At 37.7% G+C, this 144,179-nt stretch overlaps 6 protein-coding genes and 1 pseudogene across 18 annotated transcripts in view; 4 read left to right on the forward strand and 3 right to left on the reverse strand.

The window, feature by feature from the left end:
• The first annotated feature begins 36,495 nt into the window (after positions 1 to 36,495).
• LOC121986037 (tRNA-dihydrouridine(20/20a) synthase-like) lies at positions 36,496 to 53,030 on the forward strand. 4 transcript variants are annotated; one of them, XM_042539800.1, is made up of 13 exons: positions 36,496 to 36,585; positions 37,207 to 37,439; positions 37,543 to 37,669; positions 38,008 to 38,135; positions 38,225 to 38,294; positions 38,426 to 38,528; positions 40,003 to 40,120; positions 41,273 to 41,354; positions 41,581 to 41,642; positions 45,977 to 46,058; positions 46,159 to 46,242; positions 49,171 to 49,251; positions 52,118 to 53,024. In XM_042539800.1, the coding sequence occupies exons 2-13, from the start codon at positions 37,246 to 37,248 to the stop codon at positions 52,283 to 52,285; spliced, it is 1,299 nt and encodes a 432-aa protein (XP_042395734.1). In that variant the 5' UTR covers positions 36,496 to 36,585; positions 37,207 to 37,245; the 3' UTR covers positions 52,286 to 53,024. The 4 variants fall into 4 exon arrangements, with proteins under 4 accessions (XP_042395734.1, XP_042395735.1, XP_042395736.1 ...); XM_042539801.1 differs by having other exon boundaries at positions 45,986 to 46,058; positions 52,118 to 53,017; XM_042539803.1 differs by lacking the exon at positions 36,496 to 36,585 and having other exon boundaries at positions 37,297 to 37,439; positions 38,013 to 38,135; positions 52,118 to 53,030.
• A 1,659-nt stretch (positions 53,031 to 54,689) lies between these two features.
• Positions 54,690 to 74,750, reverse strand: LOC121986039 (serine/threonine-protein kinase PBL35-like). 2 transcript variants are annotated; one of them, XM_042539806.1, is made up of 7 exons: positions 74,400 to 74,750; positions 66,966 to 67,148; positions 66,753 to 66,888; positions 63,400 to 63,533; positions 63,199 to 63,322; positions 55,198 to 55,545; positions 54,690 to 55,107 (listed from the first exon to the last, which is right to left on the reverse strand). In XM_042539806.1, the coding sequence occupies exons 1-7, from the start codon at positions 74,406 to 74,408 to the stop codon at positions 55,091 to 55,093; spliced, it is 951 nt and encodes a 316-aa protein (XP_042395740.1). In that variant the 5' UTR covers positions 74,409 to 74,750; the 3' UTR covers positions 54,690 to 55,090. The 2 variants fall into 2 exon arrangements, with proteins under 2 accessions (XP_042395740.1, XP_042395738.1); XM_042539804.1 differs by having other exon boundaries at positions 66,966 to 67,285; positions 74,400 to 74,749.
• A 21,314-nt stretch (positions 74,751 to 96,064) lies between these two features.
• Positions 96,065 to 98,483, forward strand: LOC121986040 (pentatricopeptide repeat-containing protein At5g15300-like). The gene is made up of 2 exons (XM_042539807.1): positions 96,065 to 97,663; positions 98,275 to 98,483. The coding sequence occupies exon 1, from the start codon at positions 96,113 to 96,115 to the stop codon at positions 97,640 to 97,642; it is 1,530 nt and encodes a 509-aa protein (XP_042395741.1). The 5' UTR covers positions 96,065 to 96,112; the 3' UTR covers positions 97,643 to 97,663; positions 98,275 to 98,483.
• A 2,179-nt stretch (positions 98,484 to 100,662) lies between these two features.
• Positions 100,663 to 109,183, reverse strand: LOC121986042. Of its 2 annotated transcripts, none has more exons than XM_042539808.1 (8): positions 109,042 to 109,183; positions 108,514 to 108,779; positions 106,569 to 106,640; positions 105,711 to 105,775; positions 105,451 to 105,604; positions 101,241 to 101,339; positions 101,086 to 101,175; positions 100,663 to 100,985 (listed from the first exon to the last, which is right to left on the reverse strand). In XM_042539808.1, exons 2-8 carry the CDS (start codon positions 108,748 to 108,750, stop codon positions 100,866 to 100,868), a joined length of 837 nt encoding a protein of 278 aa, XP_042395742.1. In that variant the 5' UTR covers positions 108,751 to 108,779; positions 109,042 to 109,183; the 3' UTR covers positions 100,663 to 100,865. The 2 variants fall into 2 exon arrangements, with proteins under 2 accessions (XP_042395742.1, XP_042395743.1); XM_042539809.1 differs by having other exon boundaries at positions 108,514 to 108,841; positions 109,042 to 109,150.
• An 18-nt stretch (positions 109,184 to 109,201) lies between these two features.
• Positions 109,202 to 112,222, forward strand: LOC121986041 (annotated as a pseudogene).
• Positions 112,223 to 115,495: 3,273 nt separating this feature from the next.
• LOC121986043 (2-hydroxy-palmitic acid dioxygenase mpo1-like) lies at positions 115,496 to 119,389 on the forward strand. The gene is made up of 4 exons (XM_042539810.1): positions 115,496 to 115,991; positions 118,791 to 118,853; positions 118,927 to 118,998; positions 119,069 to 119,389. The coding sequence occupies exons 1-4, from the start codon at positions 115,647 to 115,649 to the stop codon at positions 119,180 to 119,182; spliced, it is 594 nt and encodes a 197-aa protein (XP_042395744.1). The 5' UTR covers positions 115,496 to 115,646; the 3' UTR covers positions 119,183 to 119,389.
• Positions 119,390 to 123,807: 4,418 nt separating this feature from the next.
• Positions 123,808 to 144,179, reverse strand: part of LOC121986044 (transitional endoplasmic reticulum ATPase TER94-like) — a 58,406-nt gene continuing 38,034 nt past the window's right edge. For 6 of the 8 annotated variants that reach the window (XM_042539816.1, XM_042539814.1, XM_042539811.1 and 3 more), the window contains 15 exons: positions 138,909 to 138,979; positions 138,508 to 138,702; positions 135,998 to 136,105; positions 135,368 to 135,457; positions 135,184 to 135,259; positions 128,674 to 128,770; positions 128,520 to 128,589; positions 128,219 to 128,395; positions 127,906 to 128,028; positions 125,281 to 125,364; positions 124,962 to 125,146; positions 124,724 to 124,862; positions 124,594 to 124,653; positions 124,279 to 124,350; positions 123,808 to 124,193 (listed from right to left, as the gene is read on the reverse strand). In XM_042539816.1, coding sequence (XP_042395750.1) covers positions 124,071 to 124,193; positions 124,279 to 124,350; positions 124,594 to 124,653; positions 124,724 to 124,862; positions 124,962 to 125,146; positions 125,281 to 125,364; positions 127,906 to 128,028; positions 128,219 to 128,395; positions 128,520 to 128,589; positions 128,674 to 128,770; positions 135,184 to 135,259; positions 135,368 to 135,457; positions 135,998 to 136,105; positions 138,508 to 138,702; positions 138,909 to 138,979 — 1,670 coding nt within the window. In that variant the 3' untranslated portion in view covers positions 123,808 to 124,070. Of the gene's footprint in view, positions 124,194 to 124,278; positions 124,351 to 124,593; positions 124,654 to 124,723; positions 124,863 to 124,961; positions 125,147 to 125,280; positions 125,365 to 126,238; positions 126,382 to 127,905; positions 128,029 to 128,218; positions 128,396 to 128,519; positions 128,590 to 128,673; positions 128,771 to 135,183; positions 135,260 to 135,367; positions 135,458 to 135,997; positions 136,106 to 138,507; positions 138,703 to 138,908; positions 138,980 to 144,179 lie in introns of those variants that run through there. The other 2 variants (XR_006113329.1, XM_042539817.1) reach the window with 2 other exon arrangements.

Below are 144,179 nucleotides of genomic sequence, written 5' to 3' on the forward strand. Positions count from 1 at the left end.
ATGCGGTGATGATGAAGGGTCTCATCCTACTGCCACGGTGGAGGTCAAAGAAGGTCAAAGTCAAGGCAATCAACGCGTAGATGACATCGGCAGGTCGGGCGAAGTATGCCCCGACCGGAGGAGAAGGCTTTGATCCATCGTCGCCTTCGACACGAGGATCAATCAAACAACCGATGTTCAAGGGAGATAATGTGCAGAAGCCGAGCCGAGCGGCTACCTCGCTTGGCCAGATAGCAGAGCTTGATGTGTGCAGAGTTCAACTTTGGCCGAGCGGCTACCTCGCTTGGCAACATGTTTCGACCAAGCGGCTACCTCGCTTAGCCTGGCAGTAGGCTTCTACAATAACAAGGTGGATCTTCGATCGAGCAGATACACACTAAGGAACATTGAGGTTTCAGCCGACCAGACGGGGCACTAGGGCAGCCGAATTCAGGCTGAGCCCCCAACCCACTCGGCCTAGCAGTACACTCTTAACGATATCCAGTGATATCCTTTTGGAAGTTGGTGTTGCTGACTGTTGGTGCAATATTCCCTAGGTCAAGGTTGACCTGGTTGACTAAGCTTGAGTTGGCTCAAGCTTGAGTCTTGATGTTTGGGTTTCGATGTTTGACAATACATTGAGACAATACATGGAGACTGACAGGTCGTGGAGATTGCAGGTGCAATCGTCCGTGTGGGAAGTCCTGGTGAGTGAAGTCAGGCAGATGAAAATCCTAGTGAGTGAAACTAGGTGAAAGTCCCGGTGAGTGAAGTCGGGCAGTTGAGAAGTCCTAGTGAGTGAAGCTAGGTGAAAGTCCCGATGAGTAAAGCCGGGCAGTTGGGAAAGTCCTGGTGAGTGAAGCCAGAAAGGTAGAAGTCCTGGTGAGTGAAGTCAGGCAAGTGAAAGTCCTGGTGAGTGAAGCCAGGCAGGGGAAAGTCCCGATGAGTGAAGCCGGGCAATGGAAAGACCTGGTGAGTGAAGCCAGACACGAGGAAATCCAGATGGGTCAAGGGTGACCGGACATCTGGTAGAAGGAAGTTCAAGTGGGTCATGGAGGACCGGACACTTGGCACGAGATGATAAGTCCAAGTGGGTCAAGGTTGACCGAACACTTGGCACAAGGAGAAAGTCTAGATGGGTCAAAAGTTGACCGAACTCTTAGCGGTCGTAAGTCCAATAGGGAGTTGGCATGAAACTAGGAAGTTCGGACGTAGTGAGCTTCCGAAGGCCATAACTTTTGACTCGGATATCGGAATGAAGTGATCTCGGATGCGAAACGAAGCTAATTTCAAGCTCTATCCAGTTTTCTGATTTCCAATCAATTGGCCAATCAATTGGGGGGGGGGTTCAATCGATTGGTCAATCGATTGGGTGACACAAATTCACGTAGAAATGAGCTGAATTGATTGGTTAATCGATTGAAACTTCCCCAATCGATTGGGAGAGTTTTTGAGTGAACAGTGAGCTTCTGAATTGATCAGTTGATCGATTGAAACCTCCAATCGATCGGCCGATCGATTGGAGCGCTGGAAATCGCTCGAGAAGCCTTGCATCGATCGGGTAATTGATTCAGGGCGATTCCAAGAGCACAGAGGTGCTCTGGATCGATCAACCGATCGATCCAAAGCCTCCCCAATCGATTGGGAGCAATCCAATCGATTTGGATTCGACCGTTGGCGCGGATAAAGCCGTTGGCGAGCGTTTTTCTACGCACTTCTTCATCTCTTCTCCACAGGCGATCACGAAAAACCTCCACAACGATCTTTTCTTCCTCACCGCCAGTTCTTGAAGGTTCTTAGAGGCTCATCCAAGTCAAGAGGCGAGTTGCAACAAGAAGAAGAATAAGCTAGGGTTTTCATTATAATCTTATAAGATTCATTTGTATCTTTGCTTCTTTCTTTCTCATTGGTGTATTGTGAGGTTGTAAGGCTTCTCCGCCTTCGGTAGTTACCGAGAATGAGTGTTTTCATAGTGGAGGGTGTGTGAGTGTGTGGATCCTTGGATTAGTCACCTCTTGTTGAGCTGGATACCAAGTAAATCTTAGAGTTAGCGTTGTGTGTTTGTTTCTATGTATTTTCCGCTGCATATCTTTGAAGAAACAAGCAACGACGAGCACGAGATCGCGCCAAGCTATTCCCCCCCCCCCCTCTAGCTCCATTTTCGGTCCCAACAAGTGGTATCAGAGCGAGGTCGCTCTTCACCAGAATCATCGCCGGAAGGGGCAAAAAGCTAGAGGGTGAAGAGGTTGGAGCAATTCTACAAGTCGAAGACTTCATCAAAAAGGCTCAACTTCAAGATGGAATTCTGAGATGGACTCGGATTCGACACAAGGGTGCCTCCACCATATGCATCCACGAGTTTCGATTCTTGGAAATCAAGAATTGAAAATTTTCTTATGATGGAGATAGAGCAATGGTTTGCTCTAATGGAAGGTTTCGAAACTCCAAAGAATTTAAAGGGCAAAATTCTCAAGAGGAGCAAGTGGAGCCAAGAACAAATCCAAAGGTGTGAGGCTAATGACAAAGTGACCAAGCTTTTGGTCAATCTATTGTCGAGCAACATCTTGGAGAAAATTGGAGAATTTGAAAATGCCAAAGAGCTATGGAGCAAATTGGCAAAACTTCATGAAGAACCCTCCACTGTACCAATCCAAGAAAAATCAAATGAGGGTGATTCATTGAATCAAGACCAAAAAGAAGAAGAAGAGGACTCCGAGGTTGGGAGGTGCTCAACACCGGAGGAAGAAGAAGAAAGTCCATCCTCAATAGAGCACGAAGGTAAAATCAAAGGAGTTTACTCCTTATTTCATGTGCATGACGATTCAGAAATTGAGAGATGTTCAACATCCGAGGATGAAGAGGAAGAAGCCTCCAGCTCTAGGATTGAGGGGGAGCGTGGATCATTATTGCCGGATCAAGAAGAAGCCTCTACATCCGGATCAAAAGGAGAAGATGTCATCCCTACACATGAAGGTATAAATGTTTCAATTAAGAATAAAAATCATATTATATGTTTTGAGTGTAGGTAACATGAGCACTACAAGAGCAAGTGCCCCAAATTGGCCAAGAAGAAGGGCCAAGTGGCACTAAAGGGTAAGGTGAAGCACAAGGAGACCGTCCCCACAACAAAGAAGAGCAAGGAGCACATTGTGTGCTTCTCTTGCAATAAAAAAGGATATTACCAGAGCCAATGTCCTAAGGGAAAGAAAGCGGTCAAGGCTCAAGGAGGAAGCACAACTCTCGGGGGAGTCTCCAAGGTAAAACGAAAGGTATCATTTGTTGAGCCTACCCCGTTAAATAATGGTAACAAGCATGCTAATTCAAATTTATATCATTTTAATGCTATTTACCATAAGAATAGGAATCATGATAACATTAAAGAAATACATATGGATCTCCATGCTAAGACTATCACACCTAGGGTTAGGAAGGTAGATAAAAATTTAGACAAGAATTCTAAAGACTTTAACTACAAGCCTAAAAATAAAAATGCTCAAGGATTAAATGAAAAACTAAAAACTAAGGATTTAATAAGAGAAAATCAAGCCTTGAGGTCAAGACTTGATAAATTAGAAAAGACCCTAAAAAGGATGAAAAATATTCTAAAAGGGCAAAATGAGCAAAATCTAGGTATTGTATGTGTACTATTTGTCATGTCTTGTTTGCCCGTCATATGTCATGACATCATATTTATTTATTTGTTTTTGCATTCATGTTTTATTATGAAAATACAAAAATACCATGTCACGTCATACATACATCATGTAGTTATAGGAAATTTTCTTTTGAAAATTATTTATCTTTGATGTATGTCATAACATTTTCATGCATCAATTTATTTCTTGCAATTAAGGACTAATGGCATTCACTAACAAGTAACATCCTGGGTGGATGTTCATAGTTTCAAAAATGTTAAGATAGTTATGCATGATCCCTAGTTTAGGGCAAAACCAAGATTTTACATCTCACCAAAGAACTATAAGGTGACTTATATGTGGTTTCGTACACATTAAATACAAGTGAGATGTTAAGATGATGAACAAAACTCAAGATGTTGGTTTAGTGCATTCTTTTGAGTTTTAAGTTCATCAAAACACATAGTTATGTGTTTTCCAATCATTGGGAAAGCTAATGTACAAGTCATGTGCATTAAGCCCAAGGAACATGGTTGGATATTGGTTTTGAAAATGATTTTAAAATACTTTTGGAAAACCTTAGTGAAGGCTATCTTTTGATAGTAATCATTATTGAATAGTTAGGTACAAACTTGAAAGAAAACACTAAAGTTTTTACAAGTTTTCAAGTCTGTGTCAATCTTTGAAAATATGAAGTATTTTCTTAGAAAACTATTTTTTCATGATAATATATGCCCTAAATAATGTCTAAAACAATTTTCATGATTTTTAAAATTTTGTAGAATTTTCTAGTGGTTTTTGAAGTTGACTGAAATGAACTTTCAGCAACTTCAGACCTTCAATCGATCGCCCGATCGATTGAAGGGTCTCAATTGATCGGGTGATCGATTGAGGGTGTGTTTCTCGCAAGCAGAAGCTTGTTGGATCGATCCACCGATCGATCCGCATGGTTTGAATCGATCCATTGATCGATTGAATCACTGATTTCAGCTGGGAAAGCTTATTTTCAGTGATTTAAACCATTTGTGGTCTAGGTAACCATTCTAACCCCTTGGAACACATTTGCACTCATTTAGGGGGAGTTTTTATGATGAGAACTAGGATGGATTGGTTGAGAAAGACTAAGTAGAGGTTTAAGTTGAGGTTTGGTTTCAATATTAAATTTTTGAACCTCAAAACTTCTAAATTTAGGTTTCTTAAAGATTTAGGAGTTCCAAGTCATTGTTGGTACAATGACAGAAGTTACGGTTATGTCTTTAGGGGGAGTTACTCTTTAAGGACATGAAAATTTATTTTTCATACACCTTGGAAGGTGGTTAACCTTCTTTCACGAAATGCTCAAGGTTAGACATTTGAATACAATGGAGAGTGGATATCTTCATTGTTCAAGTGGTATATGCTCAAGGATGAGCATTTGATGAAAATGAAGGGTATGAGACCTTTATTTGAATCGTGTGTGAACATACCAAGTGGTATATGCTCAAGGATGAGCATTAAGAATAATGAAGGGTATGAGACCTTCGTTATTGAGTTGTGAACAACGTTGGGTAACTATTCAGGGGGAGAGTTTTTGATGTATGCCAATAGGGGGAGAATGTGTGGTTAAGTTAGGCCTTTATTACCTAAAAAGGAAGTTTGTGCCCTCTAGGAAAGGGGAAGAATGAAGGGAACCCTCATTCATACATTGGCATGGGATTAGCCTAACTTAAAGGTATTGTCAAACATCAAAAAGGGGGAGATTGTTGGTGCAATATTCCCTAGGTCAAGGTTGACCTGGTTAACTAAGCTTGAGTTGGCTCAAGCCTGAGTCTTGATGTTTGAGTTTCGATGTTTGACAATATATTGAGATAATACATGGAGACTGACAGGTCGTGGAGATTGCAGGTGCAATCGTCCGTGTGGGAAGTTTAGGTGAGTGAAGCTAGGCAGATGGAAATCCTAGTGAGTGAAGCTAGGTGAAAGTCCCAGTGAGTGAAGTCGGGCAGTTGAGAAGTCCTAGTGAGTGAAGCTAGGTGAAAGTCCCGATGAGTAAAGTCGGGCAGTTGGGAAAGTCCTGGTGAGTGAAGCCAGGCAGGTAGAAGTCCTGGTGAGTGAAGCCAGGCAAGTGAAAGTCCTGGTGAGTGAAGCCAGGCAGGGGAAAGTCCCGATGAGTGAAGCCGGGCAATGGAAAGACCTGGTGAGTGAAGCCAGGCACGAGGAAATCCAGATGGGTCAAGGGTGATCGGACATCTGGTAGAAGGAAGTTCAAGTGGGTCATGGAGGACCGGACACTTGGCACGAGTTGATAAGTCCAAGTGGGTCAAGGTTGACCGAACACTTAGCACAAGGAGAAAGTCTAGATGGGTCAAAAGTTGACCGAACTCTTAGCGGTCGTAAGTCCAATGGGGAGTTGGCATGGAATTAAGAAGTTCGGACGTAGTGAGCTTCCGAAGGCCATAACTTTTGACTCGGATATTGGAATGAGGTGATCTCGGATGCGAAACGAAGCTAATTTCAAGCTCTATCCAGTTTTTTGCTTTCCAATCGATTGGGTGACGCGAATTCACGCAGAAATGAGCTGAATCGATTGGTTAATCGATTGAAATTTCCCCAATCGATCGGCCAATCGATTAGGAGAGTTTTTGAGCGAACAGTGAGCTTCTGAATCGATCAGTTGATCGATTGAAACCTCTAATCGATCGGCCGATCGATTGGAGCGCTGGAAATCGCTCGAGAAGCCTTGAATCGATCGGGTAATTGATTCAGGGCGATTCCAAGAGTCTGGATCGATAAACCGATCAATCCAAAGTCTCCCCAATCGATTGGGAGCAATCCAATCGATTGGGATTCGACCGTTGGCACGGATAAAGCCGTTGGCGAGCGTTTTTCTGCGCACTTCTTCATCTCTTCTCCACAGGCGATCACGAAAAACCTCCACAACGAATTTTTCTTCCTCACCGCCAGTTCTTGAAGGTTCTTGGAGGCTAATCCAAGTCAAGAGGCGAGTTGCAACAAGAACAAGAAGAATCTAGGGTTTTCATTATAATATTGTAAGATCCATTTGTATTTTTGCTTCTTTCTTTCTCATTGTTGTATTGTGAGGTTGTAAGGCTTCTCCGCCTTCGGTAGTAACTGAGAATGAGTGTTTTCATAGTGGAGGGTGCGTGAGTGTGTGGATCTTTGGATTAGTCACCTCTTGTTGAGGTGGATACCAAGTAAATCTTAGAGTTAGCATTGTGTGTTTGTTTCTTTGTATTTTTCGTTGCATATCTTTGAAGAAATAAGCAACGACGAGCACGAGATCGCGCCGAGCTATTCATCCCCCCTCCCTCTAGCTCCATTTTCAGTCCCAACACTGACACCAAGCATGGGCTACTAGAAGATCATACGGTGGAAGATTCCGTTGTCACTTCAAAGATATGCTCAGCCTGTTAGGGTACTGTGTCAGGGACACTTTATTGATAAGTGTTTTCAGGGAAAGCTTTGAGAAGTGTGCTTGCCTTGGGAAGTGTGCACGCGCACTACCGGAGGGGGGGGGGGTCCAAGCATCAGCGGAGGTATTCGATATTCACTGTTTGTGCTACAGTTCTTGTTGCTCCGCTTCATTTCTCATCGTCGGTGAATGACTTGAGCATCGAAGGACCAACGTCGGGGACTCCTTTCCTGGCTCAGCACTGACGTAGTCTATGTTGCAAGTCCGCACGGAGTCCACAGAAGGTCAGTGTGAGTGCCACATCCCCAGCTTTTCGTCTCTTCGACCTTCGGACAGGATCATATTTAGCGCCATCCCTGCATCCGAGCCGAGAAGATAGAGGGCGCTGGATGACTCACCATCGTGACGCTCACTCAGGAGGAGCTTGAGATGCTCATTTATTCCCAAGCAACAAAAATGATCGAGCAACAACAACAACAGGTACTAGTCGATTGGCAAGCGCCACAACCTACAACATCGACGGCCGGTAGGCGAGTTCCAAATCCCCTCGGAGATAGCTCAGGCACATCAAGAACGAGGATCATCTTTAGATGATGTTCCCATTCAGGATGCACGAAAAGGCAAGGCTCTCCAGAGCAACACGTCGCTCGAACAGATCAACCGGCAGTTCTCAGACGAGATCTTACAAGACCCTCTACCCAGATAATATACCCCGCTGGTGATCGGGACGTACAACGGATCGACCGATCCAAATGATCATCTAGATTGGTTCGACAATGAGGTCACGCTGCACCAGTGTACAGATGGAGTGAAGTATAGAGTCTTTTTTACTATGCTCTGGATACAGAGCTTCAAAGACTTCTGAGGAGCATTCCAGCACCATTTCGCCAGCAATCGACGCTATCAGAAGATAAGCATCAGTCTCTTCTCCTTGAAGCAAGGATAAAAAGAAGTGCTCCGAGCGTGCAAACAACGTTTCAACCAAGTAGCCATGAATATCCCCTCGGTCTCGTCCGAGACGATGATGAACGCCTTCACCCAGGGGCTCGTCAAGGGAGATTTCTTCAGTTCGCTCATCAGGAAGCCGCCGAGGGACTTCGACCACATGCTTAAGAAGGCCAACGATATATAAATGTGGAAGAAACCCAAGCGGCCAGAAGGAAAGAGGCACTGACTGAATACTTGGCTTTGGTGCTCGAGCGGCGATCTGCCAGCATCCACCATCACCCAAAGGGCCGAAAGCAGAGGGAGAGTGGTCGTACCAGGAGGCTAGGACACATGCGGTGCAGCATGCGGCCTCCGGTCAATCGAAAATTATAAGAGGCAAGGTATGGACTCCAATATTTTGCTCCTTTCACCAATCGCAGACTCATAACACGCGGGATTACCGTGGTCTAACACCAGTCGTCAGCCAACTGGCCTCAAGAGGATACCACCGCTGATCTCCAACCCCCGATCGGTGACAGAGGCAACGGTCTGCCGGGCGACGAGAGTACGAAAGAGGAACGCCCGAGCGGTCTGATCGGCACCAGGGGAGGGATAACGTCGATCCCTCCCGAGTCTCGGCCAAGCGAAATATACCATCCGCTCGAGAAGAAGAAAATAGAAGCAACGCGCCCCGAGGAGAAATAGGAATGATCGTCGGAGGGTCAACCAATAGCGACTCCAATCGAGCCAGGAAGTCGTATGCTCGACGATTGGAGATCCACATGGTGGGGTGTAGTAAGGAGAAGGTCGAAGGGCCCGAGATCAGCTTCGGCCCAAGCGACTTGGAGGGAGTGGAGATCCCTCACGATGATGCGTTGATCATCCGAGCGGTAATTGCTAATTATACTATTCACCGAACTTTTGTTGATACAAAGAGTTCGATGAACATCATCTTCAAGAAGACGTTCGATCAATTACAAATTGATCATCAATTACAAATTGATCAAAGTGAGCTGCGACCCATGACGACCCCACTTTACGGCTTCACAGGAAATGAGGTACTACCGCTTGGACATGCTCGATTGGCCGTCTCGCTCGGAGAAGAGCCACTGAGGAGAACCAGGACTACAAACTTCATCGTGGTGGATGCACAGTTGGCCTACAACATCATCCGGACCGACCGTCCCTCAATGAATTCTGGGTGGTGGTGTCTACCTATTACCAAAAGATCAAGTTCCCTGTGGACGACCATGTGGGTGAAGTCAGAGATGATCAGCTAGTCGCTCGGCGATGCTACGTCGAGATGGTCAAGACCGAAGCAAGAAGCGCTCGGAAGAATCCGCGCTTGGAGGTGAGCGCCGTCATCAGAAAGCCTCGGGGGATGTTCTACAAAGAAGAGGAAGTCTAGAATCATCCAAGCTGGACGGAGGCCGCCATATTAATTACAGTCGATCGGGAACATGAGAAAAAGGTAGAACGGTTGTAGAGCGTGAATCATCTCCAACCCTGCAGGGCCAGGATAAGAGGTGCGCAAGTGAATTTATGTATCTTTGTATGTTTCCTGAACGTAGGGCAAAATATGAATAAAAAGTGAAGACCTCTTGAAATGTATCTTCCTCAACGGTCGAGTGACAATCTTAAACCTTTGTCTCCATCGACGGCCAAGCAGCGACCTTAAATGCTTGTCTCCATCGACGGGTGAATGACGACCTTAGACCCTTGTCTCCATTGACGGTCGAGCGATGGTCGAGCGACGACCTTAAACCCTTGTCGATGGTCGAGTGACGACCTTATGTTGGCCCACGTTGACCGACTAGAAGGGGGGTTGAATAGCCCTGTAAAAATAAACGAAAACTACCATTCTCGAACTCTCATAATAACACTTGCATAAAATGAATAAAAGCAATAAACTAAAAGAAGAGGCAAAAGAGTTTTACTTGGTTACAACCAAGGAGGTTGTTAATCCAAGGAATGAAACGCGCACTAGAATATCTCCTTCATGCGGAGAAGCCTCTTACAGCAGTGAAAGCACAAAAAATAGAAGCTAAACTAGAAATGAAAGCACACAAGTGTTGGATTGCTAATTCTTGAGTTGATGAAAAGCTTCTGGACTAAGGCTATATTTATAGCCTTGGTCAGGGCACCTGGAAGAGTTCCAGGCGCCTGGGAGGGGATAAACTTTTATCCCCTTCGTAACGGATCGTGTTTGACGCGAACCTGGTCAAAACCTGATTCCAGGCCCCCGGACCAGTAAAGTCAACAAAGTTGACTTTTGGTCCGGGTCCTCTGCTCCGATGCTGCTCGCCTCGGTCCAGGTCTTCCGCTCCGGCTCTGCTCGCTTAGGTGATTTTAGCCAATCGAAATAAGGCTCACCTGAACCCAATTTCGGCCTTCTCGAGCAACCTTCTGCTCTGGCTTCTCATCCTTGGGAAATGTCGCACGCTTCCTTCTGGTCCGCCCGTATACTCTTCCGCAGCACCTCGTACCTCAGACGCACCGAGTCTGTCGACTCCCTCCCGTGCCGTCCTTCACGCTAGCTGCGTCTTTTGCTCGACTCCCTGTGCTCCTAAGCTCCTGCACACTTAGACATAAGGTTAAAACACGATAGAACCTAACTTAACTTGTTGATCACATCAAAACAACCTTGGGGTTCCAACACCTTAAACCCTTGTATCCATCGACGGTCGAGCGGCGACCTTAAACTCGAGTCTTCATATATTCTTCATCAACGGTCGAGCGGCGACCTAAAACCTGGGTCTTCATCAACAGTCAAGCGGTGACTATAAACCCTTGAGTCAGAGACTCCCATGTCGATCAGCCGAGTTTTGAGTTATATTAGAGTCACGGGCTATAGAAGTCGAGTGAGCTTCACTGGTTTCGGACCAGCACATCAGATTTCAATCTCCCTCATCCGGGGTCGAATGAGCTTCACTGGTCTTAGACCAGCATATCAGATTTCAAATCTCCCCCGTTCGAGGTCGAGCAGTCTTCAAAAGCTCAATAAGCAGGCAAGCATCGATGAATAACCAATCGTGAACTCGGGCTACTCAAAAGCTCCAAATCTGCAGAATATAGTGACCGTTCGACACTATTCTTCAAAATACTCCCAGGGGCGAGCAGGAGATTGTGGAATCATGAACTCTGAATACAAGAGGGATCGGTCGGTTGATAGACTAATCATGGACAAGACCACGAGCTCTTGCAATGCTCACAAGGAGTTGAAAAACATACAAGGAGGTAAAGCTTGTTCGAACAGATGAGCATACACTTAAACTTAAAAAATTTTACACAAATTTTACAAGGACTCTCGGCCTCACTCAAGATAGTCCAAGACATCATCAAGCAGCGCGGCAGTGAGCTTATCTTGGCTGATGACGCTGTTGGTCAGAACCACCGGTGGGTAACCATCCTCCGTGAGCTGGTTGATCGTCCCATCTATGGCCAGATCGAAGAGGCGCAAAGCCCGATCGACGACCTTTTCATTGAAAACATCCGAGCGGAGGTAATTCTTCTTCATAGCCTTAAAACGGCTAGGCTCGGCTTCTTGGTAGGTCTTCAAGGCCGCTCGGGAGGCCTCCAACTCGTCCTTGGCGGTGGCCAGCACTGTATCCTTGGAGGCGAGTTGGCCGTGAAGGGCTTTTTCTTCAGCCGGCTGGCTTATCCGCTCGGTGACCAGGAAGTCCTCAGCTTCCTTGAGCTTTTGGGCGAGGGCCCAAGCCTCCTTATTCTTCACCTCGAGGTCTTCGATGACCCGATTCTTTCTTGCGTTGGCCGACTCGATTTTATTGTTGAAGGTGGTGACCTGTTTATTAAACCGCTCCAGCATCATGGCCTGCCCGCGCACTCTTGGCCCGTTCGACCTTGAGTAGTTTGTTGCTCTTCTCCAGAGCGGCTCAAAGTTTGACCACCTTGGCATTTGTTTGTTCCCGAACAGCGGAGGATTGGCCGCTCGACGCCTTCAGTTTCTTCACTTCCTCCTCTAAAAATACGAGTCTTTGGCAGATGGCCAGACTCTCCACCCAGTACTGCAAACAAAGCAAATATAAGCACCGATCAAAAGTGAACAATGCAAAGGTAAAGGAAAAACTTACCTAGTAGACATCTGGGTGTGGTTGTCCGCGAGTGCCCCCAGAGGCATCACCACCGCACGGGCTCGGGCATCTTCCCATATTTTGGCGAGCGTCCTTGGATGATGATATGATGCTCCGAAGTTCGAGATTCGACGTTAGATTCACACCACTCCTCGGTTGGTAGATGTAAAATTGTCGTAATGTGGAGCTGGCCGCTCAGGGTTGACTGTGCAGAGGTGGCACGCCCGGTTGGCCGTGATGAAGAGCCGGTTGGATGCCCAACTTCTTGGTCTTCGATTTTAGTGGCAGGAAGGCCACCGGTGGTGCGCAGACTGTCCCCTGAGGCGGACCAGATGGGGAGGGTGTTTGATCCGACGACTCAGGGACAGTGAACTCTTGGACTGGAGTGGGGGTCAACGTCTCCACCCATTCGGCGGACCGCACCCCGGAAGTGGCGGAGCGCGATGAAGGCTTCGTCCGACGCCTCTTGCGCATGGCTAGTAGCTCATCTGAGGAAGCTGAGCTTGAACCCCCCTCAACTGGAATAATCGGACGCCATTTAGAAAGAGGTTGGGAGCCACCGATGACCAATCTCTCTGCCACTGACCAAAATAGGAGTCACTTTGCTCTCATCCTGCGGCTCCTCTTGCGAGTTGACCGACTGTAGGTCTCGGCTCCCCAGTTCTTCGACAGCGGCCGTGTTGATCACATCATCCGCAAGTTTCGCCGTGTCGGCCAGACGTGCGCGCAGCATGACTTCAGTTGCACGGAAGGAAGAAGAAGCAGTTAGAATAAAAGAAAGGAATAAAGTGATCGCATACCTAGGCTGAACCGAAGCCGGATACGGATCAGACTTAGGTTGAAGATATATAGGACACCCTCCAGCAGCAGCTTGTGGATGCCGTATTTCTTACCGGCCAACATTGATGCGGCGTTGAGATAATCCGATCGGCTCTTATACTTTTTTAGGGGAGGCTGAGGCATCACGTCGAGCTGCCAGGAGGTGGGAAAGTTTGGCTGCTCGGGAAAACACACGAAAAAGTACTCCTACCAGTGTTTGTTTGAAGTCAACATTTTATCAAAGAAAACCAAGCTCACTCGGGCTTGAAAAAGAAAAGTCCCCGGCTCGGATGACTTGGGGTAATAAAAGTAATGAAAGAGTCGGAGAGTGAGTAGAATACCGTGCAGGCGAAAAAGAACCACCACCCCGCACAACAACCGAAAGGAGTTTAACACTAGCTGATGGAGGGAGACTTGAAAATATTTACACACAGAAGAAAAGAAGGGGTGGATGGAAAATCGCAGACCGACTATAAAATGATCTCAAAAGAAGGTGATATAGCCAAGCGGTGGAGAATTCGGCTGATCGGAAGGAGAAGGAAGGATGACTTCATATACAAGTGGAAGCTCAAGAGCAGCTTTTAGACTCTCAGCATCACCGGCGTTGAACCGGGACCCGGTAGATGTGTACCAAGGCCATGGGATGCCGGCGGGAGGCTGCGATGAACTTGTCATTGCAAAACAAGAAAAAAGAAGGGATGGATTGGCAGAATGGTCGCTTAAACATTGAGATGACGAAAAACTCGAGAACGGGGAAGAACATACACTGGAAGACGAAAAAACTCGGAGGTCAGTGCGATAGGGAGGAAGTTTATGAGCAAAAGGTCGACGGAGAAAGGTTGCTGGTGGGAGGTCGCCGGAGGAGCAGTAGGGGAATGCTGCTAGAGCACGAAGCAGGTAACACCAAAGAGCACGAAAGCGAAATGCGCAAAGGCAACGACACGCACGGGCTTATAAGCCTGCGGGCCAACCGATCGAAGCCGTCCGATCTAGGTCGTAGAAACCCAGGCAAAGATCGGACTGTTGAATTCAAATTGTCAAATGTCACATCAATACCTTGTCACGTCAGGTGTGTGTCGGCAGCGGACGTGGCACGTGACGCCTCACCATAGGTCGGCATTTAATGAAAACGTGGGAGCGTGCTCAGCCTTAATGCACAGATATTGCACGATTTTCCAAAAATCTGAGTGACGTAAGCCCTGCTTGTGCTCGCCCAAGACAACCCAAGAAGAGATTTTACAAGTGAAAACCTTCATCGTGCTGATCAGATTAAGGGAGCATACCTACGGCCGAACGACAAGCTTCAACAGGCCGATCGGGAGGAATTCTGCTCAGACAGTTATCCAGTCAGTCGAACTTATAGCCTCCTTCGACTAGACTCGAGGGGGAGGCTTGTGATGCAGTGATGATGAAGGGCCCCACCCCGCTACCACGGTGGCGGTCAAAGGACACCAAAGTTAAGGCGGTCAACGCGTAGATGTTATCGGCCGGTTGGACGAAGTTTGCCCCGACCGGGGGAGAAGGCTCCGACCCATCATCGCCTTCGACACGGGGAGCAATCAAACAACCGACGTTCAAGGGAGACAATGTGTAGAAGCCGAGTCGAGCAGCTACCCCGCTCGGTTATATAGCAGAGCTTGATGTGTGCAGAGTTCAACTTTGGCCGAGCGGCTACCCCGCTCGGCCTGGCAATAGGTTTCGACTGAGCGGTTACCCGCTCATCCTGGTAGCATGTTTCGACCGAGAGACTACCTCGCTCGGCTTGACAGCAAGCTTCTGCGATAACAAGGTGGATCTTCGGTCGAGCAGACATACTGAGGAACATCGAGGTTTCGGGCGACCGGACGGGGTACCAGGGCGGCAGAATTTAGGCCGAGCGGCCAACCCGCTCGGCTTAGCAGTACACTCCTAACGATATCCAGTGATATCCTTTTAGGAGTTGATGCTGCCGACACCAGACATGGGTTGCCAAAAGATCGTACGCGGAAGCTTCAGCTATCACTTCAGATATATGCTTAGCCCGTTAAGGTACCGTGTTAGGAACACTTTACTGACAAGTATTTTCAAGGAAAGCTTTGAGAAGCATGCTTGCCTTGGGAAGCATGCATGCACGCTACTGGAGCTCTATATAAAGGGAGTTCAAGCATCAACGGAGGTATGCAATATTCACTGTTTGTGCTACAGTTCTTGTTGCTCCACTTCATTCCTCATCGCCGGTGACTGACTTGAGCGTCGGAGGGCCAACACTGGGGACTCCTTCCCTGGCTCGGCACTGACATAGTCTGTGTTGCAGGTCCGTGCAGAATCCACAGGAGGTCAGCGTGAGCGTCATATCCCCAACTTCCCGTCTCTTCAACTTTCGGATAGGTTCAAGTGTATTTAATTTAGACTTTTATAAATTCTATAGAAATCTAGTGGTATACAAATTAGTTTTTTTATAGAATTTTAAAAAGTCATATGGTATTGAAACTTGACTTTTTAAAACTCTATAAATTATTTTTATCCAAACTTTTATGAATTTTCATGAATTTTTTAAAAATTGTTTGGGTACAAACTTTAAACCCTTAATAAACTTTAAAAAAAAAAATCATCTATTTATCCTTAGATTTTATAGACTTTTAACCTAACACATCTCTCTCTTTGCCATCCTCGTTTTTTCCCTTTCTCCACGGTTCTACCTCTTCCTTGCTTCTAGATCGACCTCCTCCGTCGTTGAATTCGAGCTCCATTTGCTAATCAAGCGCTCTCTGTCATTTCCTCGACTCTTCTTCGATCTCTCTCGCAGGCAGGTGAACATCTATTGGGATTACACCGTTTGACTTTATTATTTTGGTTCATCTGAAGAAATCGTGGTGCTTTGTATTTTTTTGAATTTGCTGCTTGATTATTGTGTAACCGTCGATTTGTATGTGCATATTTTGTTTATGGATGTATTTTGTTTGTATGTGTGATGATAAAAATTAATCTTTTTGGATGGATTTTTAGTGTGTGATATCGAATCCTGGTTTCTTCGTGTTATGTAGTGTTATCTCGGTGACATTTATGAAAAGGTGTCGCAGAGGGCGTTGTGGTTGTGCCTGATCGACAGCTTCTTATTGGTGCAGTTAGCACTAACGGTCTAACTCAAGTTTTGATGAATGACAAAGTAGGTTAAGTTAGTTTCATTATGATCTAATACTGTGACCAAGTGTGCAGAAGAAGCCCAGCTTAGTCGACGGGCTGACCGGATAGCTGACACGAAGCCCAGCTAGGTCGACGGGCCAACTGGATAGCTGGCACGAAGTCCAGACGGGTCGAAGGGCTAACCGGACATCTGGCACGAAGTCCAGACGGGTCTACGGGCTGATCGAACGTCTGACAGGTAAGTTAAGGTAAGTCACTAGAGGGAGTGACTGTGAGGACGCATTCTCGGGAAGGGAACTTAGGCGCCGATCCAACTTAGAACCATTTCGAAACTCTAAGTTGAGATCTTGACTAGATTCCGATGTCGGTGAGACGGAATCTAATTATTACATTTATTATTATAACTGTATTATGCTAACACTTTATTTTGTAGGGTAGGTTTGCATTTTGCCTCGGACTAACATTTTCTTGCAGGTTGCTGGAAAACAGAGGTCCGGGCGCTCGGAAGGGATCCGAGCGCCCGGTGTGTAAACTTTATCCCCATCGCGCGTCGCCACATGAAGCTCTATGGTTGGCTACACTATGTCACACTCCAGACGCCCGAAAGGGATCCGGGCGCTCGGAGCTTCCTATATAAGGAGGGTGAACCCTGGAGAAAAGAACAACTCACAACAACGTCTTCCAACGCTTGCTCTGCTATGCTGTGCTCCTGCGACGCTGCGAAGCTTCTCCAACAACACGCTACTTTTCTTTTTCCTTATTGTTGTCAGTATATTTTCTTTAAAAAATCTTATACTTTCACTTGTAATATTTTAACGAATTGTTAGTGGATTGCCCATCGAAAGCACTCAACGAGTGCAGGCCTTGGAGTAGGAGTTGACGAAGGCTCTAAACTAAGTAAAATCGGTTCTTGTTAGCTTTGCTCTGCTTTTATTCTTTCGCTGTGCACTCTAACTCGATAAATGATTTTATTTTTCGATCCAACACTTCTTGGAGAAGGGGAAGGAGAAGGAGAAGTTGTTGAAGTATAAAAAATCATCATGAAGAAATTATACTTTTATTTGTTTTCTTCAAATTTTTTGTATAATTTTTAAATTTAAAAAATATGAGAATATTTTTTTTCTTGGTAGTCATATTTAGCAGGAGTATGAGATAATAATTATAAGATATTATTAAATTATGAAATTCATAACTTTTTATGAAAAAGTTTAAAATGTCCGTAAAAGTCTTCTAAAAATTTTTATAAAACTTCAGAAAGTTCTTTTCATAACTCTATATATATAATTTTATAAAAGTCAATAAAAATTAATCAGGATACGAAATAATATTTACATATATAGAATCAATGGTGGTAAGTCTTCGAGTACAAACTTAAAGGGGTGTATTCAATCAAAAGATTGAATGACATTGACTTTTTTTTTAATGATAGACTTTTTTGAAGTTGAAAGATTTTTATTGACTTTTATAGAATCTTATATAGTTGTGAAAAGAACTCCATGGAGTTCTATAGATTTTTTTGCAAGACTTTTATTGACATTTGTAAATTTTATAGAAACTTGTAGATTTAAGGGGGTGTATTCAATCTTGGAAAAACATAGGTGGTCATGGTCTCACATGATATTTATTTTTGAATAAAACCTAAAATAGATAATTAAATTATTTTTTTAATAAAATAATAAATAGCATATTTGTCCATAAATTTTTTCTTTATACTTTTATCTTGTTTTGGCTAAAAAAAAAGAGGATAACATCTCAATTTGTAATTTTTTTTAAAAAAAACTTTAATAATATAATTTAAAATCTAACAATATTATAATAATTTTAAATGTTTTTATTATAAAATTTAATCCAAATTATCATGAAATGTTAGCCAACCCTTTAATTTGGTCAAAATTTTAATAAAGTGTTGAATTAATAAATTTAATTAGTAATAAAATTAATAATAATATTATTACTTTGATTAGAAATAATATTATTAAAATAAATAAATATAGATATATAAAATTTATTTAGGAATTTTTAAGATTTAAATAAATTTTATAGAATATTTTTAGGGCCTAATTTCATTAGACTTTATTAAATTATCTATTCATTAAGTTGAGAATTAATTTGATTTATTAATATATATTTTATATTAAAACCTAATGTCTCAAGTTTCTCTTCCCTGTACGCATAGCGCCACCATCCAAATCAACTTTGACTTGCTCGCAAGTAGCCGACGGAAGCATCACCGACCACCTCAAACAATTTTTTTTTGTTTATTTTCCTCCTTTTCGACGCACCGCAAGCTTCACCTGATGACACTCCTCATTGTTTCCTATCACAGGCAACCGGAGAAAATTCTCTGCCTATAGCCTGTCGTCATGAGCCGCTGCTGAAGAAAAGGTTGCAAGCAGCTGTCGTTTCATTCTGGCCGTTTCGATCCATTATTTTATCGTTATAACGCCAGAAAATGGTGTTTCAGAGGACTCCCAACTTCGTATGAAATACATGCTGAGAGGTTGATGCAAGCCACCGAGAGGTTGAACAAGGATAACGCCTTTTAGATCAAAGATGTTGGAATGTATACTAAAAGTCTAGCTTTTGTAAACATTTATTTAGAAATAAAAGAATCACATTGGTCAAATGTCTACATTTATTTGCTAAGTGTAGTTGTTCAATTAATTTATATTGTAGATAACATGGTGAATGATGTCACTCACAGAAGATCATGTTATCAGTTTTTTATAAAGTATAAACAGTTGCTCACGACTAAGATGGAAAGGAACAAACCATTGGAATAGTCGTAGTGTAATTAGGTGTTAGTTTATCTTGACTGATAAATTACACTAGTACACTTTGAGTGTACTGAGCAGGACCATTTAAGGTAAGTTCTTTTTGTACTGACTTGATAAAAGAACAACACCTTAGTTATTATGGAAGTGTGTGCTCTTAATCCTAATATGATAACAAGCACATATATTTAGTATTCATTTCTTTAACTTATCAAAGGGAGAGATTTAGCTCAATAAATCAATAGACCCGATAAGTTTGGAAATGATATTACTTATAGTGTGTGTTGTTGATTATAGAAGGAAACTATATCCTAGTAATCTAGGCTGATAATATCCCCAAGAGGAGCTCATAAGGATTGTCATGTTAAACCATGCAGGTGGACTTAGTCCGACATGACAATAAGGTTGAGTGGTACTATTATTGGACTAAGATATTAATTAAAATGAGTTGTCAGTAACTCAATTAATTAGTAGACATCCGACATCTTAAACACAGGGAGACTAACACACTTATAATAAGAAGGAGCCCAAAATGTAATTTAGGATTGGTGCTGTAGTTCAATAATAATTCTTTAGTGGTATGAATTATTATTGGTGAAATTAAGTTGGGTGTTCGGGGCGAACACGGGAAGCTTAATTTCATCGGGAGACCAAAACCAATTCCTCCTCTCGGTCCCTATCGTAGCCTCTTATATATAGAGAATTATACCCACCTATACCTACCTTTCTACCCACCTTAAGGTGGTCGCCAAGCTAGCTTGGAGGCCAAGCTAGCTTGGAGCCCAAGCTAGGGCCGACCAAAGTTAATGGTGGAGCCAATTTTAGGTGGCCGACCACTAGAAAATAAAAAGGGATTTTTATTTAAAATTATTTCTTATGTGGATATCATGGTTTTAAAAGAGAGTTTAAAATTTAAATCTTTCCTTTTATAGCTTTCTACAAAAGATTAAGAAAAGATTTGATATCTTTCCTTATTTGTAGATTGAAAGGAAGATTTTAATTTTGATAAAACTTTCCTTTTTTGTAACCATGTTCATGATTTAAAAGAGAGTTTTAAAACTTAAATATTTCCTTTTATAAGTTTCTACAAAAGATTAAGAGAATATTTGATATCTTTCCTTATTTGTAGATTGAAAGGAGATTTTAATTTTAGAGAAAACTTTCCTTTTTGGAAATCATCCACATGTTTAAAAGAAAGATTTTAATTTATAAAATTTTCTTTTATAACCCACCATGAAGGGAAAAATTATTGGAGAAATTTTTTATGAATTTTTGGAAACAAATTAGGAAGTTTTAATTCTTATGTTAATTAAAACTCTCCTTGTTTAGAGCTTATAGGTGGCCGACCATTATAATTAAGAAGAGAAAATTGTTTTTAATTAAAAAAATTTTCCTTTTCATGACAAAGGAATTAAGAAAGTTTTTTTATTTAAATTTCCTTATTTGCCAAGGCTAAGGATTATAAAAAGAGAGGGTAGAGGTGCCTTTATGCGTGACAACTCTATTATATTTTTCCTCCCTCTCTTCCTTGGTGGTGGCCGGCCCTAGAGTTTCTTCCTCTCCTCTTCTCTTCTTCCTTAGTGGCCAGTTTTCATCTCTCTTGGAGCACTTGTTGGTGGCCGGTTCTAGCTAGGAGAAGAATAAGAGAAAGGAGGTTTTGTTTCTTGCATCCCTTGGAGCTTGGTGGTGGTGGCCGAACCTCTACATCTCTTGGAGACTTGGTGGTGGCCGAAACTTGCTTGGAGAAGAAGGGCTTGGGTGGTTCTCATCTCGGTAGATCATTGCCCACACAACGTCCGAGATAAGAAGAGGAATACAGTAGAAGATCAAGATGTCGTTGTTTACAAAGAAAGGTATAATTAGTAATTATTTTCCACATCATACTAGTTTTTTTTCTTTGTATGAATTCCAAACACAAGAGGCAAGAGATTCTAGATTTTCGGATTAGATATTCGAAGTTGTGTTTCTTTTATTTTGTTTTTCGAATTTGTGATTCGATTGTTCCTTTTGGTTAAACCTAAAGTTATATAAGGAAATTAAATATTAGCTTTCCTTAAAAGGCTTTGTCTAGGAAGTGGTGGTTGCTCCCATATCCAAGAAGGCCTAGTGTCTCGCCATATTTAACCTAGAAGCCAATTATGGAAATTAATATTTAATTGAATATATAACATAGGTGGATTTGGATCAATAGTGTTAAGTTGCGCTTGCGATCCAAGTCTAAACCATTAAGAACAGATAAGTTAAATTTGGAATCAATAATATTAAGTTCCGTTTGTGATTCCTAATTTAACTTCTAAAGAACACAATAGGTTGTTTAGGAAAAGGTTCAATATTTGTACAAAATTTTTGTACAGTGGAACCGGTACGATCTTCCTAGGACCAACCAACAAAAGAGATAATCAAAATCATGGAGTGGAAAGAAAAATGACTTATTCGTAAAAAATTAAGGCGATTTGAAGTCCATAGAATCCTAAGGGTGAGGAAAAGACTTTTTATTTTATTTTTAAAGTTGTACCAAGTGTTTTGGAGAGCTCTTATTGGTTAAAATTTATATTCAAGTAATTCTAAAAGAATCTATAAAAATCTATTTAAACTTTGGATACCAAAAGATTTTCATAGAGTTTTAAAAAGTAAAGTTTGAATACCACATGATTTTTTAAAAGTCTATAAAAATCTAATTTAAATACTACTAGATTTCTATAAAGTTTATAAAAGTCTAGATTCAATACACCTAGATTTTTAAAATCCATAAAAATTATTCAAAGTAATTAAGGGGCGTTTGGTTTAGGGGAATAAAAGTGGAGAATGAGAATAGCAATCATTGTTAATGTTTGGATTACAAGAATAGGAATACAAATAAGGGAATGATTCTTTATTAGTGGGTAATGGCTCATTCCTGTGTCTCACCCCTTCAATTATCTATTTTTGTATTTGCAGCAATCAAAATTTCCCCTTAATACCCAAAATGCCCTTAAACTAATATTTCCCATCTCATCTCTCTCCTCTCCTTTGTTTGCAGCCTGCTCTCGAACGACGCTGACGTCACTCTCGAACACGTCGAACGTCGCCACCTCATCGAATGTTGCCACCTCACCGAACATCGCCACCTCACTGGGGATTCAAAGATCCCCTTCCTCCCCGAACTCGAACTCCTCCGCCTTCCCCAGTAGCATCGTACCGGTGGCCTAGGTATTCCACTGGATCACGAACCGTTGCATCTCCTCCCTAGCTCACCACCAAGTACCCCTTCAATGTAATGTCTTTTCCTCTCAATTGTTCAACATAATCATGTAATCTGAAGCTTCCTTGAAGATATTACTGATATCTGTGTCATCTTCATCATCCATAGAACATAATCGATGTAATCTATTCCATAATTGTTTAGAAAGGCTTGTGAAACAAAGACCCAAAACATGATACTCAATCCAGAGAGCATGAAATCAACCAAATGTTTCATATATTACTTGTTTAACCTGTCAATAAAGTAGAGTCTAGTGTTTATAACCCTAGTGTGTATATCATTTGGTCACTGTTAACACCAGAACAATCAAAACTACCATCCACCAGCATATATTAATAACTACACAACAACCCTAGTGTTTATAATCTTTTGCCTTCATTTGGTCACTATATTACTTGTTCAACTAGACATAATTTTTTTTTGTGCTATTAAACTTTGTGTCCTTGTTACATATCCTTGTTAGTTATGCATCAGTTTCTGTTTGTTTCTCTTATATTTCATTGATGTTTTTTTACTTGTATTGTTGTAGAAAAACATGACACGACCTCCTTTTAATAGCAGAAGTCAAAATTTAATGTGCACATTGTGGGGGTACACATGTTATCCTTTGGCTGTGTTGGTTCTCATATTCTATCAACATTCGTATCAAATATATCGACGTACTAAAATTTGCCGAATAAAAAATAAGGAAGAAAAATGAATTAAGCGAATGCAATGGATATTTAGCCTTATAAAAGAGAGTGATGCATTTTGTATTAGTGAACTCTATATGGATAGGAGAACCTTTGAGATATTATGTGATATGGTAAGAGACATTGACAGATTAAAAGACACAAGAAATGCATCCATTGATGAAATTGTTGCATTTTTTATTATGTTCTGGCACATCACAAGAAAAATAGAACAATTAGTCTATTTTTTCATCGAAGCCAAGAGATTGTGAGGCATCACTTCAATTTGTGTCTTCATGAAATTTTGAAGCTTCACCTCATATTATTCAAAACACCAGAACCTATACCCGAAAACTGTGAAGATGACAGATGGAAACCATTTAAGATAATAACATATGATAAATATTTAGTAACATGTTAGGGTCATTATGCTTTAATAGTATTTCTTATTAATTCATTTGAATATTATAGGGTTGCTTAGGCACGTTAGATGGTACTTTTATTCTAGTGACACCTCCTAAAGAAGAAAAACAACGTTATCGCACAAGGAAAGGAGGCATAGCGACAAATGTGTTGGGAGTATGTTCCCCAAATATGTAATTTATATATGTGTTATCTGGATGGTAAGGTTTTGCTCACGACGATCGTGTTCTTCGTGATGCCATTAGTAGGCCTACTAGGCTTAAAGTCCCTCAAGGCATATATAAAAAAGTTGTGAATGAACCAATTACCTTAATTTTAAATTTCTAAATTAAGTTGTTTATTGTAGTCTTACATTTAGTATTATTTTATTGCCGAAGGTTGTTACTACTTGGTGGATGTTGGTTATTGTAATTCTTCTGGATTTCTTACGCCTTATCATGGACATAGGTATCATCTTAATGAGTTTGATGGTCATCAACCCGAGACTCCGGAAGAATATTTTAATATGAAGCACTCTCGAGCAAGAAATGTAATCGAGAGATGTTTTGGTTTGTTGAAGGGGTGTTGGAAAATTCTAGCATCCCCTTCTTTTTTCCCAATACAAACCCAAGTCCGTATTATTATTTCCTATTGTCTACTCCATAATCTAATTTGTAAATTTATGAGCACAGATCCTCAAGAATCTATAGAGGATGATGAAGAAAATGAAGATGAGGAAAGTGATGAAGATGATGAAGTTTTGGACAGAGGAGGAAAGTTGGGTCTTAATTAGATGTTTACAAGATATGACCACTAATTCTCTTTGGAAAACATATTGTGGTTTTAAGAATAATTACATGAATGATATAAGTGTTGGAATGCGTTGGTCGGCTAGAAGGGGGGTTGAATAGCCAGCACAAATAAAAACAAAACTACCCTTCTCGGACTTTCAAAAGAACACTTGCATTAATTAAAGAAAGAACTAAAAAGGTAGAGGCACAAGAATTTTTACTTGGTTATAATCGGGGAGGTTGTTAATCCAAAGAATGAACCACACTAATATCTCCTTCAGATGGAGAAGCCTTTTACAACAATGACGTAAAAAAATAGAAGCTAAACTAAAAAATGGAAGCGCACAAGTGTTGGTTTGCTAATTGCCTGAATGAATGAAAAACTTCTGGACTAAGGTTGTATTTATAGCCTGGGAAGGGGATAAAACTTTATCCCTTTCGCACAGATCACGTTTGACCGCGATTTGGATGAAATCCCGGTCCGAGCGCCCAGACCAAGAAAGTCAACAACATTGACTTTTTCGGTCCGAGCCCTCTGCTCCGGTTCAACTCGCCTCGGTCCAGGTCTTCTGCACCGACTCCGTTTGCTTGGGTGATCTCAGCCATTCGAAATAGGGCTCACCCGAATCCAACTTTCGGCCTTCTCGAGCAACCTTCCGCTCCGGCTTCTCGTCCCTCGGAAACACTGCGCGCCTCATTCTCGTCCGCCCGCGTACTCTTCCGCAGCACCTTGTCCCTCGGACGCACCGAGCCCGTCGGCTCTCTCTCCCATGCTGTCCTTCTTGCTAGTTGTGTCTTTTGCTCGATTTCCTGTACTCCTGAGCTCCTGCACACTTAGACACAAGGTTAAAACACCACAGGACCTAACTTAACTTGTTGATCACATCAAAACAACCTTGGGGTTCCAACAATCTCTCCCTTTTTGATGTGAGCAACCTAAGTTAAGGTACGATAAATAGACATAAAAGAAAAACAAAATATATTGCAATAAATAAAAAATTGTAATCTACCTCCCCCTAAACTTAACCTTTTTCTTCTCCCTCTTTGATCGCATAAAAAAATGGGGTACCAAGAAAAACTCGAAGGATAATAATTTTGAAAACTTAGAAATTTTTGAAAATTATCGATATCATCAAAAAATTTGCAATAACTTATTTCAATACTTAGAAAAACTTTCTATGTAAATTTTTTTTTTTAAAAAAATTCTAAGTTTAGACAATTTAAAAAAAAATATTCTAGAATTTTTTTTTGCAAGTATAAATATTTTTGAGAACTTAAAAAAAAATTAAAGCAAGAATTTTTTTCTAAGTTAACAATTATATGATTAAAAAAGAATTTTAAGTCATTTTTAGAAAAAAAAATATTTGAAAAACTTTTTAAAGCATTATTTAATTTTAATTTTAATGTTTTATCAGTAAGTCAACTAAACTTTTTATTTCAATATTTTGGCTTCCAGGCATTGGCGAGGCACTAGGCCTTCTTGGTTATTGAAGCAACAACCACTTTCTTAGACAAAGTCTCATAAAGAAATTTAACATTTAATTTTCTCGTTGAAAGCGCTAAGTCTAATTCAAAGTTTTTAGATTAAGCAAGACTTTAGAACCCAATATAGGTTCCAGCTAACTGGATTAACTAAGAATTTCTTAGGGACATATTTTTTTGGAATATTCCTAATTTGTCCCTTATGATATTTATAATACCAATTTAAGTTAGTGAATTTTCTATAGCTTGTATTTGATGAACATATATAATTTTTCAAGTTATCTACTTGTGTTTTCAACCTTTCATTTTCTAATTTTACTTTGTCTAATTCTTCTAATGGGCAATATTTAGCTAGAATTACTTTTAAATTCTTAATTTCTTTTTTTAACTTATAGCAATCCTTAGTTAATAATTTAATAAACTTAAATAATTTATTGGGAGGAAGAGATCGTACCTGACTTACCTTGTCGATCTCGTTGTCCGTGTCTCCCCTTGAATTGCTGCTTTCTTCCGACGTAGCTCTCCCTTCATCGATGCTCTTGATGCTCATTTCGGACGAGCTTGAATCGTAGGTCTCGTCTTGATGACTTGCCATTAATGCAAGTCCGGAGAAGGCCTCAACTTTCGATTCGAACGACGTATCGTCCCACGTCGCTTTTAGTGTCTTGAATTTGTTCGGTTGGACGAACTTCTTTCTGTAGGGCCGTTGGGCCGGCTAGAAGGGGGGTTAAATAGCCTAAAAAAATAAACAGAAAAGACCCTTCTTAAACTTTCAACAGAACACTTGCATAAAGTAAATTAGCAGTAAATAAAAAATAGAAAGAAGAGGCTCACAATTTGACTTGGTTACAACCAAGGAGGTTGTTAATCCAAGGAATGAACGTGCACTAAAATATCTCCTTCAGGCGGAGAAGCCTCTTATAGCAGTGAAAGCACAAAAGACAGAAGCTAAATTAGAACAGAAGCGCACAAGTGTTTGGAATGTAAATTTCTGAGTTGATCTGAAGCTTCTGGACCAAGGCTATATTTATAGCCTTGGTCGGGGCGCCTGGAAGGGTTCCGGGCGCCCTGGGGGGGGGATAAATTTTATTCCCCAACATTCAGATCGAGTTTTGACTCGATCTAGTGAAAATACTGGGTCCGGGCGGCCGGAAGGGTTCCGGGCGCCCCGGGCTGCTCCGGGCGCCCCGGACTGTTCCGGGCGCCCCGGAGCCCAAAGTCAACCAACGTTGACTTTTTCATCCGGGGACCACTGCTCCGGTTTGGTTCGGCTCGGTCCGGGTCTTCTACTCCGGATACACTTGCATGGGTGATTTCTGCTATCCGGAAAAGGGCCCACCCGAACCTAACTTCCGGTCTTCTCGAGCGTGCTTCCCTCCGGCTTCTCGTCCCTCGGAATTGCCGCGTGTTTCCTTCTCGTCCACCAGCGTACTCATCCACAGTCTTCGTCCCTCGGTCGTCGACCTTCTCGCTAGCTGCGTCTCTTGCTCCCCGAGCAATCTTCCGCTCCGGCTTTCGTCCCTCGGAACCACCGCGTGCTTCCTTCTCGTCCGCCAGTGTACTCTTCCGCAGCGCTTCGTCCCTCGGACGCACAGCGTGCTGTCCTTCTCGCTAGCTGCGTCTTCCGCTCGACTACCTGTGTTCCTAAGCTCCTGCACACTTAGACACAATGTTAAATACAAACATGACCTACCTTAACTTGTTGATCACACCAAAACAACCTTGGGGTTCCAACAATCTCCCCCTTTTTGGTGTGATCAACCCAAGTTAAGCTAGGGTTAAAATAGACATAAAATAGTATTAAGTAAATTAACTTAATTTGTAACTTAAGTGCAAAAAGATAGAAAAAATCTATCTACCTCCCCCTAGACTTATACTTTCCCTTCTCCCCCTTTGATCACAAAAAAAAATGGGGTTCCAAGAAAAATAATCTAAGGGTTAAAGACTTAGAAAAAAATTTTCTAGAAAAGTTTTAAGTTTTTAAGAAATTTTTAAAAAATTCTAAGTTTCAGAAAAATTTTAACTTAGGAGAAAATGATTTGACAATTTTTAAAAAAAAATTCTAAGTAACAAAATTTAAAAAAAATTCTAACTTAAATTTTTGAGAATTTTTAAGCACAGTCTTTTTAAGCAAATGACTTAGTAGGTAAATTTCAAAATTGAAATAAAATGTTTTGAATAACCTTTTTCAAGTACTAATTAATTCTTGTATTAATGCTTCATTGGTAAGTTAATTAAACATTTATTTCAATATTTTGGCTTCCAGGTCGTGGCGAGGCACTAGGCCTTCTTGGTTATTGGAGCAACAACCACTTCCTTAGACAAAGCCTCATAAAGAAATTCTTTGTTTAATTTTCTCACTTAAAGCGCTAATTTTAAAAAAAAAATAATTTAAGCATGATTTAGGAACCCAATATAGGTTCCAACCTACTGAATTAACTAAGAAGTTTTTAGGGACATATTTTCTTAAAATGTTCCTAATTTATCCCGGGTGATATTTAAAGTACCAATTTAAATTATTAACTCTTCTAAAATTGGTTTTAGATGAACATGCATAGTTTTTTAAGTTATCTATTTGAATTTTCAAATTTTGATTTTCTAATTCCAATTTCTCATTTTTCAATTTTAATTTATCTAATTCTTCTAAGAGACAAGACTTAGCTAGAATTACTTTTAAATTTTTATTTTCACTTTCTAATTTGCAACAGTCTTTTGTTAAAAGTTTAACGAACTTAAACATTTTATCGGGAGGAAGAGATCGTACCTGACTTACCTTGTCGATCTCGTTGTCCGTTTCTCCCCCTGAGCTGCTGCTTTCTTCCGACGTGTCTCCCCCTTCATCGATGCTCTCGATGCTCATTTCGGAAGAGCTTGAATCGCAGTCGTCGTCTTGATGACTCGCCATCAGTGCGAGTCCAGAAAATGCTTCGACTTCCGATTCGGACGAGGTATCGTCCCACGTCGCCTTCAGGGCCTTTCGTTTTTGGATAGGCTTCTTACCCTTTTCCTTGTCTCTGTTCTTCAGCTTGGGGCAGTTGTCCATGCCCTTCTTCGTCGCAATGGTAGTAGCGGATAGTTCTTTTCTTTCTACCCTGTGGATGGTTAGTTTTTCTAGAATTGTATAACTTCTTAAATCGTCTTACCATCATTACCATTTCCTCGTTGTCGAGAGAAGATTCCGATTCAGGTTCGTCTCTCGAAGCTTTGAGGGCGACGTTGTTCTTTGGCTCCCTCATTCCTGCACATCTTGACTCATGCACTTCAAATGTTGAAAAAAATTCTTCTAATGAAATTTTTTCTAAGTCCTTCGAAATGTAAAAAGCATCTACTAGTGATGCCCATTTTGAATTTCTAGGGAAGGAATTTAAAGCGTACCTGAGCGAATCTCGGTTACTTACCTCTTCTCCGAGATTCGAAAGTCCGGTGATGAACTCCTGTATCCTCGAGTGTAGATGTGCAATTGTTTCACCTTCTTCAAGACGGAGGTTGGTGAGCTGGTTGCGAAGTAAGTCCCGTTTCGCAAGCTTGGCTTCGGATGTTCTTTCGTGTAATTCAAGGAACTTCTCCCAAAGCTCCTTTGCCGAGTTGTAGGTGCCGACACGGTTGACTTCTTGTGGCGGAAGTACGGTTAGCAGATGGAATTCTGCTTTCTTATTTGCCACGTACTCGGCCTGCTCTTTCTTTGTCCATTGATTTTTCGCTTTGCCCTCAGGAGCTTCAAAACCGAGTTCCATTATTAGTAATAAATCAAAATCGGTACCGAAAAATACCTCCATGTGCTTCTTCCAGCTTGCAAAGTCCCCCTCGAATTTTGGTGGGTGGATGTTAGATCCGACCATCTCGTTGCTTTGTTCGGCGGTTAGTCCTCCTGAAGTGTCTCGGCTCTGATACCACTTGTAGGATCATTGGGCCGGCTAGAAGGGGGGTTGAATAGCCTAAAAAAAATAAACAGAAAAGACCCTTCTCGAACTTTCAACAGAACACTTGCATAAAGTAAATTAGCAGTAAATAAAAAATAGAAAGAAGAGGCTCACAATTTGACTTGGTTACAACCAAGGAGGTTGTTAATCCAAGGAATGAACGTGCACTAAAATATCTCCTTCAGGCGGAGAAGCCTCTTACAGCAGTGAAAGCACAAAAGACAGAAGCTAAATTAGAACAGAAGCGCACAAGTGTTTGGAATATCTGGACCAAGGCTATATTTATAGCCTTGGTCGGGGCGCCTGGAAGGGTTCCGGGCGCCCTGGGGGGGATAAATTTTATCCCCCAACGTTCAGATCGAGTTTTGACTCGATCTGGTGAAAATACTGGGTCCGGGCGCCCGGAAGGGTTCCGGGCGCCCGAAAGGGTTCCGGGCACCCCGGGCTGCTCCGGGCGCCCCGGACTGTTCCGGGCGCCCCGGAGCCCAAAGTAAACCAACGTTGACTTTTTCATCCGGGGACCACTGCTCCGGTTTGGTTCGGCTCGGTCCGGGTCTTCTACTCCGGATCCGCTTGCATGGGTGATTTCTGCTATCCGGAAAAGGGCTCACCCGAACCCAACTTCCGGTCTTCTCGAGCGTGCTTCCCTCCGGCTTCTCGTCCCTCGGAATTGCCGCGTGTTTCCTTCTCGTCCGCCAGCGTACTCATCCGCAGTCTTCGTCCCTCGGTCGTCGACCTTCTCGCTAGCTGCGTCTCTTGCTCCCCGAGCAATCTTCCGCTCCGGCTTTCGTCCCTCGGAACCACCGCGCGCTTCCTTCTCGTCCGCCGGTGTACTCTTCCGCAGCGCTTCGTCCCTCGGACGCACAGCGTGCTGTCCTTCTCGCTAGCTGCGTCTTCCGCTCGACTACCTGTGTTCCTAAGCTCCTGCACACTTAGACACAAGGTTAAATACAAACAGGACCTACCTTAACTTGTTGATCACACCAAAACAACCTTGGGGTTCCAACACTTTCCTTTGTCCTTGTTTCTTAACTTGGGGTAGTTGTCTTTGACGTGCCCTTCTTTGTTGCAGTGGTAGCATCAGATCGTCCTTTTCTTTCTACCTTGCGGATGGTTAGTTTTTCTAAATTTACACAATTTCTTAAATTGTTTTACCATCATTACCATTTCTTCATCGTCGAGAGAGGATTCTGACTCTTGTTCGTCTCTCAATGCCTTTAGGGCGATGTTGTGCTTCGGCTCCTTAGTATCTGCACATCTCGATTCATGCACTTCAAATATGGAAAATAATTCTTCTAAGGAAATAGTTTCTAAGTCCTTAGATATATAAAAAGTATCTACTAGTGATGCCCATTTAGTATTTCTAGGAAAAGGATTGAGTGCGTACCTTAGCGAATCTCGGTTACTTATCTTTTTTTCGAGATTCGAAAGTTCGGTAACGAGCTCCTTAATTCTTGAGTGTAGATGTGCAATTGTCTCATCTTCTTTAAGTCGCAGTTTGGTGAGCTGGTTGAGAAGTAAGTCCCGTCTTGCGAGTTTGGCTTCGGACGTCCCTTTGTGTAGTTCAAGAAACTTCTCCTAAAGTTCCTTTACTGAATTGTAGGTGTCGATCCGGTTAACTTCTTGTGGCGGAAGGACACCAAGCAAATGGAACTCTGGTTTGTCGTTTACCACGTAGTCGGCCTGCTCCTTTTTTGTCCACAGGTATTCTTCCTTTCCTTCAGGTGCTACAAAACTGAATTTCGTAATTAAAAGTAACTCAAAGTCTGTTTTAAAAAAAATACCTGCATTCACTTTTTCCAGCTAGTGAATTCCCCTTCGAACTTCGGCGGGTATATGCTTGGTCCAGCCATTGATTCGGTGCTTCGATCGACGGTTAGTCCTCTTGAAGCATCCTGGCTCTAATACCACTTGTTGGAGCACGTTGGCCCGCTAGAATGGGGGTTGAATAGCCTACACAAATAAAAACAAAACTACCCTTCTCGGACTTTCAAAAGAATACTTGCATTAATTAAAGAAAGGACTAAAAAGGTAGAGACACAAAAATTTTTACTTGGTTACAATCAGGGAGGTTGTTAATCCAAGGAATGAACCTTACTAGTATCTCATTCAAGCAGAGAAGCCTCTTACAGCAATGACGTACAAAAAATAGAAGATAAACTAAAAATGAAAGCGCACAAGTGATGGTTTGCTAATTGCTTGAATGAATGAAAAGCTTCTGGACCAAGACTGTATTTATAGCCTTGGTCGGGGCGTCTGGAGCGTTCCAGGCGCCTGGGAAGGGGATAAAACTTTATCCCTTTCACATAGATCCCATTTGACTGCGATATGGATGAAATCCTGGTTCGGGTACCCGGACCAAGAAAGTCAACAATGTTGACTTTTTCGGTCTGGGGTCTCTACTCCAGTTCAGCTCGCCTCGGTCCGGGTCTTCCGCTCCGGCTCCGCTTGCTTGAGTGATCTCGGCCATCCGGAATAAGGCTCACCCGAACCTTACTTCCAACCTTCTCGAGCAACCTTCCGCTCCGGCTTCTCGTCCCTCGGAAACGTCGCGCGCCTCATTCTCATCTGCCCGCGTACTCTTCCGCAGCACCTTGTCCCTCAGACGCACCGAGCTTGTCGGCTCTCTTTCGTGTCGTCCTCCTCGCTAGTTGCGTCTTTTGCTCAACCCCCTGTGCTCCTAAGCTCCTGCACACTTAAACACAAGGTTAAAACACCACATGACCTAACTTAACTTGTTTATCACATCAAAACAACCTTGGAGTTCCAACAATAGAAGATTAATGGTACACAAGTTAGCCCAGTTGTTAATCGAAGTGAAGCACATTGACTCTAGGATCAAGTTCTTGAATGGAAGGTACCATGCTATTATTGAAATGCGCAAGCAGAGTGGATGTTCTTGGAATGACGTTGAAAAAAAATTGCATGTGAATTTACATGGTATACCGAATGGATTAAGGTATGCCAATTCATGTGTTTTATTTTGCAATTTTATAATATTGTCTGTTAAATGTATATTTTGATTACTTTGTTGTTGTACCTTTTTTTTTACACAGATTCACAAGTATTTGAATCATGCTTTTTTTAAATAGATTCACAACCCTAACCTTATTATTTACCTCATAAATTTGACTAATTTGAACCCTTCATGAATATGTAATTAAAAGGCTATATTGTTATTTTATGTAGAATCTAATTGCAATTTTAGCTTTGTATTTTTTTTTTACAAATTCACAAAGATGCTAAGGGCTTATATAATGTCTCATTCCCTTACTTTACAGATTTGGATATTGTGTATGACAAGGATCGAGCAACGAGGATGTGGCTGAAGATCCACTTGCTGCTGAGCAGAATTTAGGAAATGTTGATGTTACTTTGACCGTGACAGACAAGAGTGATTCCAACATTAAAATTGAATTTTTATCTACCATGGAGTCACTCCCATCTAATTTTTCCAGTTCACGTGCTGCCAAGAAAAAATGCCCTTATTAGGTTCATAAAGCTTCAAAGAAGACCAAGTTTACACCTGTGAAGAATGCTGAAACTAAGTACAAGGAATTTAATGATGAAAATCAGGATTTTATAAAGAGTCTTGATGGTCATGTTGGCACAATGTCAACTTGGATGCAAGGTACAACCTCAAGAATGCCACAAGTTCTTGAACTGCTGGAAAAACATGAGTTCAGTGGTCCAAATAAGTACAAGACTTCTAAAGCAATTTGTCAAGATCCTTTGAATATTGACTTGTTATTCAGTTTAGATTCCACTGAAGTGAGGGAATATGTGCTCACTTTAATATAACTAAAGTCTATTAAGATCCTGATTTTAGCATTGTTATCCTCAACTATTGAGGTTAATGTTTTATGTGTAGGTTTATATTTTGCTTCTCATAGTTGGTTTTGCATTGAGACATTTCATTTTGTATTAAACAAGTAGATGATGTTTAAAATGGTTATGGGTAGTGTTGGAACCCTAAGGTTGTTTTGGTGTGATCAACAAGTTAAGTTAGGTCCTTGATGTGCGTAAATATTATGATCGTTTATGCATGTTTTAACGCACATTCACTTGCTTTATGCGTATATATATTCTTTGCACGATCGTCTCTTTTATCATATACTCATCATAAATACTCTTTTGTTCGGAGATGCGCTCTTTGTTTGGTTTTGTATTGACAGGGACAACTTTCGGAGCAAAAACAACGATTATTGACGCACCGGAACGAGCCAGAGAACACGGCTGTGCAACCTCGCAAGCCCATATGGCCAAACAGAAGAAGGATAGTGCACGACCGTGCAACTCTTGCACGGCCGTGTGGCCAAACAGATGTGGATCCGTGCATGGCCGTGCAAACCTGCACGATCGTGCCCCCCACGACCAGCAGCCAAGCAATGCATGCCTGTGCAATCTTGCATGGCCGTGTCCCAGGAGCAGTGCCCCAGATCCACACGGCCGTGCCAATTGGCACGGCCGTGCAGCGCGGGCAGAGACAAAAGAAGGCATAGTCGTGCCACATTTGCACGGCCGTGCCGCGACGCCGTGCCCTAGCCTATAAAAAGGGTTTTAACCCTTCTCCTAGGGGGGGAAGCGAGCCGTAAAAGGGAGAATTACCTTGGTGCCGTTCTACGCCGTCTAGGACCTCCGTCGAGCGATCCTTCATCACCACATCAACTCCAGAAGCAAAGGATTGGATCCAAAGATCACTCGTCGTCGTTGGATAAACATCCTTTCTCTTTCTCTCTTCTTGTTTGAGGATTGTATGCTTGATTACATTATGTCTTCGGATTTTTCTTTGGCGTCTATGGAGTAGATTCCTTGTTCTAGGATTAGGAAATAGTTGTAGATTTATTTTGATGTAAGACTTATATTTATGCCTTTATTCATTGGATGATTTCGCTTGCTTTGTTTCAACTACTATGCATGAGACTTGTTGCGTAATAATTGATTGTGTATGAATTGCTAACCTCATAGAGGGAGTATCTTAGATCATATACCCGATGAGCCCTAGTGACAGGGGTAACCCGTTCACGGACATCTAGGGTATTTCCTTGAAAGGAGAGGCAACTTCTCCACAAGGAAGTAAGAGACCAAACAAAGCCCTTATTTCTATCCTTAATGACACCAATTAGAGTCGTGTTCTTGTGATCTACCGAGGCGCCCTAGTGACAGGGGTTAACCGTAACATGATTTCACAGAGATCTTCTCTATTTAGTGTTTAAGGGTAGTATTGCTTTAGCTTCCGGCGAATGCATGTTGATGGACAATGAGTAAAGGATAGAACGTAATACATAAATACCACCACAATAAAACTGAACTCCTAGAACTCTTCATAAATCAAGTTAATTACTTTCTCTTTACTAGTTTTCATTTCTGCTTTCCAATCTCTTTTCTTTAGATAACTTACAACCATCGATAGTTTAGCTAATCCTAAGTGAACCATTGTTAGTGCTTATAACCAGTCCTCGTGGGATCGATAATTTTTATTACTGACGATGAATCCGTGCACTTGCGGAATCGTAACAGTTATGTTAGTTTTTAACCTTGTGTCTAAGTGTGCAGGAGCTTAGGAGCACAGGTAGTCGTGTGGAAGATGCAGCTGGCGAAAAGGACGGCATGCGGTGCGTCCGAGGGACGAGCCGCTGCGAAAGAGTACATCGGCGGACGAGAAGGAAGCGTGCGGTGGTTCCGAGGGATGAGAAACCAGAGCAGAAGACTGCTCGGGGAGCAAGAGACGCAGCTAGCGAGAAGGTCAGCACGGGGTGAGACTAATGGATGAGTACGCTGGCGGACGAGAAGGAAGCACGCGGCGATTCCGAGGGACGAGAAGCCGGAGCGGAAGCCTGCTCGAGAAGACCGGAAGTTGGGTTCGGGTGAGCCATATTCCGGATGGCAGAGATCACCCAAGCGAATGGAACCGGAGCAGAAGACCTGGACCGAGGTGGGCGAAACCGAAGCAGAGAGCCTGGACCAAAAAAGTCAACATAGGTTGACTTTGGGGGCTCGGGCGCCCGAAACAGTCCAGGGCGCCCGGAACCCTTTCGAGCGCTCGGATTGAAAGTATATCCAAATCTTGGTCAAATCGAGATCTGTGCGTTGGGGATAATGTTTTATTCCCTCCAGGGTGCCCGGAACACTTCGGGGAGCCCCGACCAAGGCTATAAATACAGCCTTGGTCTAGAAGCTTTTCATTCATTCCAAGCAATTCATTTTCCAACACTTGTACACTTCAGTTTAGTTAGCTTCTTTCTTTTTGCGCTTCATCATTGTAAGAGACTTCTCCGCCTGAAGGAGATACTAGTGCGACATCTTCCTTGGATTAACAACCTCCCCGGTTGTAACCAAGTAAATCCCTGTGCGCCTCTTCCTTTCTGTTTTAATTTACTGCTTCTATATTTTGCAAGTGTTAGTTTGAAAGTTCGAGAAGAGTTTCGGTTTATTTTTGCAGGCTATTCAACCCTTCTTCTAGTCAGTCGCCGCGATCCAATAGGTAGCGTTATTACTGATGTTATTTTTGATGATATTTTGAATATGTTACTTGAAAAATGGATAGATAATATATGCATGAACTTAGAAAATTATTTTTTGCTTATCAAATGACATTGAGATGCTCATTTTCAAGAAGGATAGAAGCTTGTTCTGGAATTTATTTCATATTTCACCTGTGAGAAATGCATTTGGTAAGATATGTTATATTCAATCCATACGTTGTTCATTTGATTCAGTCTGGAGTATAGATTGACTTCACCTGCTATTGGATCAAAAGTTTAAATTTTAAATATTATTTCTTCTCTCCTCTCTTAAAAAAATTTAAAATCTTTAAAAATTTACATTTTAAAATTGAGTGTTTCTTTTTTCAATTTTAAATGAATCAAATTAAAATACATAAATAATTAAAATGTCTTTTGTGATAATTTTAACATTATGTTATTTAAAAAAATAGAGATATTGATTTTTTAATAATTTTTAATACGGTAAAATTAAAAATTTATTTGATTTTCATTACTAATGAAATAAATATTATCAATTATAACCAGATTTATTCCAAATTTTTGATCAAATATTGATAATATAATCATGATTTTTTATTTCTATTGACCCCATAATTAAATTCTTTATCATTCCAATTGATAAATTTGAACCAACGCCACGTAAAAGTCTAACATGAATACCCTTCCTTACTTACATCCGCCTATGAAAAAAAAATAAAATAATAAAAAATAAATATTTTCAATATCATGGAGCGGCTCTTGATGTTTGCCCAATCCTCGTATATTCCCTACCTCGCCGGAGCTCTTACAGACAGTGCGGCGGAGCGGATACAGTAAGCTATTAGCGTTCTTCCTCTTCATTTTCTTAAAACCTACTTCTCTTCTTCCCTTCCCGTCCTTCCTTACGATCGTCACGACACCTACTCGTTAACACCGCAACTCCCTGCCGCCGCCACCGGCGTACCGCCCTCCTTGTCCTCTTCTCTTCCCTTCTTGCTTACCTCCGTCCTATTCTTGGGCTATGCTACAGTTTACACCTAAAACCTCTCCCTCCTCCCTCTATACCACAAACAATGGCAATTGACTCCATCAATTCCTCCCACCGTTGCCATTTGCCTCACAAACTGGTTGTTGAACTTATTCATTAGGGTTTGGCTCCGACCGTGTTGGTATGGGAACATAACAAGTGATTACACTCTCTCCCATCTTTTAGTTTAGGACACAATCAAAATGTCCTTTTTGTCTGACTTGTCCTATAGTTCGTGTTGTGCTCTGCTCTGCTCGAATGATTTTTTAAAATGATTCCTAGTGTGCTTTAAAGCTTATTCATTGTCATTTAAAGGAGTAGATATTTGCTGGCTATTCTCCCTTGGTTTTTTATAAGGAAAATTGAAGGATGTGTCAAGACTAGGGTTATTTAACCCTTAAGTTTTCTTTGGCTATGATTTGTGCAGATTCTTCAAGGAATTTGCATGTGAATTTTCTCTTGGGTGATGAACTCTGCAATAAATAACCTTCGTGGGGCATTCTTTTCTCATAGCATCCTTACTTGCACCTATGAAAAAAAATCCTTTATCATACGGAATAGATTTTCTCATCAATTTAAGAGGTTTCATTCTTCTATGGGAAAACATCTTGCTCATTCCAGCACAAACGTTAATGGAGAAGATCTTCCACAGTTGTTCAGGTATGTAGTGTGGTTCCAAAAAAGGAAAAAGAAAGAAGATATTTCTTGAATTTTATTTTAGATGCTTTGCGATACCTGAGTTCATAACCATCCTTGGTTGTAGTGTTGCGCCCATGATGGACTGGACAGACAATCATTATAGGACACTTGCTCGTTTGATATCAACACATGCATGGCTCTACACAGAAATGGTTGTTGCAGAAACGATTGTTCATCAAAAGGATAACTTGGTAAAAAAATGGAATTTATTTCCTTATTTAAATTTGACAAAATCATTAGAGATAGATTTTGATATTTATATTTCTGTTCTTCACGCAAAATAATATTTTTTTAGAGTTTCTTCCTAATAGAATCATAAAGAGCTGGACAAGCATAGGATTCCTAGAAGATGTCCAATTCTCTGACTATTTAATTTAATACACATTCCAATTTAAATGTTGGTCTTAATTCATCTTGGTTTAAGAGTCAAATTTTTATATATCCCCTCAAACGCCACAGATTTTCTTCTTGATCTAGCACCATTCAACGATTCTATTGGTCTTAAATTATTCATCTGCAATTGTTTTAGGATAGGTTCTTGGCATTTTCTCCCATACAACACCCAATCGTTCTACAAATTGGTGGGAGCAATTTGAAGAACTTAGCAAAGGCAACTGAGCTTGCAAATGCTTACTCATATGATGAAATTAATCTCAAGTTCGTATCATCTTCTCTTTAGTTAAATTGTTTTATTTATTGACGGTCTTCTCACCCCCGCCCATTTATTATTGTTGAAATTCTCTTAGTTGTGGATGCCCTAGTGGAAAAGTTGCGGGCCATGGTTGCTTTGGTGCACGACTGATGTATGATCCTAAGGTTTGATAATCTATTCCTAAGGAAACTATAATAATTTGATATTTTTTTTGTGGCACTGAGTAGTTCTAGTTTGCAGTATATTCGGAGTTTTTTTCTCTTTCTAATTCTGTTTGTCTTTTTAAGTTATGCAGTTTGTGGGAGATGCTATGTCAGCCATTGCTTCCAATTGTGATGTTCCTGTCAGTGTCAAATGCAGAATTGGAGTTGATGATCGTGATTCATACAATGAGCTTTGTAAGACATTTATTGATTTCCATTTTCTTTGAAAATATGTTTTCTCAAAACTTAATCAAGTCAAAATGCTTAAATTTTGATATTCATATCTTTTTATAGTTATGCCTTACATTTAGCAATACGGGAACTTGTTTTTTTTTGTCATCATGGATGGTTGTATGCATGCCAATGTCAAACATTTTCCATTTGGACATCGGTGTATGGTTGTCTGCAATTGAATCTACACATTGTATCATTTTAAGATTCTTTAGCTATAGATGTTCTTTTTGTATTAAAAGAATACAGAGACGAGGATGTTAAAGTGGATATGCGGACATACAAGAAAAAAATAATAAGAAATAAAAATATTAGAGAGAAATCAAAGTTGTAACTATTGAAAGAAAACTCTAGGAGACACATTTAAGATGATATGTATATATATTTAAACAACTAATAAATGCTCCAGTTAGGTGATGTGAAACTTTGAAAAATGTGCACATTAAACGTGGAAGAGCCCGGTGCACGAAGCTCCCGCCATGCGGGGTCCCGAGGAAGGATCCATTGTACGCAGCCTTACCCTGCTTTTTGCAAGAGGCTGTTTCCAGGATTCGAACCCGTGACCTTTTTGGTCACATTAAACGTGGAAGAGGAAGACAAAAAAGTACTTGGTTAGCAATAATATAATAAGATAAAATTTATTTAATATAAATGATGATATAATAGAGGATAAAACCCAATAACGTAAAAGGATCTATATAGCTGACCCCACCTAGTGGGGTAAGACTTTATTGTTGTTGTTGTAGAGAAAGACCAATATCTTCTCATGGAATCATTTCCAAATATTCCCTACAACATACGTTTAACTATATCCATCTTTCAATGTTATAATCCCCCAAGTTCCCATAAGCTCTAAGGATAAAACATATTCATAAGGATTTCATTGGTATGTACTATTACAAAAAATGCCACAAAAGTGATGCTAGATAGCTTCATGCATCAAAGAGTAATCTCATGACAAGAGGAGAGGGCAACGAGTGATTGAAGGGTTAAATTTGTCATGTCCAACATGATTGCCAAAAACAGGATTGTAGTTGTTGCTGATAGCATCTCTCAAGTTGGGCCAGTATTGACAAGGGCCAATGTAATCCTTCTTGTGATATTTGGCATATCGTTTACATTGTTTAAGAAGTTGGACAACATAAATATTTGAAGAAACAGTTAAAAGTATAGTTATATTAAGTTATCGTTACTCGTTAAGGTTTACTTGAAGGATTGTTGAACCTTGTCATCACTTTTGATTTGTGACTCATTAGACTTAGTGCTTCACTTATTCCTTGCTTATTGTTCCTTGGAAACTGTTGTTGTTTATAACACAAATCTGTCTTGGGCAATTTTCTTATTCACATGACATTCTGGATATTTTTCTATATTTTCCTCTTGTCAATATGCATGCAGATGTTCGTTATTCACGAAGCATATTATTTCTTTTACTCAGGTGATTTCATACATACTGTTGTCTCTCGATCTCCCACTGCACACTTTATAATACACGCAAGGAAAGCGTTGCTAAGTGGTCTTAGTCCTGCTGAGAATCGAAATGTCCCCCCTCTGAAGTATGTTTAGAATTAATAAATGTGGATTGGTGATAAGCATAATATATCCATAGGTCAACTGTGTTGTATTTTGCCTTTTAATGTTACATATGCTTCAAACTTTTTTTTTTAATCACTATTCTCCATTTCTTGCTATTTAAATTGATATTTGGTGGCCAGTAGCATATGCCACTCTTATGTGTCTTGCAGAATCTCACTTAGCTCTTAAACTAAAAGTTACATGTCATTGTCAAACTATCTTAGTCTCAACTATTTGGATCTTGAAGGTTGATATGTTTTTAAAAACTTAGAGCCTAGAAGGTCCATTTTGTTTTTGTTTTCACACATGAAAACTAATTTGGATGAACAATAACAAAGTTGAAGATAAAGCACTTGCTAGAACTCAAAAATGAATTTAGATGTATTTTCAAAAGTCCAGCTTGTGTTTGTTACTAACCGATGATTATTCTTGTGGTATCTTTTCAATATTGATCATGTCAGCTTGGTTCCACTAATCAGGTCAATATACCTAGGTTAATTAGTTAGGATCAACTCAGTTTGATTAGTTGAGTCAAATGAGTTGACATAGTTTTACAGGTTTTGTTGATACAGTGGCCAACCAATTCACTTTAATTTGCTGGGAAAATCAAGTCAGCTTGGACTAATCTGGATGAGTGAATAGTCAGCTCAATTCAATTGGCTAGGATTGTTTAGTTTGTTTTGTATGACCATCCAGGCCGATCAAGTTGGCTCAATTCAATCATAGGGAGCTAATTGGTTAATTAAGTTAGCTCTTTGGGGTTGATTGGTTGGCCTTTTAGCTAAGGGGGAAAGGAGAGAAAACCTAGCTTTTTTAATCTAAATGATGGGTTAACCTGGTTTGACTATTAAGCTGATTGATCAACCTGTTTCAACTGATCAAGTTGTGGGGATTAATTCAATTCAATTGGTTGGGTCAACCTAGTCTGATTAGTTTGTTGACTGAGTAAGCCTTGCTTGATTCTTCAGTTGATTGGGTTAATTCAGTTCATTTCCTGGCTCCAACTTAATAGCAAGCAAGAGAATTATGTTGGAGTCCTATGTATGAGTATGGTTTGTCTCTTTTAGAATGAATTAATATTTTTATTATTTTCAACTCTATATACCTGTACATATGATTTTTTTTTTTTACAGATATGAGTACTATTTTTCCTTGTTGCGTGACTTCCCTGAAATTCGGTTCACTATAAATGGTGGCATTACCTGCATCAGCCAGGTAAATCTAATGCATTTGATCCTTTTTCTTTACGGGGAGCAAATTAAGTTGTTATAATCTTATTATCATCTCTCAATCAGATTGGATGTTCACAAGTTTACCATTCCCATCAGTCTTTTTAGGACACAAGTTTAATTGCACAAGCACATGATAAGTTTGGCAATTCAATTAAGCACAAGAAATATAAAACCACATGCTTTATTGAAGACCTTTATTTTAATGACAGGTTAAAGCATCTTTAAGAGAAGGAGCTCACAGTGTGATGGTTGGTCGTGCTGCATACAATAAGTATGTTTTATCCCGTTTCACTGCCAATCCTTCTTTGATTTATTTATTGATTCTACATACAAGCTTGTGTAAATCCTTTTTTTATTTTTTTTTTGATATACAGATCTGTTGTATATGATTTGGTCATGTATCGGTTTATGCAAGCATCTGGTGTTATGAATCTGTCAATATCAGATTAATACCTTTAACTTGATTAGTTTTCAAAGGCGTTTCTTTTTGTTACTAATAGCCCTAGTTTGCTGATTGTTTTATATTGACTTGATGAGGTTCATAATTATCTTACAAATTCTATGTTGTTTTTAGCATGTAAATTGAATTTTAATTGGTTGTGTAGGTTCTAAATAATACTTGACCAGTTCTTATTTCACAATCAGTTAACCCAATATTGATGCAAATTGCAAATCCAAGTTCCCTGTGGTGCACAGGAACTGTATGTAAATAAACTACTGACAAGTTAATAAATGGAAACGCAGATCAAGTGTATTTGAACTTTGTTTGTGCAACAATATTTGATGGCAATAGTTAATATGGATCAATGGTTGGTTTCCTTATATTATAATATCATGGATGGGTTGTAATTTGAACTTTTCTATTTAGATAATAAATAACATGTTGGGCAATGCTTTTTGGTGGTTGGTCTTAATCACATTTTGATATGTTGTAATATGATTTAAGTTAGATGTTGTCTGTGTTTAGATATGTGCATCAAGTGTGCAAGACTCAATAGGATTGAGTTGTGGATTTGATGATAGTAGAGATCATGTGCTTGATGGCTTGATGGCTTGACGGCTTAGTTTGAGTGGTGATGGAGTTCTAAAGGAGCTCAGAAGAATTGAGGGCATGAAACTTAGATTGAGTGGTTGGTGTTGTGATCATGGAGATCGTTTGCTTGACAACTCAATAGCTTAAATCAAATGGTGGAGCTTCAAAGGAACTCAAAGGACTCCAAGGCATGGAGCATTAATTGAGGTGTGATTGTGGAACTCATGGAGCTTGTTTGCCTTGGAGTTGGTTTGGATTAGGTTGTCATAGTGACTTGGAGAGGAGTTCAGTGGGCACGAGAGCTATAGGCTTAGATTGAGGTGTTGCTTTGGATCAAGTTGTCACACTGGACTCAGTTAGGGGATTACTGGACACTTGAGGTCATGAGAGATTGCAAAGTGAATATAATCTTTTGGTTTTTATCTTTACACATGTATGGTGTTTTGATTGCCTAGATAGTGGTGCGCTACCTAGAGCTTGATGGTTATAAAGCTTTTGGCTGTGAGATGGTCTCCCAAGTCATATTTTGTCGCTATGCTTAGTCCAAAGCCTTTGTGTAGGTGCACAAACAAAGGTGTTAGGTGCTAATCAATTGGTCAAACGACTAGATGTGATTTATCGGCAAACAGAATTTTTTTGTTTGTGATTCAATCGATTGGATAGAAAACCATTGACATCCAACGACTATATTTTGACACGTCAATTGACTGAAGGCATCCATAATTGAGCCTTTAGAGCCTTTGTCTATAAGTTCTTGAAAAGTTTTTGGACACACAAAGACAGATTTCTTGGGCTTAAGGTGCTCAAAAGTCTCCAACATCTTAAGCAACTTTGAAGGCTTCATCTTTGTTAAACCCTTGTTAATCTACTCTCCTAGCTTTCATTCCCATCTTTATGGAGATGTGAAGTTCTTATTATTGAGATAAGTGTGCATGTAACTTATATAATGTCATTTGTGAAATCCCATTAGTTTGGTCAAGGAGGTATCCTTATTTGTAGAGGTTTACCCTATTACCCTTGTGAAGGTATGAATTAGTGGTGGAATCTTTTGGGGTAACACACCAAATGCATCATATGTCATGGTGTAGGAGTGGAGTCTTTAGACCATATAATATCTTTGTGGTAGTGTCTTGTTTAGTTTTCTTTCATTTCCATTACGTGTTAATCTTGACTTGACCAAATTGGTTTCACACGAGTAAACTCATTCTAACTAATGATTGTATTTGTTTGAGTTTGTGTGCAAGGATTGACGACTTGAAGGCATTGTTTATTGAATAAACTTTATTCAACCTGTAGTTAGACTGTCTTCATAGAAAATATCATTATATCATAAAAGATCAACACATCTTTCCTATGTTAAATCATGTAGACAGACTTCTTGATATATGTGTAACCCACCACTATTAAAATATCATTATGTGTTGATCGTTCGGGAATGAACCCAATTCTTTTGAGGCGTGGCGAGGAGTGAGTTGGAGAATTCTGATTGAAACTATCTACCGAGGTGGCTAGGCGCACATGAAGCTTTCTTGAGAATGTGAGGCTCAATAAGGATTTTGACAATGAGAGGTGAGAAATTTTGTTGAACCTAAAGTTTTTTCTTGTTTAGCTTTCTTCTCCATAAATATATTGGTATAACACTTGACTCATCCAAGTAAGCTACTAGTTGCCTCTTCTTTTCTTTTTGTTTTCTCCTCCTAAATTGTCTACCTCATTGTATATTTGCTTGCCATTCATGACATCAATATTGTTTTGGTTAAGGATTGATGCCCTAAGTTAGAGTGTTAATTTAAACTCGGTAATTTATTATAGTAGGTGGCTAAATTTTAAGTAGGCATCGGTAAATGTAATTATCAAAGTAAGTTTGAAGACATCCACATGCGTTGCTCCCTAACTAGATCTTGAGGAAAACTTGCATGCTGATTTTTTTCACCCCTATGTTGATAGGAGAGCTCAACCATAAGAATGTTTAAATTGAGCAGTTTCTGAACTCTCTTGTATTCAGGCAATCAAGTCATTTGATGGGTAATGCACCCCTTATAGGACACAGACACTTGTGAAGTCGTCTAGCTTAACTTGTTCTAGAACTGATAACTATTGGTATCTAGGAGACTAGAGTAGCCTAACCATTAATCTAACCTTGATATTCTGTAATTGTTGTTGTAAGAGACACCCAGAGTTGAAATGTTTACATGGAGTCTTGTATATATATTAATTGAACATTTCATTGACAAGAAAACGAGTATTCTGAACTTCTGGGAAGTGATGTAGAGTTTGGAGCACTACATCTAGTGCAGGTGTATCTTGTCCCGACTCTTATAACATGTAGAAGGACACTATGATTTTCAATATCTTCATAAAATATGAGCATACATGTAAAATCATCATAGATATTAGTGATTGCATGAATGTTGTTGTCATCAAGGTCCATACTAGGATATGAGTCACCAAAACCACACTAAGACCTTATAAGGTTACATAAATAGACCAAACATCTTTGTGACTATGAGAGGTGCCAAACATCTCGTGTCTGGTCCCTATTGAAGTAGATTTCTACACCAAAAATATAGTGCATGTTCTGCTCCATAAATGTTGTTTATATTATCCTCAATTGGCCTTGGTTTATCGCCTCTGCAAATCCAGTATAATGGGAAGAGTGTCAAGTTCAACCTGGCCTAATATATCTAAATTGGACCAAAACCTGAACCGCGGAGTCAATTCCTTCTCACTGAATTACAATTTAAAAAGTGTTGTTGTTTTTAATAAGGTAGGGCATTAAGGTTGTACCAATAGCCCCACTAGAGGATTACCTTTAAGGTTAAGAAAATTTTAAGTGAATTTCATGACATAACCATAGAAGAGTTGTTGAAGCATCTACCACCCTTGCGCATGGCTATAGACTTTGTTCCAGGTTCATAGTAACTAAATCGATACTATGACATGAAATATTAAAAACGTGTCGAGCTAAATAGAGAAGTCAAATAGCTCTTAAAAAAGTGTTTATTAGGGAGAGTATGAGTCCTTTTGTTTGTTGATTCCCCAAAAGGATGACTTTGGGAGAATATATTTTGATAATTATGCCATTAGCAAGATCAACATCCATTATAGGTTTTTGTACCTTGACCAGGTGACATTAATAGTAGAAGTGCAAAGGTTCTCCAAGATTGACTTATGTAGTGGATATCGTCAAATTAGGTGGAAAACTGCCTTTAAGATAGAATAGGCTGTGTGAATTTTCCCTTTGGACTTTCAAATGCTAAGCACAATGATGGGCTTCAAATAATCAAGTCCTAATACCCTTATAGGTGGATACCAAGCGAGGAGGAAAATTTGTGTTTTTTCTATTATTACCTGAAGGAATTTACATTTTATTTATTGATACAAAAAATATTCAACTACCCTTAAAAGATAGGACATACTAGCTAAATGCAAGACTATGTAATCTACAACTAGATAAATTAAACCTATTCTCATTACCAATACTTAGCACTACATCACTTTCTTTCTATTTAGTTTATTATCATTTTCTCATTTTCATCTCTTCTTTGACAATTCATTCTGTCCGATTACATGTTTTCAAGTCCATGGAATACCTTGGGACAAGTTGATAGTGAAATATATGGTGCTTCAAGAATACATTTTTCCCGTCGTCAGGTAAGAAATGCTGCTTTATTCAGTGTGTATTGAATTTTGCTTCAGTACAATTCTGTAGTTAGTTTATACTTATTTGCTTCTCACATATTTATGTATTTAGGTTCTTGAAAAATATCAAATATATGGGGATTCTGAACTTGGAAAATATGGACCAAACAAGCCAAATATTAGACAAATAGTAAAGGTTGGTAAAGTTTGTTCAAAAGTTTGTTTTCAGCTTGCAAGTTATGGACATAAAACTTTGTATAGTACTGGTGAACTTATATTTGCTTGCTAATCATCTATTGAAGATTATGTAAAGGCAAAAACTATAGCTGAAGAGTAAATTAACTGAAAAGCCAAAGGTGACACATTTCTGTCATTCTGGATCTGAATTAGTGAACATTTAATCTTTTAGTTGATCTTGCAGATTGATGCCAATCAACCCTTTTGGAATTAGGACAACTTAGTATTTCTCTAGATTGGTGAATGAATTTCTTTAATTACTTGTCTTATAATTTTATGATTCTGATTCCTTGTATCTTTGTTGTTAAATAGTCATAATGGTTCCATGTTGCTTGACCTATATATTTACCAGGCATTTGCATATTCTTCTAATTGCACCTAAACCTTGTAGTATTCCAGCATAAAATGATCTTAAAATCTTATATTGTTGATGGACACACATATTTATGCATTTAAAATATTGTGTAATAGATAATGAAGTAGGTGTGAGAAGCACATGAACTGTTGCATTGGGGATGGCTGGCAGGTTAAAGTAAAAAGAGAGTGGACTTAAAGAATGTTGCATCAATTGAAATGACAGCTTTATGTAACTCAGGTTGAATATAGAGATTGATTGCCATTTTGTCAAAAGGAAGATGTAATTATTTATGAATATATTATGTAAAATGACAATTACTTTATATATATAGGCAGAAAGGACTACAAGGAAACTAACCCAAATAATTTCCCCCCAAGTTATCAACATATTATACACGCACTTACAAGTATAACCAATGTTAATTGTTGCTTGAAATCACAAATTGGAAACTTCAGCACATGCAATGCAATGCTCACAATACGAAATCAACACTATAACCCTGAGATTCAGAAGAGGAGTCATGGGTCCTACCTTCAATCACAATTCTTTGACACAAGTTGATTCACCTGAAATTCCCTGAGAGGTATAGTTAACCCAAACACATCTGCTATCACTTACCATCCTCAGGTATACACCTTAATATAATTAATCTTATGTTAAGGAGAAACAAGATGCCTCTGATTTGTTTCCATATTAATCTCCAAGTTGCTTGAGCTCAACATTGTTGCCTCCTATCTTTGATCGTCATCATCCCAAACTGACCCAGACAAATCCAATCAGACCATATTTAAATAAATTCCTTTTAAATTCAAACCAGATCCTAATTAGATTATTGGTCATACCTGTAGTCCAATCTGATCTACAGATATGTAGCAGGTGGTCATATGTCAGTGGAGTTGAATTTTGTGTAGTAGGAAGAGGGATCAGAGCATATTTGGTCTTTTTAACAATGGTGATAGGAGCTTCAGGAAGTATGATAATTTGAATGCCCAATATAAGGGAAAGAACTATTTTTTGTGATAAATTTCATTTAACTAAGGCAATGCATTTCCTTGATAACTAGGTTTCTCTATATTAGAAAGTTTTGGTCTTCTGGTGCCAACTGCATTAAGTCCAATATGATGTTGTTTAGGGTTTTGAAAGAGAAGCGTGTTTCTGGTGTTGAATAATAATGAAATTTTGAACTTTCTGATAAATATACACTGTTACTAGAAAATGGTCAAAATGCCAATTCCTTGGTAGTTAAATTCTATTTGAAGTTCAGAATTCCATAAGTTGGAAGTTAGCTCGAATTTTAGTTGCTTGTTAATGATCAATGCCACTCTTATATAACTGGCTGGTTCAACAAATGATTCAATTTAGCCGGATCACATTTTTGGATGGACAACTATGTTATTTCCAGCTCAACCATAATTTTTCCATTAAGTGATTGGATTGTCCTTGTCAAGTCAAAATTTTGCTCCCCTGATGTCACAGTTCTGTGCTAATGCTACCCCATTCTTCATTAATGCTATTATGTAATTGACAAAGTTATAAAATCCAATGTTTTTCCATGTTCAGTGAAGACCTAAATTGCTGTATCAATTCATCCGTGTTCTGTTTTTTCTTTGTCGTCCTGCTTTGTCTTGTGCTTCTTGCTTGACCAGCACAATGATTAGGTCCAGCTCCCCCTGCTACTGGCTTCTTAAAATGTAGGCGTTGATAGTGCCTGAAATGGGAGGATTAAGATGAAGATATGGTATTGTATCCAAAGACTTAATTACTCAATTTTTAGTGAATGGACATCAAGTTCATACGATGAATTGTATTTTGGAAAATGAATTTGGAATGGAGCTAATGATACATACTTGTATAAAGCTTAGTGGAGGGATGCCCCTACTTGTTGAGATAAACACGCTATGATGAATTTGAAGTTGAATGACCATTCCTGTTCCTTCGTTTCACTTGAACATGAAACTAGTAGTAGAATTCAATGGTTATTTTTAATTAACATACGATCTTAAAATGGATTGAGTACAATGAAGTGTTTTTTTTTAAATGCTAAAAAGGGTAGCCTGGTACACGAAATGCGGGTCCTGAGGAATGATCATACCACATTAGATATATTGTACACAGTCTTATCTTGCATTACAAAAGGTTATTTTTTTAATACTATTAATCAATAATAACATTGAAAAATAATGTTTTATAAGTACCATTGCTTTTCTTTATAGTATATTAAATATGTTCAATGAGCTAAACTTTACTAAATTTTTTTTTTTGCTACTATTTGATTAGATAATTGAGTGTTTTTCTGAGTATTATAATATTATGAAATTTGTACAAATGTATGTTCAGGTATTTCTATGCTAGATTTTTTTTGAAATTGTAGTAATAATTAATCTAGTTATCAAACATCTTAGAAAAATATTTTTGACATGTTTTATTTACGAAAACTCTTGCTTTATCTACTAAGGTATGTTAGTCATGTTTGCATCTTTAAGTCACTAATGTCAATTCTAATCATGTTTCTTCGTGACAATTGTTCAGCCATTACTACACCTATTCCACTCTGAACCTGGAAATGGCCTTTGGAAACGTAAAGCTGATACTGCTATGCGGCATTGCACTGTAAGTGGAGAACTCTTATGCCCCAAGATGGATGCAAAATAATTGCTTTATTTGCCTATCTAGTTTTGAGAATAAATTTTCACGAGAACCTGCAATATATTTTAAATTTTATAACTCAAACTCATATCCTTTCAAAAAGTATCTTTATTTTTTAGTATACGAGGAAATGATGCATGATTTATAATTTTTTGAGTGAAAAAGTTGATTTGCGAGGATAACTTGTAATGTAACATTACGTTTCCCCCAAATTTTCACTTATCCATAATAAAATATATCTCAGATAGTACCATTATTAGATGTCTTATATATTATTTTCCTCTATGTTTTTGTAGTCTTTTCCCCTTTATTCTCTTGTTTCTTCGACCATGTAATTTCATTCATCCTTTTCTTTCGCCTTCATCTCGTATAATAGAATGAAAGCTGGTTGAAAAATTTCTAGTTAGCTCCATACTATATCATTTCCCATTTTCTTTTGTTTTCTCTTGTCATCATAGATTAAAGTTAGTGGTGTCAATAGGCTGGCCATGCTAACCCTAGAAGAGTTGTAATAGGCTAGACCCAACTCAAGCCAGCACAAATCTTGGCTTGGGTGGTGCTCCTCTAAGTTTGAATTTTTTACTATTTAAAATTTTAAATTATTTTTAAAGTTACTAAAAAATTAATAAAAATTTAAAAAATAGAATAAATACTATTAAAATGATAATTTTATAATAAATATTATTAAAATATTCAGTATTGGTAATTACTATAATTTTTTACATAAAAATGGCGGGCCACACTTAGTCCATGTCCCACATAACTTTGTATTGAGCATGGGCTTGTACGATGCAATTGGTAGACTTATGGGTTGTGTTAGAGATAGCCTCTCATGTGCGTGTTGTGTCAGGCCACAAATTAGCCTAGATGCCACTTGTAACTGAAATATTGAGTGATTGTTTTATATGGTATCAATCATATGATTTTTACGGAATGACTTCCAATGAGTTTCGTGTTTTTTTTCCTTTTCCCTCTTGGCTAAATGGTAGATTGTTCTGAATTGCCAAAATAACAAATAATATCTTTCTCCATACTCTCCTTTGTCTCATTCTATTTTGTTATTTGAAAGGAATATGTATAAGGATGATTAAGGCTGGCTACTTGCTCTTCTCATGTTTTTACTGAATAGTGTAGGTACATTTCTGGCAAAACTTCCTCAAACTTGAGTTATATTAGATTCACTACTTTCCAACAAATGTACTCAAATTGGAAGCTAAATTTACAAGTTTATTGTGTTCCATCATGTTCTATGCTGACATTGTCAAACTAGGCCGTTTTGTATAAAATGCCTTATGGTTATGTACACACATTTCGGTAAGAGATCTAATAGCTAAACTACACCAGAAGTACAACAGTAATGTTTTGAAACTATCCTGTATGTGATTGTTTGATCTCATACAATGACTTGTGACTTCACAGTGTTTCTTTTTCTTTACATTTGTTGAGCTTGTTTCCATTTCATGCAATGACTTTTGACTTTCTCCAATTTTCCTCTATATTGATTTTGTTTCATTTGGACGAAAATTTAGACAAAAAGCTCACTTTTGCATGCAATGAAGTTTAAATCTGAACTAAAATAAAACAATTTCTTCTTTACAAATATATTTTTGATTAATAATTTTAATAAATATATATATATTTATATTTTCCCTCCCTCTCTTCCCTCATGGAAACAGTCATAATTCTTTTCCTATGAGTTTTCTTCACCTACCTTATTGGTTCCTAGTTTTCTTTGTTTTTTCTTTTGCAGGCAACATGGTTAGGGTAGAGGAGAACGTAGGCACAAAAGGGCGAAGAGTGCATGTAGGAGTCGGATCTAACTATTGTAATGGAGGCTAGGTCGATTATGGACCTTCCTGTGGTGGTTGATCTCTCTTGGTACCATGAGATCTTTGTGTAGTTGTGGAAAGAGTTCTCTTGGTGAGAGGAGGTAGAGGTGAGGTGCTTGTAGTCAGTACTTTTTCCGGAGCCAAGAGCAGAAGGAGAGGGCAATAGGGATGACAAATATGCCAAATTTGACAAAAATGTTGCACAAAACTGGTGGACTTAGGGTTGGTTTGTTGTGGAAGATGCAAAATATGAACACTAGTGGATCTTGTTAGTTGCTCGTTAGTAGAAGTCAGGTGCAGATGCGGATCAAGATTTGATGTTAGCAAACTCGAACTAAAGAGGTTTGGCCCATGTTGGCCGCTTGCTTTGTCATAGTAGTTTCGCTTATTCATGATTTTTGAGGGTTGAGTAGAATTGAAAAATATAATAGATATAGAATAAGGAGAGCCTTAAGGAACATTGTCTAGGAGGTGGTCCAAGTGATGGTTTTGCTAATAGACCACTTTGCCTAGTTAGGTGTCCCTTTCAAAAGACATTGCTCTAGAAGGATCTTAAGAAAAACTTGATTTCTTTATAAGTTGTAGGTTCATTTGACGTTGTTGTTTTATATATATTTTAATATTGCAGCATGGCACTAATTATCACTAGTCATGTTCTTTTTTGGATATAAATTTGTTTTGATTAGTTAAGGATATAGTTGTGGGTCAAGTGCTTACCAACGGCTACTTGAAATCACCTTTTAATACATTGATAAGGAACAATTATTTTTTATGAATAGGGGGGAATTTCTTTATTTCAATCGAACATAGGAGTCTTTCATTCTCAATATATTTTTAGATGATGGGTACTAGAAGTTCCATTCCATTTTGCACATTCTTTAACCTTGCTTTATGAAAATCTTAGAGTTTAAAATTTATTAACCTTGCTTTATTCCATGTTAGTTATATCCTTTTATCATCTATGTAAATGTTTCAATAATCTATACTTGAAATTTATGCAGACAATTGAGTCGTTTCTTGAAGAAACATTAGATGCAATTCCTGATAGTGTGTTGGATTCAACCCTCCCCATAATCCCACCGGAGGAGGAAGGTGTATTTTTTGACAAAACATTGTTGCCTCCACCTTACAAATCATGTCAAGTGCCAGGGTTGTGCGTCAGAGTTTGATCCAAGACAATCTTCATCCTCATAGTTTAGAGAAGCAGAAGCATCTCCTACCGACCTTGGGTTGTTTAAGAATGGAGTTTCTTGCTTGTCGGCTTTAGATTGCTGGCTGGAGGAGAAAATTGCTTTGGTTTCAGCTCGGATATCCAAAGATATATACACAACACGCACATCATGTTGTTCCATGTGCAGAAGCGCATCATCACCTAAAAAATAAATATATGTATATTGTGAAAAATATATGATGATCCATTTTAATCAGTAATGGTGATCATCATCGAGGAGTGAGTGTTTTGTTCTGAACGCCTAGTTGAAGACAATTTGTCATTGATGGTCGTTAACTTGCATACTCACACACACTTAGCTACTCTTCACCTAAATTATTTGTACATTGTGAAAAATATACGATGAACCCTTGTAATCTTATAATGGTGATCATTTAACAATTTATTTGACTGATGTTGAATATTGGTTGGGGGAGAGAGCTTCCGGCCATTCTCTTGCTTGCTGACATTTTTTTTTTCAGAAAGTCCATCTCAACCTTATCAGAGTGGTATGCAAGGAAGGGGCCTCGAGCAAGGTAAGTAATTTTGAAGGAATTAAGGGAATTCAAGGGTCTTATTATCTCTGATTTGAGGCACTCATCAAGCAGTACCTAGAATCCTGAGAAGAGAAGTATTAGGATCAGAGCCAATGACTTAAAGAAATCATTGGCAAAGAAACCTTGGAGCTGATGAACTCCCATTTTGATGATTCTGTAAACATAAATTTGAAATATAATTTATTCATATTTAGAGGCAGACCTCATACGCAGGTCTAGGACTGTAAATGAACTAAGTGTTTGTGAATAAGTTTGGTGTTCGATTTGATAAGAGCTTGTTTATGTTCGTTCAATATACATAAGATTAATTAAACAAATAAACTTTAACAATTCGTTAAGTTAAACAAACAAGTTTGAACATATATATGTTCAGCTCGTTAACGTTTGTGAATAACGTTCATGAACAATGTTCACGAACCGTATTTATTAATAAAACTCTTTTCAATATGTTAAATAAATAATAAAATAAAATAAATAAATAAATTTAAATTATCAAACTCAATAATCAATCAAACAACTAAAAGTTTCAAATAATCAAATAAACTTGAATTGAGAGTTTGATAACATTTAAATGAACCGAGTTCGAACTAAACTCAAGCCAAGTTTGAATTGAGAACTTGATAACATCTAAATGAATCAAGTTCAAGCTCATAAAAAATAAACCAAGTCAAGTTTGAACACTCATTTCAAAGGTTTGATTTATTTTAAGTTCGGCTCGGCTAGATTATCTTATCAAACAAGTTTGAGCATCCCAAAACTCAGCTCGACTTGTTGACCGCCCTACTCTGGTCTCCTTATCTTTTATATCTCCACGTGGTGGAAGAGAATGTTTTCGTCAATTAGCAATTGATTTTACAGGAGATTAGAAGATTATACAATTTGGATTTAAGAAGTGTAACCTTGAAACTCAGGTGTGTAATTTAGCCATTTATAGACTCTGGGGAGCGATTTGATAATTTTGCAAAGGTGCCGGTGCATGATTTAAAATATATTAAATATCATGATTTACATATAATTTTAAGTTATATTTTCTCAAGAAGCTTATACATTGTATAATATTTAATTTTTTTCTTCTAATTTTAAAAATTTATAGTTTCTCAGATTATTTGTTACCTTAAAAAACTGAACTCGCGAACTGGGTCGTTGTTCGTCTACCCACATTGATTCGAGTTAATGGCCAGAAATTGAAACTAACTAATTAGGAATAATTTACTAAGTTTCTAGCAATTTATTTAGCTTTATATATATATATATATATATATATATATATATATATATATATATATATTGACTACTTTTGAAAAAAAAACCAAATGTTGATGAAACAGACAATTTAGCTACTGAAAACTGCATTTTGTAAAGTCCAACAATTTTACGAGGATATAATTGAATCAAACCACAAGTATGACTGGAAAAAGGAAAAATAAATATGACAACAAAAACCTGCAATAAAGTTATCCGCTCATATGACGATAATACACTATCTGAATGTTCCTATCAGCTAATCAATTGTTCAATAGTTTTGCAGAGATTCAATCAGCGGAATAAGCCATGTTTTTTGACAGATGAGAGGAAGATAAGAAAGAAAAAGTGCATCTGAAACCGCTTTTAGCATATCACACGAGTTAGGGCGAGCAACATCCAAAGTGTTTTTAAAAAATGCATAAGTCAATAATAACTCCAAAATATCTATGAAGCAACACACTAATTTAGTAGAATAGCATGTCGAGCCTCGAAGCAAAGAGACATCCATAGAGTATCTCTATGGTGGTGGTGAAGACTAGCAAGATACTGAACATAGATGAGTTTATATGTCAACAAGCCAAACCAAATTCTGTAATCATCATCAAACTACGGTATTAACTCGACAACAAAGTTTCTAAGAAGATATACATCCGCATACATGAAATATAAATTCAAACTCAAGATACCTATGAAATGACAAACAGGAACAGAAATGATGAGTGATTGCTTGTATCTAATCTAGAGTCATTATGGTTTACATACATGCGAAATTCTATCTATACGAGTAGCATATGAGTCATTGCAATGATTACAATGAATGATACAAGGGTTCAAACATTTATGGACCACCTTGACAGTGTCGAAAGTTTCCAGGTAAGCATGGTGCTTATGACCCACAACATTATTTGGTTGAAATGCAACCAGAACATATTCAGCCTCCCAGTATTATAGCAAAATAATTGTCAATGAGAATGCTTACCTGCGCGCAAAAAAATTGTCAGTGGTCTCATCTTTATGGGTGGGTAGGGAGGGGGGAGGGGGGAGGGGTCAAATTTGTAATTTTAGTTACCTCGTGATGGCTGAGAGCGAAAATATAATGAAGCCATGTCTTTGAGGTCTTGGAGTGGGATGAGATCCTTTACAACTTCTTCCATTGAAGGGCGAACTTTGGAATCCTTGCTGAGGCAATAGAAAGCTATCTTGGCAACCTTCTGCACTCCTTTAATTGAGTAGTTGAACTCCAAACGAGGATCTATGATCTGATAAAGCCTTCGCCTACCACCTAAATATGCTCTTGCCCATGCCACTAGATTTTGCTCCCCACTAGGCCGTTTCTTGTCCACGGACCTTCGACCAGTTAAAATTTCAAGCAATACAACTCCAAAACTATACACATCACTCTTTGATGTCAAGTGTCCTGTGTTTAAATTACATGAAACCCACATTAATCAGTGTTTAGTTGACTAAACAATTGATTTGATGAATAATCAGCTTATGCACAATTTTAGACATCAACATGATTTAACAAATACCAAGAGTTACTGATTCCAGATAGATACTATATCGTAGATTCCAAAAAATTAAAGTTTACGAGTTCTACAATTGAGTTTTATTTAAGTTTAAAACTGTGAAAGGTAAAAGAGCACAATGTAATGTTATGCTAGTATTTGAAGGCACTACATCTTTGTATATCACAACCCAACGGGATGAGAACACTCATTGCCATGCCCAACCACATATCCCAAATACTTCAGCCCTAGTTCACCTATATCAGATTATTAACCTTCTTTATTAATGTCTCTTGAACTAAAATAAGGTATCTCAGCTCGATACCTGGATTACCAACAACAAAAAAAAAGGGTATCTCAATCTCCCCTACTTAAAGACTTGATATCCTAGTCAACACAAAAACTTGACCCAAAGGTCAGAATCATCTTATGTTGGCTTCACCAACAAGTACCCCTCAGTCTATTTAGGATTAGGTTCTGCTTTGACACTAATTATCACCACCTGTCAAGAGGAGGAAGACCAATTCATTAAGTTGCCAAGCTTAACCACAGGACCAAACGCTAAGTACAATTTATTAGTAGCTTGGCCATTTAAGCATATTGTTGGGGACCCACCTAAAATAAATAAATACATAGGCTGAGGCTCAACAGTAAAATAGTAATGAAGTAGTGCAAATACAAAGAGAGGAAAGATGAAGGCAATAAGCCATAATGATTTTCTCCACTGCATGGTATCAGAGCCGCTAGATGCTCTTGGTGCGACATTCTGCTCCTCATTGCTTCATCATGAGGCCTCAATACTAAAATCTTCTCGTATTTCAATGCTTCTCTTGCACTATGCAAACATTGTGGCCATTATCACGGTGTTACATAAGGTACAATTTCTATGTTTTCCTTGTCATAATCATGTGCATCCATATGTAGTCAGGTCTTTGCTTTATCCATGTCCTACCATCTGGTGACAAATAATAGTATCTGGAATAAAGTTGATTTCTTCCCTTGAGTCCTACAATCCTTAATGAGTCTTGCAACTGGCAATTTCTTCTACCAAAATTTTTCTTCAATAGGAGTAGATTTCTCCTTTTTCTCATGGTTTATGTTCCTAATCTCTGTTGCATATTTCTTCATTCCAGTAAATGTGTTCTATATCCACCAAGCTCCATTCTGTGCAGCATCCACTAGGCTCTCTTATTGTCGAACATAATCTTTCTTATAATTTCTCTTTAGTCCTTGCGCAATTCCACTGCATCTACTGGGCTCTCATCATTTGGTTTTCAGTTGCAATGTGAGTTATCTTCCACTCCAAGATGTCCATGGCCCTCCTAAATTTCTCAAACTCTATAATATAACAACAAATAAACTAAATTGAGAAAACTACTTGCTCTTGGGTTGTTGTCAAAATCTGATTTACAGATCAAGGATAACCAAAACACTAAACAAGTGTTGCAAATAATTTTACTTATCCAAAAAAAAAGTGTTGCAAATACTAAGCTATTGTGGTTCAGCTATACATAAGAGGGTTTCATGTAGGTGGTGGAGGCTATCAGCAAGGGTGTGGAGGCTAAGTAGTCAAACAGCATAGAGTAAAGTGCATGTGTTGTGTAAAACTTGGACACATTAATGATAATTGCTATATTTTGAATGGATACTAGGTCATTCCTTGCAAATTGATCATGTGGCTCAGTTTGAACCACCTTCATATGTACCCTGTAATAGTAAGAAATCTAGTTCTAAGCTTCTAGCTCCATATCATTATCTCTATTGAGGATATTCCCATTTCCTAAAACTAAGTTGTAGCAAGTGCATCAACTCAATCGATTACTGTCATTGTTCATAGAGGTACATGTACCGCTTACTTGACACATACCTTTATATTATCTCCCTAAATCCTAGATTCAAGAGCCTTTAACATGTCTAGTAACATCTCTTCCGTTTCCAGCCTTGCATTACTATGATATCCTACCAATAATCACTGTTTACCAATAGAGGTAGCTCATTAAGAAAACATTGAGCAGATTTTTAGATGTAGCTCATTAAGAAACATTGAGCAGATGTTTACCAATAGATGTATCTCATTAAGAGACATTGAGCAGATTTTTGTTTCTTCATCTTTGTCACTTTCCTTTGTCTTTTATACACCTGACTTTCCTTTGAATTTATTGTCAGTAGGCAAAATCTATAAGAACTTTAACATTTATTATCATTTTATTTTTCATTTAGGATTCAAGGATTAAAAAGACTAGCGACACTCCTAGCCTCATGTCCGCATGTGGCAAAACCATTTCATTTTTCAGATATGTTTCCTTGGTTACCTAAGCTATTAGATTTACTTAAAATGATTCAACATTTGTTTGGTCTTTAGAATGTTCAGTGTAAACCTTGTCAGTTAGGGAAACATGTTTGGTAACACAAATCTGGGATTTCTCAAACAAGCAACTGAAATTCTTTTATTAAGGAAGAGTTCTATTATTTCTTTTGAGAAGTGGAATCATCCTTGTTCAACTTCAACAAATGTGTTTCAATACCTTTTCATTAGCACATTTTGATATCTACAATATAAATTGTGTTTGTCCAGAACTAGGATTTCTATTACCTTAATAATTACTCTAGACTAACACGGTTTTTCTTTATCAAAGATTTAAAATCTTTTTCATTTTAGTTCCTGTAGTAGTAATTCAATTTGGTATGTCTATAAGGAGTGACAATGCTAAAGTGTATTTATCTTATATCTTCCCGTCATTATTTTCCAATTAAGATCATTCAATAGTCCTCATGTTGTCGTACACCATAATAGAACCCCATGTTGAATGAAAAGAACAAAAATGTGAGAGGCAGCTTGCATATTTCTACTCTGAATAAGCGTTTCTCTAGAGTTATGGAATAATTCTCACTATGTGTTACTTTATAGATTGCATGCCTTCTTTGTTCTTATGAATCCCATTCAACACTTTCTTCTCTCTTGTCTTATCTTCCACTATAGATTGTACCCATCTATTGTCCTTATGAAGAGACAAGTTGACTCTCAATCTATCAATTATATCTTTTTTACTACTCTCATCTGCAAAAGGGTATGCTATTGCATTCTTAGGTTACTTCGTGCCTTTAATTTTGCAAATGTGGCCTCTTTTACTACACTTATGTCAACACAACCTCCCTATCTATGTCTAAGTCTGTAGTAGAGGCACTCCTTGTTCCTACTTTGCAGTCAATTTCACCGTGTTCCCTTTGTACAGTGCCGATGCCACTATGGACCTAGAGTAGAAGGCCAGGATCTATGCATGAACACCAAGAGACAAAATTGAAATTGAAAGTGAAAGCAGCTGCTCCTTGTAACTACTCTACTCTCCCCGCACCACTAAAATTTGTGCATGCACACCATGCAAGAAAACAAAGACAAAGCAGCCACTCCTTGAGACTCTACAATCCCTACACCATCCACAATCTTAGATGCTACTTCTAACTGGACCTTCATGTTCCTCTCTGAAATAGTACTCACAAATGCACTACCTTACAATCTCTTTCTTCGTCAATCTATTTTACTCTATTTATTATTTCTTCTTTAGCTTCACTTTCCATTTGTAAGACTGTCTCAGAAAACACTTCTATTCCAGTTTAGAATATGATATGTTAAATGAGATGGACTCTCTACTTCTAACAATACTTTGGAGTTTAATTCTCTTCATAGTTTAAAGTATCTTACATGCCACCCAACATAGTTGAAATATATCATTTCAATAAATGATCAAAACTCGATACTACTCAGTACAACCAATCATCTCAATGAGTATCTTTGCATGTCAATGATTGACACTTTTGGACATGCTACAACACAAATCATGATGAATTAAGATAATGTTATTATTATTTTAACGTGTGTCCATACAAGATAATATCAAAAGTGTACCATTCTAGATGAAATACAGAATCCAAACTTAGGTATATAGTTGTTTTATCTTCTTTTTCTTTTTCATCTCTGTCCTCTTTCCACCTCTAATTTGCCATCGGCACTATACATCGAAACATCAACATGATATTGAATTAGTATCATTCCAACCAAAGGCCAACTCCAACACTTAAGATTTGGACCTTATCCTCTTCCTTCTGGCAGATTTATAATTAGTTGTTGTGGGTGTTTAATGTGACAACGTCTATCAATTGTGGATCAGCCGATGGCTCAACTAGTCGCATCATATGATTATGATTGCTTCAGCAAGCAACATCTTGGATTGTTGCTCAAGGAGGAGTTTGGTCCTGTGTGTAAACTGAAAGTTACTGTGTGAATGAAGCAATATCCTAGGGCATGATATTTATATCTACCTCTGCTCTTTAATTTGCAGTACCTCTCACTTTGGGATTTATTTCCTTCTTAAAAATTGTTCAAGCATATGATATCATCGGTTATATTGGTGATGATGGTGCAAAAATCACAAAGATAAAAGCATAATCATTATTGCTTTAGGGAAGGCATTCATATCTCACAATAGACTTATGTGCTTAGCTAGTGTGATAGGAATTTTGTAAGGCTCCTCTGGAACCAAAAGTTGGATCAATTCGAAGTATCTATCTAACATTAGTTGGTAAACTAAAATTACCTAAGTGTCACTAAGCATGACATTTCATTTGTGCTAAGCATGATCAATCGATTTCCTAAGGCTTGATATCCAAATCATTGGGAGACAACTCTAATGATTTTATTGTCACTCAAATGCAAGGCTAAGTCAAGTCCAAATGCAGTGGCCAAGTCAAGTGCAGAGGCAAAATAGGGTTTAGCCACATGTGAGTTCATGTAGCTTAAACAACAGAGGATTGAGTTGAGTAGTGTTGAATGATCCTATTGAGATGATGAAACTGTGTTGTAAAAAATATATTATCATGCACATTGCTTCAATCTAGTCTTTTTTTATGAGATGAAGAAACACAAGACTGATTGGTACTTCATCAGGAAAAATGTGTGTAGAGACGTACCATTGCCTTTTTATTGGTACTAATGATAGTTAGAAAATTACTAAATGTCTTCAAGTGGTCATAGAAATGAATATATTTGTAATAAGGTGGGCTTCTACAATACTTTTAGACCAACATGAAGGAGAGTATTAAGAGACCTATTTGTAAATATTGCAGACTTATTTGTAAACATATGAATACACAAGGATGTATATTTATAAAAAGGAAAAGGTAACATATATAGGTAGAGAGGACTAGTAATTAGGAATTTCTAATAGTTTTTCCTCATTTCACTTATAAACCTTCCACAAGGGACTAAATAGGGTATCATTTGCAAGTCCTTATTTTCTCTGTTTTTAGATCACAACTCTAATATACTTCATAATGATTAATTTAGCTCTAGCCTTTTTACCAGAATCATCTCTCTTCTGTATTAGTTCAAATTTGACCTAGTAAACTCTTCAACATGTTTGTTTTAGTCCAAACTTGATCTAAGAAGCTCTTTGGACATGCTTGTTTCAGTCCAAGCTTGACAATTCTTGTCATTGACATTTTCGATACTGCTGATTAGTATCAATACTAAAAATTGTGATAAAGAATTACTTATGTTTCAAGAAAAAAGACTGACTCCAACTTCATTAAATGCCATGATTAATTCAACATGAAATGAAATGTGGAATCGCTAGCGTTTGCTACTTGGATTAACTTTTTGCCCCTATACAAATTGAAGTTGGATCACTACTCATCATCACTTTCCATTATTTTCAGCCATATTAAAACAATTCATTTTCCCCCATCATCAGTGATTCTGCAAGTTAAACAATATTCTGCAATTCTTTTCATCATTGCAATTAGATGAAAATTAACCATAATTTTCATATAGCAGGTTTGATTGCTCTTCACCATACAGTTAATGGTCTCTCACAATCTATTAGTTATTCTTATGTGTTGAAGAGCAGGTGGAAAATGTTCCATACCAAAATAGCTAACCACGGGATGGGGGAAATTTCTTCAACATAAGAATACCAAGGGCCACCACATGTTTACAAGTGACAAAAATAAGTGGGGAACAACTAGTTTCAACATGAGCCACACATACCCAACATGGTTCAAACATGAATTTGACTTCGACATTATGATGCGAGTATGGTGGAATACCATCATAACTCAAAGGTATGATTTGATTGAAACTTGAGTGAATTTCAGTCCAAGTGATTAATCATTATAGAATGCAATGGACATTGTCCGTGTCGATATGATATTAGAGTCAAATTTGTACCTCTAAATCATGATTGTGAGGTCACGTTGAAGCAAAATTGCTCCATGCCCATTGGTAGTGTTGAAGCATCATTGTTTCACCCAAGGATTTAAAAGTCGAGTTGTGTCGGTTGGCACAAGCGGAATTTATCATTTTGTCGGCTGACCAACACTAATACTAGCACGGTGAGGCAGTCGCGACCTCACTATTTTTTTTTCTTTTTTCTTTAATTTTTTATTTTAGATAGAAATTTTTATTTTTTTTAACAGGTAATTCCTTTCCCTATTATTTTTTCCCGTTTCATTCATTAAATTTTGTCCTCCTTATTAGTTTTTCCTCCATTTATTAATTTTTTTCACCTTTATCTATCCACAAAGGTAAATAGAGAGAAAAAATATTTCTTCAAGGATGGTTTATTTTTCTCTCTTCTTTATCTCTTCACAAAGTAAATAAAGAAAAAAAACTCTTAAGATAACAAAAATTAATATAATATAATTTCTAACTTTATAAAATATACTACTAATAATAAATTGAAATTTTCTATATATAAATTTGGTCAAATTTTAAAATACTCAAATTAAATCTAGTTTAAACCTACGTAATCTTACATATCTACTTGGTGGATTTCAATTAACCTTAAATTGACTTTTACTCAATAAACATCAAACATTTGACGGGATAATATCAAAACTTAAGTTTAACATCTTAAATATAACTCAATAGTAGGCATCTATAACAATCAAATATTAATAAAATTATTTTTTAATTAATATTTTATATTTAAAAAAAGTACAAAAACTGACGATAAGATACCAAAATTATATTATTCCGATCATAAATTGAAACTTCGGCATGATTTAAAATTTTAAACCTTATTTCACCCTTTTCATCTGTATAAAAGTATAATGGGTGGCTCTTGATGCTTATTGAGGAACCCCCTCAAGTAGATACTTATTTGAACATCATTTCACGCTCCCGGGGTTATGGTGTAGCGGCAGGGCATTCAGGTTGTCACCTAGGCACCTGCGGTTATCACCCAGGCACGCAACTAAAGGATGTTGGGCTCCTGGGCTGCTGCTGTGAGCGCTTCCCGATTTATCCATGGGCCGATGGGAAACTTCCGTGGGGTCGGGCCGGTGACCCCAGACTTGACGTTACCCAACCTGGTTAATCATTTATTTGAACATCATTTCAACATTTTGTATATATAGGTCAACATTACCATAGGCTTATCAGGTTTATCATCAGATCAGCTCTACATAAAATAACAAGTGTAACCATCAATCTATTCAAAGTCATCTAAGTTGTATAAAACAGCATAATTACTGAGTCATGGAGGCCATTAGATTTTGTAGCATACCTGTCATCACATATTCTGGAGCAGCATAACCATAAGTACCTACAACACGGGTGGAAACATGAGTCTTATCACCTTGAGGCCCAGCTTTTGCCAACCCAAAATCTGATAGCTTTGCATTGTACTCCTGGAATCGAAGGACCCAAATAATCACTTCAAGGAACTTATGAAACTTGAAATAAAAAATAAACATCAATTACTTACCGTATCTAGAAGAATATTAGATGTCTTAAAATCCCTATAAATAACTGGATCAGAACCCCCATGCAGGAAAGCTAGTCCTTTAGCAGCCCCTAGTGCAATTTTCATCCTACTAGACCAAGGCAAAGGAAGAGCCCCTGATAGTAATAATAAAGTAAATATTAACTTAGAGACTTTTGATATACGACATGTGCACTTTAATAACAAATTTGGCTTCTAGGAACTTTTTAACATCATTTACTCAATAATTACTAAGTAGAAGAATATCATCAATTAAGGTTTAAAATTTCAAGCTATGTCGGAGTTTCAATTCATGATCAAAGGATACAATTTCAATATTGTATCATGCTGCGCTAATACAATATCATGTTGTGCCAATACAATTTCAATATTTTTTAAATATAAAATATATTAATCAATAAATATTTTTATTAATATTTGATTGCTATAGATGCTTATTGTTGAATTAGATTTGATATTATCTCGTAAATGTTTGATGCTTATTGAGATAAAATCGATTTAGGGTTAATTGAAGCTCACTAGGTAAACATGACACAATCAAGGAAGTTTAAATGGATTAATAATGAATTTATTATCATCAATTTAAACTTAAACTAAATTTATATATATAATAATTTAATTCATTATTTTATATAATTCATTAGTAATAGTAAATTTTATAAAGTTAGAAATTATATTATATTAAAAAATTATCTTTTATAATAATCTATATCCTCATCTTTAAAGATGTTTTTTTCTCTCTGTTTACCTCGTCGACACATGAATTAACTATGGACGGATAGATGGACGAAAAAAATTATACATATTTCTCTCATATACGGATGGAGGGAAAAAAAAAATTCTCCCATAGACAATAGGAGGAAAAAATTATCAAGAAAAAAAGCAAAGAAAAAAAAACACAGAACAAAGGAAAAAAGCCACAGCTTTTCTCGAGGTCGCAATAGCCTTTGCGACCTCACAGCTCCAAGCCTGATATCGTGATGGGTGGCTGGGAAAATGGTAAATTCCTCCTGTGTCAACCGTCACTAATCAACATCTTATACTGTGTCATCAATATAATTATTGAAAAACTGTGTTATGGATATATGCCAAATGAAGATAGAGTGAACTTTGGTATTTGTCAACCATGACCCATGACAGATCACCTTCTTGAGCTTATATAGCTTAGTTCCACCAACTAATATTGCAAGATTATAGATCAATGTATATGTTTTCAGTGAGATCATAACAACACATTTTAATATACAACTGAATATTTGTCAACCATGATTGATAACCAAGGAAAAATAGTATATAACCAGAATTAGTGCTATGTTACTCAGAGAGAGGGAGATTGAAGAGAAAGAAGAGGGAAGGGAGGAGACAGAGGGGGAAAAGACGGAGAGGAGAAAAGGGATCAAAAGTTGTTTACTAGGAATCTAGGATGATGGAATGGATCAGAAGTTATTTAATTGGATGAGGAACAGTGAGGGAATAAATTCTATCTATGCCCCTCTACTCTAACCTCTTTTGCATCCTAAGTTGAAAAGGTAGTGGCAATGGTTGACAGCCAGGAGCAGTCCGGTGATGGTCTGCATTAGTCCGATGGTGGTCCTGCAGAGCAGTCAATGGTGAAGAAAGGACATAATGGTCTTTTACCACTTCTAGATTCTTCTCCCTTCAATTTATTTGTTTTGGACAGATCAATTTCAGTATAAACTGTAAAGGAGAGTCGAGTAAACATTTGCTCCCTAGTTGAGCCATTAGAGAAAAATGTCTAGAAATATTTACCATATAAGTTAAGCTAAACCTTTTTTTTCAAATTAAACGCACTTCACAATTGCCATATAAGTTTACTGCTATGCTTCGTCCATATGAACATATATAGCAATGAAAAATCCATTGGTATAAAACTAATTTAATTCTAGGTGGAGAAACAAGGTCCACATATTATGTGATAGGAACAAAATCATTTCTTTATTCAAAAAGATTGTTCCACACCATTAGTTGCATTACCTGATTTAGCTAAAACTTTTGAAATTGAGTGTGATGGTTCAAGAAGAATAGGTATAAAGGTGTGCTAATGCAAGAAGTCTGCTTATTTTAGTGAGAAGCTGTGTAGAGCAGCTTTGAATCCAATTTATGACAAGGAGATCTATGCTTGGATGAGGACCTTAGATACTTGCTAGCATTACTTAAAGAGTTTGTCATAATGATCTTTGAACTTAGGAATTGGGTTTGGGTTTATATTAGGAATGATAGGTGTAGACTAATTGGCATACTAAGTTGCATCTCCGAGGAAATGGACATTTCAAATCATTGCTCGGATCAATGATAATGCCTACAAGCTTGACTTGCCAAATGACTATCACATGAGTGCTACATTCAATGTTTCTAATCTTTCTTCCTTTGATGTAGATGATGAAGATTCAAGGACAAATCCTTTTGAGAAGTGGGAATGAAGACTCAGATTGAAACCGAATTGTAGCTAAGCAAGCTAAAGATGAGAATAAAGCTAAGGTCATGAAAAGAAAGAGTAACACATTTTAGAACTTCTTGATGAAGCATCATATATCAATAGAGGCCCAATTACCAGGTCTAGGACTAAAAAGATGAAGGAAGCGCTCAAAGAGTTGATTGAAGATGCCAAAACCCAAGGCTGAAGTTAAAGCATATTTGAACAAGAGCAAGTCACGCAACCTAATCAATCAAATTCAAGTCTTAGATGGGCTTAATTAGTCACTTATGCCTCATTTATATATGGTAGGAGCAATTTTAATGTGTAGGCCTAATTTTGCCTTTATTTTGGTTTTAACAATGACTTAAGCCCAAACTAGTTAAGTGGTCTGCCTAGGACTTCTAAATGGGCTTACTTTATGTATCTAATGTTTATATTCAATTCAAAAGAATGGTGAGGCTCTTGTTGGTTCTTCATTGAACTAAAGTTTATCAAGTCAACCCTTGTGGCATTAATCGACTTGTCAACCTAAATCTCATATGCTGTGAAAAGTGGTTTTTCTATCTCATATACCTTAGGTTCATACTTTATTAAACATTAGGTCTACCTTTTATCATCCATCTAATTGATTTAGGGTTCTCTAATTTTCTATCTCCAATTTGTAATGGATTCACGAGACATTATTCTCAAGTCCATGTCACCTATTCACCAATACGATAACTTGTATCATTGTACAAGGTGCAGAACTTTTAGGTGCATGTGTTCATCAATACTTAGGTACACCCCTAAACTAAGGGAAAAAAATAAGAGAAAAAAGGCTAACAAAATGACTATAATGGACATAATATTATAAGGAATTCAGCAAGTTAAGCTGATAAACTTCTACAGTTCTACTCACTCCGGAAAAGATGATTTTCAAGACTTCCTCGTGACATGAATTCATAGACAAGTAATCTTTGATCGTCTTCAATGCAATATCCTATCAGCTTTACAAGGTTAGGATGATGTAATTGTCCGAGGAATTTAATCTCAGCCTGCGATGCATCCATGTATTTCAGTCAGTTAGAATTTTTCTAGTTTATTGTAGATCTTTGGGAAAGAAAGTACTCACAACCCACTCCCTGTGACCCTGGAGTGCATCAGGCTTCAGACTCTTGACAGCAACAGTGAGACCTGTGCCTGGTTTTGCAGGAGTTGTGCCATTCTCCTCTATCCATCCTTTGAAAACATATCCAAATCCACCCTCCCCAAGAATACTATCAGGTCGAAAATTACCAGTAGCAGATTTCAGCTCCTGGAAAGTAAATTGAAGCAATTGATGAGATGTTTTGTCCTGAGACGTTGGATCTTGATTATTTTCCATCGAGAAAGCAGACTCATGAGAAGCAGCAAGTTCACGGTTGCTAGCATTTAAATATCTTTTTTCAGTTGCTGCACACAAGAACAAATTTGAAACATTTAATCTCTTTCTAGATGGTCACACTTCACATCACAATTAAAGAAACAAAGAGAAATAGATCTCAGCTCTCTCAAAATCATTAGGGTAAGGAAAATTAAAAAGAATAATCCAACCTCGTATATGATAATAAGATTATGTTATTATCAGCTTGTTTGGAATCATTTCTTAGAGAGAAGAATTCCAATTTCAAAATGATAGATCAGATTGAAGCATTGTGTTCCAATGATATATAGAAACTAGTCACTCTTTTGTCCAAGTTATGGCAAGTCTATAATCACTTGCAAGTGGGTGTTTACAATTAAATATTCAGTGATCCCTCCCTCAACTAACACATTCAAAGCTTGACTAATTGCAAAATTCAACTAACTAGACACAATTTTTCATGTGGCCAAATTAATTTAGTTTGACTCCTCCTTATTGTAGAAGTTAAGGAAATTGCCTTGATATTATGATATATAGAGCTATTAAATGGTATAACAATAAATATAAAACAGCTAATGTAAGACCAAATTTACTACACTAATAATTATATTAACCTATACCACTAACACTTTTCTTCATGCTGGAGGATAGATACTATCTATGTTTGCTTATTTTATGATACTAAAGGTTCACGCAGGAAAAGCAGAGTAATCCTTCACCTCAAACTAGTAGTAAATGGAGAGAGGAGGAAAAGAGAGATCCCATGCATCTCTCAGAGTGGACTGCTAAGAGTGGGCGTCACCCTAGAGTGACACATAATAGCATGTGGCACACAAAAGAAAGTAGAGAAGGAAACCACTTAACAAGTATCATAAGGATAACAAAGAAGATGAGAAAAAACTTGCAACTACCTCAAATGGGGTTCTCCCAGTAGCATCACACACAACTGCACATAACAAATAGATCAAAGGGGTGAAGGGAAATGATGGATGAGAACCAAAGGGCCTAAGTGGCATATACAACATCATTCGAATATGACACTTAGGTATACTGAAGGAAAGTTGATAGAGGAAAGAGATGCTAGGAGGCAAAGAAAACTCCAGTGAAGAAATAAGCAACATGAAGAAATTGTTATTGGACAATTTGAGGGTAGATATGAGAATTGCTGAAAGAAAATAAGGAATACATAAAATTACTTAATGATCAAGGCAATATGTTAGATATGTTAGACAGATAGATCTATTGGATCTTACTACACGAAGACAAGGTGGCACTTGGTTTGCTGCAGAATGGCTCTATAGTCAATCTAGATCTAATAGAGCTAGAGAAAATGCTCGGTGATAATATATAACAATAGAATATCCATCAGAGGGGGAAAACAACAATAAAACCAACAAAGAGAGATGCAATGAAGAGTTGCACTCATGGCAACGGCAAGGAGTTTCACCTTATGACATTTTATGGGAAGCTAGATTTAAAGTATTACTACAACTATGTATTCATGCATTTCTACTCCAAATTGTATCACTCCCCCATGAGTCCTAAGTCCACCATTTTAATTAAATTGTAAATTGTGAGTGAATCTCATCATGGTTGACTTCTACCAATACTTTCTAATGGTTTAGAAGGGATTTTGGCACCCAATAAAGGTTGGGTCCAACTAGGTTGACCAAAAATTCCTTTAGAACTCATTCCCTCCTAATTATCTTGGTTCTCCCTTGACCCTTAGCAATAAGGCAATAGTGTTCCTTTTCCTTTTAGTTCTTGTATACCCTAGGCCACTCTTACAAAAGTTAACCCTTTTAGGGTGTTAAAGCCAATGGTAAATTTTTTTAATGTTAACCTTAAGGAATCAACTTGATTCCTTAAAGTTTCAATTTCTAGCTCTAATTCCTTAATTCTAAGGAAAGGGAGTCTTGGCGCAACAGTAAAATTGCTGGTGTATGACCTAAAGGTCACAAGTTCGAGTCTCGAAAATAACCTCTTGCAAAGCAGGTAAGGTTGCGTATAATAGACCCTTTCCTGAGACCTTGCCTTGGTGGAAGCTTCATGCACCGGACTACCCTTTTAATTCCTTAATTCTAAGATCATTAGAGTCATTGCAAGGAATAATAAAGCTAAGTTTATCTTCTAGAAATGAAACTTGCTTTTTTAATCTTTATTTATTTTCACATTTATCTAATGACTTGTTTAACAAATTAACTAAATATAGTAATTAATTTTCAAAGGATGAGAATTTTACCTCTATGAGTCGCTTGAGTTATCATATTTGGCTCCCCCAACATAATATCCTTTCTTCTTCGATCTTCGAATAATGGGGGGAGACTGCATAATCAATTGTCATAAAGGCAATATTTGCTCTATGAGTCACCACCACTTCTTCATCGACGGATGATGAGGATGAGGTTTTATCCCAAATGGCCGCTAAGGCCTTCCCTCCTTCTTGTTGCCTTTCTTCAACTTAGAACATTGATCCCCAACATGTCCCTTCTTTTAGTAATTGTAACATCGGATTGATTATTTCTTTCCTTCTTCCCTTTCTTCTTGAGGTATTCTTGGAGATCCCACCTACTCAATTTTAGTTTTGAAAATTTTCCTTACCTATCATACAACCCTCTTCATTGAAATCCTCGTCAATAGTGCACTCATCGTAGCTAGAGGATGGAGCCTTTTTCTCCTCCTTCCCAATAAGTGCTAGATTTCGGCTTTGGTAGGCTTCCTACTCCTCCATCTTCGGGTTCCTAGAAACATGCAATTCCATTTCTAACAACTCATCTAAAGTACTTACATCAAAGTTTCATGCGATGTAGTAGCTATTGACGATGGAGTTCCAATAAAGTGTCCTCAGGAATGCACATTGATGGCATTTCTAATAAGGTCAAGGTTTGTGGCATCCTCTATAGAGTTGACGCACAAGCTCCTTGTACTGGAAGTGCATTTGAGGTACGGTCTCCCCCTTTACCATGGTAAAAGTGTTCAATTTTGTGCAAAGGAGAATTTGCCATGCAAGTCTAGCTTCCGATGAGTCTTCATGCATCGCTACCATCCGTTCCCATAAGTAGCACCCAATTTTGTTTATCTCTTGCTCCAAGAGGAATTGCTCAAGGGCATTTTTGCTTTGGTGTCCACCACTACTTCCTTCTTTTTCTTTTTGGTACTTAACCAAAGGTAACATTTTGCCTTCTAAATCAAGAAGAAAGTCATATCCTCCCTCAATTGCAATTTGCATCTTGATCTGAAGGTGGAATTAGAGCATCATCTTCCTCTTCCATGATTGGAAGTTTTCCTCTAGCCTTGGTATTTAGAATTTCTCTACGGCCATGGTGCTTTTGTTAGTAATTAGTACTACAAAACAAATGAAGCTCTAATACCCTTATTGGAGGATCACAAGGCCGAGCTAGAGGGGGTGAAATCGTGAATACAAATGTTGTTAATTAAAAGCTTAAAAGATTATTTCTTATTGCTTAGCAAGGTAAGAATACAAAAAAATCACAGTGGACATAAAAAAAACAAAATAAATAACAACGAATCCAAGTGGCACATGGCTTTAACGTGGTTTACAACTCCCCACGAGTTGATATGTCCACAACCTAAGTCTAGATCAACCACTAATCTTTCTCCTTCTTGGTAAAGTCTTGGAGGTAAAGAAACCTCTTATACTTGAGAAAGATTACACTTAGATTCACAAAGAAAGCTTTTAAAGGAGTTACAAGAAGGCTTAGAATTAGCTCAAGTATTATTACGAATGTTAATTCCTAAATTTTCACAACGAGCTCGTTTTATAGCCTTCATCCAACAATTGTTGCCCGACGCCAATAGTTGACTAGAATTCTTCATTAATCAATTGGAGTATTGTTGTTATCAACAAGTTCGACTATTGCTGTTTTATCAATGGATCACTCCATAGTGGCTCCAATAGCATCAATTGACTAGAATTTTATCATCAATTGACTACCCTTAATCAGTAGACTCAGCAATCAACTTGGCCACAAAGAGAAGCATTTTGTCACAGGTCATCTAGCTTCAATCAACTACACTAGTTGACCAGACAGCAATCAAATACACCAATCAATGGACAAGAGTCAGCTGATATTCCATATCGTCAACTAGTATACCACAAATTGGACACAAACATTGAATCTCCTAATTTGGGGTTTGGGGTTTGGGGTCTGAGTAGTCAATAGATTCTAATCTATCAGTTGACTATTCGAAGGAGTCCTCGATTCATCCATCAATTGATTAGTGTAAGTACTAATCAATAATCTCATGACTCCGGCCAGTTTTAAAGTCGAGCCTACCTATTTTGAGATTCTACCCTCACTGGGTATAGTTTATCTCAACACTCAACTCACGAAGAGTTTACCCTCGCTATGAAGTCATCTCTTGTCAAGCTACTCATCCTTAGATGCACCGGAGCCTATGGCTCCTCCTCAACTCAGTCATACTTTAATGCTCCTCGTCCTACAATCCCTCAAATGCGTCATGCCATCCTTTCCGATCTTTATAGACCTTGAGCCATTAGATTATCAACCGACCTTGGCTACCAAGTTGTCTCCATGTGTATGTCTCCAAGTCTTACGCGATCCAAATACGGATATCAAATACAATAATAATTCTAACTTAAACTATTTTCCCAATCCATCAAAACAACAATCATACCCGATCTCAAAGGTGTGATTGCACCACCACCAGCACCAATAACCAAACCTTATTCTACTAGGTGGGATCGGCTATGTAGATCCTTTTATACCACTGATTTCTATCCCATACTATATCATCATCTATATTTAAATAAATTTTATCTTGTATTATTATTTTTAACCAAGTCATTTTTTGTCTTCTTCTGCCTTGTTTGATGTGCATATTTGTCATAATTTCACATTGCCTAATTGGATCATTTATTGGTCATAGTGTATATTTGTACCATCTTAAGCGTGTCTCTTGGAGTTTTTCCTTAATAGATGCAACCCCGATTTTAGAAGGGAAAGATTTTAGGCTTAGTAGAATAAAGACAGAATATATGGAATTTAAGTTTAGCAATATTAGACGTAATGAGACAATTGTTAAGATAGGAGATGATGAGTTGCCCAGAACCGAGAGTTTTAAATATTTAAGATCATTTTTGTAAAATGATGGAGGTATTGAAAGAGATATCTTACATATAATACAAACAGGATAGTTGAAATAGAGGAGAGCGTCAAGTGTTTTATGTGATCGTAAAGTACCTCTAAAACTTAAAGGAAAGTTCTATGTTATATGGGGTTGAATGTTGGGCTATGACTCGAGCACATGAGCAGAAGATGAGAGTTACAAAGATGAGGATGTTAAGGTGGATATGTGGGCATACGAGGATGGACAGAATAAGAAATGAGAGCATTTGTGAGAAAATCGGAGTTACATCTATAGAGAGAAAACTCTGAGAGATGCATTTAAAATAGTACGGGCATGTACTTAGATACCAATAAATGCTCCAGTTAGGCAATATGAAATTATGACAAACACACATATCAAACGAAAAAGAGGACGACAAAAAAAGACTTGGTTAGTAACAATAAAACAACATAAAATTTATTTAAGTTTAGATAATGATATAGTAGGAAATAGAGCTCAATGACATAAAAGGATCCATATCGTCAAACCTAACATAGTGGGATAAGGCTATGCAGCCCCGATTTTCTTTTCTCCCGATAGATGCAACCAAATTTAGTGTGTTTGCAACAACAATAAATTTTAAATTTAAATAGCTCATCTTAAAAATCCTAACATCAAAGTTTGGTTTTGCATACAAAACCAAAAAGAAACATCACACATATACTGTCATACACATCAAGATGATGTGGTCTATAGAATGTTAGGGTGTGTTTGGTTTGTTTGCATTTTTATTTCATTTTCCAGAAAACCGCATTTTCTCATTTTTCAAAAAATGACTTTTCTGCATTTTTCGTTTTCTTATAAAATGCTCTCTCTTTTTCTTGAAAATGAATGTGGAAAATGCAAACCAAACACCCCCTTACTTTTTTCAAATAGAAGAAACCTATTACCATTAACCTTTGCAAAATCAGATGTTGATTCTACCCACCTTTAAGCCTTCCTAAAAAAGAATGAAGATCAGCTCCTATGGTAGTAGGAGCCTAACCTATGGGGGAAATAGTAGCATTTCCCTTAGTAGCATTTCCCTACTTGAGATCTTCCTCCATGGTCATATAGCATCATGACCTGATCATCAATACATAGGCTTGACTGATATGGAGTAGAGATGTAGACCAAATGACTTAGGTGTATACAATGGTGGATTATCTTGGAGTACAATAGAATGGTGTACCACATAGGATTATCTGTGTACCAGATGGAATGATAGATCAATATCTCATCAAGCAGATTATTGGGTTTGACTAAATAAAGGGCCAACAACTCAATGTTGAATTTTTTCACTTTTTTTTGTTTTGCTAAAAAAAAGTACATGAAGGATTCAGATATCTTTTATACGAGGTGGCATAGTTGCTTTTTCAATTTTTATTATACTTTTTCTCTCATAATATATACTTAAATTCTTTATATAGACAGGTTTCTATTGAACTACATTAATTGTTCTTACTTCTTTTATATATTATTTTTATTCATCCAAGAGAGACAAGGAATCAATCACAGGGCTTGTGGTAGGGGTTATTCTACATTTTAGAAGAATTGGATTTGGATCCACAAGTGTATAGTTTGAGACAGTGGAATCTACAAAGTAGTGCTAGAGAGGTCTCCAATTGCATCCAGAATTGTTAGAGGCACTTGTAGTTCCAACACTCTTCATGCTTGAGCTAAAAACAGCTAAACCTTCCTTTACTGCTTCTTGAATCTTAAGAAAGAATTATTCAACAAAAGGCGATGGAGAGTGAATATAATTCAACTTCCGTAGCTGTCTTTTGACTCCACTATATTCTTCAAACGTTCATCCCTTTTAATTGACTATGCATCAGAATGATGAAGAGCGAACCGAATAGCTCAATAAAAGTACAAATTAAGAAAGAAACAGAACCTGATCTATAACCTAAACAGAGCTACAGAGATCCATCTTTTCATGTGAAAACCATAACGACGTGGGAATCAGTCAATCAAATAAATCCCCATCTAGACTTGGAAATTCAGCAGAGAGAGAGAGCGAGAAGAAAGCACCTGCGTCATAGAACACACTGGTCTTGGGCTGGATCGCGTTGGGAGATGCGCTGGCGGCGGCGTCCGTCGTTCCACAAGTTCCACGAAACCCACTAGCGATGGCTGACCAGAAGCCGCAGCTCTGCCCCATCGCCACCTCCTCCCCCGCGAGCTCAGCGAATACGGCTATCGGAGGGGAATCGAAACGCAGGAAGTAAAACGCGAGGATTCCATGCCAAAGAGGAAGAAAGGAGAAGCAGATGGAAGGAAGAAGAGAAGAGGAATTGGGGTAAAGAATTGATAGAAAAGGTGAAGTCGTCGTCGGTTGCCACCACCATTATCGCCGTATATGCGAAAAAAAAGCGGCTTTTCTTTATTTGTTCATTTTCCCCCTTATTTCGCAAAAATAAATAAAAAGAAAAAAAGAATAGAGAGAAGGTGGTATACGGAGATCAGTCAATTCGCGCGCACTTGGCCTTGCTCCCATTTTTTCTTTAAAATCCATATATTTAATTTTTGGATAAGATATATTAGGAAGTGCATCAGCTTTTATATTTTAGATTTATCGTTAAATAAAAATCCCTCTAATATATCATAGTTAAAATTCAAATTACCTGATTAACTATTTAAAAAATCTAACATAAAATGATAAAGGGCTCACTTACACGAGAAATACTCGTACGAAAGCTTTTATGGGTTAACACAATCGTCTCGCAAATAGTAAGCAGTTATGGTACCTTAAAAAGGTTAATATCTTATATACCTAAAGTGATGACAAATTATGATGTGGCTAGATGAAAAGGGCTTCATGGGGAGATTAAGAATGTTGCTGCATTCTTTAAGTAAATATTCCAAAGCAAGAGAAAGTATTGTAGGGGTTTTCTTCATCTCCGAAAGGTATCGAAGAAAAAAAAAATAAAGGTGAGAAGTATAAAGATAGAGAGATTTTGGGAGTGATTCACATAGGAATCATAGAAATCAGAGGCTAGCAAACCATGTAAAATTGGTTTATCACGTTGTGTTGTTTTATTTTGTTTGTCATGTACTAACGATTTGTAGACAGCAGAATGGATGAAAAGCAGGTGTCTATTCACCCATCTAACTGCTTCTCACATTCCTATCCATAGAGAAGTTCAATAAGTATTGGGGTATTGGTAGACGGAGAAGTTCAAAAGCTGTTGATAGAAGCTCGATAAATCTTGGTAAATGTTGAAACTCAACAAGTGTTCACAGGATGCTCAAAAAACTAAGGTTGACCATGAGTACAAGCTAAGTGTCGTTAAGGAACGAGTCCTATTGGTAGAGGAAGATCCAAAGATTAGGCCTCTTGGCAAATGAGGAATACTTAGAGCATCCACATCAATTACCCTAAACTAAACTTTTACCTTAAATTTTACATTTTACATTAAAAAAATATCCACATCAGATACCCTACTCATTCTCTAAATATACATTTTATGAATAGTAGTTCTTTAAATTTAGGGAATGGAATCCATTCCCTAAGCATTAAAATACTATTTCTCTCTCCTCCCTTTAATAATAAAAAATTTCTCTCCCTTCCTCTAATAATAAAAAATTTCTCTCTCCTTTATCTCTTTTCTCCATCTAATAATAAAAAATATGTAGGAAAGAGAAAAAATAATAAAAAAATAAATATATGATAAATTATAGGGAAACTTATGTATCATGTGGTGAAAAATGGATATCTAAATTTAATAAAGTAGTTCTTTTACCCTATATTTTAGATTTTGGATGAGGATACTGATGTAGATGCTCTAAAGAGTTGAAACCTTTTGCTTGATGGAAGAATATCCAAAGGTGAAGGCTCGTTTGCAAATGGAGACTTAAAGATGGTCTCTTGGTAGATGAAGATAAGTGAGTCTTGAGAGATTAGGAGGGAATGCCATCATACATTTTCTAAGTAGAGAATTATTAGGCACGTACTTCACAAAGAAGCAGGCATTCTCATCATAGTTGATGAATGAGATCGATCTCAAGTTAAGTTAAAATAGCTGATTGAAGGATTATTTCAACCTACTGAATAGTATTGAGCAATCGTGCCCTAAGTTGTCAGGTTCAACATATTGAGTTTCAAGGGACAGTGATACGGCAATAAGGAAGGGCCTTTGAAGTGAAGACTGAAGTCAAGAAAACTAACTGCAGTGGCAGTCAAAGTCAAAAATAATGTTAGTAATTAGCCCTAAGAGTCAATCATGAGATGATTAGACTTTTTGGATTAATTATTGAATTAGACTCGAATGAATCCACTTATTGGATTAAGTGTAATCCGAATTAGACTCATTGAGTTAGACTCAAATAGATCCAATTATTAGATTGAGTCGAATTGCATGAGAATCAATGAGTTAGACTCATTGGGTGAACTTGAGTTCACCAAGGAAGTTGAATGGTCAAAATTGAACCATTGGATTGAATGGTTAATTTTGAGCCATTGGATTAGAAGATGAAAAGTCAAAACTCTTGGTATTTCATGGGATGACTATAAATATCATTTGGATGATATTTTTCATAAGATTTTCATCACTTGAGAAGGTGAAAGGTCTCTTTGCTTCTTTTTCTTCCTCCTTTCCTTGCTTGGCTGAACACACCCTTGAAAGTTGCTAGCACAACCTTGTGTGTTCTTCTCCATCTTGTTGAGTTTGTGAGACAAACGAAAGCAAGGCTTGTTCGTGTGGATATCGTAGAGGCGCGAACGCTTGATCGTGCTGTGATCCGAGTTGTCGGAAGATCGTGAGCACGCTTCAAAGGTATAACTCTATCATGTCTTTAGATCTAACTTAGTATAAGATTATGTTTCCCTTCGCATGGATCTTCTGGAGGAAATAGGTTTTTCCGCTGCGTGTTTGCGTGTTTAAGCAACCTATTCCCTTACAAATGGGTCAACACTCGGGGCTGACACGGGCGTACGGCTCAACCGAACAGCCATGCAGATTGAATCTCTTGTCTGATCAGACCCTCGAATTCTCTCAGCTCGACAGAATTCCAAGTAAGTCCTCTTGAGCCAAGTCCAAACCGCTCGATCAGAACTATTTGTCCACTCTGATCCAAAGTCCTCCCAGTACAATGGAATCCCGAGTCGAGTCTGCTTGGCTCGAACTACTTGCCCAAGCGGACACCGAGTGCTTGAGGAGGCCTAGTCCTCAGAATGGTCAACACTTGGGGCCAACACGGGCGTACATCTCGGTCGAACAGTCCAGCCGATCGAACCTCTTATCTGATGAGATCCCTGAGTCCTCCCGGCTTGACGGAATCCTGAGCTGAGTCCTCTCGGCTCGATCAGAACTACTTGTCCTCTCGGATCCAGAGTCCTCCAGTACAATGGAATCCCGAATCAAGTCCGCTCGGCTCAGATTACTTGTCCGAGCGGAAGTCGAGTGCTCGAGGAGACCGAGTCCTTAGAATGATCAACACTCCTTATCCGACTCGGCGTCGTTCGAGTACGGAGTCCGACCGGATGTTGTAGGGAACTCGGTCAGCCAATTAGCCTAGTGTAGTAAGGTTTCATTAGCTCAACAACCTAATATTTCTTTTTGACATCTTGTGTAACCGTTATCAGGAAATCAAGGGGATATACTCCGTGCGAGTCATACGGCGGAAGCTTCTACCCTGCAATGCACAGAAATGGTGGATCTATTTTAAGAAAGTTGTTAGAATGACAGAACAATCAATCCTATTTTAATAATACATTGATATTCGTGCAGAGAGAAAAAGTAACACTATATAAAGGAGTCTCTATCTACAGGCGTAGGTACACGAGGCTATCAAAGTTCACTGTTCATCGTCAATGTTCTTGACTTCCTTCTTTAGCTTCATGCTTAACTTGAGCTTCGGAGTGCCTGCACCGGGGATCCCTCAAAATTTGATTCCGTCCAGAAGCTGAGTAGATGAGCGGTCGGTAAAAAGGTAGGAATGTTGACAAAGGAAGGACCTAGAGTTGGAAGTCACGAACCTGCGCACACTATAAAGAGAGTAAACAACAACATTAGAGTGAGAACCAGGGAGGGGGTCCCTGACGCAGACACCTTGACGCTCAAATCAGAATCTTAGCCTCGATGAAAAATGTAGAATAATATGAATAGTAGAACATTAGTGTGGATGTGTGTGTGCATATGCGCGTATCTGGCCAACGGAAAGGATCCTTTTTTATATTACCTCTTATAACCTCTGTAATAATGAGTCATCAGAGAATATTTGATGTCAGAATATGTCAGGTAGTGGAGAATGTATAACAACCTTCCCCTAAGCAAAGGAAGGTTTCGTTGCGTGTATATGTCAAGGTAGTGGAATATTTTTTGGTGAGTAGCCGTTATTCTCTGACAATGTTGTCTCCTAGAGGAAGCCTAATCAGCTTGGAGCCGATCAGATTTATGCTGGAAGTCATGCCTATGAGAAGTAGAGAGTTGAGTCTCGAAGGTCCAACCGACTCTGGGGCCGATCAAGTTTACGCTAGGAGTCATGCCCATAAGAAGTTGGGAGCTAAGTCTTAGAGGTCTGACTAGCTCTATGGTTGATTGAGTTTAAGTTGGGAGTCATGCCCATGAAAATTAGAGAGCCGAGCTCCGGAGATTCGACCTGCTCTGGGGTCGATCTGGTTTATGTTAGAAGTCATGCCCATGAGAAGTGGAGAGCTGAGCCCGGAGGTTCGACCAGAGTAAAGACTTCAGGCGGAATAACTGAAGCATTTCCAATAAAGATAGGGTTACATCAAGGATCAACCCTAAATCCCTATCTTTTTACACTAATTATGGACGAACTCACTACGCACATTCAAGACACAGTACCGTAGTGCATGTTGTTTGCAGATGATATTATTTTGGTAGATGAGACAAGTGAAGGAGTAAATGCTAAGCTAGAATCTTGGAGGGAAACACTAGAAGGGAAAGGTTTTAAGCTTAGTAGATTAAAGACAGAATATATGAAATTTAAATTTAACAATATTAGAAGTAATGAAACAATTGTTAAGATAGGAGAGGACGAGTTGTCCGGAACCGAGAGATTTAAATATTTAGGATCATTTTTACAAAATGATGGAGGGATTGAGAGAGACGTCTTACATAAAATACAAGAAGGATGGTTGAAATGGAGGGGAGCGTCGGGTGTTTTATGTGACCGTAAAGTACCTCTTAAACTTAAAGGTAAGTTCTATAAAACCGCTGTTAGACCTGCTATGTTATATGGAGCTGAATGTTGGGCTATGACTCGAGCACATGAGCATAAGATGAGAGTTGCAGAGATGAGGATGTTAAGGTGGATGTGTGGACATACGAAGATGGACAAAATAAGGAATGAGAGCATTAGAGAAAGTCGGAGTTGTATCTATTGAAGACAAACTCTGAGAGACACGTTTAAGATGGTACGAACATGTACTTAGACGACCAATAAATGCTCCAGTTAGGCGATGTGAAACTATGATAAACATGCATATCAAACGAGGAAGAGGAAGACCAAAAAAGACTTGGTTAGCAATAATAAAACAAGATAAAATTTATTTAAATATAAATGATGATATAATAGGAGATTGAGCTCAATGACGTAAAAGGATTCATACAGTCGACCCCACCTAGTGGGAAAATGTTTGATTGTTGTTGTTGTTGTATTAGATTGCACGATGAGGAATGTTGATTTCAAGTCGTAATCGATGTTTGAGTTTGATCTCAAGTTAAGATATTTTGAGGAGATTATTAATATTTAATTCAATAATCTAGAGGTTATTCTCAATTGACTAAAATGTTGAATAGAATGTAAATATTCTACTTAGAAACAAAAAGGTTTATTATGATTCTACATAATTGTCGGAAAATTTTTCAAAACAAAAAATTATCTTTGTTCAATAGGAGTTAACTAGAAAATTATCTGTTGGAAAGATAAGTTTGAAATTGTAACCGACTAATTAATTAAGGAGATTTTGAGTCAGCTAGCAAACTAGTTGTTTGTGAATAAACTTTCTATATTAATCATTTTAGTAATCAAAATTAGTTTGAACCGACTAAATATTGAAGTAGTCGAATGAGCTAGTGTTTGAGTCAACTAGCAACTAGTTGCTCGTTGATAAGGTTTTAATACCTACATTTGAACATAATTTGAGTTTACTAAAGTCATGCCAGAATAGTCATTTACGTTGTCATATATGTGGATGCCTAAAATAAAACAACTATCATTGTAAAATTCACGCATTTCCATTGTCCCTAAACACTTCCAACACCTCTAGAAGCTTGAAATCAACTAGACTTTGCCTCTTGTACGGTGTTCAATTTTCACATTTACATTTACTTACTTTTTTTTATGCTCATCATTATATCATATCATAAGCAATAATTAACTATTTGAGGTTTTCTCTACCTCTTATAAACGAGATTTTTTTAATTAAAAAAAAATATGGAACCATCATATCAGCGACCCCTCTAGAGTCGATCTCACGGATATGGAGGGAGGTAAATGTAGGTACACGGCTGAAAACGCATAGTCAGGACGCTAGCCCCAGGTAATGACACCCCGAGGATCGAACCCTGGACCTCTCGACCACGAAACTATGCGCCCCCAGCTGTACTACGACTTGGGGACAAGGAGATTTTTTTTAATGATTTGTCTAGAAGTGATTCATCTAATGAATTCATAAATTATGTAGTCTGATTACTGAATACTTTCATAGTGCGTTTGATTCTCGTTATAATGTATAACTTTCATAATCATATAATCAACGTTATGACGAATAAAATATAACATAATATTATTTTCTTCTATCTTTGAAATACTTATTTTGGAAAAAAAAAATATAATTTCTCTGTTAACCCCAGAATTATATAAAACCTCATACTTCCAAGATAATCAAATTTCAAATTATATTCCTCATTTACTAACATAGTGAGCATGGTTCATTACTTAAAACTCACTCATTATTTGAATCAAACATGATTAAATAACATAACCTTAGATAGATAACCAAATTTATCAACAATAACCTTCAACCAAACATGCCCTCAAAGTTAAGGAGAGAAAAACCAAGTCAATCTCTTAGCATTTATGTTGGCGCTATTGTCATCAGGTCAAGGTTAACCAGTTTAACTAAACTCAAGTTGGTCTGAGTTTAAGTTTTGATGTTTGACAATATGTGAGAGAAAAGTCATGTAGATTTAAGAAGGACTGGATACTTGGCTTGAAAGTCCTAATTGAAGGTTAGGCAACGGAAAATCCTAACTTGATGTTAAGCAATGGATAGTTCTAATTAGATGTTAGGCAATGAAAAATCCTAAAGGGACTAGACAATGGAAGATCTAGTTGGAAACTAGGCAATGGAAGATCTAGTTGGAAATTAGGCAGTGAAAGCTAAGAGTTGACAACTAGGCAATGAAAGTCCTAGTAGAGTTAGACAACGGAAAAATCCAACTACGTTATGGAAGATTAGATACTTGGCATAAGACGGTAAGTCCAAATAGATCATGGAAGATTGAACACTTGGCACAAGATGAAAAGTCTAAGTGGGTCAAAGGTTAACAAGACATTTGGTTAAGAAGCTCTTACATATCAAGGTTGATTTGATGTTTGGCAACCGAAAGTCCCAATGAGTCACGAATGACTTGAGGGTTGGGCAAAAGGATCCTAAACTCATATTCAGAGTTTAGGGTTGAGCAATCGACAAAACAGTTAATTGGTGTAATCGATTGAGAGCTATTTTCATGAAGAAGGGTGCTAAATCGATTAGGACAATCGATTCAGCATGGATATATCAATCGATTAGGGTAATCGATTGAAGGTGTCATCGTGAGAGAACACAACAAGCCAAAATCGATTAGGGCAATCAATTCCTGCATCAATAATCCATTGGGATTGTTTTCTTATGAAAACAGAAGATTTTAGAATCGATTTACTCAATCAACTAGGAAGTTATCAATCGATTGGTATGACTCACTAATCGATTGATCGGGTGAAAAAGAGTCATTCTACAGGTTTGATTAGGAGACATTTTCTAGTCTGAGAGAAACCTTAGAAAAGAGTGTTTCACGATATTTTAAACAAGCTAATTCTTGAAAAGTTAGAAGCAAAGTGCAGTTGCATTTTCGAACTGATGAAGAGACATTTAATTTCCAAGCAATAATATAGCAAACTAAGCAAGATCTCATTGTAGTGTTTATTTGCATTTTTATTTGTGTATTTTGTTATGTTCTTGTGAGAACAAGTGTACGATACTTCTCTATCTCTAGACATTTTCGAGAAGGAGATATTCATAATGGAACTGTGTGTGAAATGTGAACAATATGTGCCCTACTAATTTAATTGATCAACTAACTTTAAAAGTGAAATACCTAGTGATCCGGCAGTAAGGACGGGGGACCCCCTTTGAGGGAAGTCAACGCCACGTGGAGGTCAAAAGTCAAAAGGCCGACCGGAAAAGGGGGGCCGACCGGCTAGGGATGACAATTTCACCCGAACCCGATGGAGGATCCGACATCCGACCCGAATGGAGGAGGATATGGAGGGACTATCAATACCCGATACCCGACCCGAATACCCGATTAAATAATATATATACATATATTAAAAAAAATCTTTTTCTTAAATCAACTTACTATTATTTTGTTGATATTAGTAGGACACTATATAGATGTTTAATGTATTTTTTTTAATTATATATATTTTTTAATAGGATGTTAATTTTAATATGTTTTTGTTGAATGATAATAGTTCGATAGAAAGAAGAAAAATTATACGTATAGAAGATATCCAATCATTTAATGGGTATGGGTATACCCATCGGACATCCTATACCCGATGGGTATGGGTACGGAGGATATAGAATCCGACCCGAACCCGACCCATTGCCATCCCTACGACCGACCGAACGGGGTATAAGCAGAAGCGAAGATAACCCGACGGGGAGTCGGGTCTCCGACGCTCATGGTAAGCTAGGTCGCTGAGCCGAGCGGGTATAAGCAACCCGCTCGGCCGAGGCATAAATTAGTAATGTTGTGAATAGTTTCATCCGGGCACCCGAGCACCTGACCTGGAATCTCCCGAGCGGATCTGTACCTACGTCCGGTCGGGCACGAGGGGACTGCCGAGCGGCCGGACGCTCGGTGCAGGATCAGAAGAGACAAAAGGGCAAGGGCAACATCGGAAAACATCTTCTGACAACAAGCATGTCCAGTGACCAAGCCCTATGTTGAACCTTATGACAGAAGGTTCTGACGTCCCATCAGAGAGATGCTTGGACTGTAGCGGTATGGTGTCAGACAAGCTCCTCTGACAAGCCCATACTGAGGTATGGTAAGAGGACACGTATTCGTCTCGGTATGTGTGCATCAGCCTCCTCATAGCTCTATATAAGGGTCCTCATACTTCGCCGGAGGTAGGCAATCTTGGATCTTCGAAGCCACTTCCTTAGTTTCCTCTTGCCTGACTTGAGCGTCGGAGGGTCGTCGCCGGGAACCCCTTCCCGGCCCGACTTCTTTGTAGGTTCGTCGGAGCTCCATACGGCCGGTCAGAGATCCACATCATCAATTCAGAGAGTGCCACGTGCCCAACATCCATCGATTCAGCGTTCGGACAGGATCACCTAGTTTTAACAATATGATGACTTTCTATTAATCTGAAAATTCATAAGTTTGGACTAAAACATTATATGGTTTACTTGTTAAAAAAACCCTACCCACACAATCGGCCCCACGGGAAGTTGTAGTTGGTCAGTATGGAGGGGAAAAAAATTTCTTCAATTTTACTAAAATTCAAACCTTTATCTTATGATAGTAACTTTGTCCCATACTAATAACTCAACTATGTTCCGAAGCGATTTACTCGTTAAAAATGATGGTAGTGAATGTATATAATAAGTAATTTGAGGGTGTAGCATGCCCATAGTTTATATGATGGTAGGATCTTAGGGGGCGTTTGGTTCTCTCCTAGGAATCAGAATGAAAATGAGTATCATAGTATTGTGAAATGAGAATGGATATGAGCTTGGGTATCATTCTTAAAAATGATGTTTGGTTAGTTAAATATTTTCAATCGGAATGAACCTAAATTTCCTTTTTTACCCTTATAGGAAAATAAGACAAAAAATTAGATGGGAGATACAGTTGAATGTGAGAGAAACATATGATGAGAGAAAATGATGAGAAAGAAAGTGTAATGAGAGAGAAAGTGTGTTGGGAAAAAATGAAGAGAGAGAAAGTATGAGGAGGGAGTGTATGATAGGAGAGATTGAGAAGAGAAAAAGTATGATGAGAGAAAGTGTGCTGAGAGAGAAAGAGTGATGGGGAAAAATGAAGAGAAATAAAATATTATGAGAGAAAATGAAAGAGTGAGGAGAGAGAAATTATGATGAGAGAGAAAGAGTGATGGGGAAAATGAAGAGAGAGAAAGTATGATGAGAAACTGAGGAGAGAGAAAGTATGCTGAGAGAGAAAGAATGATGGAAAAATGAAGAGAGAGAAAGTTTATGAGAGAAAATGAAAAAGTAAAGAGAGAGAAAGTATGATGAGAGAGAAAGTGGGTTGAGAGAGAAAAAGTTATGGGAAAAAATGAAGAGAGAGAAAGTGTGATGAGAGAAAATAAGAAACTGGAGAGAGAGAAAGTATGATGAGAGAAAATGAGGAGAGAGAGTATGCTAAGAGAGATTGAGGAGAGATAAAGTACGATGAGAGAGAAAGTGTGATGAGAGAGAAAGTATGATGAAAAAATAAGGAGAAAGTGTGATGGAAGAGAATGAAGAGATAGAAAATGAGGAGAGAGAATGTATGATCACTACAAGAAAAACCCTCATAGACATCGGTGGAACAACAACAGTTTTAAGCAAAAACCGATGTCTTTAAATATTTTACACCGGTTTTTCCAAAAACCGGTGTCTATGAGCGTAGATTTTCGCTCATAGACATCGGTTTTTTAGCCGATGTCTATGAGCGCCTTTTTTTTTGTTAATAGACACCGATTTTAACAGCGGTTTTTAAAACCCGGTGTTAATGAACCAAAAATAATAATTTAATTTTTCCACCAGCCAAAATTTACAACACTTCACAAAGTTACCTCCAAACCTAAACTAATATCGCGCCGATTCTCTCAGTCTAAACCTAAACCTAAACCTCCACCATCAGCCTTATCTCCCTCTTCCCCTTACTGGATCTCTTCCCCTTCTTGGATCTTGGATCGATGAGGATGATCAAAACCACCTGCTTCTTCTCCATGCTCGCCGGCACGATCTGGCCGGGCCAGTCCGGCGGCTCCGGCCTCACCGGCACCCACGGGGGCTCCGTTGAAGGCTCTTGCTTGCTCAACGACAGCGGCGAGCTCGTGTTGAGGCAAAAGGAAGCAGAGAACAGGGATGCGTCTCCTCCATTTCCTTGTTGCTGCTGAAGCTCGAGAATCGATTCCTCCAACCTCTGAGCAAACTCCTCCACATTATCCTCCTCCGCCCGACCATCATCGACGCCGCCAAAAGGGAAGCACTCGGTCCTGGCGCCAAAGGCGCGACGGCGTAAAAAGCCATGTCCAAGCGGCTGCCTTCCTCTGCCTCCCCCAACCTCCATCGACCGAGTCCGTAGTAGCCTGGCCGATTCGCCAGCCCCAAGGAACGTGCAGCCCACAATGCCCTTCCGCTTGCCGGACCCAACGGTGGAGACAACGGCAGCGAAGACGACGGCCTGCGACGGCGTCGTGGAGGCGGACCACGTCCCAGCGACCTGAACACCCATCTCCTCTCGACGTCTTCTCCGCCTCTGTGCTTTCAATGAAGTCAAACCTTACCTTTTCGTGGCTGAAAACGTAGGCCTCCTCTCACCCTACCCGCCCATGGAAAGTGTTCATCAAGAACAATACTAAAATCGGACACTATCGCACGGTCTGGCACCAAGGAGATCTGGTGAACAATTTGGGCACTATCGCACGGTCTGGCACCAAGGAAAAATCTATAGCGAGGCAAGAGCAGCAGCCCCGTGCGCTTCCTTCACCGAAAGGAGTGAGCTTTGGTCGTGGATGCCTTCCTATCTCTGTCCTCAACCCTACTTGTGAAAAAGATTGGCTGATCTCGCGCCTGGTGAGTTGTATTGGTAGTTCCTGGATAATTAATGGGTAACTGCTGGGTCAGAGGGAAGACATCCGTCTACGGAGTGTCATCCAGTTCGAAGTCAGGTGGGTCTCCTCTTTTTTAACTCCAGTGATTTGGTTGTCTCTGAGAGTTGATTTTTTGTTTCTTATACTTATTTTTTAGTAGCTAAAGCTGTGATATTTTGCTAAAGAGCAAAGTAGATACGTGCTAAGTTTGATAAAGAAACTTCCTATTTGTTCTCTGGGGTTTTGCAAGTAAGGAATAGACACATGGTTTTCCTTGTATTCTTTAAAGTTACTTGTGAATTTTTGACCTGAAACCATTATAGACTTTGTATCTTTTGGGGGAAACAGATTTAACAATGTTTTCTTTTGATAATCGTGTTTATGCCTTAGTACAAATAGTCAGGTTTTAGCTTGTGTTGTACTGATGCATGTTAGATACACCAAAGGAAGCATGGGTTGTAAAAGCTTGTTTTGTCCATCAACAGAATGCCCAAGACTCCAGACACATGTTGTGAGACAAGAGGAGAAGGAAGGTAGCAAACTGCCTTCAAACCCTGAGGAAGTTGAGGATCATGTTTTGCTACTTGCTTTGTCCACTGCTACTTGTTTTCTTTTCTTCCAGTACTTATTACTCTTTATTATGCCTTCCTACCAAGAAATATTGGGGCCAGAACTATCATTGTTGAGACTATTCAAAAGGGTAGTTTATGCAGCACAATGATTTTCTTTTTCCTATGTTAGATATTTCTAGATCAGAATTTGTTAGTGTATAGCATATTGGTCATGTGAATTAATTGATGCATTCTCTATATTGTGGAAATCAAATGCGCGATTAGAAAATATGCCTTTCTGTTTTTTTTTTCTCAAAAGGTCTCATTCTTCTTGAAGATTTATTTCACATTTTATATGGTTTTAGTATTTGTTATCTACTCTAGAATGTTAATTGTTACATGGATAATTAGACCTTTGATGAGGTATTGACATCATATCGTGTCAGCTATAAAATGTATGTATATATGTCATGGATATCCTTTACACAAGACTCTATTTTTATTATTCTTTGTGTGGGTTTAGCAGTCAGTAGAGGCACTGTAGTACTATACTATCAATAATCTTTTCAATTTTGGTGAATGTTGAAGTTTACACCTGCTTTCTTTTTCAGGAGAATGTGGATATTAAAATTTTAACAAATGATAATGTTCTAGGTGATGCAATACCTTATGATCAGCAAGATGCAATGCGCCACCTCTGTAACCAATTCCTTGATTTAATGCCGCCTACGGTATGGATACTTCACCTTGTAATAGTTGTTATTTCTTTCAATTATATTATCCACATTAAATGGTCATTAAATAATACTGCATCTGTAATAGGAAGTTGCTGCAATTACACTGGAGTTTTAGATCATAAGCTCTACTTTTTTTTTCCTTCTTCTAGCACCTCTTGATTTATGATTTAGTTTTTTCTCAGTTTGCCACTTTTCTTTTATGGTCTTTCTTTATGAATTTTATTTTTCAAACCTTTATGAATCTGTTATACATAATCAGTCAGGGAGCCTCTATTATTTATTGATTCACAAGTACCTGTTATTTTGGTAACTAATATAGTTATACTTTAGATCCAGCCCTACTAAAATTTTCAATTAACAGTCACATTTTCACAATGCGATTTGGTCTTATTTGCTGTGGTTTTATTTGATCGTATTAACTCATTTATATTTTATTTCTTATTAGTTCTCTGTTTCTTATTCTTGGTTATTAGGGTTCAAATGATCGAAACTTCTGTTTTCGTAGGGTTCAAATGCGGTTTCCCCTAAAGAATGCTGCTGAGGTATACCTTTTCTGGCTTTATAAGTGTCTGAAGTTTTATAACTCATATAATCTGTATTTATGCCTAATCTCTCTATTTTTCATGAAAAGAGTTTCCATAATGATACGCTGATTGATGGGGAAATGATTATCGACCAAATTCCAGATGTAGGACAGAAGAGAAGATATTTAGCATATGATTTGGTTGCATTAAACGGTTTCTCCGTTATGAAGGTATTGCCACTTTCCATATTCTGCTCATCATTCTTTCTGAAACCTGCTTAATTGACTGTCTTATCTGAAATGGAATAGCACACTACTTTTTGCGTCATTTCCCAAAGACAGTCATTTGTGCATACATAGCTATCGGAGAATAGATGGAAGACGGATGAGAAAGGAAATTTAATTCATGTGATAAGCAGCTTAAATTCCCATGTAACCATGTTTTGGCTGGTTTGCATTTTAGAATGAGCAACCAAAAGCTTTTATCATTCCTTCCCTTTGAAACATTGATGTAAAAGATGTATTTTAAAACATCTCCAGATGTCTGTAACTTTGTGTATTACTATATTTTGCTATGACCTTACTGTTCTAGCCTATGACCTATTTAGTTATCATCTAGTCTCGTGCCATACAGTTTTCATTTTTATCCTTCTCTACCAGCTCAAATCCTATTCTTTTCTAGTGATTACAATTTCAATACATGTCTGTGTCATGAATTTCCACTGTATATGCTAAGTGTGTCAAGAGTTATCTCATGTTGCTTTTTCTGGGTGGTGTAGTTACCGTTTTCTGAAAGGTGGAAACTACTTGAAGAAGAAGTAATTCGACCAAGGAATTATGAGAGAAAGCAGTTAGAATCTGACAGCAAGGGACATCCCATTTATAGATATGATATGGAGCCATTTTCAGTATGTAGATGTCAAGATACATGAGTTAATTAGTATGGCATGTTATAGATATTAATTAGTATGGCATGAGTTAATTAGTATGGCATTTTCAGTAATAAGTTGGGAATTTTAGGCAGGATCATGTTTTGGGTGTTGGAGGATTTGGTAGAGTTTACAAAGGTTTAATCAGTGAAGATCTCAGGGATGGGCTGCAACCCCTTCAAGTAGCAGTGAAAGTCCATGATGGTGATAACAGTCATCAAGGTCATAGGGAATGGCTGGTATCCATCTCCAATAACTCAATTGTTGGTTCTGTCTCATCGCTTCCGATTCCTTCGTCAAGGTAAAAGCATCGCACTCTCGGTTCCGGTTCCTGCTTTAATCTCTTTTAGTCTTGATTTTGATCATTTACTTGCATTGAAATCATTAAACTATTCGTGAATTATCGATCTGCTGTAGTAATGCTGGTGAACTTGATGAAGGACTTGTTTTTATGAGGTCTTGTTAAGTGATGAAACCTTCTACATTGCTTTAAATGCAAGCAGTTGGTTGATTATCCAATTAGTGCCTTGTAATTTGTATACGGTTCATTAGTACCACAATGATTATGCGAGCATAAAAATGAAACAATAACATATTTTCCAACTTGTCCAGTAATTTTTCATTCTTTAATTTGTTGGATACAAGTTCAATTGTTAATTAACTTCCATAATAGGGGAACAAATGACCATCTTTTGGATTTGCAACTCTGTTTGACGTCAGCTATCATATTACTAAACTTTCATTCTGATAATGCCAAGGCGCAAAACTTCCAGATTGCTAGTTTTTTGTTTTCTCTCTATATATTTTTTTCATGGATCATGAGTTACCTTGGACTTTTGTTATCAATAAACTCTTGCAATCTCCTCAAATACTCCTTATTATGTTGTTATGTATGTAGAAATATGAGCGGACAACAGGAGAATGTTGCAGCTCCAATGTTGAATGAAAGGATATTGTCGTCATTGTCCAAGAGATCAGTGGCTGCCCATCCTTGGCATGATCTTGAAACAGGTAACCGAAAACAAAAGAAACAGTTCCACTAATATTTACACATCTATTAATTTGATTTGTCTCAGTATCTGTTTCTAAACATGAATTTGTCTCCAGGTAAAGAGGCCCCTGTTGTGTTCAATGTGGTAAGTGTACTTTTTTCCTTTTAACTGATAAAATGTACAAAATAAAGTATCAGAAGTGATATTGTTTGTTACAAATGCAAACTAATTTTGAGTAAATCATCTTTTTGCTCGTTTATCAAATTAGATTGCCTCCCAAAAGGATGCAAGGGTTAGATTTGAACTTGTTATTCATAGATCTATCACTATATGATGTGGTTGAGATAATTGATGAATGTTTATCTTTTTAAGCATTCCAATTAGTCATCTTGTTACCTGGTGCTCTTATTGCATTTTCAACTATGATCTTTGGTCTTGGTTTACTAATATATTATTTATGTGTTTTTACAGTTTACAAATCTCAAGTACTACAGAGTTGAAATTGATGAAGTGCGGTTCGAGTGGGCTGAATGCATGCTAGATTACATTTGAAGTGCGGTTCTACCTTGATGTGTTAAAAGAATGTTCTACCTTGATTTTGATATCTATTAGCTAGCTTTTGATGTAAAAAGAATGTTTGAGTATTTTATGGAAACTGTTGTAAGAAGATTATTTATATAATTTGTGAATATTTGTGTATTTTATGGATATTGTTGAATGAAGAATATTTGTATAATTTGTGAATATTTGTGTATTTTTTTTTATTATTGTCGGTTTTTCATTGTTTCGAAAATCAAATTGTGCTGTTAAAAAATATACATATTATATCGGTTTTCCACCGCTGCAAAACCGATGTTATTAACTAATATTACATTGGTCATTTACCGCTGCCAAAACAGGTGTTATTAACATACAATATTACATCGGTTTTACACCGTTGATGAAACAGTGTCGTTAAGTGATACTACACCGGTTAATAACCGATTCGAAGACCGGTGTCGTTAAGTGATACTACACCGGTTTTAACCCGATGTCTAAAATGGCAGACTTTTAACATCGGCTTCATAGACATCGGTCGAAAATGAAATAGACACCGGTGAAAAACCGATGTCTATGAGGATTTTTATTGTAGTGGATGGAAGAGAATATAGAGAGAAAATGGTAGAGAATGTGTGATGAGAGAGAATGAGGAGAGAGAATGAGGAGAGAGAATGTGTGATGATAAAATAAGGAGAGAGAAAATACGATGAGAGAGAATAAGGAGAGAGAGTGTGAAATTAAAAAAAAATGAACAAATATATTGTTCCTGTCTGGAAGCTGAGAAAACGAACCTGCCGGTATGACGTGTCTGGAAGGTTGACCGCATCCCCATGACCCGGTCGATGAGCTGTCCGCTGCGTTGACCAGATCGTCAGAAGTCCTCCTCCGGTCAACTGTACCTGTATCCAGCGACCGGGTTCCCCCGGTCTCTGGTACCTCGGTGCTCGAGGCGAATCCCACAAATGTATGAGTACCCAGATAATAATAGAATAGCAGCAAAATAAACAGATACCGAGTACGAGAATGTACCCTGGCCCAGGGGGGCTCCCTCGGATGGATGGATGAGCTGGTCGTGTCGCCAATCGAGTCGTAGCGGTCCGGAACAATACAGCGGCTCACAGGCCGACACACGGCACGCAGGCCGGATAACAACAACGGTACGAAGAATGAAGTACAACGGCACGATGGCCGGATCCACATCGGCTCACAAGCCGAACATAATCTTGGCGCGAAGGCCTGAATACGCAAACCTGAGCCCATCGTATGACGGCTACTTGTAGGGTGATGACGGCTGCCCGGAGGTGTCGGTGGCTGCGGCAGGAGCTGCCGGAGGTGACGGCGCTGGACGCCGGAGGCGCTGTCCGCCGAAGGCACTGTGGCGCTGCTGGAAGAAATGTCGCTATCCGCTGGGGGCCTCGGCAGTGGCATTCGTAGCCGCCGGAGGCGGCGTGAGACAGCGGTGATGGCCGCCGGGGGTGGCAGCACCCGCCGGAGGTAGTATCGCCTGCCGGAGGCAGTGGCAGTGGCTGCGGGAGAAGGTGGCAGCGGCCGAGAAAGGAGAAGGAAGGAGACGCCCGGAGCGGCTGCGTGCGTGAAGCGGCGGCGCAGCTCATGAGGAAGCTACCAACGGCGGGCTATACACGCTGTGATAGAGACAGCGAAGACAGTGGCGATCGACGATGGAGTCGGTGAGCAGCAGGAGAGGAGGAGGAGAGCAACGGGAGCAGTTGCCGGCGAAGGCCGGTGAAGGCCGGCGATGACCCCGGCAAACAGTGCGAGATGGAGAGGAGAGCTCCCCCTCCGTTTCTCTCTCTGGCGGCGGAAAACCCCCCCAAAAACCAAGCCCTCTTTTCCTTTTTTCTCCCTCCCCACTCGAACACCAGCCGCCGCCCTTTCAAGCCCAACAACCCTAAAGACCCCATGACAAAAATGCCCTTCCTTCTCTCCTTATTTCCCCCCCTATCCTCACCTATATCCGGATCACAAGCCTCCCCTTCAAGTCTAGTCGAAGGAGGCGTGAGTCCGACTGACTGGACAGTCTATTGCAAAGAATTGAACCACTCTCGATGTCAAAGCCAAATCGCTGAACCAATAATATAATGTCGCTCGAGCGGTCGCTATAATAGTGGTGTCGAATGAGATAGTAATCAAGCCGAGCGGATCAAGTCGATAATCGGCCCGAGGCCGAGCGAACGACAAAACATCAAACGAGCGGCAAAACAACAAGCGCATGACGAGTGCAAGCGTAGCAGACCGAACAACACGCTGGACAACAAGTAGACTGAGCGGACGAGCGATGCCTAGTACGCGACCATGAAGATACCGACCGGATGATCGAAGTGCAGTCGATCGGATGGATAGATGCTAGACGAACGCTGTCGTGCGAGCGATCGAAATGATGCCGATCGGATGGATAGATGTCGGGCGGACGATACCGCGCGTGCGACCGGAATGATGGCGATCTATCGGATAAATGTTGGACGGACGATACCGCGCGTGCGACCTGAATGATGTCAACCGGAGGAATAGATATCTGGCCGCGACGATTGCTCGACCTCGAACGGGGAAGATAGATGATCATGAATCTGGTCCGTGACCAGTGAAGGCCGCTCAACCCCGAACGGGGGATATAGACATATGATGTGCTGGTCCGCTGAACTGGTTCAAAACCGGTGATGATCGCTTGAATATAATCCTTCCGGCCGATCGGCTCGGGGGTCTTCGCCATCGAGCCCCTGGCTCGTATATAATCCTCCCGGCCGAACGGCTCGTCCGCGCGGATATTTATAGCCGGTCGGCGCGGCTCTCCATTTTTAACGACGGAGCTCGTCGGCGCGGATATTTATAGCCGGTCGGCGTGGCTCTCGATTTTTAACGACGGAGCTCGTCGGCGCGGATATTTATAGCCGGTCGGCGTGGCTCTCGATTTTTAACGACGGAGCTCGTCGGCGCGGATATTTATAGCCGTTCGGCGCGGCTCTCGATTTTTAACGACGGAGCTCGTCGGGCTTTTAAGCCTAAATTGGGCAATTTACCTCCGGCAGCACGGCGCGGGGCCTTCGTTCGTCGAGCGCTTAGCTCGGATAATTTACCTCCGGCCGAACGGCTCGGGGCCTTCGTCTTCGAGCCCTTGGCTCGGATATAAACCTCCCGGCCGATCGGCTCGGGGGCCTTCGGCTTCGAGCCTGTGGCTCGGATATAAACCTCCCGGCCGATCGGCTCGGGGGCCTTCGTCTTCGAGCCTGTGGCTCGGATATAAACCTCCCGGCCGAACGGCTCGGGGGCCTTCGTCTTCGAGCCCTTGGCTCGGATATAAACCTCCCGGCCGATCGGCTCGGTGGCCTTCGGCTTCGAGCGCCTGGCTCGGATATAAACCTCCCGGCCGATCGGCTCGGGGGCCTTCGTCTTCGAGCCCTTGGCTCGGATATAAACCTCCCGGCCGATCGGCTTGGGGGCCTTCGGCTTCGAGCCCTTGGCTCGGATATAAACCTCCCGGCCGAACGGCTCGGGGCCTTCGTCTTCGAGCCCTTGGCTCGGATATACCTCCCGGCCGATCGGCTCGGGGGCCTTCGGCTTCGAGCGCCTGGCTCGGATATAAACCTCCCGGCCGATCGGCTCGGGGGCCTTCGTCTTCGAAGAACTACTACAAATCACATAACTAACCGAGAACAGATAACGGAAAGACTGACCTAGGTCATGATGATAGCAGAACTCTTCGGCGTCGTCCATCTTCACGTTCCAGATCAGGCGCGTTCCCACAGACGGCGCCAATTTGTTCCTGTCTGGAAGCTGAGAAAACGAACCTGCTGGTGTGACGTGTCTGGAAGGTTGACCGCATCCCCATGACCCGGTCGATGAGTTGTCCGCTGCGTTGACCAGATCGTCAGAAGTCCTCCTCCGGTCAACTGTACCTGTATCCAGCGACCGGGTTCCCCCGGTCTCTGGTACCTCGGTGCTCGAGGCGAATCCCACAAATGTATGAGTACCCAGATAATAATAGAATAGCAGCAAAATAAACAGATACCGAGTACGAGAACGTACCCTGGCCCAGGGGGGCTCCCTCGGATGGATGGATGAGCTGGTCGTGTCGCCAATCGAGTCGTAGCGGTCCGGAACAATACAGCGGCTCACAGGCCGACACACGGCACGCAGGCCGGATAACAACAACGGTACGAAGAATGAAGTACAACGGCACGATGGCCGGATCCACATCGGCTCACAAGCCGAACATAATCTTGGCGCGAAGGCCTGAATACGCAAACCTGAGCCCATCGTATGACGGCTACTTGTAGGGTGATGACGGCTGCCCGGAGGTGTCGGTGGCTGCGGCAGGAGCTGCCGGAGGTGACGGCGCTAGACGCCGGAGGCGCTGGCTGCCGAAGCTGGGGGCCTCGGCAGTGGCATTCGTAGCCGCCGGAGGCGGCGTGAGACAGCGGTGATGGCCGCCGGGGGTGGCAGCACCCGCCGGAGGTAGTATCGCCTGCCGGAGGCAGCGGCAATGGCTGCGGGAGAAGGTGGCAGCGGCCGGGAAAGGAGAAGGAAGGAGACGCCCGGAGCGGCTGCGTGCGTGAAGCGGCGGCGCAGCTCATGAGGAAGCTACCAACGGCGGGCTATACACGCTGTGATAGAGACAGCGAAGACAGTGGCGATCGACGATGGAGTCGGTGAGCAGCAGGAGAGGAGGAGGAGAGCAACGGGAGTAGTTGCCGGCGAAGGCCGGTGAAGGCCGGCGATGACCCCGGCAAACAGTGCGAGATGGAGAGGAGAGCTCCCCCTCCGTTTCTCTCTCTGGCGGCGGAAAACCCCCCCAAAAACCAAGCCCTCTTTTCCTTTTTTCTCCCTCCCCACTCGAACACCAGCCGCCGCCCTTTCAAGCCCAACAACCCTAAAGACCCCATGACAAAAATGCCCTTCCTTCTCTCCTTATTTCCCCCCTGTCCTCACCTATATCCGGATCATATATTAAGGATATTTTTGTCTAAAACTTAATTCATATTCCTATTACATCCAAACCCAAGGGAGGGGGTGAGTTTCATCCATACCCAAATTTTTAAGTTTCATTCCAAAATCTTAATTCCATTTCCATCAACCAAACACAAAATTTGGGAATGAATTCATTCCCTCATTCTCAAACTCATAAACCAAACGCCACCGTACATTGTTATAATCCTCATGACATAGCATGATTTCGTGGTCGAGAGATCTAGGATTCGATAATGGAGGTGCCATTACTTGAGTTAATATTTTGGCCATGTACTCTCAGCTGTGTATCTGTATTTATTTTTTTCCATATTTATAGGATTGACTCTATGACGTTGTTGATTTGTCGATTATATATATATATATATATATATATACCGCCGTGAAAGGCCTCGATATGCGTTCGAAAAAATTAATGGAGGACAATGATCCGGAGGCCTCTGCGCCGGAGCCTCCGACATCTCAAGCGACTCCATGGCTGCATGGTCGTCCAAGGCTTCAACTCCCATGGGAAGCCACTCAGGGATCTCCTGCTCTCCGTCGTCTCCTCCTCCTCGGGCCGAGACATCAATATGGATTACGCCAACAAGGTGTTCGCTCAAATAGCTGTGCCAGACCTGTTCATGTGGAACACCATGCTTCAAGGCTTCGCCAGCAGCTCCCACCCCATGCGCGCCTTCTCCCTCTATTCCCGAATGCTTCGCGCGAACGTCAGTCCTGATGTCTACACCTTCCTTTTCTTGCTCAAGGCTTCCTCCAAGTCGTCTGCGGCGGCAGCAGGAGCCCAGTTCCACGCCGTCTGCACGAAGCTCGGCTTTGATTCTGACGCATTCGTACGGAATTCTCTCATTAATTTTCACGCATCTTGCGGGGATTTGACCGTGGCAATGGCTCTCTTCGACGGCCCTGCCCGAAGAGACGTCGTCGCTCGAACCGCCGTCATACGGGGCCACGCCACCAGAGGCGATCACACCGTCGCCCGCCAGCTGTTCGACGAGTCGCCTTGCAGGGACGTGGTCTCCTGGAACATAATGATCGCTGCATATTCGGCGCGAGGGGAGATGGACAAAGCCAGGGAGATGTTTGACGCAGCTACTGATCGGGATGTGGTGTCTTGGAACACGATGATTGCAGGGTACGTGCAACGTGGATTGCATGGGCATGCAATGGAGGTCTATGAAGAGATGCGAGCGGAGGGATGGCAGCCGGATGAAGCAACTATCGTGAGCTTGCTGTCGTCGTGTTCCCTCTCCGGCTCGCTGGACCTGGGTCAGCGGATACACTATTCCATTCTGGAATCCTCGAGCTCAAGGGCTGGCCTTAGCTTGCTTCTGAATAATGCATTGATAGGCATGTACGCGAAATGTGGGCGCATAGACAAAGCACTAGAGATGTTTGAAAGAATGTCAGAGAGGGATGTTTGGACGTGGAACTCAGTCATCGGCGGTCTAGCTTTCCATGGCCGGATAGCGCAGTCAATTACTCTATTTGAGCAGATGCGGGCAACTAAAGTGCTGCCAAATGATGTCACATTTGTCGCTGTGTTGTCTGCGTGTAGTCATGGTGGGATGGTGGACGAGGGCCGGAGATACTTCTCTCTGATGAGAAATGAGTACAGAATTGAACCCAACATCAAGCACGTTGGATGTGTGGCAGACATGCTCGGACGTGCTGGTTTTTTGGCAGAAGCATTCGAGATTGTTGAGTCAATGAAAGTTGATGGGAGTGGGATAGTATGGAGGAGTCTTCTTGGAGCTTGCCGAGTTCATGGTGACATCGAGCTTGCAGAATATGCAAGGAAGAAGATCATTGAGATGCATGAGGATTCAAGCGGGGACTATGTCTTGCTCTCAAATGTGTATGCCTCGACGGGCAAGTGGAGATGTGTTGAGGCAGTGAGGAGGTCAATGGATCAAAAGGGACTGAGGAAAGCAGCTGGTCATACTCTTGTATAGCTTGGATCAGATAATTGCAAGGTAAACAACTAATACATGCTGAGAAACCTTTTGCCTATTTAAATTGGATTGCCACTTAGAACTTTATTGCTTATTGATTAAAAAAGCAACCTTGCCAACCTATCTTTGAAATTGTTTCTGCTAGGATCATCATCATACATTACACCTGGTCAATGTTTATGGTCCTATTGAGCATTATATTCTTTAGCATTGTTTTCTCTTATTCTGGTTTAGTATTTAGAACTTGTCCACAAGTTTCTCTCTGACAAATTTGAGATGTAATTTTTGAGCATAACAAAGGAGACACTTAACGGGCTAACGAGGAGACGAGTTACAATGTAGCAACAACAAATCGATAAGAGGCAATCTCAAAAGTTCTAGAGTATAAATAAACAATTTAATAGAAAAGCCAAGCATAGCAACCATGAGTTCCCAATTGTATGTAATCCCAAAGTATATAATCCATACTGTAACTCAAAACAAGTACCTGAACGTAGTCTTGTTCTCAAAAGCATCTTCACATTTAAAATTCTAGAGAGCAGTTGTTTTTACATGCAATGGATCATCAATCCCAACTGTACATTCATTTTTTGAAAAAAAAATGTTAGGCCTAATTGCTGCTACATATGCAGGTACAACACCCTATGAACTTTGACTTCTACCAATCTGATGTTGTGTAGCTTTGCACGACAATATACCAGCCATTCGGTCCTAATCTTTGACATCTGCAGTACTCTTGTTACCAACTTCAAGTCGACTTGAGAGAAGAAGAGCTCTTGATTGGATCTGTGTTCTTTAGGCACCTTGAACTTTTTCACAAGGCAATTCCCAGTTAGGAAAATGTCTTTTAGTCGCTTCTTTTTCTGTACCACAGCATATAGCAGCAACAATGAGCAGATCTTAAGTAGAAAGTCTAGTTATGAATAGGATATCTACTAGACTTTACTGAAGTAATGGATAAATATCTCTGAATTGAATTGGACCTCTTCCATGAGCATAGAGTCTGTAGGATCTTCAAGTTCAGCATGATCTCCCATTAAAATTTTCAGAAACCCAGGAGTTTCATCCTCGTCTACCTTAACAACTTCCAGAAGATCCTAATGACGACTCCCCCTTGATTTCTTCAAGAGTTTCAATTGTAATAAAAACCTTTGTTTTTGTCCTCCATCTTCTACTTCAAGTATCCTTTGTGATATAATATTAAAGAACAGTTAATTGCCAACATTTGAAGATGTTGCCTTACCTCTTATTGCTGAGACTCGGAGAAGATTCTTAACAAGAGATAGACTTTCCTTGTAATTTGGTAATCTCAATCCTTCAAGTCTCATCCTCAACAAATCAATGCAAGATCAATTGAAATGGTTAGAACTCATCGACTCGATAATTGTAGTAATGATTGAATTATGGATGCTTTTGAGTCTTTATGTAATGCCAACATAAGAACTCCCATGATAGATGTGTATACAGGTCACTCCAATCATCTTAATTCGAGTATCTTCAAGTCTTAAGGTCTTTTATCGTCAAATGGTGTCCCTCGGATGCTTTGAGCCTACGGTGGCTCCTTAACCATCCTTCTTGCTTTTGCTTAGGTAGATCTCCTACTTGACTTGTCATGCTTCGATGCTTGTCGTCCTCCAATCCCTCAGATACAACATCCTTCTATGCTCTTATGAACCTTGAGCCACCCTTATAACCCTTGGCCTTGCTAAGTCAATCTGTATACTTAATAGGCCTTCCACAACTTATCACACAAGTCAAATAACCATAAGTTTAACTTAAACCCTTTGTCAATTTCATTAAAAAGATAGATCCATTATCTTAACGGTCTCCTAGAGTCGGGTCCATGGATACGGAGAGATGTTCATACAGGTACACAGAAATTGAGCGCATGGTGGGATCAACCATGTCATCACCCCGGAAGATCGACCTCTGATCATTACGTCAGAATTACAATATACCCACCGTTTGTGCTACGCCCTGGGGACTGTCAATTTCATTAAAACCATCAAAACCTTTGTTGCCCAAATACAGAGAGGGATGAGAGTTCTAAGAGACCTTGGTTATGAAATCAAGCTATGAAAGGCAAGCCATATGTCAGTAGAGGTAAACATTACCAAATCGAATAAATTGAAATTGAACTAACCGAAATGTTTTAGACAAACTGAATCAATTAAACTTTGTTATTAAAATTGAACCAATCAAACTGATATAAAATTAATTAATTTGATCGGGAACCCAGCTTTTTTTAATCAGTCGACTTAATAACATCAATGTGGTTGAAAAAAATTTAAGCATTAGTTAACTTAATAACATCAATGTGGTTGAAAAAATTTAAGCATTTTTGGTACGCTGTCAACAATTTTATGATTTTATTGAAGCGAATACACAAGGAGAAGCGTGATCACCTCCCCTCACTAGATTTAAGCACGGACGAAAACTTCCCCACTCGAAACACGTCAAACCATCACCGACTCTCATTCCAGAAACACCTCCACAAGGCATGATCAACCACATCACATCACCTTACAGAAGCTTCATTGACATTGCAGACCTTAAAGGGCTCAAATCGATCATGGTTCGCCAACATACCTCACCTCAATCAAGTCGTTGAATCTTCGCCAACCTCACCATGTCACATAAGCTTCACCTCCAAGGAAGCCTCTGGATATGTCTGATGTATGCAAGTCAGCTAACATAACAAAAAGTTTTGCTCGACAACCACAAATCAACATTTTAATCCATGAACCTAATCACTAAATATGGCTCCCTTACCAAAACCAATGACCTCTTCTAGCTCATCAGCCACAGATCAAGAAGTGCCCTCCCCTAATACAGCAGTTGGACCCTTAACAACATATCGAACAAAACTCATCTCCTTTCGCCTATCACTTAGCCTCAGATGTGCCCACTGACCTAGGGAAATGGTTAATTGAAGCATAAAGTTAGTGTTTAGGGTTTTAGGTTGATTTTAAGACAGTTAATGCGGGGGGTTACATGTTGCGTTCTTGTGAAGAGCCAGATGCATCAAAAGAGAGGGAACATTAATTGCAAGTGAGATCTACAGATGCATGAAATAAAAACAGAATCATTTCCAGTTAGCTTAGCTTGTCAATGCTGTCGTAGTTTATAGCCATCGCCCCCAATGGTCACCAGTGAACAAGAAGAATTCATCTGCAAACAAACACAAGTTCAATGAACGGGTTTTTGCGAACAACGGTTATGGTTATGGCTCTTGTTGGGGAGTGGCTGGTGAATCTGGAGCTAGTGCAAAGGGCGAGCCCCTCTGTGGGTCAGACTGTAGTATGAATGCCACTCCAGTTCCTTCTAAGGCAGCTGCTGCTTCCTGAGTGTTTTCAATTCAAAGCCATAGCATGTAAGTGAATTGAGAAGACAATCGAATCTTGCATCCAGTACATTTCAGTTATGCCTGCAGCAGTGCTCACCTGTCTTTCCCTTCGGCGTTGTAAGATGGTTATGACCCAAGCCATAATGTAGCATGGCAACAGAAATCCAACGGCTCGTAACAGAAAAAGCTGAAATGCTTTTGAGACTTAGGACGAGGTAGCGAGAAAAGAAATAAAAATGGCAATCCACTCACTGATAAGTATGTGGAAGCATCTTCGACATCATGTTCATCTTCATTACCATCTGTACTAGTGATGATCATTGCATGCCTCAACAACAAAAGAGCCATCAACTACATAATTTTAGTAAAACTGCTTAGTTATACATTTATACCATTTAGGCCGATGACTAAATTTGATCATTTCACAAATACAAGTATGTCGATGTCAACAAAATAATTTTGTACAAACCAACAATAGTTCAAGAGGGTGATTTGTGTAGGAGCTATTTTTGTTTTGTTTTTATTATGTTCCTAAGCTTAGGGAGCGTTTCACCAAGTCTCAAAATTAACAGATGATAAAACATTTCTACAGCACTTATGTACATTCACTAGTTGTCAAGCACAAAGATAATGTGAAATTTTAAATAACTCACGAAGGGAATGTATGAACTAATGCTACAAGAAAAAAGAGAGTAAATATGGTCATAGTATGACAAGTATTATGGCATGCTTGTAATTTCTGTCTAACTAGCTAAGTCCAACAGAAGTAAAAAAAAATTCAGTCAATTTCTCGAAAAGGAAAAACAATGTAATATTCTTGCACTAATTATCTAGACAATAGTTTAACAACACTTCACTAGTAATATGAAATGAGGTAGTTAAAGCCTAAAATTGTGCAACAATAACAATGACAAAATTGGGGTCGCGGTTGCCCACAATTCAACTAAACAAAGAAAGTGTAATTAAAAAATAGTTAATGAACAATTTTCAAAATACTATATTTATTGGCATAAAAGCATACGTATTTCTAAATAACTAATATACCTATTACAAAGACCATTATATGTATACTACATTTTTTGATAAAGCAACGATGACACTAGATGGAGTACGAGGAACAAGTCGACAATGAGATATGCTATACTAGATAGCACAACCATCCCAAGAGAAAACTTTCTCCTAACAAGAAATTCACCAATACGAGAGAAAAGATGTAACTATGAAGGAATTTAACTATAATAACAATCAAGTCTTTATACCACTAATTAGGGTCAGCTATATGAATCCTCTTATGCTATTAGTAGGCATGATCCCCTATAATATTCTCATCTATATTTAATTAAATTTTATCCCGTTTATTATTATTAATCAAGTATTCTTTGGTCTCCTTATTTCTTATGGTCTCACATCGCCTAACTAGGCATTTATTAGTTGCCTAAGCACATGTCTATATCATCTTAAATGTCTCTCATAGTTTTCCCTCAATAAGCCCAACCCCAATTTCTCTTTAATGTTCTAATTTTTAATTGTTCATCCTCGTATGTCTAAACATTCACCTTAACATTTTTATCTCTACCTGTGTGCTCGATTCATAGCCAACATTCAGCTACATAAATCATAACAGTTCTAATTGTCATTTTATAAAACTTTCTTTTAAGCTTTAGAGGTACCTTACAATGACAAACAACATCTGGCGTCCTACATTTCAATTATCCTGCTAGTATCATATGTAAGACATCTCTATCAACCCCTTCATCCTTTTGTAAAAAGGATCAATACTTAAAGCTATTGAGTGTAGATAACTTAATATCTCATATTTTACAATTGTCTTGTTATGTCTAATATTACTAAACTTAAATTCTATATATTTTTCCTTTATTCTACTAAATCTAAAAGCTTTTACTTCCGTTCTTTTTCTCAAAGAATCAAACTTAGCATTTACTACTTCACGTATTTCATCAACCAAAACAATGTTTATTTGCAAACAAAATATAGCATAGTAACATGTCTTAGATGTGTCCAACGAACTCATTCATGAGCAGTATAAAAAATATAGACTTAGAAAGTTGATCGAAGTACTCTATCTTTATAATCATTATGGAATCTTAACTCTTGTCATTACATCCTTATACACCCTTTGCAAGAATTCAATTATAACTTGACAATCCACCTTATCTTTAAAAGGAAACATAAGATAATGCACTCATTCAATCTATGATGATCCAAAAGATCTACAATATAAACTTAAACAAACTTAGAAATCATTAAAAAGAGTAAATAATCTAACAATTGTGCCAATGTAATTCAAGTACACATCACTATAATAAAAATTCTCAAGTATCAAAACAAGCATATTTGCATATAACATATTCCCCCACGACTCTTTTCAATGAATAGGTATTATGAATAGCTTGTGAATGCATTGAGGGTTATTCCAAATGTCTTGTCCTACTCTACAATCGAATATATCAAAATCAAGTCTGGGTGTTGGATGGTTGAAAAGTCTAGAACTCAATACTTAAGATATATTTCTAACATAAAAATATCATTATAAGAACAATAAAGTTGAAGTTTGACAACAATTAATTTTTCCTTGGCTCACCAGGATAGCCAGCTATTATTTATTCTACTAGCTCAGAAATACCACATCCCATCATCATGAGGTGATTAAATTCCTCCATTATTCTTCTACAAAACAGTTCTCTTGATACAAATAATGGATCTTGACATAAGTGTATTGTATAGTTCTCTGGTAACAATTTTTTTCTTCATTTTTTTCATGTTCCAATCTTTGTCTTGCTTTTGAAGGCTCTTCAATGCTTGAGATATTCCCACAAAAGAAAAGCATGTTTAGTGAGTTTGATGGAAGCAAATCTTTGTCGTATGATCATTAAGTATGTCCTTATAATCAAACTCATTCAATGGAGTAGAGGCATTCCACATATAGACAAGGATGAAGTTATCCTTCAATTCATAGAGGTCCCACCTTGACATAAAAATATCATTAAAAATGATTAATCAAATGGGTATTCTGTCAGGAAAGAGTTTTTTCATCTCTTAATATTTGATTCCTGGCATCATGAAAGAGGTTAACTTCGTTGCCTTCAATACTTTGGCTTTCCTGCCAGAAACCTAACAAGAAGCATAATATTTGAAAATCTTTTTGTGTGCAAGGTGCCCTCAATGAAACTCAACTTATCTTCTTAACGTCATATTGTTCCACATCATGAGAATCACACCAGTGAGTCATTGTAAATTGAGGTTAGGTCGATGATGTCTATCCATCCAAACATGATTCTATTACCAAATTAACATTGGATAGAGGAGCAAACCAATATGGCACTAAGTTAACTGCTGGTGTTATACTAGATAGTTCAACCTAACAAAGGAAAGTTTTGCTCTTACGAAAAACCCACCAAGAAAAGAGAAAGGATACGACTATGAAATTCACCTTAGAGGTAGTGTGAAGGAATTTGCCTTATACAAGGGACTTGAAGAAATTTATGTTCAAAAGAAAGCATAAACTAATTCATTCATTCAAAATATCCGGATCTAAAAGATCTAGAATAAGAATTTCATAGACTTTGAAAAACTTAAAAAGCAACAAAAAAAAAAGGTATATGATCTATGGTTTAAAATTTTGTTCCATGTCAGGTGAAACGGGCAAAACGGACAAAATTTATGGTTCTACCATTGGCCCGCCGCCCAGTACCGACATTGTGGGTAGTCGCAGGGTTATGGAGGCCACCACAAGCCCATAGTGACCTCCACATGTCGTGGTGAACTCTGCAGGCCGCTAATTTTTTTAATATTTTAGATTAAATTTTTTATTTTTAATTAATATATTTTATATTTAAAAAATACCGAAACTATATCGACACGACACTATACGATACCGAAACTATATCGCTCTGGAATTGAAACCTCGATACAGGTCAAGATTTTAAATCATGATATGATCTAACAAAAATCGTGCTTGTACAACTAAAGTACCAATGTTCCCACAAAAAACAATTTTCGATACTCAAACAAGCATGCTTGCATGTTAGCATGTAATATATTTGTGATTCTTTTTAATGATTGGCCATTATAAAGCATCTTGAGTGTGCTATCCGAGGAGTTTCTCTAGTTACTGAGTCAAACTCTACAATTGGATATCAGGTGAATGAAGCTCCACTGTCATATGATTGAAAAATTGAGAAGAAGCATTGATAGCTCCCAAGTCAAACCAATTCTAATGTTTGAGATTAGACCATGTGGACAGGTTGCCTTCCTCCTTAATAAGTTAACTATAAGGATACCACAGCTTTTCTTATTGCTTTATTACTGTCATGGTGTAGCCAAAATTAAAACCATTAAGAGAAGCTCTAGACATAGATACATATGTTGCAAGGAATTCATTGTGTTCAACAAAGATATATAAGCGCTCACTAACGAAACCTAAAGAAGAGCAGGGACTTACTATTAAAGCAACAGAACGGCAAAAAACACCACCACTGTCATTAGAAACATATCCATCATATTCAGCTTCAATAAGGTGATGGTGTGCCGCTGCCATCGCTAACACTTGATGGTCATGCAAATCCAAAGCAGAACCAGTAATTAACCAGCCACCACTGTAAATGAAAGTAAGCTTAAACAAATAGGATTACAGGTGAAGTAAAATTAACAAAATTCTTAAAGCCTGTGGCTCTGATAGTACAATTTGTGAACATAACATACTTGATATCAATTGTGGACTCATCAGGTTGCACTTGTGGTGGACAAGTATACCCAGGTTTATATTGCTGTGATCACATTTGAAGCTATACAATTAGCATACTAATTTGATGCAACATAGTGCTTCTTGTATTGTAACACATGAGTACGTTGATGTCAAATGGATAAGAAGTTGCATCAGAGCGTGAAACATATGAAAGCACATTGTAAAAATCAGATAGGTTAAGGAGTTACCATAAGAAACTCAAGATATACAGCCATATCCGAGAATAATGGAACTAGACAAGATAAAGCTATTAAGTATTAACAGAAATAGTTGACATAGACCATGAATTAAAAAGATAGATTTTAAATGAACTAAGAAAAGACAAGAGGCAACCTTATATATTGAAGTAATAATGAAAAAGATGATTAGAATACCAACAAATAATACAAACAACTGAAGGAAACTGCATAGCTTTCTGCTAAATCCAGATTATTTTACTTGCTTTCAAGTTCGCCAAAACCAGCTCTCTGGTTGTATCACAACAAAAAATAATATGCATATATAGTCTGCATAATCATCAATCATGTGTTCTAAAATTTGTATCCACTTTTTTCTCTCCAGCCCTTGCATGTCAATGAACAGCTTAAAATTGTATTACAAACTTACTCAGACATCTAGCTTTTCCCCCTATGAAATGCACACATGATGAAGCTTTTATGGAGATCAAATCTCTTTAGTGTTTTGAATGAATAGAAAATCTTGTTTAAAAAGAAAATGGAACTATCTGTTCTTTTGAAGGTATATCATAATTAGAAAAAAAAAAAGGTATTAACCAAATTTAAAGAATGCCCTACACAACCAAGACTATAACTCACCTCATGGCAGATCTCACAGATTATATCACCCTTCTCATTGCACCATCGCTGCACACATGCCCTATGAGCAAACTGCAACACATCACAAATTGCCACTGATTATGGAAACAAAACAGCACAAAGCTGAAGGAACACTGACTACAGAAAGAAAGCTAATTCCTGCTACATTCCTTAACATTAACATGTTGGTAAGAGAATTAATGATAGCTAATCAAGTCACTAGTGGAAGTTTAATTGTCAAAAAAGATCAAAAGACCAAAAAAAAGTTGACTCAAAAAATCATAAGATATAGAAGTTTTAGTAAATAAATGTTAAAAATGGACACTGCTCATGTTTAAATATGCATACTTTCTTGAGTCACATTGTATGAATGTAGGGCAAATACGCATGACTGCATGAGGTGGCAAATCAATTTCCATAAGTGATAGTACATAGAGACTAAAGTGGACAAAGTAATTTAAACGCAAGTCAATTGCATCACCATCGAAGTAGATTGACATTAGTCATTTCATATTGGTGTTTATTTTACCATCTCATGCTGAAGAAATCTACATCCATCTTCAAACAATCATCTACTTCTACATTCTTGCTGGTTCTCATGATATTTGTATGCTTTCCAATTTAAGAAACTTTGCATTCCACATATTAATTAATACAAATGGCTATTGTGTATGAAAAAAAGGAAATCGAGGACAAATGTATAAGAAAAAGATATATAAGCCTACAATTATTTAAACCGGGAAAGTAACATGTTATGCCAAGACCCTATTCTACAAAATACAATCAACCCAACAGAGTGCTGAACCGGTCAGCTAAATAAACCATATAGTCCAAATAAACAGTGAATACTTACTAGAGTGAAATGATTCAGCTGATAAGATTCTGTAACTATATCAAGAATCTCAACTAACAAAGCTATAAGAGTGCAACAGATCTACGAAACCTATCTGCATATCCTTGGTTTCAGAAATCAGCAAGCAACGTATAACATTGAAACTTTATAAGCATCCCCATTATGATATAGAATGAATAGAAATTAAGAAACTTTGATTCCACATATTAATTAATACAAATGGCTATTGTGTATGGAAAGAAAGGAAATTGAGGAGATATATATAAGAAAAAATATATGAGCCCACACTTATTTAAACCATGACAGTAACATGTTATCCCAAGATGTTATACCCTATTCTACAAAAGTTTACAATCGACCCAGAGTGCTGAAATACTAAGCTAAATAAACCATATACAACATCAACAACCAACCCTTATCCCATATAGTCCAAATAAATAGAGAATTCTTAAAAGAGCGAAATGATTCAGCTGATCAGATTCTGTAACTATTTCAGGAATCTCAACTAACAGAGACATAAGAGTGCAACAGATCTATGAAACTCATCTGCTTACCCTTGGTTTCAAAAATCAGCAAGCAGCACATGACTTTAAAACTTTACAGTCCATACACTAACCAACACATGCATTCCTATTATGGTAGAGAATGAATAAAAATTCTTGACTTAAAAGAAAAACAAAACCTACAAATAGAGTCCAAAGAAATATTAACATTCATGCCTGGATATCATGAATTAGTCTAGGAAGAATTAGAATAACCAAGAAGAGTGCTGAAATCGACATCTAAAGAAACGAAATAATCTACAAAAAAAAAAAGTAGGAACCTATTGCTGAAGTGAATTGTCTGACCCAACAAAATTGTTGTACAATATCATGAATTTTGATTAACGTAGGTAGAAGAGTACAACAGCCATTGAAATTCAAGCGCACAACATTGGTTTCAAAAGTCAGTGTCAACCTATAATTTCCATGTCAACCCATAAATGTACCGGTTCACATCACCAAAGACAAAAATTAAACAAGTCAAGCAAGTCAGAATGGTATAGACGACTTTCAAGCAGCCAAAGAAAAGGGGGGCAAAAAGAAGAGAGACCTTCAGACTGCCACAGCAGGCGCAAGGGACCTCCAAGTTCTTTACATAGTCCTCCTCCTGGCATATACGGCAGTCCACCATCTGAATCAGAGGCTCCTCTTCCTCACCTTCCTCCTTGCTAGACTCCGCAACCAGGACGGAAGAAAAGTTAGAGGCAGAAGCCTCTCTTCCACTCATCGTATTAATTGTCTGCGTTGTCTTCAGCCGATCAACGTGCAACACCACATGATCCCCCATCTTCTCGCTCGGAATCCGTTTGAGTGCTCCTGCAACCCAATCCCCAATCGACTTTGAAACTCCAATGGGAATTACACTAGGAGAATTAAAACTGCATCCCGAAAAAATGATTCAAAATTTTGCATAAAGACAACTTTAGGGCAGAATAATCAAATCGAAAGGCAAAATTTTTAGAAACTCCGAGGGCGGGTGATCAGAGAACACAAACAAAATTCCACCAAAACCCAACATTTCCGCAAGGGAAACACCCAGAAGAAAAAATTGAGGAGGAGAAGAGATAGATGAGCATACCTCGAAGGAGACGGGGCGAAGGATGAAGGCGTCGCGTCGCCTCGCTGGATCAACTCGGGGCACCGGTTGGCGTGCGTTTGGGTGGAATAGGTATTTTTATTTAATACCAAGGTTAGTCATATGACAGTTTGCCGTGCACGTGTTGTGAGGGGCGCTAACTATGATAAGGAAAGACTTCCCTTCTCAATCCCTCCCTCTGCTCTCTCCCTGCAATGGCTTCCGCTGCAGCAGCCCTCTCGCCGCTCTCTCCTCTCTCTCCCTCCACCCACCCTCCCGCCGTTTTCATCTCTTCAATACTTCACATTTCTCCTCCTCCATCCGCTTCCATACCGTCCCCAAATTAGCCGCCGCGCCCAGAGACGATATAGACACTTCCTTCTTCGACAACCTCGACCCGAACGCCAAAATCACATTCGAACCCGCCGCCCCACCTGAGGGCTACGTCCCTCCTCCTGCCTTCGACGAGCTTCCCCTGGAGTCCGAGGAGGCCATCGCCGCCGACTTTGAGGAGATCTACGGTCCAGCCTACAGCGGCGAATCCGTGATCGGGAATGACATCTATGTTATGGACGCTAAGCTCAAGAAGGCTAGCGGGATTCTCGGCCGCAACAAACGGGAGAAGCCCAATGATGGCTTCGAGGAGCGGGTCGTCCAGGTGAGAAGGGTCACCAAAGTTGTCAAGGGAGAAAGCTCTCCTTTACAGCCATCGTAGTGATCGGAGACAAGAAAGGGCACGTTGGCGTCGGGGTAGGGAAGGCCAAAGAAGTGGTGGGATGCCATCTTTAAGTCCGCTGTGAACGCCTGGAGGAACATCGTGACGGTGCCAATGACCAAGTATTTGACCTTTCCCCCAGCTAATTACAGTTCAAATCATATTCTTATTGGTTATTAACCGAAATCATTGAGGTAATTGTTGGATTTTATTACATTTTTATTTTGTAATACAGGAATTTGTCATTAAGGTTTAAACTCAATAAAGTGATCTAATAGATGTTGGATTATTAGTTTGATTTAATGGCGCAACGGTAAAAAGTTGTTGTCGTGTGACCTAGAGATCACAGGTTTAAGTCTTAGAAACAGCCTATTACAAAGAATGGTAAGACTGCGTGCAATAAATCTTACCCTAGATCCCGCATTGGTGGGAGCTTCATCCACCAGACTCTCCTTTTTTTGTTATTATTGAAGGGCTGATAATGGAATCGGGTCTAAGGCTGTGTAAAGTGTTGTGGTCCCTATAGAGTTACGATAAAATCTAATCCCTACGGAAGATTAGGCTCTCTTATGTTTGCTTCTTGATTATTAGGTTCATTCGGCAACTTCAAGATCTTGCCTTTGAAGAACAATTCAGTTTTGGATTAAAGTTTATTTCGCTTCCGTTCTTTATTCTTTTGGCAAATTGCTATATGTATCGATGACAAGATCCCGTGCTGTTTGATTCTTTTATGATTCATATGCAGTAGCACAATTGGTTTTAGCTTATCCATCAGTAATTTGGCTATAATTACACAAGTAAATAAAGAAAATCCAGTTCTGTCTACTCAAAGCTTATTACACCATGTCCCTCATATGGTAAGAGTGCCATTGTCAAATAAATGTTAGGATGACCAAAGCAAACCTTGGGGGGAATTAGATGGCAACTGATACTTGGCAATCTTGCTCAGTATTTGAAATCTTATGAAAGACATATATCATGAATCATGAATGTATCATGAAATTAACATTAGTTTAATGCATTTTCAGAAAGAGGACCAGACCAATCATATATACTTTATACAGATTCTGTGATGAATTAATGCTCTTTCTTTCTCGGAGGTTTGAGATACTGCACACTGTGGAAAGAGGTTTCTAATTGCACTCCTTATATATGATACCCTTTTTGCTGTTGTTTATGGTTATAACAGGATTTTTCTCGCAGAGCTTAGTTTGTATAAATTATATGGAAAAAGTCCTCTTGTAGGTTTTTTTCGAGCATACACTTTGTTATAACATTTTCTGTCATTGTACTTTAGAGTGCTAGAGAGATTCAAATATTTGTCACCGAGTTAAAGCTGCTTAACATATTTTATGGCTATGTAAAATAATATCGATTGATTTAGGATGTACCTGGTCTAGTATATCACAATCTCTAGGTAAAGATTTTTCAAGTTCAAACATCACATTGATACTACGGTTATAGTATCAAAGTATGAAAAAGTTTGGATGGCAATTGAGTGCGCTGAAATGGCAGAAACATAAAATATGTCGCCCTAGATGATAATTTATGGAACGAAAAATAAAGCTAATGTACTTATTTTCTTTGATCAGTTTTCACCCATGAATCCTTAGAAAATCTATGATTAAGTTCTTGAGCACCGGATTTTGATGGTGAAATAGAAGATGATTTAGGATAGCGGTTAGTTTGCTACTAATTTTCTTGAGTTCCAGTAATCTACTGTGAATAAAAATATTATAATTACTTCAGCTTTACTTCATCCTCTCTTTTTAATTTGTATATATTTATTTGTTTGTTTCTTACAATCCCATTGTTGCTCGGTGGGCTTCATTAGATTCGAGAAAAATCAGACTCAGACTTACAATTTTACATAGTTATGGAACCCAAAGCCAATGACCAACTCGGTCAATAAAAGAGGTTCGACACAAAACATGAAACATGCAATTATGCTATAGTTGGATGAGAAAGTTAAATAAGCAGAACATGTTTGTTAGAAACCTACCCTGGATAGATTGTGTTTCTTTGTAAAATGTCTGTAATGTCAAATCCTATACTATTGCATCTATTTAACAGTTAATGTTGGAGTTATGTTGTTCTTTTCTTTATGCCTAAAATTAGCATCTGATTCGTTGTTCTAGTTGTTCACCGCCGGAGATTGGATGGAGATTATGGAGCAGCAAAAGTGATGCTGCGACCTTTTTCTCCTGGAACTGGTAATCACCGGTGGTGCTGTTAGAATCGTGCTGGAGATGGCCGGCGTTGAGAATGCTCTGGGAAAGCAACTGGGAAGCAAAAATGCGCTGAACAATGAAGGGTGACAGTTGCCGCAGTGATGAAGATGAGACAGTTACGAGTGGTGGCTCATGAAAGAGGAATTGTAATGGAAGAACTGTGGCAGTGAAATTTTATTATGCAAAATTTGCTTCGCCGTCCAAATGAAGTGGCATATGCCAACGATTTTCCTTAAAATACATGGTTTTTGGTTTCTATACATGATTTTCCTTTCTTGCAACATTTTCATTGATGAATTGACTTGAATTGTCTTGAGATGCATAACTCAAGATCAAATGCCCACACCTAAGTTGACACTTTAGCCTGCTTCAGACTACACCATCCATCCCCTGTATATTGCGTCCCTAATTCCATTGTCTAAAAACTTACACAAGTAAGCACGTTAGTGCAGTTGCAACAATCTTTGGTATTCATAAATTTCCAAATCTAGCTCTTGGATTCAAGGATTTCCCCACCAGGTCAATACCTAGGATCATTTCTCTAAAATTTTCGTCAAACTTCCGATCACCCTTGATCTGTTGAGATTTTTCCTGCTTAGATTTTTCGTTTAGAGTACATTTTATGGGAGACCTCATTTCCTTCATTTAAGAATACTATTCCACTCACATGGTTTGAATTAAAAAAAATTAATATATATTTCATAATGATAATGATATGATATTATCCAGTTAAAATTTTCTTTAATGTTCTAGCTGAACTTCAAATATGTTATTCCTGTAATCATAATCATAATCTTCTCTATTCAATTGAAAGTATCTGAAAATGGAATAGCAATATTTTGTGTTATTATTGTTTCTTAAAAACTTTGCTTTGTACTAATTTGAAGGTTGAAGATATAATATTTAAGAATGAAAATGGAATATAACAATTTAGAAAAAGAAATTAAGAAAAAATTAAATTTTTTTCTTATTTTTTTTCATGAATAAATTTAGATTTCTATGACCATTACAAAGGAAATCCAAAAGGAATTTAAACTTCTTTCTAGGTTAAACAAACTATTATATTTTCTAGACAATGTATGCACTAGATAATTTAATTCAATATATCTCATAAATTAAACTTGCTTTTTATTCTTAAGTTGATATCTTTGATCATAGGTTATACTAAGTGATTAGGAAGGATCTAATTATTATTAGATTGTATTTAATATTATCAATTTTATTTTTATTTACACGTTAAATAGATTAAAGTTGTACTGTTTTATTTTCTATTTGTTTTCACCTTAAAATTTAACTTTTTATCATTAATTTTATTTGCGATAATTTATCAAACAACAACATAGGTGATTATGCATTTTTCCGTATATAGTTTTAGAAATTTCTATAGGCGTTGTCGATTTTCAAAAATCAGCAAGACGAAAAATCTTTCGAACTACTTTTTTTACTATGCTATTGATTTTCAAAAATCAGCACCATGGTATTTCTGATTTTCAATTTATTTTCAAAAATCAACAACACGGTATTAATTGTGTTGCTAATTTGAAAATCAGCAACATAATGTTACTGATTTTTTAAGGTGTTGTTGATTTTTGAAAACCAGCAACAACACTATTACTGACTTAAACTTTGAAAGCCAATAACTTTTGATACGGGTTGAAATAACATAGTCTCTCTTCCTTTTTTTTACTTTTCTTCCTTTTTTTATTATTCATCCGAAAAACATTTTTATTTACTATATTGTTCATTTTTTTAGCAACACAATTGTTGAGATTCAATTAAAGTATCACATTTAAAAGATTTGAGAAAGATCATGGTTTAAAAGAATGTATGATATCTCTATTGGCTCTACCCAAGAGTAAAGTCATGAGGGTTTATGCTCAAAGTGGACAATATCATGTCATTATGGAGATGTGTGAATATCCTTTGAACACAACAAATGATATTAGAGTTATGGTCCAGACTAGATACCATGTGAGGTGATCTTAAACGAAGTTGCAAGGAGGTCTGGAACAGATCAGGGTGACCGAATGCTCGCAGGAGGTCAGGAGCATGTCAGGATGACTGGATGCTCGCGAGGAGACCCGAAACAAATCAAGATGTCCGAATGCTTGCGGATAAGACTCAGAGCAGGTCAGGGTGACCAGATACTTGTGGGTAAGGTTCGAAATAGGTCGGAGTGAGCGGATGTTCGTGGGGAGGCCCAAAGCAGGTTAGGGTGACCGGATCTAGATACTTGCGGGGAGGTTCGGAGCAAGTCAAGAGTGACTTGGTTCAAATGCTTGCGGGGAGTCCTAGAGCAGGTCAGGGTGACCGGATGTTTGCGGGAAGATCTGAAACAGGTCAAGAGTGACTGGATGCTCGCGGAGAGGCCCAGACCATGAGAGTAATGATCGTCTCGTGGTCCTTCGTTTGAGGGAAATATTGTTATGGGAACATGTCAAGAGTGGCTAGTAATGATGGTCCTTCGTTTGAGAGGAGGATTGTTGTATTCAATCAAAGTTCTACATTGGAAGGATTTGAAAAAGATCATGGGTTTAAAAGGATGTATAATATCTCCATTGGTATTAAGCCTTTTAGGTAGAGTCCAGGAGTAAAATCATAAGGGTCTAAGCCCAAAGTGAATAATATCATATCATTATGGAGTTATGTGAACATTATTTAGGCACAACAACAATGTTGCTGATTCCCGAAATCAACAACATAATATTATTGATTTTTGAAGGTGTTGCTAATTTTCAAAAATTAGCAACATAGAAAACTTTCAAACCACTTTAAACTTTCAAACCACTTTTTTTTTTTTACTATAGTGTTGATTTTCAAAATTCAACAATACTATTTTCGATTGATTTTCAAAATCAACAACATAGTATTACTCATGTTGTTGATTTTCAGTAAAACATTGTTGTTAATTTAAAAATCAGTAACACAATGTTATTGATTTTTGAAGGTGTTGTTGATTTTCGAAAATCATCAACAACATTATTGCTGATTTAAACTTTGAGAGACCATAACTTTTGATACAAATTGAATTACATGACACATAATATAACAAATTGAATCTCGTTTAAAAATCTTCGATTTGATATATTATTTATCCAATAATTCAATTTGAATCAAAAGTTATCATTTCTTAAAATTGAACTTCTAGTTATAGTAGTTACAAAACTTAACTGTTACGGTTTCATAATTGTTACTATGTGTATGCTGAATAAATTTTTAGAGGTCATAAATTTTAACTTAGATTTAATCATGAATATACAATATATCAAATCAAAAATTAAAATATTCAATTTAATATATTATATATCTCATAGTTCGATGAAGCTATAAGTTATGATTTCTTAAACTTTAAGTTATCATTAACCATTATAACTCATAATTTTGAGAGGTTTATTGTTGATAAATCTTCCTCATCCCATCCGTGTCTAACAAATCCAAACAAGGTAAACAGTCAATTTCTTATAAAATATTAACTAAATAAGCCCGCGTTGCCTTTGAAGTCGGAAAAGAAAATAAAAGCCGTCGCGTGCGCGTTACGCACGATGCTTCTTCTTGTTCGTTGTCAAAGTCGGTAAGCTCCGTCTTTCCTTCCTGCCTTCCTGATTGCCTTACTTATCACCCACCCCTTCAATCGATCTACCGGAAGGGGAATAGCAGTAGCAATGGCGAAGCAGAGTCTGTTTGATCTCGAGCGCCACTTCGCCTTCTATGGTGCCTACCACAGCGACCCCATCAACGTCCTTATCCATATGATCTTCGTCTGGCCGATCTTCTACACCGCGCTCCTTCTCTTCCAATTCACTCCGCCCTTGTTCCACCTTCCCTTCCATTTCGCCAATAGCCAGACGCCACCGCTTAATTTTGCCTTCGTCTTCGCCCTTGTCTACGCCCTCTTCTACGTTCTCATGGACAGGAAGGTCGGCTCCCTCGCCGCTGCCCTCTGCTTCCTCTGCTGGATCGGCAGCCATGCCCTCGCTCTTCGCCTTGGATTTTCCCTCGCCTGGAAGGTAAGTTTTCTAAGTTTGTTGTAATTTGATTCGTTCTTAATATCACTCTCCGTCAATGAAATTGATCTCAATCACTCTGTTTCGACCAAAGCCCTAAACAACAAAACAATATTTTATGATAATTATAACTATAAAATATTTTTTAATATAAAATCTATTGTTTTGTGCATAATTACTAATTCAATTCTCTTTGTAAAAATCTTTTTAATTGACAAAGTTGCTAAGCTGTTTAATTTTTCCTTAAGACATGATTGAATGTAAATAAACTTTTATTAATCATAATTTGAGATACCTTTTGCTGCTTGAGTCGTACTAAATCGTATTGTCGGTGATATTCTATAAACTATCTATGCATAAGGAAAAGAATTCAAACTTTTTTTTATAAAATTTAGTATCTTAAGTGCATATTGGTTTTCGAGACCATCAATATTACAAAAATGTCATGTTTTAAAATGTTTTAAGATTCAAAAATGTCATCTTACAAAAAATTAAAATTATCTTCTTACATCTTAAATTCTTTGAATTAACGTTAAAGTGAACGAATGACATGATTAACTATATAGTTGAAATAATTAGTTTAAAAAGATTTTTCAATTGAAAGTCTTATTTCATTCTCATCAAATTATTTTTCCTTTTCATTACGTGTTTTTCATGAAAATTTAATTTTACATTCATTTCATTTGCAATCTCTTCAGTTGAAATTATAAAAGATGTGAACTCATTCACTCTGTATTTCTTAGAAAAATAAATAGCACATTCTAACTAACAATTGCAATATCAATGTCCTTATTTTTATACTAACAGTAGTAACTAAAAATAATATATAGTACCAAATAATTTTACCCAATAAAAATTCAAAAATCTCATCACTAGAATCAATTAGACATAAAGCATCTTTTATTTTTGGAGTTTGAAATTTTATTGCTTTCACACTCTTAAGTCTTAATATGACTTTTTCTTACAATGGCTTAAGAGCTAAATTAGAAACATAATTCTATAAAATTTTCCATCTTTTTATAGAAGAAGAAAACAATGAGCATATATGTTTTGTCACATCAACATAGGCTATATAGCACTAGGACAGCTTAGGCATATCATAAAATACTAAATTAAGACTATTTCAATCATAAGGTGTATAAAATTTATCATTTATCAGCCCAGATGTCTGGGATCTTGAATTTATAGCTGATAATATCTTTTGTAAACTTTGTATTTAACTTTCATATTAGTCCTATTTTCATATCTTTATCCTCTATATCAAGTTTAAACTTTTTTATTATTCCTTTAACAACAACCAAGTATTATTTTACTAAGTGGAGTTGGTTTATTATACCCAGAAGCACATAAAAAAAAAAATTATTGATATATTGTCTACTTTTAAAATTTCTAAAATATACTCCTATTTTTAATTGTACTTGTTGAAATATCAATATAAGACATTTATTCTGGATGACTTATATCTAGGTACAATAAAGTATAACTTAAACCTATTTTGCTTTTTTGATTTCTTGGATAATAATAATTTTTATTTCTAATCCTAAAATATTTATTAACACATTTTTGTATGTTATGGCTAAGATAACAATTATGAGTTTTACCATGTTGAATATGTTATAAGAGTTTTTGGATTACAAGATCAAATTTTGTATTCATTCCAATTAAGCTTAAATATTCGCACTTTATCTTTATAAATATTCTCATTTGTATTACGAAATGCCAAATTATTTTCAACAAGCTTTGTAACTATAACAGTAATTATTATTAATGCATTCCTCCAATAAGCATTCTCCTTATTTGTCTGTTCTTGTAAATTGTGATTAAGTGTTTTATTTTAAAGTAATCTAATTTCAACATCAACCCAAATATTGATGTTTTTAATATGTTTATTTCTTGCTTCATGACTTCTAAGCTTAATATTAAGTTTTTTCCAATCTCTACATCCTCCGTTAATTAAATTGTAATTGATTTTTTACTAAATAATTACAATAAAAGAAAAATATTTTATCTTATTCTTAAGTGTTGTTTTAGAAGTCATAAGCACTTTAAATATTAAATTATTTAATATATGAATATTACTTGTATGTATATCATTATATTCTTGTTTGTTGATTTCTATTGATTGTTACATTTTGTGTGATTTGCACCATATGATTGGCATATACTTTTCTCTATGTAAATTTGAATTTGATGTGTTTGTTAAAATACCATATTGAAACTTTGTTGTTTCTCTTCTTGTTCTTATGAATGACAATTGACCACTTGTAGATATGGGCCTTAGCTAAGCCACAAATTGTGGTGTTTCTTTTAGACTTGTTTGATCTTTCTTCCTTGTTTCATGTTGCCCTGGGCATTGGTGATCCTCTCTATTTTCTACAATTACTACTATTTGTTAGATTTAATAGTTAACTCACTATTAGTTTAATCATCAAGTAATATGTTGGAACCTTATATGTCGCTGTAAGATTATGTTTTCGGATAAAATAATATTTCTTTACTTTTAACGTGCTACCAGAGCAAGTGAAGCCAATAACCATTTCGGTAGGGAATCTTCAATCCAAGTGGTTGGGTTTATAGTTTGTGCATATATGGTCAAGCTTCATGTCAGTTTGTATCTTGAACTTATGGACACTGTATTCCTCCCGATTGATTGTATTCGTATCGGTTAAATTTTTGTTTTATACAGGAAACTTTTATCACAAATTCTTAAATCATCTTTGGATCTAAACTGCAGAGAGTATCTATCGCACTTGATTTTATATAAGATGAATGAATGCTTTATCTCATGTGCATTTTGCACAGTTTGTTTTGGCAGCTCAGTTATTTTGCTGGACTTCCCAATTTATAGGCCATGGAGTATTTGAGGTACATTCTAGCCACTGAATTAATAAATTTGATTATTAGCCATAAATTCTTTATTATTAGTATATAATGACAGAAACGAGCACCGGCTCTTCTCGATAACCTTTCTCAGGCCTTCTTGATGGCTCCATTCTTTGTCCTGCTTGAGGTAATTACTTTATCCAACTCCTTGAACTAAGCAGGATTTGACACAGAATAATTGCCTAGTTTTCATCCAGGCACTTAATCTTATCGGATACGAACCGTATCCTGGTTTCCATGCCAACGTCCGTGCGAAGATTGAAGTAGACCGCAAAGAATGGCAGGCAAGCAAGCAGAAGAAGTCTCGGTGAATCGCAGAAACTTAAACGCACTTGTCCTGTACACCAATGAAACAAACGGTAAGCCAAATAGCAGTATGAATAATAGTCAGTGTAAGGAACACAAGGCGTATATTATTTGTGTATATATAATCATAGAATTAAACATGATAGATTTTTTTTAATGTTATAACTGAATACTATAAAAATATGGAGTTAATAAATGTATTCACTTTTTCACGAGTATGGTCATTCACTTTCACATGACTATTCACTTTGATAATGCATTTGCTAGTGTCCTTTCTAGTCAAGCAAGCGGGGCATAGACATTGATCTTCATATAAGCAAATTATATTTTTTACTTAAATTCTAAAGCGGGGTACTCCACCCATGACGACCGGTCATGGCCGATCCCAAGTCTGGATAAAGGAGAAGGGTTGCGTTAGGTTGTCTGTCAGTGTTAAACTATGACAAATATTCAATGAATGAATCCATTAAACTATTGTGCTAATGCTACGTTCTTCCCTGGAAGGAACGCGTTGTAGGGTTCGACTGTAACGCCTTGGTAAGGACCGCTACATCTCCAAAACTCGGGTGTAGTGTTATAGTGCTAAATATGCAAGAGTTCGCTTTACATGGTCCGACTGTAACATCTAGGATCGTTACATCTCCATGAGAACTTGAGTATAGTGTTAAATAGGCAAGAGTTTTCACACCATAGATTAGATAAGAACAAATATGATAGAAAAATTAATAATCTAAGATTTGGAATATGGAACATAGGAACTCTCACTGGTAAATCAATAGAGGTAGTAGATATGATGATTAGGAGAAGAATTAGTATTTTGTGTGTACAAGAGACAAAATGGACAGGAGAGAAGACAAAGATGATAGAGAATTCGGGTTTTAAGTTATGGTACACTGGAAAGAGTAAAGCAAGAAATGGAGTGGGTATTATTATAGATAGTTTGTTAAAGGATGAAGTTGTAGGAGTAGTTAAAAAAGGGGATAGAATTATAGCCCTTAAGATAATAGTGGTGAAAGAAACTATGAACATAATTAGCGTATATGCACCACAAGTAGGATTAGATGAAACTACCAAATGAAGGTTTTGGGAGGACTTAGATGAAATATTACAAAATATTCCACCAAATAAAATGATTTTAATATGAGGTGATCTAAATGAGCATGTTGGAGTGAAAAATGAGGAATATGAGAGAGTACATGGGAGTTATGGGTTTGGAACGAGGAATGAGGAAGGGAAAATTATATTAGATTTTGCGATAGCATATGACTTTATACTAGCTAATACATTTTTTAAGAAAAGAGAAGAACACTTAGTCACATTCAAAAGTGAGAATAATAAATCGCAAATTGATTTTCTTATGGTTATGAAGAATGATAGAAAGATTTGTAAAGTTGCAAAGTCATCCCTGGAGAAAGTTTAACTACCCAACATAGGGTAGTGTTGGATATACGCCTCAAACATAGTATTAATAGAAAATATATATATATAATTCCTAGAATTAAGTGGTGGAAGTTAAAGGATGTGAAGCAAAATATATTTAAGGAGAAAGTAGAAGTATAAACATTAGGTGAAATATACTATGACTCTAATACAACATGGGATAAGATGGTATCAAAGTTGAAAATAGTAACTAAGAGTGTACTCGATGAGTCAAAGGGTCATGCACCACTAAGTAAAGAATCTTGGTGGTGGAATGAGAAAGTACAAGAGAAAGTGAAGGAAAAACGAATAGCTTATAAGGAATTATATACTTGTAAGAACGAGAGAAACTTAAAAAAATATACAATAGCCAAGAAAGAAGCTAAGAAAGTAGTGAGTGAAGAAAAAAATGAAACTTTTGAACGGTTATATAAAAAATTGGATACAAAAGAAGGGGAAAGAGACATTTATAGAATAACTAAAGCGAGAGAAAGGAAAACAAGAGATCTTAGCCAAATAAAATGTATTAAAGATGAATGTAATAGGGTATTAGTAAACGATGGAGAAATAAAAGAACGGTGGAAGGGGTATTTTAATTAACTTTTTAATGAAGGTTTAGGTGACCAAATTAACTTAGGTAATTTAAGTATGTCAAATGAGCATAGAAATTTTAATTTTGATCATATAATTCAAACTTTAGAAGTAAAACAAACTTTAAATGAGATGCACAACGGAAAACCGTTGGACCAGATGATATTCCGATAGAGGTATGGAAGTGCTTAAGGAAACAAGGTATTAAATGACTTACAAAATTATTTAACATGATATTGAAAACGAAAAAAATGTCTGATCAATGGAGGATAAATACTCTAGTTCCCTTATATAAGAATAAGTGAGACGTACAAAATTGTGCAAACTATAGGGATATTAAACTAATGAGTCATACTATGAAACTTTGGGAGAAAATAATAGAAAAAAGATTAAGGAAGGAGACCACAGTGACAGAAAATCAATTTGGGTTCATTCCTGGAAGGTCGACAATAGAAGCTATACATCTTCTTAAACAATTAATTGAAAAATATCGGGAGCAACAATAAGATCTACACATGGTATTCATTGACTTAGAAAAAGCTTATGGTAGAGTCTCAAGAGAAATTATATGGAGAATTTTAGAAAAGAGAGGTGCTAGCGTAACATATATTAAACTAATTAAGGATATGTATGAGGATGTAACGACTAGAGTAAAGACTTCAGGCGGAGTAAATAAAGCATTTCCAATAAAGATAGGGTTACATCAAGGATCAGCTCTAAATCCCTATCTTTTTACACTAATTATGGACGAACTCATTGTGCACATTCAAGACACAGTACCGTGGTGCATGTTGTTTGCAGATGATATTATTTTAGTAGATGAGACACGTAAAGGAGTAAATGCTAAACTAGAATTTTGGAGAGAAACACTAGAAGGGAAAGGTTTTAAGCTTAGTAGATTAAAGACAGAATATATGAAATTTAAGTTTAACAATATTAGAAGTAATGAAACAATTGTTAAGATAGGAGAGGACGAGTTGCCCGGAACCGAGAGATTTAAATATTTAGGATTATTTTTGTAAAATGATGGAGGAATTGAGAGAGATGTCTTACATAGAATACAAATGGGATGGGTGAAATGGAGGGGAGCGTCGAGTGTTTTATGTGACCGTAAAGTACCTCTTAAACTTAAAGGTAAGTTCTATAAAACTGCAGTTAGACCTGCTATGTTATATGGAGTTGAATGTTGGGTTATGACTCGAGCACATGAGCAGAAAATGAGAGTTGCAGAGATGAGGATGTTAAGGTGCATGTGTGGACATACGAGGATGAACAAAATAAGAAATGAGAGCATTAGAGAGAAAGTCGGAGTTGCATCTATTGAGAAAAAACTTCGAGAGACACATTTAAGATGATAAGGATATGTACTTAGACGACCAATAAATGCTCCAGTTAAACGATGTGAAACTATGATAAACATATATATCAAACGAGGACGAGGAAGACCAAAAAAATACTTGGTTAGTAACAATAAAACAAGATAAAATTTATTTAAATATAAATGATGATATAATAGGAGACAGAGTTCAATGGTGTAAAAAGATTCATACAGCCGACCCCGCTTAGTGGGAAAAGACTTGGTTGTTATTATTATTGTCGTCGTCTCAAGAATAGTGAATTTATCAGTGTATTAGGTTGATAGAAAAGAAATGTCTAATGGATCATGGCTTATGCTGTACTACCACTTCTAGTGTTCCAATAACATTGGAACGAGGGCAAGTATAATTGCTTTTTTTATTACAATACAATAATATCGGAGCTCTCTTAGGGCGTAATCGAGTCTGTAATCATATGTTAAATTTATAAAATTGAATAAGGATCGAATCTTAACAAAGATGTGAAAATATCCTTTCATATGAAAGTCGGTTGATTTACTCCCTCTCAATGGTGTAAACTAGTCGTAAGAGGACCACCAAGGTGACACCTTTGCATAATACAATTGCATCAGAGTGTCGAATGGCCCACAAGACATGGTGTGGTGACAAGAGGCTTGGCATTTCTCCCAAACAGTAAGGATTCGATTCTTGCGCACTTGTGATAATCAAATTTTTGATTGCATGGGTGCCACACATAAGGAGCTACCATACTTTCTGAATTTACATAATAAACAGAATATAGAGTTGAACTGTCTACCGTAAAATTAATCCAATTACTAGACCTGAATACCTTATATAAAACATAGAAAAAAAATATAATAACATTGGAGTTGCTTGGAGCACGATGCGGTGGTAAGAGCAAACAACGAGGTTTCAAATCTCGCACCAAGTATTTTCAAATGCATTTAAACCACTAGTTGTTAGCACAGTGCTCATGTGCCTAGGCATTAACCAGACTAAATAAACTTGATCTCCAAACCATCCTCAAAAGTGCCTAGGCATTAGGCAGACGAGGTTCACATAGTTTCCAAACCATTCTCAAAAGAGTCATGTCGTCCGAGGACAACAGAATAAATCAGGCCCAACAAGCCCATGTGACACCTCACCGACAACACTATGAAGTCGTGATCTTATTTTAACTTGACAATGAGATGGGTAGGATCAGAAGTTCTTGGAATATAAATTCCTTGTAGCCTTTTTAAATTTCAAATGGAAAGTAAAAAAAAAAAGATTCAAAAGTTATATGAGACAAAAAAAAAAAGGCCTTCTATATACATGATGCTTCGTTGCTGCTTGTTGGAGAAAAAAGAGCTCCATCTAAATAAGAAATACAAACTGTTACAGATGCACTACCCCAGGCCCCAGCATTACGAAACAATCATAGCCAAGAAAGAAGGGCGAGTTGAATATGGGATATGCTTTAATCTATTGGGATGGCTGGTTATCAATAGACTAAGGATAATTATACAACCAAAATTTTGGTGTAAGAGGTCAGAAGCCTTTTTTTTCATCGCCCACTGTTCCCAAACCCAAAAGGTGATCTTGCTCGGCTCCCACCTTCTCCATATTGATCATTCCATTGTCTTAGTTCATTCATACTGGTAGCATCGTATGCAATTGAGGCACCAACCTATTCACAAAACAAGTGAAGAGATGGAAATTCCAAGTAGATGAAAAATAGCATCAAATGTAGCAACCTGTGGTATTTTTAGTACCTTAGATTTTGCTTTGATAAAATCATCCAACTGCAACAGTCTTAAAGAAGGCATAACAACACTTTGACCTCTCTGATCACAGTAAAGTTAGGTGTGAAGGAACAAGGACAGAAATTCTTGAACACTAAAGAAGAAAGAATATAACTACAAAATTTGGATGGATAACAGAATAATCAAAGGGAAAAAAAATACTGCAAATAGTTCAAAAGGGGCAGTACATGCCCTTGAAAAAGAAAATGACTCATTTGACATGAAATCAGACTGAAGCAAGAACTAAAAGATACTTGAGGGGGCAGAAAAGAAAGAGATTCATACCTCCTTTTCTGCTTCCAAAAGTTCTTCAACTGGCCTATAAGCAGCTGCTATGCACAGATTCTGCGTTTTAAGATGTCAGAAATGAAGTGGTTTGGCAATGATGAAATAATTTCAAAGATTGCAAGTATACCTTCAAATCGCTTCCTGAATACCCATCAGTAGCAATGGCAAGTTTATCAAATCTGAAGTCAGGTTCCAGATTCTCTCGAGCAAGAAGTACCTTAAGTATTTTTGTCCTATTATCTGCATCAGGAAGACCAATATAAATCCTGCAAGCAAATCCTCCATTAATGAATTACTGACATGAAAAAGAAAAAAACTTAAAACAAACAAGATAATGAGATATGTTGAGGCTTCTCTCTCATTACCTTCTTGGCAAGCGGCGTATTACTGCATCATCCAAATCAAATGGACGATTTGTAGCAGCAAGGACTAGGATCCTCTGGCTGTCCTTGGTCTTTAGTCCATCCCAAGCTGCCATAAATTCATTTCTGATTCTTCTTGTTGCTTCATGTTCAAAAGTGCCACCTCGAGCTCCAAGTAGACTATCAACCTATTATAGAAAAGTCAAGAGTTTCCAAGTAGAACAAGCATGCCAGGCAAGGGAACTGATACCATTGAGTTCAAACTTAGGAAAAGATAGAAGATACAACATACAGAAAATAAGTACCTACCAACAGTGCCTACCTCATCAATGAATATGATCACAGGTGCGAGCCGGCTGGCAAAAGAGAAAAGAGCCTTAGTAAGCTTCTCAGCATCACCAAACCACTGCATTTAAAGGAAAACAAAAAGAAACTATCAGAATAAAGAAATCAACTGCAATCACAATAACTAAGAACAAAAACAGAAGGATAGTGCTGAAGTTTTGCTTGTCCAGTCAAGCAAACAACAAAGTTGTAACCTGGGCTTAATCTGAACACAATATGTAGCTGCTCTTTTAACAGGAAGAAAAGAATCATATAAAACAACATAGTAGTGGAAAGCAATCGTTTAAGATATAATACAAGGCAATCTGAGAAGCTAAGAGATCGGCTATAATAGTTTGCTGTGAAAGATAGATGTTGAAGGCTACTCTCATATCCATATGCAATACTTCATCTTCCATCCTCAGTCTTCTTTAGATGCAAGATTCAGATACAGAATATTTATTCTCTTCTCTCTCATAGATATCAGGACTAATTTTCTTTTGTCATTTACTCCACTGTCAATATCTGTCAAACTTATACCCATTCTCTTTCTCAATAGCTTCACCCTTTATCAATTTTAGGGCACTAGAATCATAGTTTTTGACTGTATCACCTAAATTCTCTCTCCATTTTTACCAATTTATTATATTTGAAGTGACTAATTCTTTATATGGTCTAACTGAATTCGCAATTGTTTCAGTTGAAGCAGATGACAATATTAAGGGGAGTTGGAGGTCAGTACAGGGACATATCTATTGAGGTGGCATACTTCTCTTTCCATGTAATTGATCATGTTTCAGATTTTTTTTTTTGGTAATCCATATATCTAGTTCATCGAACCAACTAATCCTGGAGGTGACCGGCTCGGCTCCACGGAAGTTTCCCACCAGGGTAAATTAGGAAATGTTCGCGGAGGCCTATTCAAGCGGCCAACATTCTTAGAGTTGTCATCCCACGGGGAAAATCCCTGAGTGCGCCATAGCTGGGATTCAACCCTTAGACGCCTTATATTGTACTTCTTCAATCTCAATGACAAGATTCTCATCGTCGACTCTTGTCATTTTTAGACATGAAACACATAGTCGACCCACTACAGTTCCTGCCAAAATAAGAAGATGATGAAGTAAAATTCCAGGACGACACGGTAATACTTCAACTCATCAGAAGTGAAATTCTTTTTTTTTTATGGAGAAGAATGGCGCAATAAAATAGATTCTCTTAAAAGAAATTGGCCCAAAATAATGACATAAAACTTTAGCTATTTCTAAATGTAATTTATCTCTACTAATAAAACAATTTATATCTCTACTTTCATCAGACTTAGTTATTGTTACAAGCAATGCTACAAGACTAAATTATTGTGCTTCTAAAAGAGGTCTCCCTTCATTGTTTTCATCATTGAAACAACAGTATTTCATTTAAAGATTTTCAAGTCTCCTGTGAGATCAAACCCTGTGAGATTGTTGAGTTTGGCACACAGCTTTGTCCTTGCACTACGTCAAGTCCCAAGAGATCACCAGTTGAGGCATAAGAAACCTTTCTCAAGCACCGTCAATTCCCAAAATCCAATGTAAAAGTCATTTGGTGTCCCAATGAAAACATGATTTCATAGATCATATAAACCCCTAACTTTTGGAACAGAATTTAACTTCTCGACTATTTTACATATATAAAAATTAAATAGACGTCATTTCATAACACAATTTGTTGCTCTCATCCATACTTGACAATAACTTGAAACTACATCAGTTTCTTCCCCTCAAAATCTAGAATGGTTAATATTTTGAAATGCATATTGAAAAGCATGGAAAGCTAGGGTCGACAAAAATTTTGACAATGCCAATCCAAAGGTGAGAAAAAAAATATATAAAATAAATTAAATAAACAAATTTTAGGGAAAAAATGGTAGGTATGACAAGACAACATAATGCTTAGCTAAAAAAAGAGGAAAATGATCCATAACAGTAACAAAAAAATGATAAATAAAGATTCGTCGAGAAGCATAATAACTCAAATGACCTAGGTATCAATGTCTCAAGTTAATTACTCAATGCTGAAACAAAATGAAGGCAAAAAACCAAGAAAATTAGAGTTAGAAGACACAATAAAAGCAAATCAGCAGTTAATTAGATGTCATTCTGCTATCTCTCCATGAATAACATGGAGCACAAGCTTTGAATCAATATTGGCATGCAAATTTTGGAAGAATCAAGTCAAATAAATTTAAATCTCCATAAAAAAATTTTAAAAAATAGAAAACTACAACTGCATTTTCCCTAAAAAAAATACTTCTGAACCTCATGCCTAAACGACTTCTGGAAATCTGAGCAAAAATTGCAAACCAATAATGTACTGACTCAGATAAATTATATCCAAAAAATAAAAACCATAGAAAAACTAAAAGATCACATTCCAAACTCGACGTGCAATTTTTCTTTTCCTTTTCAAGTTAACAAGAAATATTGTGCGTGATTGTGATGAACTTTAGTAGATATTTGATGGCAGAATTAAGTTAATGATTACTGATTAGCATGTCACATGAAATATGGATTACCTGGTCCATAGCTTATAAACCAAACAATACTGGAATGAATGAAGCTTAATGAAAAGAAAAAGAAATTACCTTTGATGTAAGTGATGAACTCGTTATGTTGATAAAATTTGCCCCAGCCTCTGTTGCAAGTGCTTTTGCAAGAAGAGTTTTACCCGTTCCAGGAGGGCCAAAGAGAAGGACTCCCTTGCAAGGCTGAAAGTTTACCATTATAACTTGGCTGTAAGTAAGACACTCGAATATGACCATTTAACAGAAACAAAAATGACTTGATTGCAAGGCAAAAAAGAGACATAACATGCTTGCTTTATGCACATTAGGAGGAAATAGCTAAATAGAGTACAGAAAACAAAGAAACGTAATTTTTTCAGTGAAAGGACATTACTCGTAAGAGATTGCCATGAGAAAAAAGTTCAGGTCTCCGCATAGGCAGTGAGACAAGTTCATTCAATGTCCTCTTCACATCTTCAAGAGCACCGACATCATCAAACCTCACACCTATTTCATCTGGGGGAATTAATGCTGAGACAAAATTTTTCTCAAATTCATCTTTTGTAATTGTCTGCAACAAATATATTTGTAGTGAAAACAAAGTCATGCACAATATGAACAAATAAATACAATAAAAAACTGTTTGGTCTGGTTAAAGTACAGAGAATAAAATGAACGGATAGTAGCATGTATACCACTAGACTCTCAGAGTTTTTTTTTAAAATTGACTCCTCGTCCTTTAATCTTGCAATTGCAATGTCCAAACTACATCTCAAGGAGAAACAAGTCAGATTAAAAAAAAAATCTGAAGAAAAGTTAAGAATCATAAACATAAGAATTAGGGGTTACCTTCCGGAAGGTATCATCAACCTATCACCTTTTACAATGGGTAGAAGAGATGAGGATAGATAGTGACTCTTAGCCCAACCAATGACTTTCTCAGCTTCTAAGAATATTCAAAAATAAAAACTGAGTGTCGGAGAAACAAATCAGAAAAATACCTATTAAGAAGCAAATTAGGTCAATCAATATGAAGCTAATACTTTGTTAATATCTTGACTCAATTCAAGTACAACATACATGATATTAAGGGTGCGTTTGGTTCGGGGTTATTCTTGATAACCTAGGTTATCCATCCAAGGTTATCAACAAAAACCTTGTTTGGTTTAGGTATTCGATGATTCCCAAGTAATGTTCCATGCACGACACGTCAGCAAAAGGGTCATGCAGCCCGAAATCGGAAAACCTCAGAAAACTAAGGTTTTTCTTGATTCCGGGGTTAACGAATTTTTTTTACCAAAAATACCCTCCGATAAGAAAAAATATGAAAAAAAGAGAAAAAAATATAAAAAAAATGTAAAAAAATAAAAAAATTTTTTTAAATTTTTTTTTTTAAAAATTAAAAATTTTAAAAAAAATAAAAATTTAAAAAATGTTAAAAAATTTTAAAATTTTTAAAAAAATTTTAAAAAAAATTATAAAAATTTTTAAAAAATTTAAAATAATTTTAAAAATTAAAAAAAAAAATTTAAAATTTTAAAAATTAAAATTAAAATTAAAAAAATGTAAAAATATAAAAACATTAAAAAATAAAAAAACACATAAAAAAGTAAAAAAATATACAAGAAAAAGAAAAGTAAAAAAACATTAAAAAATAAATAAATAAATAATAATAATAATAATAATAATAATAATATTATGTATAGTTAGTTTTGTAACTGAGGGTAATACGGTAAAATATTAAAGTAGGGTATTCATTAAAACCTTCAAACAAACAAGTTTTTGTTGCATTACCTAAGTTGAACCAAACAACATTTGGTTATGTTTTATTCCCTATAACCTTGATATGTGATTACCTGATAATCACATAACTAAGGTTATACATGATGACTTGAACCAAACGCACCCTAAAAAGTATCAATGATGGAATATAATGCATAAAAGTATTACATGTTTTTAGTGAGAAAAAAGGTCAAAACTCAAAAGCATACCCCCCCCAACTATTTTATATAGTGTTCATTTTACTGTTTTTATTACTTCTTTCTTTTGAGAGAGAGATTCATATCATCATGGCCTAATAAAATGCAGGATCCCATTGAATCGTATTGGTATAGCCAATGACTGATACTGATCTCAGAAATATATATTATTTATGAGCAGCAAGGTACTTGTCTGCAAATAATCAGGGGCAATTAGACATAGAAGAAAAATAAAACACAACTATATATGGATGCAATTATAGTGGATCTACTTTGTCAAACAAGGGCAGAGCTAGGATATTAGTTCAGTGCAGGCGCTCGTGCAATCCGACGAGTCAGCGATGTGGCAGTGCAAGGCAGAGGCCGCCTTGCAAAGCGGAGATGGTTGCGTCGGCGATCGAATGGGCGTTGGTGGAGCTGATGAAGAACCCCGATGAGATGAGGCACATATTAGAAGAATTGGCCGCCGTCATCAGCTTAGACCGGCTGATCCAAAAGAGCAACCTCGAGAAGCTCCCCTACCTCAAGTGTGCAGAGAAGGAGGCGCTCCGCCTGGACCTACATATCCCACTACTACTCCATGAGACGGCAGAGGAGAGCTAGGTGATAGGGAACTTGTTTCTGGCGCGATCTCGAGTGATGGCCAACGTGTAGGCGATCAGACGGTAGGTGCCGGTGTGGAGGAGGCAGGGGCATTCCGTCCCGCGTGGTTCATCCCAGGCGGCGAGTTCAGGGGGAACTTCTTCAAGTTCCTACCCTTCAAGTCGAGGCAACGGTCTTGCCCGAGAATGCAGTTGGGGCTTTACGGGGTGGAGCTGGCGGTGGCGCAGATGTAGAGCAGTAAATGAATCAAACGTTCATGAACAAGCTTAAATAACTCGTTAAACTAAACAAACAAGCTTGAACGCATATGTGTTCGGCTCGTTAAAGTTCGTGAACAACATTCGTGAACTATGTTCGTTAATAAAACTCTTATCAATACGCTAAATAAACCAAAAAAAAAACTTTTAAAATGAACAATCAAGTTTGAATTATCAAGCTCAATAACCAATCAAACAAGCAAAAGTTTCAAACAATCAAACAAGTTTGAATTGAAAGTTCAATAACATCTAAATGAACCAAGCTCAAGCCAAACTTGAATTAAAAGCTTGATAACATCTAAATGAACCAAGTTCAAGCCAAGCTCATCAAAAATAAACCAAGTCAAACTTAAACAATCATTTCAAAAGCTTGGTTTATTTTAGGCTCGGCTTAGCTCGATTACCTTATCAAATAAGCTTGAACACCCCATAACTTGGCTCGGCTCGGCTTGTTTACCGCTCTACACAGATGGTCCACCGCTTCGAGTGGGCGTTGCCCGACGACATGGAACCTAGGGAACTAGACATGTGAGATGTCTCTAGGCGGACCTTGCCCAAGGCAGTGTGGCTGGTGGCCATCCCCACTCCGTGCCTCGCCTACTCTCTTTATTGATAATGAGGATCATATATAGTTGTTTATTTCTTAATAGAAAATATATATATAATTATTATAAATAATTACGTGTAAAAATATATGTAATTTTTTTTGTGGCCCAATGTGGGCAACTACCCACACTAGATCCACATTGGCTCCGTCCTCATATGTAAAATCAATGAGAAATAACTTTCAAGTAATAACAGGTAGCCCAATGCCACATCTCTCACTAATTCAAAGTCTGAAGTGTTCATTTCTGCAGCAATGCTCCTTGGTCAGAGCATTGGGTGGGTTTCCACTCTATCTTTATCACTTGGTATTTTATATATTGTGTTTTCCTTAGAATCTAATTTCAGCGGGTAAACTCACTATACCATTGATCTGTTCAATAATATTTACAGAGAATTATGTTTCCATTCAGGATTTGAAGACCAGAAAGGTGATCATAAGGCATAATCAAGGTTCTACTAGACGTTTGTGCCCTCACCTTCATCTTCACTTGTGACTGAATCGTCTCCACTTCACATACATAGTTGTCTAGGTCATCCTAGGCTACCAAATTTATACAAGCTGGTTCCTAGTTTATCAAATATTCAATGTCTTGAGTGTAGTTAATTAGAAAACATATTTGGGCTTCATTTCCAAACAATGTCATAAACATGTATCTGCATGCTTTTCTTCGGTGCAGATCTAATATTTGGGATCCAAAGTGGTGTCTACTCAAAACTTGATTTTTACTATTTTATAACCTTTATTAATGGCTATTCCAGAATGACATGAGTTTTCTTAATGAACTTCCTCAACATAGAGGTTATCATTGAGAAAAAGATAATTCCTATCATATAACAGAAATATGTGATTCATATGTTTGATTATGCAAAGATGGCAGCACTAAGTTAGTCGATAGTCTCTTGCATCCTAATGTCACATCGATGCCAGTATGGATGAGTTATTACCTGACTCAAAAAGGTACCAAAGACTAGTTGCAAAAGTAAACTACATAAGAGTCACCCAAATTTATCATCATGGTTATCAAAATTGATATTGGTATCAATGTTGGGCATCCCAGAAATGAAGGTATTAATCAGATTGGATAAAGAAGATTAAGCAATACCAGAATTGGTGAAAATATTAAATAAAGTGATAATATATACAAAAAAAAAAGAAAAAAAAGAAAATAAGCTTGTTGCATGAAATAACAAAAGGAGTACATAAAAAAATAAGAATGATATATTTTATGCTGGAAGGTTTAAAGCATAGTTTAAAGTGTCGTGCCGAGACGGTTGAAACAGACAAAACATCTCGTTCCACCCGACGATCGACACCGGCACGACCGCGACACCAAACCCGTGTACGTGACCCCGTGGCAGCAACGGAGGGGTCGCTTGATCCCGCAACAACAGAGGAGGGGCCGCTTGATCCCGCAACAGCAGCGAAGGGGTCGCTCGACCCCGAGGTCACGCAACCCGCGGCAGCGCCAAAGTCGCGCGAGCACGTGAGTGGTGTCAGATTTCAGATTTTTTTTAATTAAACTTATGTTAATTGTTTTAATCAACTAGGAGCTATGATGGAGATAATCTAAAGAGACTTTATTAAACCCTAATAAAATTATCTAATTAATTTTATATTTCATTTATTTTAATTTAAAAATTATAATAAAATTTTTATTTATTTATTTATCTATTTTCATATCTTTTCCTTTTCTTAAAGATTATTTTGTATATTGTTTATTTTTTAAATATTTATGTTAAATATTTTATTTTTTAATTAATATATTTTATATTTAAAAAATACTGAAACTATATCGACATAGGACGATACAGTACCAATCGTATCGTTTCTGTCCAGGACCAAAATCTCGACACTGGTCGAAATTTTAAACTTTGGTTTATATGTTCAATATTAGATGGAATGATATAGTCAATATCCCACCATGGTGACACTTGGCTGGCTTCAATAAGCATTGAAGCAGGCTAAGACAATTTTGATGTGTTTTACTATTTTAATTCCTTAATCTCCTTTCAATTAGATTGTCCATTACTAAAAATAAAATTATAATATTTAGATAGTCAATTGGTATAAAATTTATTAGAAGCAAAACATACAAAATATAATAGGCACCATAACTGTGTTGCCAATTTATAAAAAAAAATAAAAATATATATATATATATACTTAATTATTAATTACTTGGTAAGTGATAATTTTGTATCTAAATCGATTGACACAAAAGAATATTATTAAATTGTTTAATCGGTATAAATTTATAATATGTTATATTAATTTGTTTAATGAGTTACACAGAGTAATTGCTAAACTCAAATTTTAGAAAGAAATATTGAAAGGTTTTAGGCTTAGTAAATAAATAATATATAGAATTTATGTTTAGTAGTAGTAAGCATAGCAAGACAATTGTTAAGATAGGTGATGATGAATTACTTGTAAAGCTTTAAGTATCTAGTATCATTTTTACAAAAGAGCCTCAGGCGTTCTTTGTGATCATAAATTACCTCTAAAGCTTAAAATTGAAAATGAAAATCGCAGAGATCAGGATGTAAAGGTGAATGTGTGAGCATTTGAGAATAGACAATATAAGAAATAAGAATATTAAAGAGTCAGGATTGCGTAAAAGGAAAACTCTAAGAATAATATTATGGACATGTATTTAGGTGATCAATAAATGTTAGTTAGGCAATGTGAGATTATGATAAATATATGCATTAATTGAGGAAAAGGGAAGCCAAATAAGTCTTAGTTAGTAACAATAAAACAGGATAAAATTCATTAAATATAGATGAGGATCTAATAGAGGATTGAGTCTAATGGCGTAGGAGAATCCATATTATAACCTTGATAACTAATACAAGTTTTTTTAGTATAACTTATTGCCAAAACCTAATTTCTAAACCTCAATAGCCAACCCATACTTCTCTTACATGGTGTTGCTTTCCCCCTAACATGGTACATCATCTCCACTCCAAGATCTATGATGCTAATACCTTTCCCTGTAACAACAATAGCCCTAGTCCCCTTCCTCAACAACACACCATTTTCCACACAACTCCCACCTTTTCTTCATGCTCGCAATTCCAATTGGCCCGACATATAGGTTCAACAGCACAAGCAATCTACCTTGTATCCCGTTCAAAGCCAAAATTCATGTCTCAATTGGTACCAACTGAAACCAAGTAGGTAGTACCAAGTACCACCATCATCTCAACATGTATCGCCAATCTTTCATGCCAACTAGCCATCAATTTCAATTAGTAGGTGAAACGATAAATTTTGTCCATGCCAAACAAAATGACGAAATTTTTTAAACCATAAATAAGGCCTAGTTGTAAACATACAACTAAGAAGGATGTACATAAAAATGATAAATGACATATCATATATAGATAGAGGGAGCCCATTTTACTCAGACTCTTAAGTACAAGTGTTTAACAAAGATGTGGATATACGTATACACATGGACAATGGCTGAAGTCCATTAAAAATTTCATTCTAAAAAATTTTATACATGATCAACAAAGGCCGGCCTTAGGTGTTCATAGTGTCAATGTTCAAATGTCCGTATTTGACACAATATAGAAAGAGTAGATGAAGAGTACAAGCATCAAGGGAAGGAAGACTGATTAGGGAAAATAACTCTCTTCCACACATACAAATTATAGTCCAAATTCATATCCATAAAAGGCTTTTAGTTATAACATAAATATAAACTTACTACATTAATGATTAAGTAGATAGGGATAATGAATAGCAAGAGTAATATTTGTAGAGACAAAGTACCAATAATAATAGTTTGGTTGTTCTGGCATTGTTTAAAGGCATCAAAAGACACACTAGTCTTATTAAATCATAAATAAATCGATCATAAGGATGATAGCAAAACACAACATTTCCTAGACATGTTCAGTCTTACTCTGCTTTGTTAAGAACACACCATCAGTCTTTACATGCAAAAGATACGTGCATGACAATTGATGCTCTCCTAGCACCTATAGAATAAAAAGGTTCATCAACAATCATGGCATTACAATGACAAGTGACCACTCACAAATTCAGGATATATTGAATTAATCAGAAAAACTAAAAGTAAATACAACCTTATGCAGTTCAATAAGATTGTTCCTTGATATAATAATTCTCCGGTCCTCTTCAATCTGTTTGTTAAATATTCTAAGTTGTTCGTCTTCCTGCAAGCAAAATAACTGAATCATATTTCTGCAAGACAAATGGTTGAAAGTATGTTTCTACATATAGCCATGATGTCATATACATGGTGCCAGCTTTATCACCAATGTGGCATCCCATCAGATGTCTCTAAATGGAAGGGAAATGTACACACGACCAGCATCCCTTTCAATTTTCAATCATTGCCCAAATAAGGAAATTCCCCGTCATAAAAAATGGAGAGATAAGATCAATGCAGCTACCATACAATTAATAACATGGGTTTGCTATTATTTTAATCACATAAAATTGCATTGGCTTGTATTGCATTAGCACAGATCACTCTATCTTATATCAAATTCTTACAGGCAATCAGAATAATTAACAACAAAAATAAAATTATAGGTATGAATTCTCATGTAAAACATAATTAGCTGGACTTTAACTATTTTAAATATACACTACATATCTCGTCGGCTAACTCTTTTCTTAGAAATACTAGCATGTAGTGTATTATTTTTTTGAAATAAAAGACAGCATAAGTACAACAAAAAGCTACAAACCTCAGGTGGATGGATGTATAGAGTATTAGTAAATAGTCTGTATATGTCTTTTTCATTCAATGATTTGCTGACTCCCAATCCCTCAGCTACCCGCTTCAATGTAAGGGGCTGCAAAAAGAATAGTCCATCACAATTGTTAGGAATAACCAAACAAATTGTATTTAACAAGAACATGAGACATTCTTTAATTGAGCAAATATTCAACTAAAAGAATAGCTATAGCATAGTTGCAATTGTCTCCATGTTGCCAATTGTAGGAATCATTAAATCACAGATTGCAAAATCAAAACCATCATAGGTATCACATTGCAACAAATAAATATGAACCTGAACCACCAACAGGCAAGAAGGATTAGAGATATTGGAGTCAGCTAAAAAGTAATTTAAATACAAAAGGTATTAAAAGAGAAAGGCAACATGATAAACATATTAAAAAATAGATCATAAATATTTTCCTTATTTACATTTTCCTAAATCTTCATAGTACCATTCTCATTAAATTTATTTCAACACAATTGCTAATATCATTAACTCCAAATCAATGCAAACTACTAAGACCATCAAGAGGTGATATAAAAGAAAATGAAAATCAATATTTGCACGATTGCTTAAATGCATTCTTCAAATTATATTTTATTTCTCATTACAAAAAACCCATTCAATATGGTATTTATGTATTCATATACCCATACTCTGTAATCAACGGTAGTAATTAACCGTCACATACTTCTGATTTATTCATGTTAAAACGTTGAGTATTTTTAAATTATTTCTGCATTTTTAAGATTGTATATACAATTAAATTTAATTTTGAATTTCTTACAATGTCTAGATGTATTATATAAAATAACTATTAATATAGTGATTATATGTTCTTTCAGTTACTTCTAAAATATTGATTTTCAAATACATTTGGAAATTTTAACAATAATGTCAAATATCAATACAAAGGATAATGGCCTCAGGCAACAATCACCAAAAAAAAAAAAGAAAAAAAAAAAGACAGTCCGGTGCCCGAAGCTCCCGTCATGCGGGGTGTCGGGGAAGGATCCATTGTATGCAGCCTTACCCTATTTTTTACGAGAGGTTGTTCCAGGATTCGAACCCGTGACCTTTTTAGTCATATAGCAACAACTTTACCGTTGCACCAAGACTCCCCCTTCAAAACATATCAAGCTTCAAAACCTCGAGCCATATCGGAGTTTAGAATTTTGATTGGAACGATATTGTTTCAATAGTGTGCATCGAGATAAAAACCTTGCAACAATCAAACTTGTGCAGATGAGCTTTTGTCCTTTCTGTCTTTCCTTTCCTATCCAAGTATACAAAGGAGTCAAAAACTCATACTAATTCCTTCATATTTTTTCCTTCCAAATAAACATATTATAGTACCCCTTCCTCTCCTCTTCCCCTCCTTGCACTCCTTTCCTCCCCTTCCTTGCCCTTTCCTTTCTTCCAAGTAGACAAACATAAGGGTATCATAGCATGTATGCAATTAAATAACATATTATGTATACTAATTGGTGAGGCATATTTACCATTTAACCATGAAATTGATTACTGGATACCTATCTTTTTTCTTTCAAGACAAAAATGCTGTTATATATATATATAATTCATCAATCCTGCACCTATTAACCCTACTAGCAATGGAGCTACTTCCACCCTATCTAGATAAAGGTCTTCCCTTTAACAACAAATACTTGTTTTCAGACTCTGACCACATTCCTCAGATTCCTCTTGAATATACTTTCTCCCTCCTCTCTTTTTCCATCTCATAATTTTGTCAAGCACCAAATCATATCAACGCCACACCTTATCATCTCAGCTCTGCCAGTACCATGTTGCCATGGGTGACACAGTACAAGGCCATTCCAGTGTAGTACAAACTTCAGTTGACCAATGAAACCAAAGTTTCACCAATGCCAACCTAAACTGCACGAGACTTGAAAGCCTAAGTAGCATTACATCTTTAGTGTATAAAACTACGCTAATTTGAAGAACTTGATCGTTGGAAATCAAAAACAAATATATTATTGCATTTGTCCTCAACTCTTTAACCTAACTGATGTGGGATTCTCTAAAAAAATTCTTGTGGCTCCACTTTTGGCATGTCTGCAATTCTAACAAATTATTTCTAGAGCTATTTTTGCAGTTCTGCTAATTTTAAAATATCTGAACTGTAATACATTCTGTGATGACATGGGCAACAAGAATCATCAAGCTTTACAAGTGACAAACAAACTCAGCAAGGTTGGGGTAATTAATGTACATAATTGACGAAACTGCAGATCAAAGTTAGACTTCAACAATGTCCCTACTCAAATAAGAAAGTTTTAACTTCAAACATACACAATATAAGCAAGTAAAAGTTGAACAATTACCAGCTGAGCAACATTGTCTGCAGAAGTTTCTAAGCATATCAATATTCACAATAACCAAAGACATAATCATTATAATAAATTGCAGAAGCAAATGCTCTCTTAATGTGCACAACTCGATGAATATACCAGATTTTCCTTCTCCTTAGACCCTGATTCCATTATGTTTTGACCACAGATGAAAACAACAGGACCTGGAATTACTTGAAGCATTTCTTCCACCTTCTTGATAAACTCTTTTCGGTTAGACTTAGGAACTGCCCGTGACAACCACGGGGAACAGTCTGGAAAGTAAAGAATAATTGGTTGTAGAGATGGCAAAATCTGCAAACAAATATAGTCAATCACAAGATGTTAATAGCTGGTAAAATACTTTATTAAGCATATAGTTGCCACAATGGTACCATGAGCTATAAATTAAATCCAATTAATCAAAATTAAACCACGACAGCCAAAAAAGACAAGCATGTGCTGTAAACAGACACAATGAAGACAGATTAACTAAAATGTTTTAACCAACAATAACACACCTCACAAAGTGACTCCATAGCTATGTACCAGTCTGCTGCCTGAGCATCAAGGTCGTGCACCAGATCCTGAACTGAAAAGGAACAGAAAAAAGGGGTGCTTTACTTGGTTGATATTAAGGTGCATTAACTATTAATGCATGCAACCAAAGGAGCAAACTGCATAATGCCAAATGCATTTGGAAGTGCCACAAGTTACATGGCAATGCTTTGGCAGCCCTGATATGCAACTTGTTAAACAAAAAAATTCCAAATTAATTTGTCTCAGCAATCTTATTCTCTAGCTCAGGACTCTTAATATCTGAATAGCACTTAAATAAGCTTTGGTGGATCACCTTGGTGGTATACAAGCTAAGATAAAAGAATTAACACAGGATTAAAATTCATAAACTGATCTTGGCACACCATGTAGTGTACCAAAGCGTGCTGAATGATCGTACTGTTATGTCCGGATGCTAAAACTCCACCATTAAATGATATATTAAACCTTGCTACTCCACATCATCTTTCTCAATATACCTCTTGTCTTTCTTTGTCAATTAACTTTGTTTCCTACCTTTCTACTTTGGATTCACAATCAAACCCTACAAATGTCACAAAAGATCTTTCTAATTCAAGATGGCAACATGCTAATGTTGTTCAGATGACAATGTTGCATTCTGATGACACTTGGGAGTTGGTTCTTATTCCAACTAACAAATTCACAATTGGATGAAAGTGGGTATTCTTTGAGAAAACTTCTTCTAAACAAATTGTGGATCCACTGAAGCTCAATTGGTAAAGGATATGCTCAAATTTATGGAGTTAACATATGCCGAAGATTGCTTCAATTGAAGGGGAGCCTTGGCACAACAGTAAATTTGTTGTCGTGTGACCTAGAGGTCACATGTTCGAGTCTTGGAAACAACCTCTTGTAAAATAGGGTAACTTAGTGCACCAGGCTGCGTTTATACCTAAGATTGTTTCAGTGTGATTCTTCCTCTCTTTGGCAGCCATATTCTGACGGCCACCTCACCAACTAAATATCAAGAATGATTTCCTTGCTTTGTGATCCTGACATGCAACTCATTCAAATTCCCCGTTGATCAAGCATTTACTACACATATGAGATCTCATCCTTGAGGCTACTAGGTCACCTAAGGCTGCTAGACAGAGCTGGCAAAATGGTTTTCATCGGATGACAGAGTCGCCTAGGCTTATGATTTCTTCCGAAATCCTTAGTCCCCGAGTGCCATGGGCCCGGACAGTGTGGAAGCCTTATGTTTAGCCGAGTCATGCAATTAAATTCTGGATGCTAGTACAGCAGAGGAGGCACCCTACCAAAGACCGGACCTATGGCAGAGGATTTGAGGTTGGTTGTATATGTGTCTAGAGATGTCCGATCCGTGTCTTTGGATGGTATTACGAAGGAACGGGATGGTGATAAAGGCTCGTCATTTAGCTTTGTCGTTGCTGATACATTAAATCGTAGATTTTTTGGTGAGGGTCGATTAGATGTAGAAAGGATAATCAAGAGCATGCAGATACATGTATACAGGTCTTTAGGTATCTATTTAGATTTGATACTACATCCAACATGAATAGACCCTAAAATCTCATTTTGTACATTTTGAATACATGATATATCACTTTTACTTATCCAAAAAACAAAGAATGATTTCCTTTATGGAGTATTAAAAGAAAGGTATACATATAGCAACATCCTAGTCCTGGATATATTGTTCAATGGATAGTCATATGTGAAAACTGAAAAGTCTCTTTATGGGAGGAAATGGGAGGAAGTAACTGCCTAGCATAATGTTTAGTGAGTTCAGCTTCACAGTTCATCAATCCGGAGCACAAGTCACTTGATATTTCACCATACTTCTCTTTCTAGATAACATATCCTCTTTATTGTTTTTGTGGATAATATCATTATTGCTCGGTCACCATACAAGAATCATAAAGCTAAAAGTACAGCCTCATCAGCACTTCAAAACTTTTTGTACACATTAGTTGCTGTAGAAATAGGAGATTTAGTTTCTGTATTTAGAAAAGATTAAGATTTATTTAGTTTTGGTAGTACAGAATTTAGGAAATTACAATTAACTATTTGATTGTCTTCCTAATTTGTAGATATTCACTTTCCTAGTTTAGTATATATATATATATATATATATATAATAATTACTACGAAGAGACTTTAGAATTCTCCAAACAATTTGCTAAGACATCAGAAACAGGCTATTGTAAACTTGAAGTAGTAGGAACAGGTGACCAAGTTCTTATTCAACAAAATAACACCATATTAGCCTTACTCACATCCCTACATCACAGACTCACAATAATAGATAACAAACTACTACAATTAGAAGCTCAAATTAAAAATACACCTAAGACTACATATTTATACGAAAGTATCAACACTATAACAAAAGATTTAAGTAAACTCTCCACAGGAGTCATAATCTCTCGAAAGAAACCAGAAAAATATAAATTTTTAACCTACAATGAGTCAAACACAATGTAGAACACACTATTTTTCAGGTGTCTGACAAACAATAAGAGGACAAATGGAAGCCAATACAAATTCCTGGTTAGATAATATCATAACGCAAGTGAGAAATAGTACCTCAATAAGTACACATCAATTAGAAGACTTAATAGATGTAGAAAGTAATATGGTTACTTTCTCAAACAGACAATTAACGACTTTAAATCCAAAACGATTATAAAACCAAGGATTACTAAGCTTCTCAACAGCACTTTATAGGCATCATAGGACACAACCACTATATTTACCAGATAGAAGAGAGGAACACTGGACTCTCATGACCACAGAATCAGCAAAAGCACTATCACAGAGAAGGCATAACTATATCCATCTAGGACTATTATTGGTAATAGGACTTAGAGGACTAACAAGAAAAAGGATAGGGGCTAAAGTATTCTTAGTCCTGTATGATTCTCATTTTTCAAAAACAGAACAGGCAAATATTGGCCTTATAGAAGTAGATATGAATAACAACCTTGGAATAATATATTTCTATCCGAATTTTAATATGACTATAGAAGATTTTATTAAACATATCAAAATAAACATTCAGGCAAAAGGATATGAAAATTTTCTAAGAAACAACATATAAATAGATATAATCTTTTTGGAAAAAACAATGATACAAATTAATAATAGTTACAAGATCCAAATCAATTCTATCATAAAAGCCTTAACATCCAAAGGCATATCCTTTTTGGAACCAAAGGATTTCTCTTCTGAAAGCCTAGCAAGACTAGATTGGGATCTAAATCTAGATCTCAATACACAACAAAGAACGCTAAGACCAAAAGAATCTATTATGTACAAAAATAGATATGGAAAAATAATAGTCAGATTTAATGCCTATCAATCCTCTACTTCTCAAGAGGAAAATGAAGAAGGAGAAAACTTTAATTTAATGAACATTGAAAGTCTACCCAATGAAACCTATAATCAAAAATTTCAAGGTTTTTATGATGACTTAGATGAATACATGTATACCCCAACCGGATTAACATCCTATAAAAATACAGAAGAATGGTTAGAATTTGAACACAACGAAAAAATATTGCATAGATTAGAATGAGATTGGGAGCTATATTTTGATGATATAATTGCTAGAAAACAACTCCCACAAATAAATCTTATGAATCCAGCAGAATCAACAGGGACCAATACCCTTAAATATACTTCCATTAGCCACACATTATCCTGAAAGTTCCATGGGAACAAGGGACTATGGCCAAGGGCATCCCCCTAGAACTAGGATTGCTCCATACACCAACAATAATCCATTACTTAGAACAATAGGAAAAAGAAGACCACCAGGCGATTCTTGACATTGAATCAGGCGAAGCTATGATGCGGATAGGAGAAAATTACTTAGGAGATGTAGCAAGAGCAGCATGGGAAGCATATAAACAAAAATTTCCAGAAGATATTGCTAGAATAGCAACTCAAGGAAATAATATCCTAAATTTTTGTTATACTATACACCGCCTATTAACAGCTAAAGATGCTAATACAGGCCTAGACTTAAGACAAAGAGAAGCAATGAGAGACTTAGAGCAATTACAGCTTCTAAGTTGGAACTGGATCAAACCATTTTGTAATGACTTTTTGGCCCTAACAGCAATCTCAGGAAATTATTATAACCCTGAATTAGGAGAAAGATTGTTTAGTAAATTGTCAGGGATTTAGGCAAAGAAATCCATAAAGCTTGGCAGACATGAAAGTACCCCCACAATACGATAACATAGGAATAAGAATACAACACATTATAGCAGTATTGAAAGAAAAATGTACATATATACAAATACAAAAACAACTCAAAGAAAAATGTACATATATACAACACATTGTAGCCAAATTTATACTCCACAGCAATATGGAGTCATTCCTCATAAACAAAATAAAAGAAAAGGAAAACAACCCCCTAGACCTATTATACAAACACGACATAGGGGAAAACCAAAGAAAACATATTTTGTTCAAAAAAAGTAATGAAAGAAACCTTACTTAAACAAAGACAAACATGTAAGAAAATATAAACCTAAGAAAACATATGCAAACACCATTACATGTTTCGCCTACCACGAATCAGGACATCTTTCTTCAGCATGTCTTACAAAGAAAAACCTTTACACAAGAGAAGGCCCAATTAATAAATAGTACAAACATGGATTTAGTAGAAATCCAACCAGACGTTTCAGACACATCTTCAATATACTCAATAGTTTTCATTGACGACATAGAAGAAGTCTCATCTTCCTCGGACTATACATTAATAAATTCCTTCTTACAGCCACCAAGACAAATTGATAAATATAATTTCCCGATAGATATATTATAAGAAGATTTAAATGACTTAGAAGAACAATGGGAAGATATATATCAACCATTTGATATGATGCTACAACGGGTATTATCACCTACTATGGATACATACCCTGACTGTCCACATCAGTGGACTTTAAAATCAGGAACCACTAATGTACTTTGTTTTCTTTGTGGTTATTATCCTTCTATAGACAAAAGAAGAAGGTGTACCTTGTGTAAACAACAATGTTGTACACTTTGCCTAGAGCAAAATTTCGGTATATCTATGCCAACATCTATAAGTCCAGGACCCCAAGAAACCTACTTCTTGAGACAAGAATCGCAGTATTATAAACTAGACTTAACAACCTAGAAGATGAAGTCAAATTAATTAGGCCAAAGGCCCATCCACATAAGATGCACCAAGTAGATAAAGGTAA

The sequence above is a fragment of the Zingiber officinale genome, chromosome 5B, assembly GCF_018446385.1.
Source record: "Zingiber officinale cultivar Zhangliang chromosome 5B, Zo_v1.1, whole genome shotgun sequence".
NCBI lineage: Eukaryota > Viridiplantae > Streptophyta > Magnoliopsida > Zingiberales > Zingiberaceae > Zingiber > Zingiber officinale.

What these genes read in the sequence shown, in the direction of transcription:
- LOC121986037 (XM_042539800.1), top strand. Translation starts at nt 37,246, where the DNA reads ATGAACTCTGCAATAAATAACCTTCGTGGGGCATTCTTTTCTCATAGC. An exon ending in TATGATGAAATTAATCTCAA is followed by an intron (nt 38,136 to 38,224) that starts GTTCGTATCATC and finishes AAATTCTCTTAG; the next exon opens with TTGTGGATGCCCTAGTGGAA. An exon ending in TGATTCATACAATGAGCTTT is followed by an intron (nt 38,529 to 40,002) that starts GTAAGACATTTA and finishes TCTTTTACTCAG; the next exon opens with GTGATTTCATACATACTGTT.
- LOC121986039 (XM_042539804.1), bottom strand. Translation starts at nt 74,529, where the DNA reads ATGGGGCAGAGCTGCGGCTTCTGGTCAGCCATCGCTAGTGGGTTTCGT. An exon ending in TGAAAATCATCTTTTCCGGA is followed by an intron (nt 63,534 to 66,752) that starts GTGAGTAGAACT and finishes TATTACTATCAG; the next exon opens with GGGCTCTTCCTTTGCCTTGG. An exon ending in CTAATATTCTTCTAGATACG is followed by an intron (nt 63,323 to 63,399) that starts GTAAGTAATTGA and finishes CTTCGATTCCAG; the next exon opens with GAGTACAATGCAAAGCTATC.
- LOC121986040 (XM_042539807.1), top strand. Translation starts at nt 96,113, where the DNA reads ATGATCCGGAGGCCTCTGCGCCGGAGCCTCCGACATCTCAAGCGACTC.
- LOC121986042 (XM_042539808.1), bottom strand. Translation starts at nt 108,750, where the DNA reads ATGGGGGATCATGTGGTGTTGCACGTTGATCGGCTGAAGACAACGCAG. An exon ending in GCCGTTCTGTTGCTTTAATA is followed by an intron (nt 101,340 to 105,450) that starts GTAAGTCCCTGC and finishes AAAATTATGTAG; the next exon opens with TTGATGGCTCTTTTGTTGTT. An exon ending in AACGCCGAAGGGAAAGACAG is followed by an intron (nt 100,986 to 101,085) that starts GTGAGCACTGCT and finishes GAAAACACTCAG; the next exon opens with GAAGCAGCAGCTGCCTTAGA.
- LOC121986043 (XM_042539810.1), top strand. Translation starts at nt 115,647, where the DNA reads ATGGCGAAGCAGAGTCTGTTTGATCTCGAGCGCCACTTCGCCTTCTAT. An exon ending in TAGGCCATGGAGTATTTGAG is followed by an intron (nt 118,854 to 118,926) that starts GTACATTCTAGC and finishes ATATAATGACAG; the next exon opens with AAACGAGCACCGGCTCTTCT. An exon ending in CATTCTTTGTCCTGCTTGAG is followed by an intron (nt 118,999 to 119,068) that starts GTAATTACTTTA and finishes GTTTTCATCCAG; the next exon opens with GCACTTAATCTTATCGGATA.